Raw genomic sequence first — 128,179 nt, 5'->3', positions numbered from 1 at the left:
TTACCCACGGAAGCTCAGGACCTAGTACATTTCTTGGTCTCTAAGGTGCCACAGGACTACTTGTTTATTTATCCTCTGTGTGACTTTGGACAGTGTATGCAGCAAGATCATCATGTGACAGTGAAAAGAGGTGAGCCCCACTCCAGAGAGCTGTTGTGTAACCACTTTACTATCTGTATTCCTGTAGTCCCTGGTGACCCCCAGGGTGCTCGGCCCTGTGCCAGCATACAGAGAGTCCCCGCTGCAAAGGGCCATGGGCCTTGCAGTGCCTCCGTGGGCTGCCTGCCGGAGCCCTCAGCCCTGAAGAAGATGCCTGAGGCATGGGGACCATCGGGTGCCTCGGACAGGAGGCAGCATGCTGAATGGGGAGTGGCCTGGGCTAGCGAGGCCTAAACTCCAGAGGAAGGGGATGGAGCTCAGGCCCAAACGGTTGTATCTAGGCACCTAGAATTGATCTGAGCCTTAGGCCCTGGCTGATGGGCTAGCACAGGTACCTCTCTCTGCCCAGGCGACACCGCCATCAACCCTCTCCTGGCGTGACAGCGAAGGACCCTCTCCCCTGTACCCCCATCCCAGGGCTTAAGGCCCTCAGCTGGGATGGGGGCAGCACCAGATTCAAAGCTTTGCTCAGCCTCATGTGGGGCAGAGTTGCAAATTCATGTTTCCTGCCTCGTAGGTGAGCACCCAGCTGGCGGGTCTCTCTCAGCCTGGCCTGGTGACGCTGTTCCTCTTTGTACAGTATTCACACAACACTCACTGGGAGGGAGGAGAAAGAGAGAGACTGTCGCTCCATGCTCAGAGAACTCGTGGAGAGTCGGGCTCATCTCCCTGCTCCAATTCACTGCATGGCTGGAGCATGGAGGCTGAGCTATAAAACGCACCAGCCACTGGGCTGCCTTTGCCTTTCCAGACAAGGCTATGCTCCGTCTTCTGTGGCGCTCCAACTCTCTTCCCGCTTGATGGGTACATTTACCAGGTGTTGGAAAAGGTTTTTGTAGACACATGCTAGAGATGTGGAGGAATACGTGTTACAGGTGGTTACAGCATAAGCAAGCAGCTGGACTCTAACAATTGGTCACAATTTATCAAAACCTCAGTCTCTTATTAGCCCTTAGGGCATTATTTTTAAATGTACCATTAATGACGAGTAATCTGCATTCCCTTCACTCAGACCCTCATCCTCCACACAACAGAAAACCCCAGAACAGCAACTGACCAAATCACAAGACGGACTGCCCGGTTACAAGCTGCTGCTACTGCTGGTCCTGAACAGCTTCAGCTCCTCTTAATATAGCGAGTGAGCTACTTTAAATGTGAGATAGTGTCAACCTTTCCCCACAGCCCCCAGCACTAGAGGTGTGGGTGGGAGAGAGAAGCTGTAAACATCACAGGATGCTACGGATGTCTGATGTCAGGCTTAACACCCACTCAGCATATCCTCAAAGACCCTCCTGCAGCAGTGGTACATGCAGCTCGCTCTGGGAGCAAGACATGACCAAAAAATTAGCATGTCCTGCTGCACTGTTAGGGTGTCTCATTAGGCAGTGGTGAGGACAGGCCCTTGAGAGCCAGTGACAACAGTTAAAAAATTTCAAGTTCATGACCTAATAAATGTATTAGTTTTGAAAGTGCCACAGGGCTGGTTATTATTTGTGAATGTACAGACTAACATAGCTATCCCTCTGAAAGTTCATGTTGTTGTAAAAAATCTATTTTTCATTGAAAATAACCCATTTTCACTGAGAATAGTCACAGAGAGGTAACGCGTTAGTCTGTAACTTGACAAAACAAAAAAGTCCTGTACCACTTTAAAGACTAACAAAATGATTTATTAGGTGATGAGCTTTTGTGGGACAGACCCACTTCTTCAGATCTGGAAACTCTGATCTGAAATCTAAACTGTCTGTCCCACGAAAGCTCATGAGCTAATAGATCATGTTGTTAGTCTTCAGAGTGCTACAGGACTGCTCTTCCATTTTCTTTGACTTCTTGGAATTTTGGTGAATTTTTAAACATAGGTTTTTTTTCATTAACCCTTTATTAATTTTCTACTTCATTGCCTTTTTTCTCTTCTACCATTATTAATCACCCCCCAACACAGATCCCATGTTTGAAAATAATGGGGAAGATAGGAAAGAGGGAATAAAGAGGATGATCCACAACAAGTTAAAATTGCATTTTGCAAATGATTTTTTTAAATTATTTTTTGCAAAAAAATTATAACCAATTTGACAAATGTGTCTAAAATGTTAACTGGGTCTCCCAGGTTAAGTCTATATGGTGGGCAGCTATTTTGGGATACAAAGATATCCCAAAATAGCTGCCTATGTCTATGCAATGCACCCTTGGTCTTGACGCAGTTTTCAACACAAAGGGCGCACCATTCTGGCATCCCTGTAAACCTCATGGCATGAAGAGCACAGGGACACCTCGAAATACAGCATTATTTCAGTAAGTGGCTCTGTTTAGCCAGTGGTTCCCAACCTTTTCAGTAACACAGAACGCTTCAATGACGCAAACAATTCCATAACACTCCCACTTTTTCTGGCTGAAACAATTGCTCCTAAATTTCACCGTGGCTTATGTTTAGGGTGGTCACAGTCTTACTAGAGAGGTTTGCAATGTCTCCTCTCCCTCCACCCTTTGCAGTGTGTGTGTGTGTGTGTGTGTGTGTGTGTGTGTGTAGGGGGTGGGGAGGAATGACTACCCAGCACCAGCTGGGAGCACAAGCAGCAAGGCTGCCTGAGTCCCAGCTAGCCCATCAATTTCCCTCCCGCACCCACTTTGTCAAGCTTCTGAGAGGGGAAATTGACCAGCCCTGCACTAGCTGGGCATCAGGCAGCCTTGCTTCTTGAGCCCCCAGCTGGCCCAGGGTGGTCAATTTCCCCTCCCTCAGCTCTTTGCAGGGGTCTGGGGGAAGGAATTGATGACCCCGTGGCAGCTGGGGTCTCAAGCAGCAATACTGGCTGATTCCCAGCTTGTGCAGGTTTGGTCAATTTCCCATGGCAGAGGCTTTGCAAAAGGGCTACCGGAGGGAAATTGACGACCCCAACTAGCTGGGACTCAGGCAGGAGGGAAGGAGAGGGGAAATTGAATAAACTTCCATGGCACACTCAGAGTTCTTGCGGCACGCTGGTTGAAAATCACTGGTTTAGACAATGCCACATGCCAAAATAACTTCATGTCAAGGTGGAGACATAGCAGCCAGGGGAGTTTTCTACACATCAGGGCATATAAGGACTAGTGAGAAACTTCTTCACAGAATCCAAAGTTTGGCTTCCTTGGGGAAAAGGAACTCACATCCCTGCTTTCACCTGTCTCCAGCGGCGTGTCCCAAATAAATAGCCCTCCCAGAACCACACGCTTTAGCTCACTACCTGACCAGGCCCAGCCCATTTGCCATCCCTCCCAGCCCAGAAGGGCAAATTCACAGGGGGAGAATCTCCATTTGCCCTGTCTCCTGGGCTTCTCAGCTAACACTGCCACCCAAAGAGCAGCTTACATAGGTGCAACTGCAGCAGTGGTGGTGACAGAACCACTCCCTCATTTCACACAACCAAATAGACAACCTTTGCCAGTGCAAAGTTCCCCGTTGGGACGGATGCAAATGCAGAGTCTAAGTTAATACCTGATGTAGAGCATGTATCTCCAGAGGGTTTCACAGATTCCCAGGCAGAAGGGACCATTGAGATCATCTAGTCCCACCCTTGGTATAACAGACCAGCAAAGTCTCCAAAAATTATTCTGAGAGCAGAGCTTTCAGAAATATACATGTGGAGACTCACTACAACCCCTATTCCAATGGTGAATTAGGCTCCTTATTGAAAGTGAATATATTATATCCAGCTCTAATTTATCTAACTTCAATTTACAGACCTCGAATCATGGCAGACAGTCTCTGCTAGTCTGCACAGGCCATTACCACATATTTGTTCCCCCCTGTAGAAACTTAGACTGTTATCATCATCCCTGGATCTTCTCTTTAACTACGCTAACTTCTGTGGGTCTTTCATTCTTAGGCAGATTTTCTAATCCTTTAATTATCCTCACGGTTCTTCTCAGAACACTCCCCAATTTACCAGTGTCCTTGGACTGTGGCCGCCCTGAGTGGATAGAGATTCCTGGAACAATCAGACCAATGCTGAATACAGAGGTAAAATAACTTCTCTGTTTCTACTCCAGATTCCTGTGCTTACATATCTCACGACCATATTAGCTCGCTTGGTCACAGTTGCAATGGGAGGTCAAGTCCAGCTGATTATCCACCATGATCCTCAAAATGTCTTCAGAGTCCCTGCTTCCTGGGATTGAGTTCTCCACTTGGTAAGTATGACTGATAGTCTTTGTTCCTAGAGCCACTCGTTTACATTTAGCCAGAGTAAAATGCACCCAGCCCACCGAGCACTCTCAGGAGGGATCCGTGGAGCCTATTGGGACTGAGAAGAGGGCGAGGATCTTCTCCTTTCCCTCCAAAACTCCACAGAGCACTCGGAGAAGGGCTTCCATGCAGTCCAGTGAAGCAAGGGGGAGTGAGGCTTATGCCAAGAAGGTGACAGGTTACTATAAGGTGAGACAGGTCGGCACGCCTCTGCCAGCACTTTTCAATGTTTGCCAGAAGCTCTTAGGCTCACCTTGACGAGCTGGCCTGGGACCTGTGATGGAGAGACTCACTGAGGGGGTGCATGATGTAAGGGGAAATGCAGGCATCATTAATAGCCCTGGCTCTGTTTAGGAGCCTTTGAGCAGAGTTCTGGGATGTGTGCGTGTGAGAGGCAAATGAAAAAAAGGCTTTTATTTTCCAGGGTGGGGCAAACCAGAAAAAGGCTTTTACTTTCCAGGTTGCAAAACAGTCTTTCCACCCAGCTTCCCCTCCCCCATCTCTCCCAAGCTCGTATGTCCCAGTGATGGGAGACAACCAGAACCTTAACTCAAACCTCCATGAATTCGGGTGGGGGCAGGGCGGAAAGGGGTATACATTCAAACCCTGGGCTCCAAAACGGTGGCTGAGATCTTGGGCTTGATCCAGCTTCCCTTCACGCCAGCAGAAAAGCTCCCATTGACCTGACTAGTGCCGGCTGAAGTCTTGGGCCTATGCTATTTCCTGGTACTGCACTGGGTGCGGCCCCCATCTTTCCGGAAGAGCTGTTCATGTAGCACCTTCCCTCAGGCTCTTCCAGCTCTCATCACAAAGCCAGTGCCCTGCGAGGGTCTATTACTAACATAGTGAGAGAACAGTCGAGTAGAGGAAACAAAATGCTCCATGAGTGGCAGCCACAAGGGTGATGTCAGGTAGAATTTCCCCCATGACAGGAGCCCTTCTTTCTTCACCGTGTGTGGGTTTGGTGTGTGCATGGCTGAGACCAAAACAGGAACAGCGCTCCCGCAGGCAGTAGGGAAGGAAGCTTCAGTGGCCTTCACTCTGGCTTCTGGCCTCTTTTACTCTCAGGGCTTTTGGCAACAGATCCCGGTTGCTGCAAGTCTCAGGGTATCTGTAAATGCCCCTAATGCTGTGCTGCTGCCAAGGGAGAGTCTGAGCCAGCTGCTAAGGTCACTGTGGTTGGGGCTGACCAGGAGGAGGAAGTGGGTGTGCACCTCATAGCAAACATTCTGAGACCAGTGCGGCCGGGAACTAGGGAACTGCAGGGGGTAGCAAACGAGTAGCGTGAATGCCGTCAGGAGAGGGGTTGGTGCGATCACAGAGCTGCATGTCTTCAGTGTCTGTCATAGGAGAAAAAATACCCCACGTGGGCTACTGCAGGGAATCCCTTTTGGTCTGGCACACCGTGTTTCCTTGTGGCTGAAAAATCCTGCTTGGACAAGTACCAGAGGAGAGAGCTTCCCTGTGTTTGACCCGGGTAGAGATTTCTAACTGATTTCATTAACTAAAACTGGGCAGAACTGCATGGGAGCTGGGTCACAGGACTGAGTTGTGCAATATATTTAGAGATGCAGCCATGGTGCCTTTGGTCCCCCCACAAGAACACCTTTAAATCTTGAAGGACTCTTGTCGGTGGCAACGGAGAGCCATTCGGAGTTCAGATTCAGACGTAGTGCCACGGACAATGCTCCCTTCGCCATGGAGACTTGACTTTTGTTCTCTTCTGCTTTCTTAATCTAAACTATAGGTAACGCAGACTGGTTTTGCCTTGCGTCATAGCAAAGCCTGTCTCCCCTGGGTTGCAGTTCAACTCCAGCTCAGGTTGGTGGTGAATTTGAGCTGTCTAGGAGCTACTTGGTGGACTGTGTGAAAAGATTTTGATTGGCCTCAGCTTAATTCTTCGGAGCTAAATGTACATAAACACAGCACCTGAACTGGTACGAATGGACAGATTCACTGGAGAGGCCAGGGAGGGGCTGCTTTTCTCCGCTTGATGCCAGACTCTGTCACCTACCATACAAAGAATATTAAGCCAAGCACATAACGTGGAAGCTTGGGCTGAAAACCATTAGATATAGTGGATAGAAATAGGTCTGTGGAGTTTCCATCGGCCTGTGGGAAAAGCTTCCAAGCAAGATACACGTGGCCTCCTTCACCTGAGTGGATTTCAGGGTGGAGGAAGTTAGTGGATTGATGGAAACAGGGATGGTAAAATTCAGGGTGGAAGAGGAGCCAAAAACCAGAACAGACAATAATTACAGCAATATATTTCCTTTCTGCAGCATTCCACAGGAATTACCTGCAAGTCAGGGCTGTCAGCTATGAGAGCAGAGGCAGGCAAATGGGGAATTCCGCTTCCCTCAGACTGCTAAATGCCAAAATTTGTCACCTCCAAGGTGTAAGGAAGAAATGCAGAACTGAGCTCTGCTGCTTATGAGGAAGCTGATTTGGACCCTTCAGAAAGGGGGAAATTGGCTGACAGGTTAGTTCAAGTGATAAGCTTTGCTTCTGCATTCTGAGCCCACAGCAGTTCCCAGTGCCCTAGAGATGCTGAGCTCCAACATGTAACCAAAGGGTCAGCAAAAACGAGTCATAAGTCTGCATATGGAATGGAGCTGCTGTGGCAGTAACAAAGGAAACTGGTGAGATGACTCAGTATCCTCCTTCTCTTCTGACCAAGTGCCCTGAGCAACCAAACGATCCTTGGAAAGTAAGAAAAGGAGAGGAAGAAAGTTCAGAAACTGGAAACTGTGGGTGAAAAGGGAAGCCTGAAGCGCTATTAGGAGGAGTCAGAGTGGCCAGACTATGTCACATCGAGGCTCCAATCTTGAGATCTGCTGAGATTTAATGAATCAGCAGGAATATTTGAAGGACTCCTTTATCTAGAGGCACAGGTGCTGGAACTAGGTGTGTGGGGAGAACTGCAGCACCCCCTGGCTTGAGGTGGTTTCCAGTCCATAGAAGGTTTATGTTTCAGTTCAATGGTTCCCAGCACCTTCACTGTAACAAATAGTTCCAGCACTCCTGGCCAGAGGCCTTTCTGACCCCTAGGGCCCCCCTTTCACTCTCCTGTGTGGTGGAGTCCTCATAACCCCAACAAGGCTGGGCCCAGGATTCCTGTGGGCTCACCCCCAAGCTTGGTGTGGCCAGTTAGGACAGGGGCTGGGTGTCCCCGCTCCAGGGTGTCTGCACTGGATACTTCCTTGACCCACTGACCACTATGTACGGTTCAAAGCAGCCACAATTTACTAAACATCTATCATTTGAAAAAGAATAAGGAAAATGGGAGACACCCACCCCCAGCCGGGGTTATGATCAGCCTCCAAGGCTGGCCTGCCAGGCCTCTCGGCTGGTGGCATCTCCCTGCTTTGTGCCTCTTGCCCACAGCCTCACTTGCTCTCCCCGGCTGCTCAGCACACCTCGCTCTGGACTGCTTCAGCCTCTGCTCCACTTCCACTGCTTTGCCTCCAGGGCTGCCCTCCTGGCCGCGCTGGCTCTGTTTGCTGCAGCTGTGTTCCCAGCACAGGATCTGTCCCCTGTGCTGTCTCGGGGTCTGCTCCCCAGCTTTGCACACATAAACAAAGGGAAACCAAACTAAAACCTGCGCAGTCAATCCACACCAAAGACAGGCAGCAGAAACAGATGCCCCAGTGCTGGGGTTAGTTCACCTGTCTCAGTTAGTGTCTTTGATCACCAAATCTCTGTGCAGTTTGCAGCATCTGAACCATCTTTCCTCCACTTGCTTGTGTGAATCTTCACTTGGGATCCCTGCAGATTGCCTTCACCGTGGGTCACTGCTCGCCAGCTGGCGAACCGATTGAATGGAGTGACCGGTGAGTCACACATACACAGCTTTAAAGGAAACCCTGTTACAAAGTGCTTCAGAGTGAGGGACACCCACCTTCTCTTGGCTCCTGAGCTCAGCCTCTTCCAGGACACCGGGCCTTAGAAGAGCAGCTGCCCGGTCTGCTGTCCCTCCTGGAGTCTGACCCCCAACAACAGACACAGAGCCTATGGGAACAGACCCCACACCCAACTCCAGACCCTTCTGGGTGTCAAGTGCTAACTCTGGCTAGCAGCAATGACCCAACAACAACTCACTCCTACTCCCTCGATGGGTTTCTGAGAGACATCTCCCCATTAGCTACACAGGTTACAGATGCTCTAGCTGAGAACCGGCCACAGGCCCAATCAGCAGATGCTGGAGACCCTGAGGACTGCAATAAGCCTCCAGGGCCAATGGAGCTCCTGGGGGTGACCTGCATTGAGGAACCTGGAGATCTCAAGGCTTTGTGGACTGCCCACCACTGAGTGCAGTGGGAAGTGACTCAGGGAGAGTGAGAAAGTGGGTCCCCCACCCAGGTCCATTCAGTGCGTTTCATGGGTTTTCCCTGATGACTCAGTGGTAGACCACTCCGCCTCTGCCAGGGCCCTGGGTTGGGGCCCATAAGAACATAAAAATGGCCATACTGGGTCAGACCAAAGGTCCATCCAGCCCAGTATCCTGTCTGCCGACCGTGGCCAATGCCAGGTGCCCCAGAGGAGGTGAACCGAAGACAATGATCAAGCGATTTGTCTCCTGCCATCTGTCTCCAGCCTTTGACTAAAGGCTAGGGACACCATACGTTACCCTTGGCTAATAGCCATTTATGGACCTAACCTCCAAAAATTTATCAAGCTCTTTTTTAAACTCTGTTAGAGTGCTGGCCTTCACAGCCTCCTCCGGCAAGGAGTTCCACAGGTTGACTATGCGCTGTGTGAAGAAAAATTTTCTTTTGTTAGTTTTGAACCTACTACCCATTAATTTAATTTGGTGTCCTCTAGTTCTTATATTATGGGAACATGTAAATAACTTTTCAATATTCACTTTCTCCACATCATTCATTATTTTATATACCTCCATCATATCGCCCCTCAATCTCCTCTTTTCTAGACTGAAAAGTCCCAGTCTCTCTAACCTCTCCTCCTATGGGACCCTTTCCAAACTCTTAATCATTTTAGTTGTCCTTTTCTGAACTTTTTCTAATGCCAGTATATCTTTTTTGAGGTGAGAAGACCACATCTGCACACAGTACTCAAGATGTGGGCATACCATAGTTTTATATAGGGGAAGTATGATATTCTTTGTCTTATTCTCTATCCCTTTTTTAATAATTCCTAAAATCCTATTTGCTTTACTAACTGCCGCTGCACACTGCGTGGATGTTTTCAGAGAACTATCCACTGTAATTCCAAGATCCCTTTTCTGATCTGTTGTATCTAAATTTGCCCCCATCACATTGTATGCATAATTGGGGTTATTTTTCCCAATGTGCATTACCTTACACTTACCCACATTCAATTTCATTTGCCATTTTGCTGCCCAATCACTCAGTTTGCTGAGATCTTTTTGAAGTTCTTCACAATCTACTTTGGTTTTGACTGTCCTGAACAGCTTGGTATCATCTGCAAACTTTGTCACCTCACTGCTTACCCCTTTCTCTAGATCATTGATGAACAAGTTGAACAGGATCGGTCCCAGGACTGACTCTTGGGGAACACCACTAGTTACCCCTCTCCATTGTGAAAATTTACCATTTATTCCAACCCTTTGTTTCCCGTCTTTCAACCAGTTTCCAATCCATGAAAGGATCTTTCCTCCTATCCCACGACCATCTAATTTACATCAGAGCCTCTGGTGAGGGACCTTGTCAAAGGCTTTCTGGAAATCTATGTATATTATGTCCACTGGATCCACCCCGCAGTGGAGTTGGTCCATCTAACTGGGCTGCCAACTACCCTAATGGTTGCCCCCTTGGTATTGTCTGTTAGGCCACCCTGCCCTATTACAGCTACCCAGCTCTGGACTGCTTCAGTCACTTAAAGGACTGCCATGGAGCCCTGAACCTAAGAGCCACTCCAGCCTACTTTGACTGATAGACCCCAGTGCCCTGGATGCTGGAGCTATTTACATCACCGTAGGCTTTGGACGTTGGAGCTTGTGAAGTCTGAGATCACCCAATAGGCTTCACTGTGGTGTCCACACACCTACCCTCCTGCCCTTTACACACACCACCACCACCACCACCACAATGCCTAGAATAATATTGGCCTTTTATACAACAGCATTGTACGGTTGTGTTGAATTCAATTTGTAATCCACTATAACCCACAGATCTTCTCAGAAGTACTACTAAATAGCCACTTGGTCCTCCTTTTGTAGGCGTGGGTTTCTGTTTTCCTTTCTAAGCATTTTGCTTTCCACTTCCCTTTGTTGAATTTCATTTTATTGATTCCCAATCAGTTCTCTGATTTCTCCAGTTTATTTTGAAATTTCTTCTTGTCTTCTGAAATGCCACCAATCCCTCCCAGCTAGCTGTTATTTGCACATTTAAAAGTATACCCTCACTCCATTATCTGAGTCATTGACAAAAATATTGAACAGTCCCAGACCCAAGCCTGACCATCTGAGGCCCCACAGCCCTGTTAGTGGGACAGCAAACCATCTTCGAGGATGGCCTTTCAACCAGATGGGCACCCATTGTATAATAATTTAATCTAGACCATATTTCCCTAATTTGCTTATGAAAATGTCTTGAGGGGCTGGGTCAAAAGCCTTAGTAAGATTCAGATCTATCACATCACTGTGTACCCCTTTCACTAGGCCACTAAGCCTAAAGAAGGAAATTAAATTAGCTTGGTGTGATTTGTTCTTGACAAATCAATCCAGGCTATTGCTTATTGCCCTATTAGCCAGATGCTTATGAATTGATTGTCCCAGTATCTTTCCAGGTTTCAAAGTGTGGCTGCCTGGCCCACCATTGCCCTGGTCCTCTTTTTTCTGCTTTTTAAAGATAGCTATTAATTTTGCCCTTGCCCTGTTCCTTGGCTCTTTACTGGCCTCGCATGAGTTCTCAAAGACAATTGCTAACAGTTCTGAGGTTGCTTCAGTGAGTTCCTTCAGTAAAGACTACGGTGAATTTCATCAGACCCTGCTCATTCGACTAAATACAATTTATCTTAAATGTTCTTCTCCCAGCTTGTTCCCTGTTTTGGCTTGCGTTCCTTCCACCTTGCTGTTAATATGAATTGAGCTGATTCTCTGGTCACCATTATCCTTTTTAGTGGAGGCAATGAAGCAAAATAGGCATTAAATGCCTCAACCTATGTTAGATCAGTTATCGTCTCCCCTACACAACTAAGTAGAGCATGCAAGCTTTTGTCTTCCTCCTGATGTATTTACAGAACCTCTTCTTACTGCTTTTTATACTCCTGGCTTATGTATCTTAGCCTTCATTTGACCCTCCCTGTATGCTTGCACTGTTATTTTGTACTTCTCCTTAGCAATTTATCCATGTTTGTACTTCCTAATTTTCAGATAGTTACCAGCTCTTTATGAAGCCGTATTGGCCTCTGTCCGTTCTTTCCTTTGAATCAGGAGACGTTGTGACTTTAATATTGTTTCTTTGAAAAGCTGCCAGCTGTCCTGAACTCCTTTATCCCATCACCTTTCTTTCCGTGCTTGTCTGCAGTTCTACACACATCTCATAGAGCTGGAAGGGACCTTGAGAGGTCATCGAGTCCAGTCCTCTGTCCTCGCAGCAGGACCAAGCACCACCCCTGCCAGATTTTTTTTAATCTATTTGCCCCAGATCCCTGAATGGTCTCTTCAGGGACTGAGCTCCCACTCCTGGGTTTACAAGGCCAATCCTCTAACCACTGAGCAATATCCCTCCTCCAGCGAGAGATTAATGCTGCTGCAGTTGATATTCCACAGTTGTATTTAGTGTGTCTGGCAAAGTGTTCCTGTGTCCCTGTGTGTCCCTGTCAACCCCAGAACTCCTTGCAAGGAGTAAGGGAAGACGACAGGAGATGTTCTCCCACTGTGGGGACAGCAGGAAAAGTTGACCTAAGGTACGTCCGCTCCAGCTATGTTATTCTCATAGTTGGAGATCTGCATCTGAGGTCAATTTTCTCCCCTAGTGCAGACCTGCCAAGGTAGTTAACGTTTACTTCTTTTGAAGTGATTTGTCCTGACGCTGGTGCTTTCAGTCCTTCCTTTCCGTAGAATCACAGAATCTGCTCTTCTACGATCACTTTCACCCAACTTGCCTTCCAACTTCTCATTTTTGCAACCAGTTCTTCCTGTTGGTCAGACTCAAGTGTAAAATTGCTGCCCTCTTGGTCACAGCTTCCATTTGCTGAAACAAAAAGTTGTCCCAAACACACCCCAAAAACTTACTGGAAATTTTGTGCTTTGCTGTATTACGTTTCCAACAGAAGTCTGGGTAGTTAAAGCCTCCCTCCACCCTGTTCCCCCCATACACCCCTTACTACCAGGGCTGTGGTTTGGATGTTTCTGTGCAAAGAATGGGTTGCCAGCTTTGAAGGAACCAGCTTTAGAGCTAACACACCAAAAATAAAACCAGTGAGTCTTCTTCTCAGCTCTGGTTCCCACCAGCATTTGGCTAACAGCTGATTTATTCACTGAAGTGTCTGCAAATCATGTACCTCTGGGGGGAAATAGATATTCTTTGAACCGTTGCTGTCTTTGTGGAAAGATCAGGGGCCATTCAGCAGTGACCCTGCAGTTCACAAAATGACAGGTCAGAGAGACCTTGCACCCTAAATGTTGTTATTTCCTTGAGATTGACTGGGGTGCACGACCTTACCTTTTGCAGACAGACATAAACACGAATATGCAATAATTAGAATTGCCCAGGAGACAGTCACTGAGAATAGTGAGAAAAGTGTTCGAGACTCAGCAGATAATACCTTGAGAAGGGCCAGGATTCATGAAAGCACCTTTGCCAACAGCAGTGCACATGTGCACACAGAGAAGAGATTGGGGGTGGAAGTATGACCAGAAAATGCCAGCAGTAAATTTCACTCCATGTTCTTGACAGAAAGTCTGCGTAGTTGTATATTTTCCCCTAAACATCCCTGCTAAGTGACCGGCACTCAGGCAATTAAATGAGCGAACCAAGAATGAGGAGACAGGTTTATAAAGTGGACCATGCACATCCACACACTTTCTTGGTGTTAATGTGACAAGCTAATGTGTGTGACAGCCCATACATCTAACTTGTCTCTCTCTGTCAGGAAGGAAGCCATCTATTTTTAACTCTGGAGCCCACAGCTGTAACCAAATATATCGCTCTTTGTAGGGTAAACAAGGACAGAACAAGACACGATGCGGATTGCTATTCCACTGACCTGCTCACTTAACCCAATCCAGCCTGCACGCAGCAAATCAAAGTCTCAATGACTGGTATGATCACTTCAGTCAGCCAGCTAAGGAAAAACAAAAATACCATGTGACTTAAGAGAACAACCCTTCCTTCCCAGCTATGTATCCCCATCAGCAAATGATTTTGCTGCCTATTGAACCAGGCAGGAATCTATTTGTATAAATGAGTCAGCGAATAATCATGAATAATGACTGTCTTTGTGAAAGCTGTGTCCTGTTTTACAGACACTTGGCAAGCAGGAGAATGTGCTAAATTAACCAGATAAATTATTAGCTACAAAACATTGAACAGTTGAAACTGTTTTATTGATTTGCTTAGATGTGTCACCTAGCAACAGTCACCCCATGCACTCAGGCTCCCTCATCAAATGTCAAAGTCACATCGTTCATGTTTACAGCTGATGGACATCATGCTATAAACTGCTCCATGCAGCGTTATGATGTACTTGGCACCACAGCGTTGGTCAGTAAGATTATTGATAGAGGAAGTCCTGTCTCCATCACACTTAATATTCAACAACTTCATGCTATGCCAGTTACAGCTGCAGAGGTTAAAAGCACAAACCTCAGCCAGATTAGCTCACAGAGTGCTGGTGTCATGTGAGGGCAGTTGACATCCTGCTCCATAGACTGGCTGCTGAATTCTGCCTTAGCCCAAGTTTCTAATAGGATTCCAGGCATAGTCCTGTCAAGTGGAAGCACCATAATAGTCTCCTGTCACCATAGCAAGAGCATGAATAAGTAGAGCAAGATCAGCACCAGTATTCCCTCTAATTTTTTCCATCTGAGGGCAGAATAAATTTCATTATGTGTACCAAGGCCTGTGCAACTGTGCACCACCATAAAAACAGGCTGCCGGCTGTGGGTGCTCTGCTAATCAGGTGGGTGGCACCTGAATCTCTCCTGGGCAGCTGCCCAAGCACCCAGCTTCGAGAGAACACTGCTCAGCACCTGAAAATCCCCCAGTCTTACTCTGTTCACACCATGGTGGTCAGGAAAAAAACATCTCCTGTCTCTGGCTGAAGCTTGGGCATCTAACCAATTAGGGGTCCAGTGAGAGCCCCCTGTTTTATGAACTTGTACCACTGTTACAGTTGCATTCCCTTGGAGAGGTGCTGAGTAAATATGTACCAGCCCTTCTGGTGCTTTCCCATAACCCTCCAACAAGGCCCCAGCCACCCATACTGAGCCTCAGCCAGGTGGCCTTAAACCAAGTGCTGATGTCAAGCAGAGACTTTGCAAATCTGCTCCACTGCAGCAGCCACAGAGGGTGACCGGGACGCTCAGCCTTGCGTGCTATCCACAGTACCTGGCACGGCTCAGATGCGCATTGAACAAAGGGCCAAAGCAGGCGAGGAGCTGCCTGTCACTGCTGCCTGGCCATCTCTCAGTTCATGGTGAACTGAGTATCTGACCAGCGCAGGCCATGCAGAGAATGCCCTTGCAGTGCAATCTTTGGCTGGGCATACAATATCTGGAGCCTTGTCCCTTAATGCATCATGGATAGGGCTAGCTTGACTCACCGCCAGTGAGCATTGCTGTCTGCCTGCAGCTGGTGTTCCTGAGGATTACCGGGACAGGCCCCTGGAACCAAAACTTGGACTTGGCTTCTCGCAAACGAAAGTCCTAAAGGCCCCTTGGAAGTTCCTGCTTTATTTGCCTTTGCCAGTACCCAAAGAACCCATGTTCCCACAATCAGGCACTAGCTCCTCAGCATACACCAGCGTTCGCCTGCCTGCTTGGACATCAGATGACCAACACAGGTGCAAATAGGTTCTTGAACATGCATCTTGCGGACAGGCTGCAAAAAGCATCTCACCCATCTACCCCCATCACAAAATGCCAGTGAAGCCCAGGACACTTGAGAGCTGGACTTTGAGCAATACAGTGAGCTGGGTCACAACTACACAGCTATGTGTGCACTACACAGGGAACACTTCCTTCCCTCACTGCCATGTAAGCAGGAGAGTGCATGAAAGGTTTAGCTTCAGTGGAGACAGCTGTCAGGCAATTGTCTCTCAGGCTGGCACATTCTCCTGTGCTTAGACAATGTGACTGGGTGTCAGGAACAGATTCTGTAAATCCTAGCTTTGCCACTGATTAGCTAAATGACCTTGGGCACATCACTTCCCTTTTCAGAGCCTCAGTTTCCCTATCTCTGAACTGGGGGAGTATTGCTCTTCCTGTGAAAGTAAATGCTCGTGAAGTGCTCTGAGCCTTGCCAGGGATGAAAGGTCCTATAGAAATGTGCAGAGGCATTGTTACCAGAAAGAATGGAAAGCTAGTCTAGCGAGCTGGAAAAGTCACCATGCCTTAGCCAGATGCCTCCCTGTAGCTCTTAGCAACATTGTTTATCTGTGTGCCCTGTGTATCTAGCAAGGCTTGTTTTTTTTCTCACACACTGCCTCTTTCTTAGCAGGCTGGCATGAAGACAGAAGTTCCACACCTAGCTTCTTGGTGGGCTGAGCCGACACACTGCTGGAGCTGAGACTAAGGTGATTCTGCCAGCTGACACATGCCATCACTTGTCAGTTTTGGGCTCACCCCTGGTCTTGCCATTTCCACCTGTGGTGAACTTTCGTTTGGTTTCGGAAGATTAGCAAAGTACAGCAACACTTGGCCCTTCCTCTCCAGCCCCGGGCAGTGCAAGGCTGCCAGGCAGATAACAAATAAAGCTCTCTCCTTGGGAGACCTCTTGCATGAAAGAGGAAGTCGTCTTGAAATAACACAGGCAGTTCCTTTTCTCAGAGACTTTTGCAGGCTTTGGAGCGTGCAGCACAGCCCCTGGAAAGGCAGCTGCCAGATTATTTAGGTTGCACAGGCAGCCCTTCCGCACAATCAGTGCGGGGAAGGAGATGACTTGTCAAGAACTGTGCCCTGCTGCCTCTGTTCGGGACCGGACCCCAGGTGCACGTGAGACTGGCAGATCGCTCCAGCGGCTGTTCTAACAGAAGTAGGTAGCATTATTCTTCCGTATCTCAGGCTGCTGCTCAGTCTCACCATGGAGGCACTGAAATGCTGGTCTTCCATGTTCCTGTTGCTTTCTCAGCTCTTTTGGAGGGAGTCCGCTGCTTAGATCTCAGCATTGTCCAATAACGGGATGATGCGTAGCAGGTCTGTGGCTAGCAGCTTTTATGGAAGGGCGGTGGGGGTGGGGGCTAAAAACGACAGTCACTGGTGTGCTGGTCACCTTTGGGAGGGCTGCAGATTTGGTGGGGTGGGGGGGGTGAGAGAGCGAGTGTGTCCTATCCCTGGTAGAAAACAGGCTTTGGAAATTGTCCTAACAGTATAGACACCTTTTCCTTTTCCAAAGTGACTTTCTTGCTAGGACTAGATGGGGGACTGCCAGCCCTGGAGACCGAAACACCTTGTTAGCCACAGGGCCGGGACGTCATGGGCAGCAGCAGCGTACTCTTCCCTTGGCCTTCCCAGTCAGTGTGCTGCAAGCATGAGCTGCAGTGACCTCCCCTTGGGTCAGTGGAGATTTCCGCGTGGGCAGTCCATTCATTAATCTCTGCCAGAACTGCTAACAAGGGGACTGCTGGTAATTTTGTGTGCCATGCTGCTCCGAGAGCCAGCAACTCCTTGCATGCAGCTTGCCGCCCCAAAGCAGTGACAGGCAGTAACCACTGGCGATTTCTTCCCACTCCAGCTGAGGTTTGATCAGTGAATCTGCGTGAAATTCTTGTCACTATCTCTTGTTAATATGGAACCTTTATGAAAGTGACGCCAAACCTGCACCTTGTGCTTTCAGTTAGTCAAAAGGGTCACAGGCCCACATCGTCACTACCGAAATCCCCTCTCTTCACCAGCTCCAGCTCAGCTTGCTGACCGCGTGTCTCTTCGTTGCTGTCTGTCAGGTCTTGGGACGGTGTCTCACTCCGCAGTGTGTTTAGTGCCTCGCACGCTGGGGCCCTGATCCCTGAGGGAGGACTCTCAAACGCTGTGGATAGCACAAGTAGTAAATAGGGAGACGATGATAAAGAGATGGAAGTAAGAAAATCAGTGTGGTCCTGCCAGGATCAAGCTGAGAAGGGGCATGTTCAGTGTTCAAATGTAACAAAACTTGCATCGTTCCCCTTATATTCCTTCTGCCATATGTCCTCTCTCACCAGGCATTTTCTGATGGCCAAAGGCTCTGAGTTCCAAGAGGTTTCCTTGTACATAACCACACTACCATCTCATGGACAGTTGAAGGTTCCCTGAAATTTGACCCTGAATTTCCTTGGTGGTGTTCACTCACTCTTAAGCTGCGTCTACACGTGCACGCTACTTCGAAGTAGCGGCACTAACTTCGAAATAGCGCCCGTCGCAGCTACACGCGTCAGGCGCTATTTCGAAGTTAACTTCGACGTTAGGCGGCGAGACGTCGAAGTCGCTAACCTCATGAGGGGATCGGAATAGCGCCCTACATCGACGTTCAACGTCGAAGTAGGGACCGTGTAGACGATCCGCGTCCCGCAACGTCGAAATTGCCGGGTCCTCCATGGCGGCCATCAGCTGGGGGGTTGAGAGATGCTCTCTCTCCAGCCCCTGCGGGGCTCTATGGTCACCATGGGCAGCAGCCCTTAGCCCAGGGCTTCTGGCTGCTGCTGCGGCAGCTGGGGATCCATGCTGCAGGCACAGGGTCTGCAACCAGTTGTTGGCTCTGTGGATCTTGTGGTGTTTAGTGCAACTGTGTCTGGGAGGGGCCCTTTAAGGGAGCAGCTTGCTGTTGAGTCCGCCCTGTGACCCTGTCTGCAGCTGTGCCTGGCACCCTTATTTCGATGTGTGCTACTTTGGCGTGTAGACGTACCCTCGCAGTGCCTATTTCGATGTGGTGCTGAGCAACGTCGAAGTTGAACATCGACGTTGCCGGCCCTGGAGGACGTGTAGACGTTATTCATCGAAATAGACTATTTCGATGTCGCAACATCGAAATAAGCTATTTTGATGTTGGCTGCACGTGTAGACGTAGCCTTAGCGTGCAATTATTATTGCAAACTAATAGTAGCAGGAAAGGGAGACAGCCACTCTTCCAGCACTGCTTTGTCGAACTGGGCACCAGCTGCTCTGATTTCTCCATTGGGTCAAAGGGTTTTGCTTGAGTAAGTTTGGCAATGGATTTGGGAATAATTTTATTTTTTTCCCCCCGATTGTTTTTCTGAAGCTGACTTTGGGAATGGAAGTAGAGATGCTATATTTAAAGAACCGATGTTTCCTGAAAGTAATTTTCTTCCTCTAGAAGTAGTGGATGGAGACGTGATGGAGATATTCTCCAAAGAGCCATTAGTATCCGAGAACAAGCCAGTACTTCCTACTCCAGTTAGAGAAAAGCGGTTGTAGAGCCTATCGGGCTCTGAGAGACAGACCGACACAGTAAAAGCTGCTATTGGGAGTGGATTGAATGGAGTAAATAAGTTCCTTAGAATTCTTTAATATTTTGGCTTCCTCTGCACTTGAGCTCCCCTGGTATTTACTTTCTGCAAAAGAGTCTCCTGGCAGGGATGAACCTCATGAGTTGTGAAAAGAAGCAGTTACTGCAGATCACTGCCAGAAGGCAAAGTATGAGCTTGTGAGCTGCATCCCTAAGAGCTGTGCCGGAGGAAAGGCACCTGGTTTCACATCGGAACCGGTCGAAACCACACGTTCAGCCAGGTGTGGGGTGAAACCATAAATCAGCCCAACCTAGACCAGGCTCTCTCTCCCTCTCTTTAGAATCTCCTGCACCTTAGTGACCTGTTTGAACCTAGGCTGAGATTTGAACTGGAAAGCTGAAACCTGCCCCTTGCTGACTTTTACGTGGTTTTGGAGTTTCATAATGAAAGTTTTGCTCAGTTTTAGTTGTGACTTGCGACTCAAGCAGCAATGCACGTACAGGGCTTGTGCGAGCACCACAGCAATGTCTCTCTGCAGTCTCCTTTTCTTGAACTATTGCTCAGTATCATTAGGTTTTTAGGTCACCCTCTCCCTGCTGCAGCCCAACAGGGCAAGGCATGGGCACACATACTCCTATGTTTAGCCTTGGCTGTGGTTTTGATCCTTGGGGCTATTAGCCGCTGGCATACATTAGAGCCACCTCTGGACTGCTGTAATTTATTTCATGGAAACCAAAGCTGCACACAATGGGCCCAGGATTGGAGAATGTAATACATGCTTTAAACCCCCTTTGCATAATCGCATAGAGTGTTGCATGTGGTCTGTCCAGACCCTGGGATCTGGCGCCTAAATCAGGAGTAAGTCCACTGGAGTCACAAAAAACCACCCAGTCCTGTAGCACGTTCAAGATGAACAATTTTATTGATTAGGTAATGAGCTGTCGTGGGTAAGACCCACTTCATCAGATGAGTCTGGAATGCAAGTCGTATTTTATTTACACTGCTTAGGTGTAACTGATGGTACGCCGTGTACAGAATCAGACCCCTAACAGCTGTTCACAGGGGCCCATGCACACAGCACAGCACCGCACCACATGGGGCTTTAAAGCAGCAGCAGGGACTGGCACAGGCTAGCGAAGGAAAGACCAGTGTGTGCAAGCAGGTGGTGCTGCAGGAAGACTTGGGCAATGAGTCTCAGAGCTTCAGCTGGCTCTGTGGGGCTAAAAGGAGCAGTGGAGACAAGGCTGAAAGCCAGTGAAGGGGGCAGATTGGCTGTGCCACAGCTGCCCTGTCCCAGCCAGCAAACTAAGGTTCCTGAACTCTCGTTTGATACTTTCAGCTCCTGCAGCTTTCACTGGAGCGAAAAGGAAACTCCAGCTGGGCAGCCACAGAGTGCGAGCTCTGTTACTTGAGCCCCAGCGCTCGTGTGTTACTTTCACAACCGTGGTGTGAGAGCGCAGGCGGGAGCAACACACCGCGAGGGGGCAGTGAAGTCTGCTCTGCTTCAAGGGACACTTGGCTTCATGTGGCAAGGCAGCTCGAACACAGATGCTTATGCATGTTGCCCCAGCGCTCGTGGCCTCACTGTGCAAGACGGCTCGGGACCAGTCACTCTGACGGTATTTGTACCATCGTTCTTCCCACTAGCAGCAGGCCAGGGCTTTGATTTCTGAAATGTCTGCAGTGTGTTTAGATTGGCGCAGTAACGGAGAGGGAGGAAGTGGGGTGGGAGGCTGCGAGCGACTTTCACACCCTGCACCTAATTGAATTTCCTTTGTACATGGGGCCATTTCACATGTCAACTGCACCACTCTCTCTGGAAGGGCAGCAGAACAGACATCCTTCATGACAGCTCAGCATCGACTGGCCCAGCCAGAACTCTTGGCAGGGGAGCAGTTCCTGACAGCTGAATGGTAGCTGCTTTTGAGCCCTCCGCAACAGTCTACGCAGATCCATTGATTCCAAGGCCAGAAGGGAGGGTTGTGATCATCTGTTCTGACTCCCTGGACAGCACAGGCCAGAGAAATTCTCCCAGACTCGCCCCAGAGCAGGACTTTTAGAACAACATTCACTTAGAGTTTAAAAATGTTCCGGGATGGAGAATCCAGCCCTGCTCCTTGGTAAATTGTACCAGTGGATGGTTACTCTCATTGGCGTTGTGATGGGTCTCATAGGCAGGGGAAGACCCTGCCACACCCAGCCCTGCCCAAGCTCCACCTGAGTCCCCAAGATCCGTCTCCCTCCCAGCCTGCTGTTGTGGTGCCAGAGGCTGGGGTGGGCAGGCAGGGAACTACACCACCTGTCCTGCACTGGGAGCTTCCCGGTGAGCGTCTGGGTCTCTGGAGCTCTGGGGCAAGCTGCAGCCAGCTGCACTGCCCACCGGCTCTCTGGAGCGCCAGTGCCCAATGGAGGCAGGCTGGGAGTGTGCTGTCTGGGGCAGCAGGCAATACCCTGGGGCAGGGGACAAGACCCAGTGGCCACATAGGTGGGGTGGGGAGATGGGCTGGACAGGGGCCAGCAGTGACCACAGTGGGGGCAGGGGAGGTTAAGCTCCAGTGGGCAAAAAGGGAAGGGGCCTGGGCCAGAAGAGATGGGACCAAGAATCAATCACTGTGGGAACCCCCCGGGAAACACAGCTGCTCAGTCATGGTTCCCCATGGAACAGGGACAAGTTGAGATCTAGTACTCAGCCAGGTTTCAGTGCCTTTATTGTGTGCTGCACTAATGCTTTACAGCTTTAGGCTTTTTAATCAAAATGGCATGTGGTACAGCAGCAGTCTAAGTATATTACATCAGCCCCATTATTTTTACCAACCAAACTTGTAATCGTCTCAAATAACCCTATCACGTTAGTTTGACAGGAGTGGTTTTCCTTAAGCCCACGCTAATCTGCACTAATTCCAGTGCCCTCTGCATGCCGAGTGGATCTGCAACTATGCCTGCAATTGCTGGGAAAGATGGCTGTACGTTTTCTGAAATGGGGCGGGGTTCAGTGAAAACTGAAGATTTTTTCCCATCAGTGTTTCCTACAATGCCTCACCCCTGTTTCCCGACCCTCAGAGTATCCTGGCATTTCTCCAAGCAGTGCTCGGCTGGGCTTCCCTGTGGAAGCTCCCCTGTGCTGCTCCTGGAGGGTCAGGGGAACTCCAGAGCAACGAAGCAGAAAACCTAATCCTTGTTTGCCACACAAAGGAGAGTCGGACAGTAAAAGCAACAGCAAAAAGCTACAAACTTGCAAACGTAGCTCCCCTCTGATGACTCCAAGGGGGTTTATTTAAATAGGGGGGTTTACATGGCAGGTGAGGGGCCTGGGCAGAGTCTCTCACCAGTGGAAGAAGTGAGGAGGCTCATCTGTTATTTAGGGGGTGCCGCCTCTGCTGTTGCAGGTAACGATTCTCCCACTGACTCAGCAATCATTTCCCCATAAGTCATGTGCTCTCGCTGGGGTCTGCGGGTCCTTCCTGCTCTCGGACGGAAGGCTGTGGTCACCAATGAGCAGTGAGTTCAGAGCTCACAGCGAGAAAATCCAGAAGCGAAACCCTTTTGACTCAGTAGCGTTTGTCACTTGGCTGCAGATGCAAAGGTTAGAGGGGGCCTGCAGCATAGCTGGTTCCTGCCGGGCCTGGCCTCTGGACTAACACAGGCTGTGGCCTGCACGCCCTGAATGTCTGAGGTCTGCCTCAGCACCAGGCTCCCGCTCCTCGTTGTTTGCCTGCACTGCGCAGGCTAGGACAGCTCTGTGCGCCGGGGAGAGCGTTTGCACCTGCAGGCTAGAAGAATCCAAGGGGAGGTAAGGGCAGCCTGATGTGGAGGGAATGGGCTTGTGGGAGAGAGATTTTACCCTCAGGATGTGGGGCCCTGGCTACGTTTGGTAGAGGAGTTTACTACAGAGTAATAAATCGGCTGGTGCCCTAGAGAGTGCGGCAGCTCCTAAGGCCAGTTTGGATTCTCCTCCAGAACCGTGGGACCCCACCCCACGAAGTGGGTGAAGTGTCTTGGGGGGAAGGAGGGGTGTATGGGCCCTGCTGGCTTCCCCTGCTCGGTTGTTGGCGTGTGCTTGTGACCATGACACAGCTGCTCTCAGCAGCTCTGCCCCTCGGGCTGATGCACACCCCTGTAGAAAATTCTGCTGCTGCGTCTTTTCTTTTGGTCTGGCTCTGGCAAATGAGCTGGGCCTTCTCTGCTCCGGCTCCTCCCTGGGCAGCCTCTGGTGCTCCTTGCTCAGACACAGCTTGAGGCACTTAGTTATAAGGGCCTGGCAAGAGGACACAGTTATGTTCCAGAGTTGTGGCCCACGTCCAGAGACAGGCACTCAGCTGGGTGCTGCTGTGTTCGGTAAGGGCCGGAGGTGGGTGGGGGAGCCCTGTTTGCTGTTTTGCTCCCCAAGCGATGGGATTTGAAGTTTGCACAGCCCTCTGAATGGGTTTCATCAGACAGCAAGAAGAGCAGAGTAGCTAATTAAGTCACTAGCACACCACAGGTGAGCTAGCGCACACACATGCCTGTTTGCACACTACATGCACATTTGCTTGCACTTGCTCACACACACAGTACATATATACACACGAACATAATAGACCCTCTTACATGCCACATGCATAAATGCACAAATACATACACACTCCAACAAGCACATAGTCAAATACGCTAGAGTGGGATAAACTAACCTATGAGTTCGTGAATGAATAGCAGCACATAAGAGCAGTCCCAAGCCAGCGGAAAGGGGAAGGCATCAGCCTCTAGCTCAGAGAGTCACTTCTAGCAATAGCAACGAAGGGTCCTGTGGCACCTTATAGACTAACAGAAAAGTTTTGAGCATGAGCTTTCGTGAGCACAGACTCACTTCATCAGGTGCATCAGATCAGTGAGTCTGTGCTCACGAAAGCTCATGCTCAAAACTTTTCTGTCCGTCTATAAGGTGCCACAGGACCCTTCGTTGCTGTTACAGATCCAGACTAACACGGCTACCCCTCCGATACTTGACTTCTAGCAATAGCATCCAGGGTCAGAACCCTGCAACCCTGTCATAATAGCAGGAGCATGTGAAATGTACTTTGTTGCAGGTGGGATTGGGTAAGCAAAGAAATCAGATAGCAGCAAAGTGCGAGAAAACACTGACTCTCTTGTCCATTTACTGGAAGTCACCTAGTCAAGAGATTTTTTTTTTGCACTTGTCTTTCCCGTGTGCATATAATACACTAGCTGACTTTTTGTTTTAATAGTGTGCAGAATCTCTCGCTCGTGGGATTTGCATAATCTAAACAAAAATGCAAGAAACAATGCGGGAGCAAATGCGGCTGGGAGTGGGTATTGGGTGGAATGGGAGCAGGATTAAAAGAAGAGTCTCACATAGAACATGTGCAAAAGCAACGAGGGGTCCTGTGGCACCTTATAGACTAACAGACGTGTGAGCATAAGCGTTCGTGGGCAAAGACCCGCTTCGTCAGATGAATGGATGGGCTTGGGAAGGGCTCTAAAGAGACAGTCAAAACGCTGCTAGAGCTAGTAGGCTGGTAGAGCTGGTTGAAATACTGAATTTCTCTTAACATTTCAAAAACTTTTTTCATTCCAAATCCAAACAAAATTTGCCAAGTGTCCCATGAAATGGCGATTCTGAATGCACTCTGCTTCACAAGCCTTTCTCCATGTGAAATTTCATCCACAGCAACATGCTTTCCTGAAAACTCAGCTGAGGCCAACATGGCACTTTATAGCAGAAAACTGTTGGGATGAGAAATTTCCAACCAGCTGTAACCCTTGGCCTGGGAGCTGCTCTGATATCAGCCTCTAGCTGAAAATAAACCCTCAGAGACAGACAGCTCTGCCCTAAACAGTACCTGGTGATGGCCTCCCTTCTGCAGTTGGCTTGGGGAGAAATACCCAGCTTCCCTCTGCCCCATGTGCCACACCTGACCTCTGCGATATTTATATTACAATTCATTTATTTGTTGATATGATTGTACAACGTCAGCAAGTTTTCAGTAGTAGTCTTCTGTGGTATTTTTGCATGGTTTTGTAAGTAGCTTTAGTGAAGTGTAACTTGGTGGTATGCAAAACAAATCTGACTCTTGAAAAGGGCACAGTCATCTGGACTGATTGAACGGCACTTTCCTGGAGACCTCAGATTACCTGAGGACCATGTTTCTCACCTGGTGGTGCAAGTACCCTTAGAGATGCGCAAGAGAAGTCTGGGGGCACTAACTGGGAGAGTCCAAAGTTTTAAACGAGAGCATCTGCTCAGGATGAAGGGGAGTTTCTATCTCGAGAGCTTTTTGGAGCTCTTTTCTAAGCTGGATGCCCACGGTGTGTAGCTGGGTTCTGCATTTGGCCAAACAAGCTCACCCACCCAACTTCTGTAGGTGAGACTGGAGTGTGGAAAACCTCCTGCAGCATTAGCAATAATTGTCCTTCTTCATGGACACTGTCCATGAGCACCTTAGGGTCTGGAAACGCTTCTCGGGACAAGAAGAGGGAGAGATGAATGGGGCAGTCTGTCAGGGTTGCTGTCTAAAGGGGGCCTTGCTCACACTATCCCAGTGCTGCTGATAACAGGATCTTCCAATGGCAAATTTACTTTGTAAAAGTAGACTTATGCAGAAATCGCCAGGAAGAGCAGTGGGGATTCAATCATGAACCTTGCAATGTTTGGTGCTTTTCCTAAAGCCCCAGTTCCTGGGGTCATGTGACAAAGGGAGAATCTCCACTTATAAGTAAGGAATGGGAGTAAGTTTCTAGCCCTCCTAGTTGCACAGAGAAGCCTGCAAAGGTGACTTAAGTCTGAGCACCACCTTTCTAATGTGCTGGGAGGTGCTCCCAGGCCTCGCCCTCTCCTCACCTCTTCCCGCTCACTTCCATCCCCTCTTCTCGCTCCTCCTCCTCCCTCCCAGCACCTCCTGCAGCCACTGCCCATGCAGGTGGGAGCACTGGGGGAAGAGAGGCAGTGATCTGCGGGGCTGCTGGAGGCAGATGGCACTGGGGTAGGTGCTGATGTGAGCTGCCAGCAGCTGCTAAGCCTGCCCCATTTTTTTTCCATGGATGCATCAGAGCTGGAGCAGCCAGCAGTGCCTGTGATGGAAGACTAGGCTTTGGTGACACTGGAAGCATGAACCAGGTTCTTCCACTACTGTCCAGAGCCCTGGGCCTCTAGAGCCAGGTCCCCTTGTGCCTAGAAGCAGAAGTATGCACAGGTTGCACCTCCCTGGTTCAGTGTGATTGGGACCTGATGGGTCCCGAACAGGAGAATTTGCTGGGTCAGGGAGGTCTGCTGCCAGGCAGCCCTGCACTCCCAGGGGCTTCCTTGACCCTGGCCCATGCTCCACAGGGCTCTAGCCCCAGCCGCCTGCTCTCTGGGGCTGCCACAGGGCTCTGATCTGCCTTGCACTGCTGCAGGACAGGTAGAGGGCTCTGACTGTGACCCCCGCCCATGCTGCCATGTGGTAAGAGGGGGGCTCTGGCTCCACGCCACTCCTGGCCCAGGTCCTGTGTCAGATACCAGCCTAGATCCCATGCTGGACACCAGTGTGTGGATGCCAGTCCCGGCCCCAGGACTCTTTGCTCCTGGAACATCTGTGGTCCTACGAGATCATAAGTTGTACTGGACAAGAGCGTCCTGGCTTTGGGAGGCGTATTTAATAAGAAATGGGACCTTGTTCTTTGCGTGGGCTTTGTGAGTCTCTCCTGGCAGTGAAGGACCTATGCCTGCAGGGAAGCCCCAAAAACTTGGGGCGAGGCTTCAGAAGACATGGTCTTTGTGGGACCAGGAGGAGGTAGAATAGTTCTCACACCTAGCTGGCTCCCTCAAGAGGCCTCTGAGTGTTCCCAGGCAGGGGCAAGTCCAGGCTGCTTGTAGGGCTCAAGTTGGCTTCCATGGAACAGGCCTATGGAGAGTTTGCTGCTTTCCTGTACCATGGTAGCTCCGTGCACTGGGGGGAGAGAGAGAAGCAAAAGCCAGTACGTATTTAGCCTGTAAAGTGCGCACTTTTCTAGACCGAGCTGAACAGTGTGAGCTCCAGTGCCTGGGGCAGCGAAGAGGAAGTGGAGACGGCTGTATTAACCATAGGAACTTGACAAGCACCTTAAAAATAGAACAGAGGAAAACAAGCGAGCCAGGGTCCCTCAGCACCTGTCATTGGTGTCAGCCCACGTGCTTCCTGGTTAACAACTCCAGAGGTGAAAGCATTCCCCTGCTGGTTTGTGTGGTCCCTTCCTTGGTGTCTGATTTGTGCCTGATTATCCTTCGGTGCAGCGTGTCCGGTTTGGCCAACGTACACGGCAGAGGGGCATTGCTGGCACATGCTGGCCTATATCGCGTTAGTAGACTTGAGCTGACTTGTTCCTACTACTGAAATGTGAGTACGGTATTTCTATTACAGTTCATTTATTTAATAATATGATGGTGCAAAGTCAGCAAGTTTGCAAGTTTTCAGTAGTAGTAATTTTTGTTTGTTTTTGACTCGGGTTCACAGATAAATACCCCTTTAAACTTCTGTCTTGGTCAGAGGGTTCCGTGCAGGCTGGTCCCCTGGCCGGCACTTCGGACGTGGTCCTTAGCTAGGAGCAGCTTGCAGGAATCCCGTGTGGGTTGCGGGTAGGCAGTGTCTCCAGTCCTTGAGCTATTCCCAAACACTCTCAGGATTACACCGTGCAATGCTGGTGTGTAAGCTGTGGGAGAGGGGCCCCTCCCACCTTGCCTGATCACGCTGCTCACAGGGCAGAGAGAGGTAGAGAAAGTGAAGTGTGCTGTGCCCCCCTTGGGGCGAACGCCAGTCTGAGTGCACGAAAGAGGTGAGTGCGTGTGTGGCAGGGCTCTCGAGAAATCGGAACAGGGCAGCACTGGGTGCTTGCAGGTAGTTCTGCTGTAGTTAGAGACCCTGTTCCACTCAGGGCTCGGGAGGGGCTCAGGTTTCACCACTTTTACTGGCTCTCAGAGCACTTCCCAGGCATGAGTAAGCCAAGCAATTTCCTCTCTCTGGGGGAATAGCATTGTCCCACTCTGTGCTGCTTGGGAAACTGAGGCATGAGACAGCCAAGTCACTCCCTCGACTACACCAAAGCACCACCCAGGCCGCACAGCGTGGGAGTGGGCTTATTAGAAATGGATCCCAGGGAGATTGTATGGTGCTTTTGACCCTCATTCTCTTTGTCTTGCCTCTGTCCCTGGAACAATGCAGGCAGCTGTCAGGGTTGGATGCTGCCCCACACCAATGCAGCATGCATCCAAAACTGTGCTAGCTGGGAGCATGCTGCTGCCCAGAGACTTGCAGGGTCGGCCTGTATGCAGAGCGCTAGGCTGGGTCCCAGCGTATGGAGCCAGAATTGATGGCCGGGGGGGACGGGATGGGTTTTGCAAACTGCCGATTTTGCTGGAAACATTTTATGAATTGAGCAGCCGCAAACTCTCAATGGGTCATGCACATGGATCTAGAGACCCCCCCCGGCCCTTCCGTCCTGCCTGGGGTCACTCCAGGGGCAACCCCACAGTGGCAATAAGACTTGGTTTGGTAGTAAGAGCAACACAAGCAAACAAAAGAGAAGAGCAACAAAAATGATTCAAGGTCTAGACAACGTGACCTGTGAGGGATGACTGGAAGAGCTGGGTTGTTGAAGCCTGGAAAAGAGAAGGCAGAGGGGGACATGAGAGCAGCTGTCAAGTACCAAAGAGAGTGCTGGAAGGAGGAGGGAGGAAAATTACTCTCCTTGGCCTCTGAGCATAGGATAAGAGGCAATGGGTTTAAACTGCAGCCAGGGAAGCTTAGGTTGGACGTTAGGAAAAGCTTCCTAGCCATCAGGGTGGTTAAGCACTGGAATAAATTGCCTGGGGGGCGGGGTGTGGACTCTCCATCACTGGAGATAACTAAGAGCAGGTTAGACAAACACCTGTCAGGGATGATCTAGTTGGTGCTGGTCATGAGTGAGTACAGGGGACTGGATTCGATGACCTCTCAAGGTCCTTTTCAGTTTTCTTGGGTGGAGCTCAACAAATTGAATCTCTCGGTGATGTTGGTCGGTCAGTCGGTCTGTCTGTCTGTTTTGCCCCCCTCCTCAGTCCAGCAGTGACTCAGTTCTCAATGCAGTAGCACTGTGAATTTGTTCTCCTCAGTGGGGTTGACCTGAGATGAGCGGTTTTGAACCTGTTGCTCTAACAATAATGAAACCGCCTAGGTGACGTACGTCGCTGCCTCCTGGGTTCCATGGCTGACTCTCTCTTTCTGCCCTCGGCCAGCGGGCTCTTAGCCCATCATATTTGAGTGACCAGTAACTAAGGCTCTCTCCTTCGCCCGAGTGCTACCGCCAAGTAGCTGCCTGCTGTTGTTTCTCTGATACTGACACTACTTGGCCTGTTATGTTTCCATGAAACATCTTCCGTGCGGTTAAATACAAACTGCCATAGATGAAGGTGCAAGGTCGTAGGACAGACGTTCTCAGCCTGGGTTTGCAGACTGTGTCAGGGACTGCAAGCAGGCTGCCTTCCTATACGGCTAAGTGGGAGCAGGATCGTAGTAGGGGACAAGCTGGGAACCTCTGACATGGGACACACCTTCCTTCTCCATGCCCTGCTGTACCATCGGGCTAGGAGGAGGCATACCCCTCGGTCCTGCTTGGCTATTGTGCCACTTAGACAGTCATCAGTGGAGCTGAACAAAAATCTGCATTTCCACTCTGTAGAGAAATCCACCATTGTGACATTTTTCACCTTGAAGAAGTCCAAGTTTTTGGCAGAGTGAACATTTTGGAAATGTCAAACCATTCTGGTTCAAGTCCGCCCGACGTTAAATCATGTGCACCTGCAGTCAGGTGACACATGGAGGGCCCCGCAGTGCCCCCCACCCTGGATTTCTGCCAGTGTTTGCTGGCCAGGCCCTCTCCATGTGCAGCAGCTCCTGGAGCTGGTGAGCTTATGGTTGTCAACTCTCCTGCCTTGACAGACCAGACAGCATTTGTGGCAAAGGCATCTGGCCTGGGTGAGTTGGCAAGCCCATGTGAGCAGCACACTGTGGTTGTGGGGAAAGGCAGCAGCACACAGCAGGAGAGGGGGCTTACAGAGTGGAGTGAACCTTGAAATTGTGCCCCCCCGCTCCCACGAGTTGCAGTCCTTTCTCCCCACAGAATGCATCTCCTGTTGCAGCGGGCGGCTCAGGCGGTGGGGTGAGCGCAGGTCTTTCGGGAGACGCAGGCTGCACCAGAAGCCCAAGGGAAAACAGAAGCACGGCATGGCATGAACACATCCTTCCCCTCCCACCCTCCCTCCAGTGTATTGCAGTACCAAAGACAGGCAGTGTCATGCTGAACCAACCCAAAATGGAATATTTTGTCTGGAATAAACTTTACCCATTTGGGGAAATTTTCCATTTTGCCAAGACTGAACTTTCGGTTGAAAAACTGTTTCACCCGCAGGTTCCGGCCCAGCGCTAATCTGGCATTATACCGCTCGGTGCTGTCACCAGGCTGCTGTGAGTGCGCCCACAGCCGGGTCCCACAGGCTTCCAAGTTGGCTGGGTCCAGGCAGAGTCCAGGATCTGTCGGACACGCTCCTTTGCTGAAACCTCTTGTCTGACACCTGTCTGAGAGGCTCTGCCACTCTGCTGCCCTAACCCCTGAACACCCACAGCGCCCCTCCAGTGAGTGATACATGCACCCTAGTGCTCCCCCAGGGCTGTGGGCACTCTGGCCTTTGGGCACAGTGGGCAGAAAAGCAAGGGGCACTGGCCTAGCAGAGGGATTCCCTAACCACAGAAACACGCCTTGTGGAGTGATTGAGAATTACGGATCTTGGGAAACTACAGAAGTCCTCAGCTGGCTCATCCCCTGGTCTAACCTCTCTTCACCTGGGCCTCTGCCTCACCAGCACTCCAGGTGGTCCGTCCCTCCTGCCCTCTTGCTCCTGCTCTGACCCCGTGGCATGGGCTGGCCTCTGCACAGAGCAGGAGCTCATCTCTGAGCTGTGTGCTGAAACCAAGAGGCAACAGACCCACCGGTCACACTTGCCTCTTCCCTCGACAGGCCCCTGTGTAGACACCCATTGTTCTACGGGCCAGGCTAAGAGCTGAGCGACGATCCTGGTGGTTGGTCCAGGCTGTGGTCTGGATGGATGTCTCTTAGTGCTCGTCCTGGGGTGAGGGGTGTCAGACCTTTCCTGGGCAGAACAGCTGGCGGTAGGGCAGCACAGCAGGCTGCCTTTGGAGGCTCCATGCATAGAGCCGGGCACTGTTCCTGCTCGGACACAGAGCACTTCCCCACCACTCACTGTCCTGGGACAGGCTGGCTGGCGCGTGGAGAAGCTGCCAGTTTAATTCCTGCTTTCTGCCCCCAGCCTGAGCCCGCTCATTCGTAAGAGAGGCGGACAGCACTTGGAGAAGCTGAGCGCACCGTGACCTTGTCATTATGGTTCTAGTGAGGCCCCTCAATCCCAACCTGAGACTCCCACGTTATCCAGTTCCTGGGCACCCCTTCCTCACCCATGCAGCTCTGCCACTGCTCCTCTGTCACGACCCACAGACTCCGCGCCGGTCCATTTCCCCCCACCCAGCTCCGTGTTGCCCCCCAGTCCAAACCCAGTCCTCTTCTTGCACACAGCTCTGCAGCATGGACTGCTAATCCCGGCCGTGGCCCTTCCGTGTAGTGATGGGAGGGTGGCAGCCGGGCCCGAGTGAGGGCGGTGGCGTGACTCAGCCAGATCTCCCTTCCTTCCTTTTCCACTTCTGTTTTTTCCGCCACTGAAGAGAACAATGAAGCTTCGGCACTAGGGGAAGCCAGCAGGTTCCTGGCCGGCTTCTCTCTTGGTGCCCTGCAAAGATCCTGACAGAGCACGAGAGGGGCTGTGCAGAAGATTGCCTTGTGGCTTCTGAGCTACTGGACTGCGGTCTGAAGCGGCAATGGCTGTCGTGTAGTTTCTCCACAAGTTGAAGTCTGCCCTAGCAGAGGCCTGAGTAGGCCAGACTGCCCACATGTACCTGCACATTGCAGGTCTGGCTGGCTGCAGGACACCGAGGCTTGGTGAGGTGGAAGCGTAGGTCATGGGGCAGAGGCAGGGGCAGGAGAGGATTCACCCCTCAAATCAAGTCACATCCCATCAGGAGCCCAAATCCAGGGTAAGAGAAGCACAAGCAGAGGCTGAAATAAGGCTCCTCTTCTGTTCAAAGTCAGCTTCAGAACGGACTCAGCTTCTGTTGTCTCTGTGGGGAGTGTGCTGCCCTGTGGGAGCATGAAAGAGGCTGTCTGCACACCTGGGTTCAATGCCCAGCTCTGACACTTGCTTCCTGGGCTGTTAATCCCCTTGGGTTTCTTCCTCCCACACACACATATAAAGCAGAGTGAACAATACTCACCTCAGGGATGGGCTGCTAATATGTTTAACATGGGGTTTCCACAGGAATGCCCCTCTCCACTGCCCCGGGGGAAATCTAGAGCCCGGTGGGTTCTGTCCATTTCTTCTCCCTCAGTCACGGGCAAGGCAGAGCCCTCTGGCAAACAGGCTTGAAGTAAGGGGCCCTGGCTGGAGATGTTTATTCCCCGCCTCTGAAGCTGCTTCTCTCTGGCCAGCTGCGGAGCTGCCTGTTGCTACTCCGGAATCCTCTGGGCTGTGTCTGCCTCCCAGCCCTGCTCCCAATTGCCAGTTGTCTGGACCAGCTGGCTAGGACGTCACTGCAGTAAATGTATCGGAGAGGGAGCCGCGTTAGTCTGTATCTTCGAGAACAACAAGAAGTCCTGTGGCGCCTTATAGACTAACAGATATTTTGGAGCATGAGCTTTCGTGGGCAAAGACCCACTTCATCAGATGCATGAGTGGGGGAGGGTGGTTTCAGAGGGGGATTTAAAGAGTTGGGTACTGGGTCTCTGCCCACAAAAGCTCATGCTCCAAAATATGTTAGTCTATAAGGTGCCACAAGACTTTTTGTTGTTCTCACTGCAGTAAATGGTGTCCTGTCCAGGAGAGCTGGCAAACCCTTCCGCCCCACTTGGAGCAGCCGGGGGGTGGGGGGTGAGCCTGGCGCTGGGTTATGTAGGGCACCAGCACTGGTAGGGACAGCCCTCTCGAAGGCTCGGGTCTGCGCTGCACTGTTAGTGTGAGAAGCCCTCGCTCTGGGGATGGAGAGGCAGCCATCAGGCCTTTCTAGGCAGGGGAACCTCACGCCCAACCTCCCCTTTAGTCTGGCTGGAGAACAGGGCGCTGTCAGAGCCAGTGTGACGGCTCTTCCACTAGCGCCCGGGAAGCCTCTGTGCGTGGAGGAAGGTGCTATGGAGGCGACATGCTCCGTTCTCTGCTTGGCCATCCTGCCATGGGGTGGCTGGCCCCTGTGGGGGAAGTCAGGGAGCAGCAAGCCCCTAACGGGCTCCACTGAAGTGTAAGAGCCCACCTGTGAGCTGCTAGCTGTCCAGGCGTCTGCCTGGCCGCTAAGTAGCTGAAGAGCACGGGGCCTGACGAATGGCTGCCAGAGCTCAGCTGGGGAGGGCTTGCTGTTGGGGGGCGGGGGGGAAGGGCTGCCCAGGAGCTGCGCTGCCAAGCCAAGGGGCCTAGGGAGGGAGCTCCCTGAGAGCTCCAGGAGCCCAGGCCTTGCAGACCGAGATTGACTTGCTTAGCTGGCGCCTGGGTAGTGCTGCTTAAAGACAGAGATGCTCAGTCGGGGGCAGAGTTCAATTCGTAACCACCCTGCTGATGACTCTGGGACTCCGGGAGAGTAAGGCTGGGTGTCCCTGGAGCGCCGCGTGGGGCAGCACGCCCCTTTTACACTTCCCCGTTGGGCTGGTCGCCCGGCAGACGAAAGGCCTCTCTCTGCCCTGAGAATGGGTGCAGCGTGGGCAGCAGGAGATCACTGCTGTGGCTCATTCAACCTTTAGGCTCTGCTGGGGCTGGAACTAGAGGGCGATTAGGGCTCGTGGACTCCCTGATGGAGGCTAAGGTCTCCTGGTAACATGGCGCTCAGCGTCCAGGGGGGCTGCATGTTTCTGTGGCATCTCCCTGTTTGCGCCCTTCTCGCTTCCACCCCTGGGCCCATCTGTTACCCCCCTCATCCGGCGGCTCCTCAGGCCATCTCTTGTCTTGCAGTCGAGACACAGGACGCAAGGCCATGCACGTGCTGAGTGAGAAGCTGCCACCCACACGCCCTGCTGTCCGAGAAGTGCTGAGAGAGACCCGCCTGCGCCCGGCCCATTCATGGAGAGCACAGGTGGGTGATCGCCTGTCGTTTCCCTGAAGGCGTGGGCTGAGGCACCAGGGGAAGGCGAGTTAGCCAAGTAGACAGCCCATCGCTTGTCAGCAGCGTGAGAGCCTGGGTGAGAACTAAGGAGAGGTGCCCGGCTGGGCTGTTGCTGGAGTGGGTAGCTCATAAGAGGAAAAAATATATGGCTAAGATGGAGGGCTGGCAGCCCAGGAAGGAGGCTGCTTGGGGAGCAGGGTGCTGGTCCTGTTTCACTTCCTTGCCATATACCTCAGTTTCCCCACGTGGAAGGCAGGGATGATCCCTACCTGCTTCTGTCCCAAGGGCAGACAAGGCCCAGGATGCATCTCTCAATGTACTGCACCATGCTCTACTGAGTAAAGTACTAAATCTCCCCCACCACAGCGGAGCCAGCCTCATCCCTTCCATTCATGAGCTGACCCATCTTCCGACTGAGGTCAGGAAACTCATCTGTTCACATTTTCCTTTCTGTGTACAATCCACAAATAGCTTCCTCCCCATTCACAATTCCACCAAGCCTACTCGCCTTCTACGAAGCTGCCCCAGGCACTCTGTCACTATTCATTCACCAGAAACCACAAAACACTTTCTGCTCTAAAAATTAGCAAAACCACCGCCGTCGTCATCTTAGGTGCCTTCCTCTTGTGGTGCTAAGACTGTGACATGTACACCTGCCAACTGCTCAGCCTGACAAAATCCACTCCCCACGCATAGCAGGGAATTTGGTAATTAAGTTAAGAATAAAGGAAATCCCAAGAGGATGACAAATTTGGGCCAGGTTGTGCATGGAACTGTTGGGAAGAAGGTGCAAATGCTGCTTGCTTTCAGGCTGGGATCGCCCCAGGTCCATGTCAGTGGAACTGGAAGCGTGCTCTGGCCCACATGAAGAGAATGAAACCTTTGACTTCTGAATGAGGGAATGTGTTGCAAACTCCCTTCTACATCTTGCTGGAGAGCAGTGGTTCTCAGCCTGTGGCCAGCGGGCTGCAGGCAGCTCAGTTTGCCGCAGATGCAGCCCAGCTCAGCTAAAGGCTGGGGGGAATGGAGGTAGGGTCAGCTGCTCCCCTGTGCGGGACTTGGAGTCTTGGCCCCACATGGCAGGCTTGGACCCCGAGGTCCCAGCTGCTATCTGGGTCCACACAGGGTGATCACGGTCTAGTCTGCCAAGTGCTATCTGGATCCATGCAGCAGGATTCGGGGTGCCAGCTCCCAGCCAGCCCCATGTGGCAGAGTTGGGGTCTAAGCTGCTGGCTGCTGTGTGCCTCCCAGTCCTGTGTGGCACGGTTGGAGTCCAGGTTGCCAGCTGCTGCCTGACTGCATGGCAAAGTCTGGAGTTGCAGCAGGGCCTGGGGATGGGAGACTGGGGGTTCCCTGTGGAACAGAGTTTGGGGTCAGGATCCCTGCCACCAGCCCCACGCCTGGCCCTCCACTCCTGGGCCCGCTCTGAGGAGGTGTCTCTGGGTGGAGGCCACTGAGCACAGGGGTTTCGTGGGGAGGACTCAGGTAGGGGTCCCAATGGTTCTCAGTCTGTGGCCTATGTTGTAAAGCTTTGTAGGTCGCATGTGCATCCCCCAGTGGTAAATAGGTTGAGAACCAAAGCACAAAGGCCCTTTGCAAAGAACTAAACAGTGCAAATCTGGACTCTTCCATTATTTGATGTCATTTTATTATTTTTAAATTAATTAATTTTTAAATTATTTTTCATTTGTTGTTATTATGTAATTGCTTAAATAGTTAGATCACTATTTTACATTAAAGTTTTATTATTTAATAATTATTTGAATTAATATTTTAAATTAGTTGATTTAGTATTATTATTTAATAATGATTTAGTTTATTATTTTTGAATTAATGAACCAATGAGCTTAATGAAGACAAAGGCAGGCTGCCTCCAGGGTCCAGGATTTTACAGCCATGGAAAGAAGTAACTTTAACTGGTTCATCTGAAGTTTATTTCCCTTCTTTCCAGGCCTGCCTTCTCCCAGCTCGCGAGAGGCTGAATCTAAATGCTAGTAACACTCTTGGCCCAATCTTCCTCCTGTGCTTAGCTGTTTTCTGAGTTGTTCCCTACAGATCCCACTCTATCACAGCCCTTAGTTCCCTGTGTGTTCGAGAGATGTGGCGGGGGGGGTGGGGTGGGATTCATTGCCACCCTGCAGCTCTTCTGTGTTTACAACTTGCCTGGGAAAAGGGGGCCCTCTGAAAGTCTGAGACCAGTGGGGATGGTGCCGGGCTGAGCACATCTGGCTGTAGGAGAGTGCTTCAGAAGGAACCTTCTTGGGAAGGCGACTGGGACCGTGAGGTGGTTCTTGTTTAAGAGCAGTAGGTGATTTGTGGTTATATGGCTTGGGGGCTGGGACAGGTGTCGTGGAATTGGGAGAGAGTGAGGGAGGGAAGGAGCTGGTTGTACCTTTGTGGTAATATGTGACAGGTTTCTAAACGTTGCTGGCTCCTGTGTGGTGGCTAAAAGGGTTTGTACTTCACTCGGTACAGTGGGGCTGTACGGTTGTACCTAGTGCTCAGGATTGGAGCAGGAGGGATTGTGACCTCTCGGGGAAGGGCAAGGTGGTTACGTGGGGGGTTGCCAGCAGTCAGCTCCATGGAGATGACAGCTCCAAGCCCCCATTTGATTAAGTTACCTCTCGCATTTTTAATTTATCAGGTGGGGGGTCACACCCAGAGTCTTGCTGTGTAAAAGGGGTCACCAATACAAGTTTGAAAATCGCTGCTTTAGGGCCTGCGCAGATGTAACCGCCCCCAGGTGGACTCGCGCCTGGTGCCTCTGGAGCCTCTACAGGTTGAACTAAAAGGCAGCTGCCTCTCAGCTAAGGGTGTAGAGGAAACTCAGTCCTTCTCTGTGTAGGTGGTCTAGGTGCCATTCCATGGGACAGTGAACCAGGAAGGTATGCCTGTCACTAGAGGTGTGGTGGCTACATTCGTACCTCCTGGAGATGGGCATAAGAGTAGAGTGGGGAGGACACAGTTCAGATTTCTGAAAGAATATTGTGCTCTGAAAAAACCTTCCTGACTCTCAGACCTCAGGTTCGTTAGCACCACCATTCTGACAAGGTTCCCTACAATGGATGCCAAGGTGAATGTGGGCTGAGCAACATTTTTTATCGTGTTCCACCCCACCCCTAAATTCTGAGCAATTATCAGGAGGACAATACTTCTGGTTCCTGGCCAGCTCCTCTGCTGGTGGTGATCAACACTGCTCCATTGAAGCTGATGCTCCCCTAGGATGAGAAGGAGCTTCTGTTCTTCGTGTAGAGATGGGCTGTTGCCAAATCGTAGTTTGTCTGCAGACTCCCAACGGTTCTTCGAAGAAGTTTTGTTGCACCAAAACCTCTGCATGGACCCTTTGCTTCCTATACTGCTGTATGGCCTAGGGAACTCACGGTGTGGATTTAGCAGCTTAGCTATCACAACCAGATCTGAACGCTTTGGCCTTAGTTTATTGAGCCCATCTCTGGGGCTCCCCAGTTCTGTAATCTCTGTAAAGTAGTGGAACTTTGGAGAACTTACCTCCTCCCCTAAACAAAGCTGGCACCTTGTGCCTGGGGAGCGTGCCAGTATCCCCCCAGGAACCGCCGAGCTCTGTGGGTTGCTCATCTCCTTTTCCTCTCATTGTGCTAGAGGTGGAATCAGACATTCTCCGCAGTGTGCATGCCCTCCTTCGGGAGCTCGATGGACACCACCACGCCTTCCAGAGTGAGAGAGGTAAGAGAAGCCCTCCCTCAGCTGCCCTGCACATTAGACTTGAGTCCAGGCCAGAGATTCCCCTGGAAGTTTGGTCAGTTGGGGTCAGAAGGCCCCAGGATATCTGTGTCCAAGCATTTTTCCACTGCCCTCACACTGAATCACGGGCAGGTGCTGTGCATCATTCTTATCTCCTTGTTGTATTCACTCGGCTTGCGAGGCTGGTCCCTAAAACTTTCACCCAGCTTGTGGTTATGAGCACCCATTTCTCCCATTAAAATCTTCTTAAGCCTGCAGCATAGCTACTCATCAAAAGCAGCCCTAGCCTGCCTCATGCACCCCCTTCAGCACTATTAATCTTCAGGGCTGGCTGATAAGACTGGGATACTGAGCATCAGAGATCATGAGTTTCCTTCCTAGCTATGTTGCTGATTCAATGACTCGAATGGCTATGTGCCTCAGTTTCCCCATCTGTAACGTGGAACAACCTTCTGTGTAAAGTGCTTCTGAGATGAGTGGAGCTATTTACAGGCCCCAGTTAAGGAGAATGGAAACCCTGCACTGACAGTCACACACCTGGATGCCAGAGCTTTGGCAGCCTGAATTAAATAGAAATAGTCTTACTGGGGATGCACAGAATGTGTCACTCTTAATTAACAGTATTTCTTATATGGAATGAATCCTCCATCTTTGCAAACTGTGAAAATGTGGATTTTAGCCTTATCACTATTATGCATGATCAGCTGTTAACATTTCAAACGCTGTGTACTGGGATAAGCAATCTGAATGCTCGATAAGCAATGAATCTGTGTAGGGATGTGATGGTAATGATAATTTCCCTCTGCCCAGCCATAGCCCCTTCCCTGCACAGATCTCAGTGGCTTTTTACCATGAAATCATTACACACCCCATCTCCTCTGGGAGGTGGACCTGTGTCCTCGTCACTGCTTTACACAAGGCGAAAATGAAGCTCAAAGCCAGGGCACCTTGTTCGCTGCAGGACCATGATAAAGAGTCAAAAATCAAGTCGAGGACTCAGGAGTCACCAGCTGTAGCCACTGAGCCGTGGGTCAACTTCTCACCCATTACTCTGTCAGTAACTGAGTCACCACAGCATGACAGAGTGGGGTATGGGAGCATTTTATTCCCCTGGTTCAGTTGCATGTGTTTCCTACTGTGCTGTAGTAACAGGAGGTGAGTGCCTCAGTTTCCCTTGGCACAACATCAGTGCATAGTGCTGAGCGGAGTTTCAGAGTGATGACTTCTTGCACGTAGGCAATGGGCCCCTCTGCTCTCTGTAACCCAGGCAACCAGGTGACACCTTTTCCCTTGGGAAACAGGACAAAAAAGGGAGGAGGGGCCTGGCTGGTTTGAATGCGAACTGGGCAGTTGAGCTGGGGACTCGTCTGACTGGAGAGAGAGGAAAGGAGGGAGGAGGGACAGGGCCCCGGCTCAGGGACCCCTCTAGGTACCCTCTCCTCAAGATGGATTGTACTGCCGGCTTCTGGTTTCTGTGTTGCCAAGTCCGTGTCCCTGTCACCTCATAACCCTCCTGTTCGCCCTGCGGCATGGGAGTCCCATCTGCCAGCGGATGGGGTGCAGGACCTGGGGACCCCCCACTGTGGCACTCATTTACTCCAGATTGTGCCAACAGGACGCAGAGTACCAGGACTCCCTGGCTAATCCTTGCCAGCCGCCTGGGAACTGAAGACTATGACAGCCTCCAAATGCCACTTTTGCTCTGTGTCCCTGGGCATCTGTCTGTTAGCATTTGCCATTCAGAACAGGGAAGAGGAGTTCTGCCACCAGGTAATACAGGGGGCTGACGTGCCCGGCTGCTCAGGAAGCGGCACAAAGGGAGCCATCGCATTTCAAGCTGGCAGTCTGAGCCAGCAGGGCCCAAACTGCCCAGTCCGGTGCCCAATTGGCTGCCTCCTTTTCTCGGAACTGAGCACATTCCTTCCTCTCCGCGGTGGAGACAGCAGGTCCAAGTGGGCAGCGTTGCAGCTGAGTCCAGCTGCCATTCTGCTTGGGTCAGCAAAGAGGAGTCCTGGGACACCTTACAGACCAACAGATTTACTGGAGTCACAGCCCAGGATCCCACTATGCACAAACTAGGAAGCAAAAACAGCCATCTTTGTCCCTGGAGTTTCCAGTCTACGGTCAGGCCTACACTAAAGAGGGAGGTCAAATTAAGATACACAGCTCCAGCTCCAGCTCTGTTAACTATATAGCTGGGTTCAATGAACCTTAATTTGAGCTTCCACACTGGCACCATGGCAGGAAGTCCACAGGAAACAACATTCCCGCTGACTTCTCTTACTCCTAACAAGGGGCCAGCATACCGCCGCTGACAGGCTTTCTGGTGAGTTCAATGTGGCACGTCCCTGCCAGGTGTGCTAAATCAAACTTCCGAAGCTCGACCAGGACAGGATCAACTTGTTGCCTCACAACCCTCGTGTTCTCCCTGCGGAATGGGAGTCCCATCTGCCTGCAGTAGTGAAGACGTGCCCTAAGTGTCTCCAACTCTCAGCCTTCTGCTTCGAGTCTCGTGACCTTTGTCCTTTTCTGTCACCCTTCGGATCTGGAGATGGCACGTCCCAGTGGCTGAGAAAAGGAGGAACATGGGTCCCAGGGTGGCATTAAGGCTCCAACAGCAGAAAGCAAACCAGAAGTACCCGCTATTTATCACTGGGTGGAAAAACCAGGCACTTAAAGAAAAAAAGAGATTTTCCGGCTGATTTTGATTGCTTGCCATCGATGGTCCCATCAGTGACGTGAGACTCTGCCCTGCCACCAGCTCTGACATGCTGCCATGGATCAGGCGATACTCAGAGATAGCACCTCTCACCTCTTGCCACTCGGAAATGTGAGCAGTGCTGAGTGTGGGAGGCTTCTCTCTGGTACAATGGCTTCCCATCACAGCGCGCGGGGAGGTGAGATCTGCTCATACACACACACCGCACTGCTTTAACTAAAGGGGGCACCAGTACAGCTCTCCCAGGTGGACACATCCCAGAATAAGCATCCACACAATGAGTTCCACCAGTATAATGATGGCAGTATAATTGTACCAGTACATTTATGCCAGTACGTTTCCCCGTGGGGGCCCTGTTCACCCTTCAGAGAATTTGCTGGTCATAGTTACAAGCTGTAACCTGGCAAAAATCCCTGGAGGAGACTTGGCTTATACCAGCAGAAACAACAGACTTCTGCAAAGAGAGGTCTGGAAGGGGCCTGGAGAGGTAAGGAAGTCCAGCCCCCTGTGTTGTGAATGCACCAAGAATGCATGGTCCCTAAGTCAGCAGTGGAGCCAGGTGAAGATTCCTGGCTGAGTTCTCCCCTAGCTATTAGGCAGCACTTCCTCTTTTGTCCTGCTTTCTGCAGAATGACCTTTCCCTTGTCTTTGGCCTCCCAGGGATGCTGCGCTGGACCTTGCACAAGAAAATTGATCGGAAGCCTCTCAACAGTGCCATCTTGGTGAAAATCCTCGTGAAAGAGCTGGAAAGGGTAAGAATGAACAGAAGAGCTCCCTGTCTGCCACTGGTGCTGGTACCAGTTTGGCCTGTGTGTGGCACACCCACCTGTCAGTGGTTTTGTGTGGCCTTCATTAGCATGGCCAGCTCTGTGCCTCCAGCTCCCCGCTTCCTGCTGCTATGGGAGCTGCCGGGAAAGCAGATCCCAGCTGTCTCTGGAACTCTGATGGAGCATGAAGACATTAACTGCACAGCTCAGTGCTTGGGATGGCCAAACCAGGTGAAGTGGGGACTGGAATTATTGTGGGAACTAATGCAATATTTTCTCGGCAGCCGGCGGGGGGTGGGAGATGGGGCAATCAGCCACCACTCCTCCTCTGGCCCAGACCCCGGTGCTGGGGAGAGAGGCACCTGGAGGCCTGGCTGGAGCCATATGGGGTAGGAAAAGTGCAGCTGGACACTGCAGGTGTGGAAAGGGAGCTGCTGTCCCTTAGGGCAGGAGCCGGCACCAGTTGTGGACAAGCTGTAGCCAGGGCAGGGAGCTGGGGAGGAGGCTGCTCTGGCTCCCCAGGGCAAGGGACACCTTTCTGCTGCAGCTTCCCTGCCTGCACCACCTCCTTCACTCATCAGGCACCCATGAGGCCAAGACAGGTGCCTGCGCCACCTTGCTCCTACCAGAACTCCCAGTGTCCCGCCAGCCCCACAGCTCAGGCCCCCCATTCTCACCAAGCTTCCACCACCTCTGCTATCTCACATATACCACAGGGGCTTCCCACAGCACAGTAATTTCCTGAGACAAGCTGATGGCAACGCCCCTCCCCCGCTCCGCTTGCCGTCTTGCTCGGAAAGCAGGGGCTTTGCAGGAAAAATGTCAGACTTGCTTTGGATTGGAAGTCAGTGTCCACGGGCTTGTTCTTCTACCAGCCCTAGTAAGGGTGTGCGGCTGGGACTGTGGTCACCGGCCTCGTTCCTCTCAGTTGGTGGCATTCTGTGAATGACACGATTTGGGGAAGCGCCATAAGTATGTCAGTGGGTGGGTGCAGATAACAATCCACCAGCTGCTTTCCAGTTGCTGTAGAGCCCCCAGGCCCATGGCCTTCCAGAGCTGGAGGAGGGCAGCAGTGGGAGTCACCCTCAGCCCCGTCACAGCTCACTACTGCTCCGCAGGTTTATCTCAGGGGCCTGATGTGTTTGGCCTCCCCTGGGCTCGGAAATGCCGTGCTATGCGTAATGGACAAGTGGCTGAATGGCTGGTAGCTTAGCATTAAGGTGCTGCAGAAGCTGTGTGACTTCTCCATGCCAGGGCCCACCCACGCCGAGACCACAGGCCTCCCTCACCCATCTGACCTAGAGATCACGGCCTCTCCCCACAAGCAAGCTGCTGATCAGATCGCAGACTGTGCAAGTTCTCCAAGCTATTGAGGGTGAAAAATCCCGGTATCTCACCCACTGGCTTCATCTTCTGGCCCAAGCCCCATCCCACATTCACAGCATACCCGATGTCCCAGCTGCTCTACACCCTCCTGCTCCCCTAGCGAGAGCCCTGCCTGCTGCCTGGAGCAGGAAAGCTGCTCTACGAGGCAGCTGTTATCCTCTCTCCTTGACTTACTCAGACACCTCACTCCTGCTCCCGCTTCAGGTCACCACCTGCCCACTCCTGCTAAAGTCTGGGGGCTAGATTCTCAGTGCCACCTCAGCCTTGTCTGCCCTGCGGTGGGTAGGTAAAGCAGTGCCACTCATCCCAGTGTGGGTGCACCTGTACAGCTCTGAAGTGGCCTTATACTGGTCTCGCTTATTTCTGGAGGGAAGGGACATGAGCTAGACCAGTGTACAGTACCTTGATATCCCACCCAAGGCACTGTACCACAATGTCTGCAATGCTAAAGCATGGCCCCGCTAACAGCCATAGCTGTACGGGCAATAACCCACGTGAGACACGTCGAGGGGCCTTACACAGCTGGAAATGCCCCCTGAGGTTTCTCTCCATGTTGGAGGTCCCCCAGCCAGCAAAGGGGGCCCAGCGTGTCAGGGATGTGAGTGGAGGCAGTGCTCAACAGGGGAGGGGCAGCGCAGGCCAGGCCCCAGAGTGTTCCCTGCAGTGGAGCAAGGCCATGGACCCCTTCTCTCTTGCCCTCCGGAGAGCCACGTGGGCAGAAGTTCCTTGCACCTGCTGGGCTGCCTGCACCCCCGCACCTGCACTCCCACTGTCCGGGTCCATGTGTTTCTCCCTGTAAACAGAGAGCTCAGATTTCCATGCCAGGGGCAGGTTGCAGTGACGCCGACATCTGATTGGCCAGTGCTGCAGGCTCTTAGGCTGCCTGGCTGACACTCGACGCCCTCTCTTTTGAGGGGGTTGGGGTCTAGCGCTCGGCTTATACAATTAAGGTCTGACGCGCAGACCACAAAGTGCCGTTTGGCAGAGTGACTGCAGCAGCCGCAGGCACCTTATCTCAATCATCAGAGTGATGCCAGCGAGCCCTCTCCCTTTTCAGGGCCTGGCTGTGCTTCCGTTCCCCTCCGCCAGCCATCTCTGAGTTGCTCCCCCAAGGCCGGGGCTGGCTGGCCAGGGAAAGAGCAGGCAGGCAAAGGCAACGAATGCAAAGGCGTGGAAATCTCTGAGCCGGGAAGGTGAGCCGCTCGGGCGTAACGTGCCAGGGGGCAGCAGGAGTTGCACGCCTGGCTGGCGAGGTGGCTGCAGCTGATTTTGTGTTCCTTGGCTGATGCGCAGTCGCGGCTCCTTCCAGGTTCTTGTGCTCTTTGCACGAGTGCTGCAGACCACAGCTACCAGGGCGCTCAGCAAGGAGCAACCTGGGCCTTTGTGTGTGGAAGGGCACAAGCCCCTGTTCTCTGAGGGCAGGGGAACTCCTGTAGCTGGCCCACAGCAGCAGGCTGGATTGCTGCTGGAGCCGCCTATTGCTCTGTCTCCCCAGGCCAGTAATGGACAACCTAGGCTCGTGAATGGGCCATGAGCGACCCTCCTCCATCTGAAAGGGCCTCAAGATTGTCGTAACCAGGGTGGTCTCCCGGGCTAGGTCAGTTTTGCTAACTGCACTAGTGTGCCCAGAGTTTGCAGGGGGTGCCGACTGAACCGTAGCAACATTGTGATTGGACGCAGAGGGAGTGCACAGCCCCCGTAGTCAATGGTGTGTGCAATCGGCGTGCACCACACTTCATGTGCCCCGCGTGTCACTTTAGTCAGGGGTACGAAAAACGTGACACGGATGGAAACCAGGAGAATCTGGCCACCCTGTGCATGAGCAATGGCAAACAAAACGTCTTGTGGGCCACACAGACAGCCCCGATGGGGCACATGTGGCCCTGGGGCTGCAGGTTGCCCACCACTGCCCTAAGCTAAGGTGTTACACGCACATAGAGCTCTAGAGTCTTGGAGCCTTTCTAGGGGAAATAAATGTCCTGGGTTTATTCTGAGAAATTTTCTCTTTTGACTGCCCCGGGGTTGTCAGCCCTCACATTGGCTATCTACGGCTCAGCGCCACAGTGGGGGCTGCAGTGGTGCGCACTGCGTTTCTGCTGCTCGGGAGTAACAACCAAAACATGCAGGATGTTTTCCATCAGTAAGGTTTCTCAATACCTTTTTTAAAGGTAAACCAAACTTTCCATGGGAGATACCCATTTCACATTAAATTGGGAGGGGAAAAAGGGTTGAAATGACAAAAAAAAGAGAGAAAAAAAGTGATTTGGTTTTCAGTTGCTGTAAACCATTGTTTTAAACCAGAAATTTGACACTGTAGCCATTTTGTACCTTTAAAAAAAAATCCTGGCCCCTCTGTTAGAAACACAGCTCTGCTCCCTTCCTGGAGAGCAAGCTCCTTGCAGATGTATTTGAACAAGCTGCCTGAGTCCTAAGGAGTCTTACAAACATAAAAAGTTCTGTCACTGGGCAGTTAAAAACCCTGTACTTGAAATCCCTTCCAACCACATAGGAGAGGCTGTCACGCACACCCTGTGTTTGTGTCTCAGATGTTACCCTACACTGAACCGAGCAGTGGTATGTTGGGGGCATCACACATCTCCTCTAATAAAAGAAACATTAATCTCCTCCTTCCAGCGACTAGAACCAAACTGCTGAGGATCAGTGTTATTCCAGGCTCAGAAGGTGGGCCAGTTTGATGCTTTAAAGGTTTGCCTGTGAAACTGACAGGCAAATGGGGAAAGTTATCTGAACTGAGAACCTGCCCCAAGCTGGCAGGCCTCTGAAATTCCTCCTTTGGGCCTCAAAAGAGCCCAGCGTGCTCAGCGTTTCTTTGGGGTTTTCTTCCTCTGTTGCAAACACCACTCAACTGCTTCACTAATCGGCAAGTGGTAGAGCAGCAGGAACTTTAGTTAACTGTTTGGCTTGGTTTTGCAGGCAGAAAGAGGAGATTATAGACATTACATCATCCCCCTGCTTCATACACTAATGTACACACTAATAAAGGTAAGAACTGCAGCTGGTATTTAACAATTCCGGGAAATTGAAAGCTGTGGGGCCTGATGCTGAGATCATTTACACCCAATTTATAGTAGAGTAGGTAGTGTGGTCTGCTGGGCATGTCTTGGTACGAGACACCAAAAAATTAGCTTCAATTTCTGGCTCTGCTATTAGGTGACTTTGAGCAAATAATTTCCCTCCTTCTGCCTGTTTTCTCTGGGGATAATCACCTTGACCTCCTTTGTAAAACACTTGGGCTACGTCTACACGTGCACCCAACTTCGAAATAGCTTATTTCGATGTTGCGACATCGAAATAGACTATTTCGATGAATAACGTCTACACGTCCTCCAGGGCTGGCAACGTTGATGTTCAACTTCGACGTTGCTCAGCCCAACATCGAAATAGGCACAGCGAGGGAACGTCTACACGCCAAAGTAGCACACATCGAAATAAGGGAGCCAGGCACAGCTGCAGACAGGGTCACGGGGCGGACTCAACAGCAAGTCGCTCCCTTAAAGGGCCCCTCCCAGACACACTTTCATTAAACAGTGCAAGATACACAGAGCCAACAACTAGTTGCAGACCCTGTATATGCAGCACGGACCCCCAGCTGCAGCAGCAGCAGCCAGAAGCCCTGGGCTAAGGGCTGCTGCCCACGGTGACCACAGAGCCCCGCAAGGGCTGGAGAGAGAGTATCTCTCAACCCCCCAGCTGATGGCCGCCATGGAGGACCCCGCTATTTCGATGTTGCGGGACGCGGATCGTCTACACGTCCCTACTTCGATGTTGAACGTCGAAGTAGGGCGCTATTCCCATCCCCTCATGGGGTTAGCGACTTCGACGTCTCGCCGCCTAACGTCGATTTCAACTTCGAAATAGCGCCCAACACGTGTAGACGTGACGGGCGCTATTTCGAAGTTACTGCCGCTACTTCGAAGTAGCGTGCACGTGTAGACGCAGCTTTGGAGGGCTGCAGATGATAAGCATTATATGAAAACTAGGTTATTACTAGAAGAAGTTAAAATCGGTAGAGCCCTGCAAATCTGCAGATATCCGCTTTATTTCCACGGGTATCTGCATCCATGGGTATAGCTGGGGATGTCCTTTGGTATCCGTGCAGGGCTCTGTGAATCAGGCCACCATTCAGTCAGCCATGTTAAACCTATTTCTGCTGCACAGATACACGTGTAACTACATAGAGTATTTTCAAAAATGTTGTCTGTGTAACATGGCTGGATCTTTTTTTTTTTTCGGTCAAGAGCCTCTACAGTTTGTGCATTTGAATTCTCAGCTTTAACAACACGGGATGTGAAATAAACAGGGCTTAAACAGGTCCCTTTGGGCCAGATTACTGAAGGTATTTAGATACAAAGGTATAAAAATACAAATAGGTACACAATGGAATTTTCTTATGGATGCAGGCATTTAAATGACTTTAGACATCTGGCCCCTGCAGCCTTGCAAGAGGGTATTTCCACATTTCTGCGGAGTCTCCATTACTTCCTCCAGTCTTAGGGTCAGAGTCAGGCCTATCGACCTCAGCTGGAGTTGCATCCATTGAAACCAAGGCTGAATTGCATCTGTAGCCTTGAGTCCTTGCATCCCTGGGCTCCTTGTTTCCCCCACAAGGATCTGAAGTTTAGGCCATTTGGTCTCAGGTAGGCTCTTGTTAACTGTTCCTTTTCCATGCCAGGCACCTTGCATTTCAGACGATCTCTATGAAAGAGTGTACGACTTCTGTAAAAAGCTACTCACCCTGCCGAAGCCGTACTGTACCATTGGTTTGGACTACGCCTTCCGGCTAAAGAGGGAAAGGATAGCACCAGGTTTGTGCAATTCATGGCATCTGCCCTGTGGCATGCAGGGGTACCTATGCAATGAGATGTCTTTGCTTTAGTACTTATCTAAGTCCCCAGAAGGGTGCTAGGTATGTTCTGTGCCTAGTGTCCTGGCCTGCCAATAAGGGGCTGGGGGCAGGGGGAAGGCAAAGGGGTCAGTTGCCCTGGGCCCAGCGTGTTAAAGGGACCCGGAACGCCAGCAGCTGCTACTTTGGCAGCAGCGGCAGCTGGCAGCTCCAGGCTCCTTTGAAACACCGTGGCAGCACTGAGCCGGCTGCCTGCGGCTGTACAGGGGCAGGGGGCGAGACAGTGCTGCGGTCTAGGGGGCTGTGTGTTATTTTTGTTTGAATGTCAGTGTAGACTGTTGAAGAGTTGGGAAGATGACACAGGTCTCCCAGAGTGCCACTTTAACCACAAGACCGCTTTCTCTTGGCAACAGCAGAATGGGCCTGTGATCTTCAGTGGAGTTTCTCCTTTGTCTTACCCCTTGTGCCACACCCCAGCAGCATGGGTGGAAAACATCACCATTTCTATATGGCAACATCTTGCACCAACTTTGTGTCGACAAAAATGACACAGGGTAGAATCCAGCCTGAAGAAACAGACAGGGTTGAATCAGATCCTTTCTCCTGTGTCTGCTTTCAAGTCCACCCCAAAGAAAATGAGGAGTCCTGTAGCACCTTAGAGACCAACAGATTTATTAGGGAATAAGCTTGCATGGGTAAAACCTGCTTCATCAGATGAACTGGAGTGGAAATGCAGAGACAGGTATAGATGTCAGAAAACTGCTGCAAAAGAAAGATGTTACCCTCCATTATAAATTAGGGGGAGCCATCAGGGTGACTGCAGCCATTTAGTGCAGCTGATGGGGGGATGTGAATATCCAGCCAGGGTAAGTTGTTTCCGTAGAGTGTGTACCAGTTTAGTTGTGTGTTAACTAGTTAGTTGTGAATTTGAAAGTGAGCTGCCCTTGTAATGGAGTTTTGAAGTCTTTTTGGAGAAGGGGGGCTGCTTTTAAATCCTCTACTGAACGTCCAGGGGGGGAACTAAAGGCAGCTGTCCTTCCACAAAAAACTTCAAACTTCAAACAGGGAAACGGCTGAAGTGCAGCTCATTGTAAATTTGAAACGATACAGTTAGGCCTCAATAAGGGTGTAAATTGGTTAACACAGTACAAACGAACGTGCCCTGGATGTACATTTACATTTCCCCCCTCAGCTCCACTGAATGGCCGCACCACCCTGACTGAGGATAGCACAATGGATAGCAATGTCTTTCTTCTTGTACCTGACCTTGTATTTCCACTGCAGTTCCTCTGATGAAGCGTTTTTTCCCACAAAAGCTCCCGCCCTAATAAATCCATTAATCTCTAGGGTGCTACAGGACTCCTCGTGGTTGGAACAGATTCCGACTAACATGGTCATCCCTCGGAGACATTAGCAAAGGACATGAAATACAGACAGTGTGTAGCTGGGGTCACTCCTAAGCAGAAGGTGTTTTCATGTGTTCCAGCAAAGCTGCGTTCAGGTTTTACTGTCTTCACTATGGGCTGCATTGAGCTGTGTGTTCGATTCTCTTCTCACATCTGCTTTACTGCCATGTGGCTCCATTGATTTAGCAACATTGCCCCTAACTCATGCCGGGGTAAGTGAGAGCAGGATCAGGCCACTTTCTTATTCTGGTGAGTTACTGTCTGTTCTCTGATTGCTGCATGTGCATATGTTTGTTTGTTAGGGGTGTTATACCAAAGAATGGTTATTTCTGAACAAAGTCTGAAGAGCGACCCATATCCTTATCAGGAAAGGTAAGTACTGCCTGTTCTAGGGCAGCTTGAAATGACATTTAACTCTGCAGCACAAACTTGCTTTTACTGTAGGCAGCAGTAATGTCAGAAATCTAACAGCACAGACCTGGAGCAAAACAGAAGCTCTACAAGTGGTGTTCCAGAGCAGAATACAGTAGAATTCAGTGGCATATCATGTTTACTAAAGCAAGCTCGGGGGCAGGAAACCAGTGCTGGGTTTTGTGTTTTCGATATTTTTGGGTGAGTGGCGGGGGCCAGGAGTAGGTAGTTTCCCCTAGGCAGGTATCAAAGCACAGGAAGTTTCTGCAGCAGCTCTCTTTAAACAAGTAGAATGATGCTGACCCAAAATATTCACTCCAGTCTGAGAGTGCAAATAATGACTATGAGCCACCTTCAACCCTTGGGTAAGAGGGTCTGGCGCCGTGGACCTCACTTGGGTTGTATCCATGTACACCGTGGTTGAACCTGGTCCAGGAGCAGACAGCTCTCCTCTTCTCTGAACCTGTCAGCAGGATTAGACCCAATATGGAAATAGACTCAGCCGTACCAGAAGAAGCTGATGGCTCACCAAGTCTAGTTCCTCGCTCCAGATGGGGAACGACATTGGCTTCTTCAGTGGGTTTTAATCCTTTCATTGTGCATGGTTACACTGTGGGACAAATTCCTTCCTGACGCTGGTTGACAGCATAAGCCCCGAAACACTAGATTGGCAGGCGTCACTTTGTCTTTTAGATGTGCAGTGGCATGCCTTCCCCGCCTTCCCCACCCTCCCCACCTTCACTGACTCCTGCCTTTCTGCAGACCCTGCTTTGACAGCTATAGCCATTTATCATATGCATCTGTTTTGTCACCTCTTCGTTTGCACAGAGTTTTCATGTTTGCAGATCCGGAGGTGCTCTCCAAATCCGTATGCAGTGCGCTCCTTGCTGAAGCCAAAGCTGCTCAGATGTATCAGAACCGCAGGTCGTGCATGTGCTATGTGATAGTACGTGCAGTTCAGGCTGCTCTGGGTGAGGCCTGTGATGTGCAGCGTTTGCAAAGGATCCTTCAGGTAATGAGTTAGACCCAACTTCATTTCACCATGCGTTTGATCTGTGTTTAAATGGGGCCAGGCCCTTGAAAGAGCTCCGCTTCCATTTAGGCAGCTCAGTGAACACGTTCTCAGAAGTCCTCAGCCCCCACGGGTACAAAAAGCAGATTTTGCCAGCATTGAGCAGCAGGTTGCTGTACAAGCAGGGCCAGTCCGCTTGTTTGATTTCATACCAGTGCACGTGTGGGCGTGGCCTACGGTATTTCAGTCACTTTGAGCGCTTCCTCTGTGCATCTGAAAGTCAAGTCAGTAGAGCTGTTCCAAAAACAAGGATATTTGCAAAATAAAAATTCGTTGGTGTCATTGGTTATATTTCCAGTGAAATTTCCCACATTGGACGTAAACCAAATACCCAAAATTCATTTTTTTTCTTACAGTTTTTGAAAACTGTCTTTGGGCAAAAAAAACCTTCACTTTTTAGCAAAAATGTTTGGTTTTCAGTTACCAGGTTTCCTGGAAAATCCAGATAACTGAGTCAAAGCCCACAGGTTTCCATGAAACTTTCTGTTTGAAATGAAAAGTCCCCCCTTTCTAATGAAAAGTCTGTCTCATCAGAACCGCTCTCCCAAGTAGCCTCTTCAAGGGAGCGCTGGGGACCAAGCACGACAAGTGTGTCTGGCTCAGGCTGGTTATTGGAGCTCAGCAAGTACTGTTTATCTGGAGTTCTGTGTCTAACATAAACCTGAAAAAAACTACAAGAAGTCCTGTGGCACCTTATCGACTAAGAAATTTTGGAGCATAAGCTTTTGTGGGCAAAGACCTGCTTCATCAGATGCATGAGTGGTGGCGGGGGGTGGGGCTCAGAGGAGGATTTAGAGAGGTGGGGTTTCAGTCAATGGGAGGGCCAGAGCTGACAAGGTCTATTCAGTCAGGGTGGATGTGGCCCATTATCAGCAGTTAATGTGGAGCTGTGAACATCAAGAGAGGCGAAAGCAAGTCAGTTCAGGCAGGGGGAACGTGACCCTGATCAGTAGCTAATAAACCTGAAGGTCTCTCACTTAGGTCATCACCATCCCTTACAAAGCCCCCTTGCACTGGGAGCTGTTCCCAGAGCTGGTTTGCGCTGCTGCAGAGCATCTTGCCCTCAGTAAGGCTTCCAGCATGAACTTCAGCAGCCTCTTTTGTGGTGGAGCGCACAGCTGGCTTAGAGCAGGACCAGAGCAATTAGTCTGTCTCCTTCCCCACTTGGCACCTTCTGCCATCATCTATGGTGCAGCCAGTGCTTGTGGTGTGTCCACATGGAGATGATAAACCAAAGCTGGCCCAGGGCTCTGGGAGCTCACACTCCGACACTGAACTTTTGCTGGGTAGACCGTTGGGCTTGGCCGGGAGCCCAAGGGGAATGCTCTCGGATCTCTAGCTGCAGCCCGTGCCTGGATGTCTGCACTGCTATTTTTAGCTCTGCAGCGTGAGCCTGGGTTAGCTAGGTTGGGCTCTGAGGCTCACTGCTATTGGTCTATTCTTGCTGTGCAGAGGTTCCCAGAGAGTGTCATGCTGCTGAATGGTCTTGATTATTTTATCAGCTGGAAAATGGTGGGTAGTGCTTCAGGCGAGCAAAATGTGGCGGTTATTTTTCAGTCTCCCATTCCCAGGCACCTTGTCCATGTGATTGATCTTCTGTTCACACCGTCTAGTTATTAACAGCGTTTCTCTGTGACAGACTAAGCCCACAGATGAGCTAGAGCAATGCTTCCAGCAAGTCGTGTCTGCGGTCGAGTGCACAGGAAGTGAGGTGAAAGCAGACCGTGTCCAGCACTCGGAGAGGCTGAAGAACATCTACAGTCTGGTGATGAGCTCCTCAGCAGTAGGTAAATACAGCGTGCGGCCCGAAAGCACAGGAGTCTGTCAGGGCTGGGAAATCCAATGAGGGAACATGTCTGGGAGCAGCTGTGGCTACCGACTCCAGGGCAATTTGAGCAGCTGAACTGAACTTTCCTGCATCGTAGTCGGGCATGTGCATCATTTCCAGACACTCAGGCAGCCCCTGGCCGGTGCCGTTCAAGGCTGTGGCCCTTCTAGTGTGGATGCAGTGATGGGGTATAATGCCATTGACACGGCTATAGAGTAACCCTCTTGGGGATAGGGGATAAGAGGTACCGGTATAAGGCACGTTCATACCAACAGGCTGGGTGTGAGATGTGCATGGGGCTCAGGGTTGCCAGGCGTCCAGTTTTTGACTGGCACAACCGGTGAAAAGGGACCCTGGTGGCTCCAGTTAGGACCACCAACCAGGCAATTAAACGTCTGGTTGTGGTGCTGGTGCAGTGGGGCTAAGGCTGGTTCCTGCCTGCCTGGTTTCTAGAAGTGACCAGCATTTTCCTCCTCTAGCTCCTAGGTGTAGGGGTGGACAGAGGGCTCTGTGTGCTACCCCAACCCTGGCTGCTGGCTCTGCAGCTCCCATTGGTCCAAAACCGTGGCCAGTAGGAGGTGTGGTGCTTGTGGGTGGAGACAGCACACAGAACTCCCCAGCCCCTGGGAGCCAGGGGGACAGTCCGTCCACTTTGGGAACCGTACAAAATAAGCCCTGCCCAGAGCCCGTACCCCAAACCCCCTCCCACACTCCCTCCCTCTGCTCCAGCCCTGACCCCCTGCACACAAACTCCATCCCACCCCACAGCCCTGAGCCTCCTCCTGCACTCAAACCTCTGCCCAGCCTGCAGCCCTCTGCTGCACCTCACACCCCTCATCCCTGGCCTCCGGCAGGAGCTCTGTTCCTCTCCCACACCTCAACCCTCTGCCGCAGCACAGCGAAAATGAGCAAACGCTGGGGGAGTCAGGGCAGGGGCAGGGGTGGAGCAAGTGTGTTCATACTGCATGGACATGTATTTGAATTGCAAGTGGTTAACTGGTCTGCACACATGGGGCTGCACTTCCAGTGTGTAGGCGATTCATGTTTCAGCCCCAATGCCATGGGAGGCTCTGCTGGGTCTGAAGCTTGATGGGACTGGCAAGAGGGCAGAGGACTGCTTTCGCTTTATGCACTGGGCTCTGAGATGGGTGGGACTGAGAAAAACCTGACCTTGAGCAAAGCATCGGAGGAATTTTCCAGGGGCTGCTCCCTAATGTTTAATGGGCAGTTTCTTTTCCTCTACCAAATTGCTGCTGGCTGCAGGTCAGGCTGGCTGCCTGCTAACTGAGTGCTTCCACTTCCCGCAGGGAGCAGCTCACCAGACGGGCTCCATGGCTGTCCTCTGCCCAACCCGCAGATCAGTTTCCATTTGTGGACTGAAGAAGACCAGCTCTGTAAGTGCCTTTTGCTGATGGAAATGAAATGCTGGCAGTGCCCAACAGCGTTCCTGCTAACTTCCTCCGTCCCCGGGTGGAATAAATTGTGTTATGTGCACCTTGGCATGTGCAGTTGTGCACCACCCATAGACACACACAGTCTGCGGTTGGCAGCTGTGGGTGCTCTGCTAATCAGCTGGGTGGCACCTGAAACTCTCCTGGGTGCCGCCCAAGTGCTCAGCTTACAGGGAACACAGGTGCCCAAGCCTGAGAAGCATTTGGAAAGAATGGGAATAGATATTTGTTCTGGTGGTTGGAGGCACATTTCGTTTCTGCTAGTTCCAAAGCAAGGGATCAGCAGCACAGTGCATTGGGTCAATGCACTCAGCTGTCCCCTCACGGTGTGCTGGGGGGTGAGCGGGCGGGCAGGGGGAGGCAACTTTGAGGGGAGCTGGGCTGACCAAGGGTGGCCAGCAAACAGTTCACTTACGGGGAGGGCTGCCGGGAGCGCAGAGGCTCGTGCAGGAGACTGGGGTCAGGGATAATGCAGAAGTGGGTCTGGCCGCCTAGGTGGGAGACCAGGCAGGGGATGCGGCCTGGGTAGGTGCAAGGTTGACCTGCTTTGATTGGTGCTGAACTCTACGTGTGAGCAGTAGAGGCGTTGTCAGGGAAAGGAACTGAAGTTCTGACACCTCTGGAGAGTCACCGATGCACCGGACGGGGGCTGGCCTGCACATGAGCGGAGACGCAGACGCAGAGGCGGTGCCCTGTGCCACGGCTGGGGTGGCCTTGCTCTAATTCTCGCAGGGAGGCAGAGGGCATTGGTCGCTGGTTTGACTGGCAGATTCTGTTTGGGAAAGGCCCACAAGCGCACCCGTGGGGAGAGGCGTGTGGGGGCCTGGGTCTGCAGTAGCAGGGACAGAGGCGGACTAGGACTGCAGAGCAGTGACATGCCTGGGTGGGGGTAGCTAGTGTGCTCCCTCTTGCCCAGAGCTTGCCTGTGCTGGGTGGGACTCCCCCCATTTCTTTGGCCTCTTCCATGATGGATGAACGCACACAGACTAGGTGTGCAAGGCAGAAGGGCAATGGGACTGGGGTTTGTCCTGTGGAATTTCCACAGGCAGAGGGACCAACATTCAGACCCGGTGGTCAGGCCCAAAGCCCACAGGAAAGACTCCACAGTTGTCGCTGGGCTTTGGATCCAGGCTGAAGTTGGCATCTAACTTGCCTGGCAAGCCTGCGCTCCTGCAGCTCCCACCGAGCTGTTCCAAGGCTGGGCCCCTCCTGTGCCCTGACCTTCCTCACTCACTGGCTTTCCTCCCTACCCCAGGGAAGGAGCTAGTGCTGTTTGTCCGCCCACTCTCCCACACCTGTGAGCAGGACTGCCTGAGCCAGGAGCTGGACAACTTCGAGATCCAGGACATCGTGTCTGACTGTGACTGCTGCGAGCAGACCCGCTTCTCTGTGCTCTCCAATGACAGCGGCATCGAGCGGGACCTGCCCACAGCTGGCGAGGAGCTGCTGCTGCCCGGGGCCACCGAGGCGGAGCATGCCAAGCTCCAGAGAAAGGGCGGCATTAAGAAAAGGGCATCCCCCCTGGAGAGCATGGCCTTGCTGCAGAACAGCTGCAGCGGCCCAGGGGCAAAGCAGACCGGGAAGCTGTACAGGAAGTCTGGCTGCAACATGGCTCCCCTGCCTCACCCCTGCAGACTGTACACTGCCCGGATTGTGGTTCTGGGGGATGACAGGGTCTTGGGGCGACTGGCCCAGGCCTATTACTCGCTGAGGTAACGAGAGGCTCCAGCCTGTTCTGAGGGGAGGTGCTTCCACGCAGGGGTTGGCTCGTCCCTGTCGCCCGAAGGAGTCAGCTGTGGCTGGCTTACAGCAAACGTAACTTTAATGTTTTGTTTGTTCCAAGGAAACGAGAAACCAGACGAGTTTACCTGACACCGAAGCTGAACCTGCAGTTCTATTACGTCCCTGTTGTGGAGGGGCGGCCAACCATCGGGTCCGCTGAGGTGAGCACTCACGCAGACAGGACGGTGCCCTCTTTGTCCTCACAGCCTTGGGCGGGGGCTGCCCGGGCATGGATGCAGCTGGTTGGAGTGTTTCTATGGGGCCTGCCAAGGTGCTGGAGGGGGAGGGTTTAAAATTTTGTGTCTAGCCTTTATGCCTCTGAGAAGACCTGGGAAATGGGACCCATTGCAGGGCTGTCAGGCTGAGTCTGCACGCAGACAACCTGAATCTATAGCTCAGGGCAGAGTATGAATGGCTCCATTTGTCCACATGAGGAACTGACTCTAAACCCAGTGGTGGTATTTAACATCTCAACAGGACCTGCTTTGTTGCTGGTCCTTTTAGCAGATGCATCCAGCTACCCTGGACCCGTAGAAGGTGCTTAGGCTCCTGCATAGAGCCTTTTCAGAGAAACACAGTGGTGTTTTCTCAGTCTGACTCCTAGTTCCAATCAAACACTAGGGCAGGGAGAGTGAACCTGGTTCCATCCAAGGAAGTGCTGTTTTTCCCATGAATGGTGCATGGGAGATCTTTCTATGACAATTGCTCCAAGCATTAGTAACCGAAGGCCAGATCCTGCAACGAGTCCCTTGCATCGCGTATTTGGGTCTGCACAGACTCCACTGACCTCAGTGCAGTCCCGCAAGGACTTTGAGGTCTTTACACGCAGAGGTCAGGGCAGCACCGGCGTCTAAATGAGGTTAGACATGGGACAGCCTGTGACAAGGAGGGCACCTTTTGGATGAGCACAAGGCAGCTGTGCTATTCTGGTCCCCACTGGAAACCCAGGAACAGCTCATGGCATCTGAATTTGCCTCTGAAATGGCAGTAGGCCCTGATGTCATGGGCACCTGCTACCGGTTAACTTAATGCACTGACTCAGAGGAGTTGTGTGGGTCTGTAGCTTCACCAAACCCAAGCCGTCCTGTAGGCCCTTAAAGACTAACCAATGGTTTATTAGGTAATGACCTTTGGTGGGTGGGTAAGACCCACTGCTTTGGATTTGGATCAGAGGGGAGGGAGGGAGGAGGAGGAGGAGGAGGAGTCACCTGTCACTAATAGGACCGGTGGAAGAAGTCAAGTAAGTGACGCGGGATGGCTGCCGTTCCTGCGAAATTCCCCTTGCAGGGTGCACAATAACTGAGATGTCCGTTAAGCCCTGGGTTAAATGTGTCAGACTTGCAAATGAATTCCCATTCAGATGCCTCCCTCTGTCATATGGGGGTAAAATCCTTTTGTAGGGCAATGGCAACTTTAAGATCCATTATTGAATGTCCAGGGAGGTTAGTGTTCCCCTACAGCTTTATATGTATTTCAGTTCCTGATGTCTGATTTATGTCCACTCATCCTTAGGCACACAGACTGTCCAGCTGGGCCAATGTCCATGGGATAGGGGAACTGCTGGCATACGATTGCATATATCACATTAGTGGATGTGTAGGTGTATGAGTCCCTGATGGTGTGGCTGATGTGGTTCAGTCCAGTGATGATATCTCTTGTATAGATACAGTAAACTCTTTCGTATCCATCTGCCCCGGCAATGGGAGGTTGATGGATATTCCAGAGTTCTAGATAATAGGGGGGTCTACCTAGCAATGCACAGCACTAAAGAAAAACAAGATTAGATATTAAGAAACAAACACAAATGTATGCAGAGTACTTTATTTACCAGCAACAGTAGTTTTGTACACTGGAAACATATACTGTGTTGGCTGTAGCTGTTTGTATTTACGCCGTACTTATGGAAAACGTAACTAACATTTACTGATGGATAAAACAGCAGTTATCTGAGAACTCCGGCCAATAGAATGCCAGAGATGAAAGAGTCTGCTGGATGTGTACAGAGCTGGGTTTGTTGCAGAGCTGGGTTTGTTGCAGGGCTAGGTTCCTGAGTCAGTGTTTCTGTGCTATGGTGTGTTGAGTATTTTCTTGATGTTGGGCGGCTGTCTGCTTTGGGTTTGGAAGTTGTGACTGCAGCATTAGTCGACATACCCAGAGCTGGCAATGATCTAGTTAGCTCAAAGCTAGCTCAAGTAACAATGGCAGCCAAGCCATGGCGGTATGGGCAGTGGCCACTCAGTGGTCCTGTGTGGGCAGAGCTAACCCACGCAGCTGTCCACGTCGGCTTGGCTTCACTGCTGCTGTTACCTGAGCTGGCTTTAATCCAGCAGATCAACACATGTTCAGGAATGTCTCCATGTGCTGCAGTGCAGACGTACCTTCAGTCGGGTATGAACCACATGTCCCTGCACCAGCTTTGCTTGCGCTGGTTCAGCTAAAATGTGTTGTTTAGATGAGCTTCAAAGCGGGCTCCAGAAGCAAGCTGGGGACAGTGGCGACACATTTGGTTTGCTGAAGCCACTGCATCCACGTTCCTATTTTTTTTAGCATCAGGCAAAGCTGGCCCATGTGGCTGCAGCCACGCCTCAGATTGCTGTGTAGATGCACACAGAGGAGGAGGTGGTTTGGCTGGTAGCAAGGCAGCATCCCATTTGCTTGGCTTCTGGTGTTTTTAAACATGTCCTGGAGGGATGTCATTCTGCGTATGACAAGCAGGTGCAAGGGGATGACTGTCCTGCACTGGGTGTTTCTCCTCCTGCAGGATCATCCAGCGTCTGGCCCGATGGAGCTCTGCGAGCTGGCTGTGTACCTGGGCCGAGCTGACCCTTGGTATGAGAGCAACATCAACACGCTGTGTCACATGATCCCCAAGCTGGCCACCATGGTACGAGGGGGAACCTTTCTTTCGTGTGCTGCTTGTGCTGTGTGTCAGCAACCCCAGCGGGTGAATGTCTGCCCAGCTCAGAGCCCCTTCTTGGTGTTTCTCTGAGTGTGGGACTTTCCTAGCCTCGTGGACAACACAGAGCAGCATGTGTTGGGGTGGGTGTCTGCATTTGTGCAGGTCTGCAGAGCTGGGGGTTGCCAAGATTTCATAATTTGCTCAGATTTGTCATCCACTTTATCTCTGGAACGACATTCCGAGGGCAGCTGTGCAGGGTAGTGGTGGGGAAGAGGCTCACATTACTCCCACTCGGTGGGTAGCCTCCATGCTCTGGAGAGGCTGGGCTGGACGGATGAAGGATGTCTCAGTGCTGGGGCACATCACTGCAGCATATTCTCTTTGACCAATCCAAGCATAGTAACTGGGAAACGAGACATTGGCTGAAGGAGCCTGACTCCAGAGGGGATGTGCAGCTCGTATTGCCTGGTTGAATCAAAACCCTGATGCAGGGGCAGTTGGGTGGGGTGGCAAAGGATGCAGACTCCATCCTCCCCCAGGGCTTACTCCGAGGGATCTCCAAGCAGACCCGGAGTGCTCTCAGTGGGCAAATGCCTTATGGGGGTTACTTACCAAAGAGGGGGAAGGGTCTGAGTGACCATTTCAGACGAGTGGCTGATGCTGATGCAACCTGTGCTTTCCATACAGCCCTCCTCCCTGAGCACGCACCCTGTGGCCGACCCATTCATTATGGATGTGATCGCTTACTACGTGCGCATGGGCCTCCAGCCGGTCTGTTTCCAGGTCTATGCTGTTAAGGTCAGTCTGTCGTCCTTTTACGTAACACCCCAGCAGTGGCCCCAAAGTCCGCTGGAGTTCACGTCCCAGATGTGGAGGAGGGTTTGCTGACCGAGCTGTGCAAAGCCCCAAATATTCCAGGGCTTTGTGCAAATATCAGCTGTCTTCTCTGTGGTCTCCACGCCCCCAGCTTTCCTCTGAGCTCTTGCATCTAGTGAGCCTCTGGATCTCCTAGGGAAGCTCAGTCACAGCCATTGGGCTCCATAGGGGTCACCTCAGGGCCCTGCAGAAGCGCTAATTCATGTGATTTTTGGCACAAAACAACACGTGGTCCCAGGTGCCTGTTTATCTGGGGCCAGGTTTGCTCATGAGGTGTGCGAGTTCCCTTGGTGCAGATTCTGTGATGAAACACAGACGTCAGGGCTGTTCCAGACTCTGCTTGATCACTGCAGGGTCTTGGGATTTCCTGGAACGTTTCATCGTCTCCGGCTGTCTTCTCTGAAGCGGAATCAGTGTGGCTTTGGGCACGGGAGGAAGGGAGCTGAGTCTCACTAATCTGTGTGTTAGTCTTCAAAGTGCCAACAGACTCCTTGTTAGTGTCAGACGCTCGAGCCTCATGTTGGATGGCTCATGATCTTTTAAATTATTTTCATGCCCCGGGTTTTCTCTGTCACGTTGCAGAGTCATGGCCAGGTGTGGGCCAAACCAAGGTGGGCCTGGGGCCTGGGATAACTGCAACCGCGGGGGCCCAGGGCACACCCCCAACGCTGCCGAAGGCCTCGCCCCACCCCACCCCATTCCCTCCCCCGAGCAACGCAGCCTGGGGAGTTATGGGGGTCTGGTGCAGTGGCAGCATGGTTCACCTCCCCCTCCACTCGCCACACGGGCGGCGGCAGTCAGAGACATGGCAGCCTGCTCTGCTCCACCCTCCCAGCCTGCTGCCCCTCGCTTCTCCGCAGCAGTGGAAAGCACAGCGCCCTGGGGCTGGGGCACTCTACTTCCTGCCCATGCTGAGCAGCATGCTCAGTGGGCCAGGAGGGCCGCATGGCAGAGCAGAGCAGAGCAGAGCAGGCTGCTGGGCCCCTCTGGTTCCCACTGCCCACACAGTGCACTGGGGACAGGGGAGAAACAGCTCCTGCTGCTGCTCATGGCACCAAGCCCCCATTACCTCCTGAGTCCCTCCTGTCCATAGAGGCAGCCACCATGAAGCCCCCAAAAGCACAGGACCTGGGGCAGTTGCCCTGATTCATCCTATGGATGAGACAGCTCTGGCCAGGGGACCCGCTGGGCATTTCAGTCAGCCGTGAGATGCCTTACACGGGAATTTCCATGCCTCAGAGACAATCAGCGCACCGGTGCAGGCCCTGGCGGGGCTTGTGTCAGAGCACACGCTTCAGTCGGGAGTGACGCCTGGTGGTGAGGCGCACAGCGTCACTGGCAGAATCCCCCTGGTTTGCATAATGACCAGTTCCGGACATGCTTTCTGCAAGTTGCTGAACTCCCTCATGCTGTGTTTTGGTGCTGGGATGTAGAATCAGGCAACCCTTGGGAGCTGTGCAGAATAAAATTTGCTCTCTGCGCCAAGGCTTGTGCAGATGTGCACCACCATAACCACACACACTAGTGGCTGTGGGTAGCTAGGCAGCACCTGCATTTCTCCTGGGTGGGCGCCCAAGCACTCAGCTTACAGGGAACACCACCTGGGAGGTTTTCTCAGACTCGCTGCAGGACCATCCAGAGGTTAGCTTGCCTCTGTGACAAAGCAGAAGGGCATGAAATCACTTTGTTCTTCCAGCTGTGCACATTGCCTCTGGCTGCTTGCTCCCCATATGATTGCACAGCCTCTTTGTGATATCACAACTGGTTGCTGCAAAGATGAATGTGATGTTCCAGACACTCACCCTGTGGGGACCAGACAGGAGCAGTTCCCAGAGAAGTTCTTTTCTTCTTTCAGATACTCTTCAGCAACGCAGCGCAGGAGCCAGCAGAGGACGTGTTCCTCACAGAGCTGAGCGCCCAGGTGCAAGATTGCAGAGCTCCCAAAGGTGTGTAGTGGGCTTCAGCATCTCCTCCCCCCACGTGAATTCCCCTTCCTTCATGCTCGCCTCTCTCTGCCCCTGATCTAATCACACTCACCTGCATCACTCCTGGGTCCTTCTATGCACGGGAACTGAGGCTCAAGGCCCCAGAGGGAGTCAATAAGCTAATGGCTGAGGAGGATTTCAGTTCATCAATATGTCTCCTTAGGAGATCGTGAGCTGGAAGTGGTGAGCTGCACTCTCCCCTGTCATGTCAGTGCACCCGTGGGAAGGTCTGAAATAGGGCTGTGCAGAATACCTGTTCATAGGCACTTCCCTACCGGCTCAGAAAATACACTGTATTGATGCTGAGATACAGCACCTCCCTGGTGCAGCTCAGGGTCAGGTTCCTGGATGCCCGTGGCTACAATTCCCCTGCAGGATGTAGCCTGTAAGAGTGATCCCTCAGATAATGGGCTCCCCATCTCTCTAGGGCTTTAGCGATTGTGGCTGATGCCCTGAATTGCTTGTGGAAACACATGGCTAGTTAGTGCAAAGCTTCTGGCCTGGGCACTATATGTTACTAGTAGCTGGAACTTCCAGGTGCTGCCATGAAAATATTTCCAGACCTGCAGGTTGGAATTTGAACCACGTAGAATTTATATTTTCCAGGTGTGTGGGTGGGAATTTGAAAAGGAAATTTGCAAAATGTTCTGCCTCCAAGTCTTGCTGGTAGGTTGGGCACTGGATATAAGAACAGGAAAGGAAGCCTGGCTCCTACAGCAATGTAGCCCAAGCCTGCTACTACTGGAGGCCTTGCAGACACAACGAAAGCTCTATGGCCCCAATGGGGATGCCTTTCTATTGCAGATGGATGCGTGCCCTGAATGTTGCCATTTGGGTGCTCACTTCCCATTGATTTCCCTTTTCCAGACCCTACACAAACAAGGAAGAAAACAACGCTGGAAGTCCCTGGGGCAGATCTTGCAGTAACATATAGAAAGGTGAGACTGGATTCTTTGTCCCATGGCCTTGCTGGACATGGGGCTCCTGTGGGTGGCTCTGGGAACTCTTTCTATGCAGGGGCTCTCAGGCAGGTTGCTGTGCTAAGGGGAAGCTGCCTTTACTCTTGCTGAGGAGAACGTAGCTGCGCTCCTTTCAGCACATGCATTGCTTAAGGGCAGAACATGCCAGGACGTCATGTTACCTGAAAAGAGATGTCAGCTCCTGTCTCAGCCTTAGTGGTAAAGAACCAGCTGTGCCTGGGACAGCTGACCCCTCCCTCTCCTGGGAAGCTTGCTTGGGAAGCACAAGACCCCTTCACTGGAAAGTCTAACAACCTATGGGGTTATCATTTTAATGGCTCCTCTTTTCTCAGTGCACAGCTCCAGAGGAGGGGCACTTCGCAATGAGCACCTCGATCACCTATTGAACACATTGTGACAAGTATCAAAGAGGGAGCCGTGTTAAGTCTGTAGCTTCGAGAACAACAAGAAGTCTTGTGGCACCTTATAGACTAACAGATCTTTTGGAGCATGAGCTTTCGTGGGTAAAGACCCACTTCATCAGATGCGTCTGACGAAGCGGGTCTTTGCCCATGAAAGCTCATGCTCCAAAATATCTGTTAGTCTATAAGGTGCCACAGAACTTCTTGTTGTTATTGAAGACATTGTTTTCTTTTGTTGGGAGTACCTGAGGGTTGACCATCTCCAGTTAGTGTGTTTGCAAGGGTGCGAAGCCCCTTCTGCATTAGCTCCTAAGCAGTGTTAAAATTACATGAGCTAATTTTTTTTCAGAACACACCTACTTTTCCCAGTCTTCTAGACAAAGCCTAAGAGCCCCATTCTGCCACCTTTATTTAGCGTGCACAGTGCTTTACTCAGCAGGCACTGTTGCTGAAAGCAGTGATATTGCTCTCCAAGCACAATGTTACTGAGCCTGGATAAGGGAGGCAGAATCTGCTGCTAAATACACAGATACATGTGCAAGCACAGGAATAAATTGCTTAGGGAGGTTGTGGAATCTCTGGCATTGGAGGTATTTAAGAGCAGGTTAGAGACACTTCAGTCAGGGATGGTCTAGATGGTGCTTGGTCCTGCCATAAGTGCCAGGGACTTACGCAGAAGACCTCTTGAGGACCCTTGTCATCCTACAGTTCCCTGTTCAGCCTGAGTAGCTTAGAATCTAGTTTTTTAATCTAAATCTTCATATTTATCATTCCCCATCTTTCCCCCCTCGGTGTAGCTGAGTTTTCCCCACTCCCAATATTAAGCTTTGTCTGTCATTCAGAGGGGCTGGCAGGGCGGCTTTCAAGATTTAAGGCTGGGCTGGGTGACCCTGTCTTGTCTCCTTATGAACAATGCAAATACTGTGGGTTTGAAAGGTCAGCTAGCCCAGCCATGTTATCAGCCCCAGAGGGTAGAAGTTCAGTGGGTGAAAAGTGGATCGGAACATGGAACAGAAGGACAGACAGACAGAGTGTGAAAGTAGGAGCAGGGGGTGAGGGAGGGGAGAGTGAGAAATCAAAGGCAAAACCCATCTAGCCTGCGCCCCTGTGCCCTGGGCACGCACGCCGCTGGTCTTAGTCAGGCCGAACACATTCACCACCAGGAAATGTAACTGAGAGACCTGAGCCTTTCGCGCAGGTTTTGCTGAGCAATCGGAAGAAGGAGGTGGATGTCCTGCTGAGAGCCACTGGCCTGGTGGTGAAAGCCATTCCCTCCAGTGAAGCTGAAGGTGAGGGTTCTCCTGTTTGCTGAGTTGCCAACTAGGCAGTGTCTGTGGGATTCCTGAACAGGACTTTGGAAAAGCCAAAGAAGACTCTGGGCTCCCGAGATTCCATCCCAGACTGCTCAGTGCGTGCTGTGGTCAGGCGTGGGAGCTGAGTCTGAGCTGCGTGTATAGCCATGGGCTGCAGATATGATCACTGCAGCTCATGGTCATGTGTCTGACTGCTGAGTCCCATATCCCACTTTTAATGAGCTCCTGGTAACTGAGGGTGCAACATGACTGCAGAATGGCCCCTGTTGTGTTCCTTTGTGCCACTATATCTCACCTTGTCTCCATCTGGCAGGTTTCCAAACTGAAAAGAGGGAGGAGGAAAGAGATGTCTCTGGGGGATAGACCTTCAGCTGGCGTCCTAGTGGCAAGAGAGCCCCCTGGGTTAACGTGGGATGGAGTCACAGCAAAGGCAGGCCTCTCAGCCTTAGGCAGTGCAAGGGGAAAGGACAGGAGTCACCTGTGTGGCTCTCTCTCCCAGGCCCCTTCAGGCTGATGCTAGGAGTGCACCCAAGTGTCTGCGGAGAGATGGTTATTCTACCTTGTGCCTTTGGGGCTGATGGGGGTCACACAAAGAAGGGGCAGCAGGAGGGGATCCCCAAAGACCTCACCCAGCGAAGGAAAGGGAAGCGGGTCCGACCTGCACTCTAGTCTCGCTCTAATGCCCCAGTTCTGTTGCAGATCTGATGTGCTTGAATGTCAATATTGCTGAAGTCGTCAAAACTTCCAACCTGTCGGGCAGGTCGTTTTCCGTAAGTAGCTGTGACCCCAGGGAGCGGTGATCCAGAATCATGAGCTGAGCGGTGTTGGCCCAGACCAAGGCTTGAATGAGAAGTCTCCCAGGAAATCCCAGCGCACTGCAGTGTGGGAGGAGGGAACAGCAGCCAAACTAGTTACCCCAACATGGTGCAAGGGTCCTATCCACCGTGCAGAACAAGGATGGATGTTAGAAAAGAAAGCTCCCATTGCTCTTTGTGACAGGTCCAGCTGGGAGGCAGGACAGGACTTAGGTTGCCTGACTCCGCAGGGGTACTGGCACTACTGCTTTGCAAACAGCCTATTATTACCTTGGAAGCTACTCACTGCAGGAAACAGTGTGCTTAGCAGAGTGGGCAGGACCAGGCCCTCTGGACTAAATGACTGATGCAGATGGAGAAACACAGTTTTACCTACTGCTACGGTTGTTGTGAGCAAGGAAGGAGCACGCCTCCCCCGGCTCCCCAGCAGGCTTGGCCAGCCTCTGCCACAACAGTGACACGGCTAGTTCTCGCTAGTTAAAAGCTAGCTGGGGACTGCGAGCCGCAATCACACCTGCAACTGCAGCCCAGATGTGGGCTGAGATGCTGGTCTGAAGGGCCACGTTTCTCTGTCGCTTTGTCCCATGCATGTCAGGCATCCTGGGTGAGAGTCTGTGACCCAGCCTAAGGGGAGTGGGACTCCAAGCCACCCCTGTGCCCTACCAAACCTGGGCTGCTCTGGGAACTTCAGTGTACTGCAGACAGCTCTAGGGGCCTGTCAAAGTTGTGGAACCCACCTGCATCTCCACTGAGTCACGCTGCAGGCCTGTCCCCACTCGCCCAGCAGGACTCCATGTTACACTGGGGCTTGCAAGAGTCCTCAGACAGCAGCTCTGCAGTACCTGTGTCAGGGGAAAACTTCCCACACTGGCAGAAAGGGGCTGGAGTGGGTGGTGGGAGATCTCACTGCAGGACTCTAACACTAGCCAGCCCTTGTAAGGCCTGTAGCCTTTTATTTTATTTAAGGCTCATTATACTGGGTTTGAGCTCTGGTGGCTCCAGTTTCAAGCTTAACAGAGTGGAAGTCACCTCTGCTACTTGCTTTCGAGTTAGTCCCTAGGAACACCTAAAGACCAAGGGTAGTTAGTGCCCACCTGGATATTCAGACCTGCACATAAGTGACAGCTACAGTTAGACTCACGTCCTTACCAGCAGTGTCGAGAACTGATGGATCCTCATGACTTGATCGCCAGTAGAGGGATGGCTCCTACTGGAGTCTGCCATAGGGAGGCCCATTTTCTGGCTCTGGGCACCCGCATTTTATAATATGACAGCTGCACTCAGCCCATGTCCATAAAGCTATCAAGCCTCTTTTTCCTTATTGGTCTGATGTCCCCTAGACCACTAAGGGGGCCTGATTTATACAGGCTGCATAGGCTGTCTTTATACCCAGTAGCACTGAAGCACAACCTGTGTCCTGCAGCTAATGCACAGGTTGAAGATAGAGGTGCCTTTACAGCATTTTTATTATTTAAAAGTAATCTTCTGGCTAATTTTTCACAATATTTCTACTTGGTGCCTCCTTCCCCATCATCTCGGGGCATCTGGTTATTCTTCAGTCACTTACTTATCTTAGCTCCAAAGTTAGCTAAGCTACAATCTTGCAGGCCTCAGAACCACAGGCCTTGTACTCTAACCCTGCTTACTTAGATACCTAATATATGGCTGTTCCCTCTAGGTACTGATCAATCCTATACTTCTGTAATCTGCAATTTACCTCTATTGAGCAAACTATGATTACACCTAGCATAACATACTAGTTAATCATAAGATCACACAATATATGAACAATATACTAAAATTATTGGCTGCAGGCTGCCCGCACCATGCTTCCCTGGTGACTGGCAAGGCTCTGGGCAGTGACTTTGGAGGCCTAATTTGGGACAACTAAAAAGGCTTGATTTTAAGAATTGTTGAGCATCCTGCATCTCTCACTGACTTCAGATGGGGCTGTGGGTGTTCAGTACCTGGGAAAATTCACCCCTTGGAGGAGCCTCAAGTTGGGCATCCAGATCACTGGCTGCTTTTGAAAATACTGGCCAGTTTGTGCTGGGGAAAATAAAAGGAAGGCGCCAGTTGCCTCTTTATTCCAGCAGTCACGTCTTGTGGTCTACAGTTCGAAAATAGACGTGCAAAGCTGAAGAAGGGAGGTGAGAAACTCAGCTGAGCTTTTCTCCCCTGTTGTTCCAGTCAGCAATAAACAAAATCAGAACACACGAGATCAAAATCCAGAGCATGGAACGAAGGACTTTCAACCTGTGCCTGGACAAGGACTTCAGAAGGACGTACACAAATGTAGTCAGGTAAGGCCATTTTATTACATGGCTTGTAGCAAGCAACGAACAATTGAATTCAAGTTAGACTCCCCCAGAAACACCCAATGTCTTCAGTGCTGCAACAGAGGTAATGTTGGCTAGGTCTGGAAGTTAGGGGTTCTAGTCCTGCCTCTGCTGCTAGTGCAGTAAAACGTTTAGGCTGAGTCACATCGCCTCCCTGTGCCTGCTATTGCCAGTAGAAAATTAAGTCAAGTATATCAACCTTCCTTCATAAAACATTTTGGCCATTTCTACACCTGCCACGTTCTCTGAAAGTGGCATGTTAATAAAAGGCCCAAAATACCTTAATGAGGTGTGGGGAATTTTTCAGAGAAAGTGGCATGTGTAGAAATGACCTTTGAGAGCTTTACATGAAAAACACAATGCAAATTATTTTACCATAGACTGTGAAAGATAAAAGAGAGTGGTTAAAGCCCAGGACTGGTCTCAAGGACATCCAGCTGCTTTTTCAGCACTGCCACAAACTTCCCCAGTGTCCCATCTTCCCACTTGTAAGGTGCTGGTGCCCCCTCTCCCACATCCCATAGGTAGGGGTTCATTAATGCTTGTCAGAGACAAGGTGGGGAAGCTAATATCTTGTAGCATCTTCTATGGGTAAAAGAGACAAGCTTTCAAGCTCCGCAGAGATCTTCTTTGAGATTCATGGATGGAAACCACTTTCCAGGTGTGTCTTTGCACATGACACACTAGATATTGATACAAGTCTTCATTTCCCACTTGAACCCCTTGTATGTTTGCTGGTAAATAGCTGTTTGAGTTCTACCCCAGCAGTGGTTGCATTTCTGTGGTGGTGGAAATGATTCTTCTTTACTTCTGCAAAGTGAGTTTGTATCCTTCAGCATAAAAGGCACTGTAGAAATCTGAAGGTGGGAGTAGGTGGTCTGTGTGAGCAGCTTTGATACTATAGCAGCAAAACAGGATTTTTTTTCAAGTTTTTGTGCAGATTGAATTTATATTTTAAGAGCCACCACAAATACGTACTATATATCAAGTCACATGCATCTCCCACAACCATCTGCAGGGATTGGACCCTGGGACTCTCCGCACAAAATACAAGCTCCCATTAAAGTTGAGGTGGTTGAAAAATGTCAAAAGTCAAAATTATTTGATGAAGAAAGGGGAAGCAGCAGCAATTGGCTGTCTAGGCAGAGATCAGCCGCTTGGAGGAGATGTCCTCACACACTACACCAGTGTATTATGCATGTTCACACAACTGTGCACATAAACCCTGCATTTGAATAGGCAGCTTCGACTGCCAGATGTACAAGCATGTATGCTGGTGTCAGTCCGTGGAGGTGGCAGCTGATGTGCAAACAGCCCAGCTTGGGTGTTACTGAAATTTCTGCTTTGCCTGGTTTCTAGCTGCCCTGCTCTTTTGCCCTCCCCTCCTTTTTCCTCTCTCCCTCATCACACACAGCCATCAGCAAGGCTGATTCTTGTGCTATCTGTTCCTCTGCTGGAGAGGGTTTTAAGGGACATGACTTCCAGGAAAGCTGTTAGTTTGTGATTCTTGGTTTCCCATCAAGGGAACAGTCAGGGGTAAGGGCCAGGTTACTGGTCAGTAAAATGTCCGGTAGGTGGGATGAGCTTTCCTCCATGCTTGACGGAAGGGAATTCCCAGGCAACAGCCAAAGGCCACTGAAGACAATCTGCTGCCCGAGGTAAAAGCCGAGTGTGCCACCATCTCCTCCCTGTAAGCCAAGGGAAGTAGATTTGCCTGGCTGCCCCTCTGTGACGGGGGATGGCTGAGCCAAATCTTGCAACCTGGCATTCTCAGTCACAATCCCACTCTAATTCGGCCTGGTTGCCCCTCCCTCATAATGGAGGGGCGAGAGGTCCAACTTGGGCAGTGGAGACGGCTGCCCAGAAATCCACTGCCCCAGGCAACTCCCTAGCTCAGCTCTAGCCAGTGGGTTCTGGCAGCACGGTAACCTGAAAGGTCTGGGGCCAAAAAGGTGAAAAAGACTCAGCAACAGTTTCTGACAGAGCTCACTAGGGGCAATACTGTGTGAAGCTCGCAGGTCAGGCAAGTGTGTGCTGTGCGAACCATTTACAGAGAGGAGAAGTCAGAGAGGGTGTGAAAAGTGCAGTTCACAGATGGTGTTTTTCCCCAGGGTCAAAGCTTGGTCTTACGGGGAGGGACGGGGGCGAGAGGCACTGCTGCTGATGTCTTCTGGCTGAAGTGTGAAACACAGGCTCTTATTCCTTGTTACCTCCATAAAGGTCCCAGGGCATTTGTGCAAAGAGCCGGGCATTAGCTTTGGTGTCCGTGCAGAAGTCTCGTCTGAGGGAAGGGCTACTCTAGAAAAGAAATCTGACCTAAGAAAAGCAACTTCAGCTGCAAGTTGACCTACATGAGTTCAAATGTCTGATGTGGCCCCACGACAGGAGGAACTCTCCCATCGACTTCCCTTACTACCATGGTCAACAGAGGCACCTTCAGGGTTCGATTTAGGGTGTTCCTCCTAGGCATGCTGAAATGAATCCCAGAAGATCAACCACAGCAGCGACCATCTTCCTCCTAGTGTAGAGACACCTGGAATAATGATTTTTTTTTTGGAGCATAAACTTTCATGGGCAAAGACCCCCTTTGTCAGATGCATGCATCTAATGAAGTGGGTCTTTGGCCATGAAAACTTATGCTCCAAAAGATCTGTTAGTCTATAAGGTGCCACAGGACGACTTGCTATTTTTTTGTGGATATCACCTAGCACAACTACCACTTTGATACCAGAATAATGACATTCCTCCAGCCACTACAAATTGAAACAGTGTGATCCTTCCTTTACTCCTGTCCTAAGCCTCCTGGGCAGTGTTGTGGGCACTATGAAAAGCAAATGACATGCATCAGCAGTGGCTGCCTGTCAGTGACTGAGAAGTGATGTGTTTATGTGTTAGACAGTCTCAAGTCTCAGCATTTGGTTCTGGGATTCGAACACCAGAAAGCTGGATGAAGGGATTTTGGCTGGAGTCAAAGGGGGGTTGGAAGGTAGAGTTTTGATCCAGGCCCATCTGTAGTTTAGACAGTTTGCAATCCCCTGAAGCAAATGAAAGCTGCCTAAGGCACTCTGTAAATCAAAGAAATAAAATAGTAATGGTGATGATAATGGTTAGATAATCTTTCTAACAAAAAACAGTCCAAGATTACAGACAGACAAAACATTTTAGTTCCACGGGTGAATCCAAAGCAACAGGTGAAGGCAGTGGAGTTATTCTGGATCTACGCAGGTGTAACTGAGATTGATACTTGGCTCAGGAGTCAGCATGTTTAGTAAAATTAATTTTCTTCTCTTGCAGCGTGGAGGTTTCTCCTTGCCTGGAACCCAGTTACTGCTTGCAAAAGACAAGGACAATGAGATTCAACCTGCATGAACCAGAGGATATGGGACTGGCCAAGTACATGCCCAAGTCTTTGCTGCTGCCCATCAACACATTTGCAGGCATCATCCAGTGAAAATAAGAAAAAAAATCCATACGTGAGGAGCTTTTAAGAATCCCTGGTTGGGCCACAATGGAACAAAGATGGAAGAACACACTAAAAATTCCACTCATAAAGCTACACTAGCACGACATGAGGGCTCAGGGAAGAATGTGCAAATCAGGCAAAGGGCTGTAATGCTGTGGCTGAGTCCTGAGCCAAGGAACAGAGCCTGGGAGATTGTGCAAATGAGGCTGGTCTGGGGAACTGAGCACAAGGGGAGGAGGTGGGCAGAAATCAGACTGTTATTCTCCTGTGTGTGTCAGCAACATAGCTTGTGGGGGATTCTTCTGGAGAAGGATCGGGGACAAGTTTGGTGCCTGCTTGTTGTAGGTGCGGCACAGGGAGCCATTACTATTATTTCATCTTACCGAAAGGCCTGAAATCCCTAACCTGGGATCAGGGCCGCTTGTGCAGGGTGCTGTACAGAGGTACCTGATGCCATGCATCCTGCTCCAAAGCAATGAATGGCAGCCCCCGGGGCAGACAGGCAATTGCCTCAAACGTTCACTCAGCAAAGACAAGTGAGGAAAATGTGATACGAGGCTCTGCCCAGCGCCCACCGAGGTCAGTGGGAAAACCTGCTGTGGCCGTCCCAGCTCGTGGCTTTGGCTAGGATCAAAGTTCCCACAGCAGCAGGTGCACACATCCCTCTCTTCGGTCCTGCTCCTTGCCCGCTGAGGTCATTTCAGATACCCTGGGTCAGATCTCATCCAAAATGCCCAGGGCAATGCGAACGAAGCTGCCCTTCAACCCTGAGAGAAATGTCATTAAACTTGAGTGAGACTCTGCGTCTGCTCCTAAAGGCCGGGTTCCTGCTCCCCCTCCCCTGCCCGTTCTCGGCTCCCCACACGGCAGTGCCAGTGTTGCTTTATCACAAGGATGCGAGGAACACCTACCCAAAGAGCCCATCCGTGGCTTCTCTACTTCCTCGTCCTTCAACGCCTTCCTGTTCGGTTTACAGGTTATGAGGGGTGCCTGAGAGCCCAGAGCAGTTTGCACATGGCAGTGTCGTGTAGCACAGTGCAGTGCAGCTAGGGCCAGGTTAATGTGCAGTTGTGAAAGGTCTCAAGTTGTGAAAGGTCTCATCCCTCAGATGTCCTGCTTGTAGCCCCAGCAGCCTGATGAAGGCGACCATAGGGGGCTGCAGAGTCAGTGCATCCCAGCTGAAGATGAAGCCAGCAAGTCTCCCACAGAGCTGCTGGTGGAACTTTAAGCTGCATCCCCAGCAGACTCCATACAGGAGAGTAGCAGGGAAAACACCCCCCACCCACGTGCCAGAGGTGACTCCCCACACCCATTGCCATGGAACAGCTGGGAAGTGATTTATGTCTGGCCCAATGGGAAACGTTCCTCTGACGAGGTTTGGGCAGGGGACGGGTTACTAAATTTAGCGCCTAAATGTGGAATCAGTATCCATCCAACCAAACTTTAGGTATCCCCGTGTGAAGTGCTGGGCTGTAGTGTTCAGGCCGGGCTCTTCAAACTAACCCCTTACAGACTGCCTTGGTCAAAGCCCAGAGATTCTGAGCACATTAGGATTCCTTGGGTAGTTAGCCCTGTGGACACTGGGGAACTTTGGGTTAAATTTTCCCCCATATTGGCTTTCAAGGGTAAGTCTCAACCTTCCTGGAGCGCCCCTCCCTTCCCTGCTCTGTGGTTTTTAAGATCAACAACCTTCTCCCCCCAGGCCCCACGCCTCCCCCCCCGACACACTGCAAGAGTTGTTCTCTTTTATTTTTTGGCTTAGCATATGGACTAAAATTATCATAGTAAAAACCGTTCCCTGAGGAGCTCCACTGAAATCCACTACCTGCTGGCAAATCACCTTGACAACTGATGGCAGGTGGGAGGCTCCCTGGCAACAGGAGAGCCTGCCAGTCCCCCAGATCACCCAATTACTACAAAAGGAAAATGTGCCTATGAGAATCTCACATACCATGGGGCATCCTTGCTTGTTGTGAGAGCCTCATGCCTTGGGCATGTATTGAGACAGTCACTGTACTGCCAAGTGACTCAAATACTTGAGAACCGTGATTTCAGAAAGAGATTCACTCCCTGGAGTGTCTTATTCCATATCTAAACAGCATGTATTGGACTTTTTCCTGCAGGGAGATAGCTCCAGTACCATGGAAAACAGGCCAAGCCCTGTCGTTGTCCTGTAATCACAGAGGTTGCAAAGACCATCCAAAAGTTTCAGCTAGGGAATCACCCTGACCCCTAGAGCACTGCACTTTCTTGTGTGATGACCTCATCAGAGATCCCAAAAGGAACTGATGTCTTTGTTATGCAAGAGACTTAACCCACCTCCTTCCAAGTTCAGCTAAGCTCAGCTCTCTCCCCCTCCCGACCCCCAGGAGACACAAGAGAAATGAAGCCAGAAATTTTCTGCAGCAGAACTTGCATTACTTCAATGTACACAGCAGTGTCCTTAACCTCAGTTTACGCAAGGCTTATTGTAAATTATTGACAAGCAAGAGCACAACACTTCTGTGGGCAAGAGAGGAATGTGCTCCTGGGAGACCCCATTAGTAAAGATGGAAAAACAAGTCAAGAAAGGCCAGGATGAAGCCAGCACTTCTCTTCCCATGAACTGCTATGTAGGGCAGTAACTGGAGAGGATGGCACACAGATCCTCACATGTCCTCCTGCGGGAGGGCAGGGGGGTTAACCTCACATGGTGCTCGAGGTGAGACCCTAGAGGTGTACGGTAGCTTTGGCTATGCACTGATATGTATAGGTATTAACTAGTTGTATATGATGTAGATAATTATAAATTATTTGTATAGGTGTACTAGATTATATCTATTGGAAAGTGCAATTGTTTTACTTATTAGATTAAATGACATTAGAAAACCAATGGGTCTGGCTAGAAAGACATTATTTATCCAAGTGGCCAAGTAAGTTTTGTTCTCTGTGTCTTTCTTCTGCCATCCCTACTGTGACACTGTATACCCCGCATTAGGGGATGGAATCCATGGCAAAGCAGTTGGCTCTTAGAGCAGTGACAGTATTGTAGAGGCAAGATTGCAGAAGCTTCCAGCTCCTCGGTTTTTCTTTAACACCAGGCATCTCCAATAAATCTCCAAAGCAGAGAGTGGTGGGAGAGTTGCTCTTGGTGTAATGGGGTGAATACCCCCAAACAGACATTGGAAGGGTCAATGGGAGCCCAAGAGCTAAGTTATGGCCCCTGGTGGCAGCTACAGGGTGTGTTGGGCTCAGTTAAGGCTGAGGCCCAGTGAGGAAGCAGTGCAGGGCTAACTGACAAAGAGGAAGGGTGTCAGGGCAGAAGAAGGAGAGATGCCTGGGGGCTGGAAATGATTGGGCCTGGGACACTCCTCTGGGAGAGAATTCTGCTAATATGCTAGAAGAACCCAGGAGTCGTAAATAAAGGGGCAGGTGCTGCACCTCTGAGAGGAGTGTTAATTTGGTACCAGAGCTGGGAAGGGGCTGGCAAAGGGATCTAGAGGCCAGACAAAGTATGAGGAAGTCTGGGGAAAGTGACAAGGGGTTGGAATGAGCAGACTTGGCTGAGAAGAGTGGCTGGATAAACAAGCGAAGAGGTAACATTTTCAAAAGTGCCTAAGTGACTTAGAAGCCTAATTTGCATTTTTATAAGTGTCTTAGGAGTCTATTGACCTTCAGTGTGATTCAGGCATTTAAGCCACTGAGGGCTACATCTGGATGGGCAATATTTTAAATGGGGGGTGCACTTCAACAATTGGGTTAGTTGTCAAGGGCTGCACTTGTCCATGGTATTACTGGAGGAGGTTTCGGGTCTGGGATGGAGGTTGGTTGCAGAAGGGAGCTTGGGGTAAGGGACTGGGGTGCAGGAGCGGGTTAGGGATCTGGGATGGAACTTGGGTGAAGGACGGGGTTTTGACCTGGGGCAGGGGACCAGGGTGCAGGTTCCAGAAGGGGGTACAGGTGGAGAGGGTACTGAGCTACAGGTGGGGTATAGGAGGTGGTGCAGGGTCCAGTAGGGGGTTTTGACCCAGAACAGGGGTGCAGGAGGGAATGCAGGGATTTGGGTTGTGACTGGGGTTAGGGGCTTGGGGTGCCAGGTCTGGGAGGGGGTTGTGATGTGAAGGAGAGGTGCAGGGTCTGGGAAGGGGTGTGGGTTGTAGAAGGGGAGGGAGGGGTTGGGATGCCAGAGGCAGGCATGCTCTGAAGGCACTCACATGGGGAAGCTCCCAGCCAGCAGCTCAGCAGGTTCCTTAGCCAGGGTGCTGCTTTCCCTGTTCCCCCACATGCTCAGAGTAGCTGCAGGGGCCCTGTGTACTGGTCTGAACTGACTGCTGTGAGGCACCTCTCCTCCCGCCCCCAGGGTTTCAGCATTCACATGGCCCTGGAACCAGATTTTCTGAGTGCTGAGTCGGGGTGGGGCAGGCAGAGAGAGGCTGAGGCTCCAGCAGGCTGGATCCAGCAGCTTGGTGGGCTGCATGTAGCCCACAGGTCGTATTTTGCCTAGCTCTGGGTTACCCTTTGCCTGGAAACCACAGCCCCTGCTTCCCCCCGCCAATGGTGATCATAGAGTACATAAACACGCACTCAATTCAAGGCCAGCCTGGAGCAGGTTACATGGTGACAAAGGCACGGATGACTGTTGCAAGGCTCACAGCAGAGAGGAATCGGAGCTATTGTGACTACTGATCTTCTAGTCATGTCCACTAAAGATGGTGGGAGGGGCAAATAGGGCAACTGCCCTGGGGCTCAATGATTTAAAAGGTCAGGGGCTCCCAGCTGCTGTTACTACTACTGCACCAGCAGCATGAGCCTGAGCCCTTCAAATTGCTGTCAAAGCTTTGAGGCTGCCTGGAAGAAACTAGCAGCAGCCCTGCCACTTCCCCCCTAGGCCCTGTCCCTGGGGGGCACAGAACTCTCTCCCCCCCCCCCGCCTCCACTAGGGGCCCAATGAGTATGTCAGCTCCACGGCTTCCCCTCTGTTGCCCAACTGCTGGACAGTGCACAGGAACAAATGGTTAACACACACACACTTGCAGAGATTTCCCTCCGTCTCCCCTGAATTGTCCTAACACCCATGGGAACAAACATGGCTTTGGAGATGTACTTTCTGTGTAAGGAACAGATACCACATGCTACAGATGGGAGGCCAATGGTTAAGTGCATTGTCATCTGTTCATCCTGAAGCGGGACGCTGGGTCCGAACAAGTTCAACGGATTCTTTCTGTGAGAGACTCCACGGACTGGCGAGAAGCTTGCCATGCAACGGTGAAAGACTCAGCCATTGACAAAGTGAAGAACTCGCTCGACACGTTCAAATAATTTGCATATGTGGTTGTCATATGCACCAGTGCAAATGGGCATCAAGTATTGAGTCATTTGGTACGTTACCAAAATGTCAGTGGCAGGCCAGTAGATGCATTTCTAGAAGTTCTTACTGGCTGCATCAGTGACAACCCACATTTTAGACCAGTTAAATGCTCATAAATCAGACCGCAAACAGATGGCTGCTTGTGAGTTTAATGGAGCTGTATGCTTCTATGGAAGACATACTAGAGTACAAACTTTGTTCCAATAAAAGTTTAACCATAATCTCTTGTATACACACTACAGAGGCCACCTACTCCAACTAGCACTAGTATGTGCTGCAGGCTCGTCAAAAGACATTTAAAAACCTATAAATGAATTCCTGTCATTCCTTCATTCTAGCTTGGCCAGAGACTGCCTGTTATACTCCTCTCTACCTGTTTAGAACATTATACCTGACACCGCTGCTGTGCATTAGCATCTTGGCTGGAGATGAAGACGAACCCTATTTGGCCTGGCTTCCAGGATGAGTCAGCATCTCCACACTGCATCCTGAAATGTGAGCAACCTATTCAGTAAGTAGAACAGATACATCAGTATTGTGATTTTCACTCCCCAACAGTGTAAATTCTGCTGCTGTCCCTCAGAACATTTTGTCTGGGATCTGTGTATTCCTTCTACTACTATTTCATAAAAACTGCAGAACAGATGTGGCTGGAAGGAAAAAAAACACAACAGCGAATTATTAAACCTCTTCCCCATAGAGCACCCAGCCCCAAAACAGCTTCTCTCTGGAGTGTGGCTAACACTCCAGCAGTCATATTAGAAGTTACACAAAGCAATAGAAAGTAGCATGTAGAACATTTTCACACTGGAAGTGGAGAACTCAAGCTTGCCCCATTTTCTATCAGCTCTGACATTCCATATGCAAACTAGACAACAGCAGAAATACATGTAGTCACTTTGCAGTCCCAGAACACGTTATAGCTGGAGAAATTTGGCATCTCAAAGCTTTATCCCTAGCAGTAGACTCCACAACTCTTTAAATAAATCAGTTGCATCGATGTTAAAAAAAAATCAATATTTAATACTCCCACTGAAATGATGTTCTACTTCCTCCTACTCAACCAGAACTCTCCTTTCTATTTCATGGAAACTGCTGAACTTGTTATGTATATACACCATCCACATCAGACAATTCCTGCATTCAACGGGGAAATTAAGAACATTAAACCAGAGGAGAGTAGGTGCTCAGACACTATATTGATGAGCCAGTAAAAGACTCCAAAAAGAACAGAAGCTACCCACAGCACAGACTCTCAAAATAAGGGAAACTATAAAGCCCTCTCCAGCTCACTCATGTCTGATGTTCTCCTGGGTTCAAATCTTTAAGTCAATGATAAACGACAGCGTGTGATTTTTTGTGAGGGTTTTTTTTTAAGGTGGCAACTCTTGGAGTTAGTTTTTGGTTCAAAACACCAGAGTGCTGAATTCCATAACACCTCACCTGGATGCTGGTCACATTTCAGTTTGGAGAGGCCACCCTTCTTTCTGTCTTAATTCCCTTTGTAATTTCAATGGGAAAGGCTACTCCTTATTTCCTGTCTTATGGTAGGTCTACTCTTCCAAATTAGGTCAAATTTACCAAGGTCGGCTTTTAGCATTTGATTTTATAAAGTCAAAGGTGCATGTTCCCACTAAGTACATTTGGTCAATGGAATGTGTCCCTACTACCATGGCAGCCATCAATTCTTGCAGCTCCAGCCACCCTTTTGAATTGTGGATTAGGCTCCCAATGCCTGAAGGGACAAAAACACTGTTGTAGATGGTTCTGGATACATGTCTTCAGCCTCTCATGATGCACTTACATCCTTTCTGCCTCCCTCCTCGAAAGCAACGGCAAACAATCATTTCGTGGCCTTTTCCCCCCGTTATCGACGAAGATGCCATAGCATGGACTCCGCTCATCTGAACACGGCTGTGGCAACCATTCCAAACACCTCATGCCTTATCCCGAGGTTTACCCAAAGTCTAGCCGGGAGCTGCTTGTGTGAGGAAGAATGCGAGCAGGCCAAGCACACAGCCGAGCAGGACTCCATTGAACGCCGCAGGTGGCCAGTGTTGGCAGCAGCTGGGCGTGTTGACACGGTGGCAGGCCGATTCTGGTCTCAGGAGACAACCACGGGTGGGTGGGACTGCACAGCTATGGGCCGAAGCCCGGTGGCTGGAAATCTCTCAGGTGCCTCAGGCCACTTTCATGGACCCGTGTGACTTGCTTTCCCCCGGCCCGGCAGCGCAGCAGTGCCCACCCGAGACCTGCTCCGGCGGCTGAGAAGCTCGCGGCAACAGCCCTCTGGACGCGGACACGGCCAGACTGCTGGGGGTGAGTGGGGAATCAGCTGGGAGTGGGTCAGGCTGCAGTGGGGCCCAGGCAAGCCCCATCCGCTCCAAAGGAGGGGCACTCTGGACACAGCAGCTCTGCCAGGCTGGGGTTCCCTCACTAGGCCTGCTGGGGTGTGGTAGGGGCGGGGGGAAGGGCAGTGAGGGGGTGAGTAGGGACCGGCCTGCTGGGGAGGCTGCAGTTCGCACTCCCCTCCAGCAGGGGCGCTGCGCTCTCCGCGCCCCTAGGCCGTCGGCCCCTCTAGCCCGCGGGCGCCAGGCTGCTCGGGGGTCGCTGGCCGTCTCCTAGCAACAGCGGCGGGTCCGGCGCTCGGCCTCACCCCGGTAGGCGCGGGCGGGGCGCGGGCGGCGGCGGCCCTCCCTCCGCAGGTGGCGTGTGCGCAGGGCGTGTCCGAACAGGCCCGCAGGGCGAGCCGCGCTCAGGTACGGGCGGGGGCGGGGTGGTCTCGGCGCCCGCGGCCTCCCCCGCCCGTGGGGCCCGGCAGAGCCGCTGCTCGGAGCCCGGGAGGGGCAGCGCTCCCCGGGGGCCCGGCGGGGATCTGGGGCCGGATGCGGAGGAGCATTTCCGGCGGGTGTGGGGCGCTGGTCAGGCCACACCGGGGTATTGCGTCCGGTGCTGGGCCCTGGAGCGCGTCCAGCGGGGGGCAGCCAAGGGGACGGGGGGGCTGGCGCACATGGCCCCCGGGCAGGGGCTGGGGCAGGGGCTGTCTAGTGCGCAGAGGGGAAGAGTGAGGGGCGGTTTGAGGGCAGCCTTCGGCTTCCCGAGGGGGCTCTGAAGGGGGCGCAGCGGCTGTTCTCGCGGCAGAGCGAGGAGCGACGGTGCGAAGTCGCAGGGCGGGCGGTGCGGGCTGGGTGTTGGGAAACGCGGCTTCCCCCGGCGGGCGGGGAGCGCTGGGCTGCGTGACCCGGAGAGGTGGCGGATTCTCCGTCCCGGGCGGTTTCTGAGTCCTGGCGGGACGAGGTCCTGGCTGGGAGGATTTAGTTGAGGTTGATTCTGCTCTGGGCAGGGGCTGGACTCAGTGAGCTCCTGAGGTCCCTTCCAGCTCTAGGGGTCTATGGTTCGTTGCCCCTGCAGAGCCGGGCCCAGAGACCACCGCAGTGGCCCTACCTGGGCTGAAAGCCGCCTTTGCACGGCAGCAGTGGGGGCTGCAAGCAGCCTGGGAGGTTCTCTAGTCCAGTCCCCACCATCATCAGGTACAGGCTGGTCCAGGATTGATTGGCCCCACCCAGTGTTTGTCCAGCTTGTTCTTAGGCACCTCCAAAGAGTTCACAGGTGCTCTAGGCAGCTTGACCAGGTCCCTCTTTGGGCCAGGTAGCCGATTAGGAAGAGGCTAGGCCATGTCAGCCATTAGGACAGGCTGTTAGGGACCCTGCCTGGGGCAGCCCATGAAAGGGGGTGTCATGAGCAGAGTGAAAGTGAGCCAGTGTGGCCTGGTGCACCCCGCTCGCTGGGGTATATGGCTGCAGGGTCCTGGGGCTTCCGGCAGGCAGCTGTGTGTAAGCAGCATGCAGGTGAATGAGGCCAGCTGGGGATGTGTCCCTCCCCCACTGTTCTGGGACTGCCCCAGCTCCAAGCCCCACCACACCCCAGCAAGGCCACAGGCTGAAGCTGTCCCCCACCCGGATTTGTGCAGGATGCTTTGCTCTTTCCCTTCCCGTTGGGAAAGGGAAAGTGCACAGTCTGCTGCGGCATTCTCTGCCCTCTGGCTTGCGATTGCAGAGGGTATATGAGCTGTGCACTTTGTTCTCACTCCCTGACAAAGACGGGAAGAGGAGAAGCCAGCTTCCCTGGTATACTTCTGCCCCCCCCACTCCCCACAACAGCCCTCTCCCTGGAGTCCCCCGTATCCCCAGCCCTCTGCCCTGATCCCCCTGGCCTGACTGTGGCACACAGACACCCAGCCCCTTGCCTTAAGTGCCCCACATCCCCAGCCCTCTGCCCTGAGCCCACCCCCACCCTGATTCCTTCATCCCCCTATCCACCACTCCCCTACCCCAAGGTCTCCCACATTCCCAAGCCCCTATCCTGACTCCTGCACCCTTCCCCCACAGCCATCTGCTTTGAGCCCCTACTCACCCCAACCTTGACTCCTGTACCCAATCACACACTTAGCCCCACCAGAGCAGGAAAGTGCAGGAGGTAAAAGTGTAGAGGGGGCACAGTGCAGGGGCTAGGTGCAGGAGGTAGAAGTGAAGGGGGCACAGTGCAGGGGTTAGGGGCATAGGGGGAGGGGCATGGGGCACAAATGAAGTGGGCATAGTGCAGAGGTTGGGGCACAAGAGGGAGGTGTAGGCACTGGGGCAAAGAGGGCACAGTGCAGAGGTTATGGATACAGAAGAGTGGTGCAAGGCTGCCCATGGGGGACCAGGGGCAATGAGGAGCACCAAACTGGAAATTTGCCCAGGGTGACTTTTCCCTAAGGTTGTTGCTGGTGACTCATGTTCCTGGTATCCAGCGGCAAGAGTCTTGGAGTCTCTCTTGTGCACACATCTGTATAACTCTTTGGTTAATGGAATTATTTCTGATTCACTGTGGTGTAAGTGTGACCAACTTCAAATCTTGGATCTCTGTCACACACACTCTGCCTTCTCTTCTCAGCATCATAAAAATATTGTGCAAATTGCTTACTCATGTGCATTCTTCTCACTTACTAGTACAGAGGCTTTGTGCCACGAATTTATCATTTTGAATTGGGAACTGCCCCTGTTAAACAAATAGTAAATACTAATGTAATCTGCTGGTCTCTGAAATCCAAGTTTTCCTTGTCCTACGGTATCATTCTGCTCTGCTAGCTGCTGTATGTGGACAATTTAAAACATTTCCAGATTAATCTAATCCCTAGAAGAGCTACATAAATATGTTGTTGGATCCCTCTTTTGGGAAAATTCAAGACTGTGTACAGTGAGGATTATCATAGCTATTACTTTGGCTATTACTAGGGTGTACCAAATTTAAGGTTCATTTTGGTTAATTTCCTAGTCATAGGATTTTAAGATTAGTCAGTTACACAATTTTAGATATAAACATCTGAAATTTCGTGGTGTGTAGCCATGGGGTCTGATGCAAAAGGTAATTGTGGAGGTCCAATGCTATTGTGTGTGTGCATGTGTTAGGTCATGAGATTGACGCTTTTGCATTGCCTTTAGAGCTGGCTTCTGAAGCCACAGAGATTTCTGCTGCTGTGGTAGGTACCGGCTGCTGAGTCTGATATACCACCAATAGCCATGCATGGGAAAAGGAAATTCTGTCCCTCTCCAGCTCTGCTGTGACTAGCAGTTGGAGCCTGGTAGGAGTCTGCAGCTGAGGCACCCGCCTTTCCTGTGTCTCCCCTCCAAAAGGTAAATTTCATGGAGAAGATTTGATGAGATGATCCATTACTCATTTTTACAGTTGTAGATTTGGAAGGGTCCTAGCCAGTGGGCAAGATAGTCAGGGATAGTCTTATGCACTGGGTGTCCCTAGCCTCTAACTGCCAGAAGTGGGGAGAAGATGAAGGGATGAATCATTCAGTGATTGTTCTGTTCTGTTCATTCCCTCTGAAGCACCTGGCATTGACCAGTGTTGGAAGATAGGATACTGGGTTACACAGACCATTGGTCTAGCCAAGTATGACTATTCTTATGTTCAGCCTTTTCATTTGGACTACTATCCCTAACATTTGTAACTCAAAGCCTTTATACTAGGATTTGAGGACTTCACTAACTCAGCCAGAGATTAGAGGTCTTTTACACTGGGGAGAGGTGTGTGGTGCAGGGGAAGCAGAGGCTTGAGGTTCTATAGTCTTCAATGTGCAAGAGGTTCGATTAGAACTAGATGATCGCAATGGTCTCTTTGGATCTTAAATTGCATGAGTTTAATGAAATGAGGAGTCCTGTGGCACCTTAAAGACAACAGATTTATTTGGAATAAGCTTTCTTGGGCAAAAACTCACTTTGTCAGATGCAACAATTCTGGTAAATCTAATCTTTGTATGAACTAACTTAATTTTTAAATATTTCAGTTTAAATACTCCAGAGCTTGGCATTTGAACTGCCAGGCTATAAGTAATAAAATATTTGACTTTAAGAAAAGTTTGTTTCTCTTCTAACGTATTATTTATGAAATACTCAAAAGAGTTTGTTTTTGTCTTATTCATTTTCAGGTCCCATTTGGTCAGCATGCAACTGAAGCCATGAGTACAAATAAACAGTGGGATGTTAACAAAGCGCTGGCTGTTGCCAGCCTCTTCCATTTTCTTTACAGCGCAGGAAACTCTTGTGTAATTCCATTTTTAACTCTTTACTTCCGGCAACTGGGATTGACTGCCCCTTTAGTAGGTATTATTATAGGAATTAAACATTTAATATCATCTCTCTGGGCTCCACTATGCTCCTACTTTGCAAAGAGCCATAGTAAAAGGAAAGTTCTCATAATGGGATCATTGCTGTGTTCGGTGGGAACAGGTTTGCTGCTTACACTTGTCCCACCCTTGAGCAAAGACATTGTGTACAAATATTGTAATATAAGCCAGCAGTCAAGCAGCTTAGTGAAAGCAGTAGAGGTGCCTGATGTGACTCTGAACAACCCCAGTGCTGTGAATCCCAGTACTGTTACCAGTAAAGGAATGGTGTCTGCAGAAACACTAAGAACAGCCACAAATGTTTTGGTGACTAGTGGAAAGCCACCACTAACAAGTACAGCTTTCCAAGACTTGTTTACAGATGTATGGGGGAAAAATGGTGAAGGAATTGATGAAATGGGGACATCTGCAGATCATTACAATAATAGGCCTTCTGATGAGATAACTTCTTTCAATGTAATTAACCAGATGATACAAGAACTTGAGACACTCACTTCACATGAAACACCAATCCCTAGGCTTGAGAAGGAAACCAAACCTCCAGAGGTTGGGCTGAATAGTAATCCTGAGAAAAACCTTTCTGTTGGTGGAAGTACTGAGTTTTCTTTATTTCAAACAAACCCTCGCCCTGTTGATGGAACTTCTCATGTTTTTGAAAATCTGTCAAGTCACTTGGAGAAAGTTCAGGATGTCAACTTTGAGCTTCTACAAGATTTTAACTTTCTTGACCATGAACACCAGATTTTTCTCATGGTGCTAGGAGCTGTTATGTTTTGGGAACTGTTGGCTGCACCTCTTGAATGGATGGTTGATGACAGCCTTTATGAATATCTTGACTTTGTTGATGCAACTGACAGATATGGGAAGCTTTGGATTTGGAGTTATTTGGGTGCATCTGCAGGAGCTTGCGGGATCACCATATTTGTGGATCAGTTGAACTGCTTCCTCAGTGCTAAAATCTCTCGCCTGACTGTGCACTTCTATGGCTATGCTCTGCTGATCACTCTCACATTGCTCATCAGTGTCTTTCTTCCTATTCATGTTTCCAAGAAAATAGAACATGTGAACAAAACGGTCAAAGCTCTGAACCTCATTGGAAGTGATGGCCGAACAATTCTGTCTGCTGTCACCATCTTCCTTACAGGCGTCATTGGATCTACTGTGCAGAATTTTCTCTTCTGGCAAATGCAGGACCAAGGCAGCAATGAATTATACATGGGTCTATCAGTGGCTATTGGACTGATTGCTGAAATTCTGCTTTATGCCTTTAAAAACAAGTTACTAAGAGCTCTCTCAAGTAGTGGTACTGTTGCACTGAGTTTAAGCTGCCTTTCAGCACAGCTTCTGTACTACTCGTTCCTATGGAATGCGTGGTCAGTTCTGCCTATTCAGATTTTGTGTGGCTTCAGTAATGGTGCCTTATGGTGGGCAGTTAATACGTTAGTTGACGACGTAGCCAGTCCTGGGACAGAGAGATCTCTGCAAATTGTCCTCCAGGGACTCTCATGTGGTTGTGGAGCTAGCCTGGGAAGCTTTGCAGGGGGATTTGTCATGAGCAACTTTGGGTTGGCAGTTCTGTACAGGGCATGCTCTATAAGTTTGGCACTCTGGTTAATCTTGTTCTTGATTGTTCAATCTAAGCTGCCTCGACAGAAAAAAATTAATTATTCTCGTCTCCTGGCTGCAGATCCTAGTGATGTCAGTGACTCTGATGAGGAGAAGGAAAGGGACTGGCTGGTAAAAGCTATGAAAGATGAGAACTTCAATAGGAATTGGTAACACGTCACATTCGATCAGCCAATCTGCAGTAGAACAAATTCAAACTACAAAGGTGAACTTATTAGACAGGAAGGAAAGAAAAACCAAGGAATGACAAATAATTCCTAAGTGATGGAATATATTTGCTTGGAAAGCCGTGTATAAAGACCCTATTTTATCAACCGTTTATATTGTTAATATTAATTTAGAGTAAATATTTGTAGCCTTTTTAACTTAATCATTGTTTCCTAAAATCCATGCGGAATGCCTTTTGAGATGTGTATTTGATAAAATGAAAACAGTTTAGTTTTTAAGCAAAAGGCAGAATTTGGATGCACATCTCTCGGAGCTGTAGCTGCTGAAGTTCAGAGCTGTACCTTAGCACAGTCTAATCATTTTTAAAAATTGCTTACATTGCATTACATTACAAAGTCTGTAAGGTACTGTCCTTCCAAGGCTCCATCTTCAACAAACAAGGACTGTTAATGAAAGAAGCATCCTTTTTGCTTTAATTTGACCTCTAAAATCAATCTTGTAGGCTAGCATAGCTTGGTGGCTCAGAGCTGTGAAAAAATATATCTGGGGACGTATTGTCCCTACATAGACAAAAGATCCCCTTTTGTTGGCAGGGGAAGCATTTGCACTAGTTGGCTCTGCTTGCATAATCTCTATAGTATACACACAACCATTGACTGTATATCTTTATATTGAAAAAGCAGTCAAGTAGCACTTTAAAGACTAGCAAAATAGTTTATTAGGTGAGCTTTCGTGGGACAAATCCACTTCTTCAGACCATAGCCAGACCAGAACAGACTCAATATTTAAAGGCACAGAGAACCAAAAACAGTAAGCAAGGAGGACAAATCAGAAAAAGATAATCAAGGTGAGCAAATCAGAGAGTGGAGGGGTGGGGGGGGAAGGTCAAGAATTGGATTGAGCCAAGTATGCAGACGAGCCCCTATAGTGACTCAGAAAGTTCCCATCACGATTTAAACCATGTGTTTAAATGGTTTAAATCGTGATGGGAACTTTCTGAGTCACTATAGGGGCTCGTCTGCATACTTGGCTCAATCCAATTCTTGACCTTCCCCACCACCCCTCCACTCTCTGATTTGCTCACCTTGATTATCTTTTTCTGATTTGTCCTCCTTGCTTACTGTTTTTGGTTCTCTGTGCCTTAAATATTGAGTCTGTTCTGGTCTGGCTATGGTCTGAAGAAGTGGGTCTGTCCCACAAAAGCTCACCTAATAAACTATTTTGCTAGTCTTTAAAGTGCTACTTGACTGATTTTTGTTTTGATAGTGTATAGACTAGCACGGCTTCCTCTCTGTTACTATCTTTATGTTGGTGTAATCTAGTTGGTAGGCCACCAGATGGTTTCCTAAGCCTTGGCTTCCTCTGCCACTGGCTTGCTGGATGACCTTTTTAAGTCATCTTTGAAAGGCTGGGAAGTAATATCTGCACAGAAAGATGGAGCAACTCACCCAAGGTCACACTAATGTTTGTGGCGAAGCTGGGAACTGAACCTAAATCTGAGGTTACTACTTAACCACAGATTATCTCCATATTAAGGCTATAAATGCATGTAGTATCATATTTTTATCTTTCAAGAGATAGATGCTACCTGCTTTATTTTGCACGAGTTAAACATAGCACTTTTTACACCCCCTTGGGGTAAGTTTGCACAACCTGTGTTTTAAAATGTTACTTGGTAATTGTATTTGAACAGAAATGTATCTGAAGTTCTAAAAGGCAGGCAAATGAGTAACTTTAAAGAGCCCTCTAGAGTTGTCCAAATGTAATCTCAAAAGCTTGCAAATTCCAGCATAGCTCTCTTCATAGGTGCCCACAAAATAAAAATTATTTGGCTGAGCTTCCCAAAAGATCCATATTAGACCTGATAAAAAAAGTCATGAGTCTTACTGCTGTACAGGCTTAGGTTACACAGTGCCAGCTGAGTATTTCTCATCTTCCAAAAGTTTACAATCTTTTTCTTGCATAAGGGTGACGTTTAATACTTAGTGGGTTTTTAGATGCCGTTTACCAGTTCAGACTCAAAGGTTTGTCAAGCCACAAGAGTGGTTGCACCAAGCAAATTAAATATTTTCACACATTTAACGTGCAATAGAAACAGGAATCATGAAGGAGCTGTAAATAAAAATAACAAATATGCTGGACTCAATGAATATTTGACCTAACACCTTAATTCAGTAGGAAGTGATTGAGAAGTGACCAGCAAGGAAAGTGGGTATTCTCAAATGGTATTTGATTGCTAGTTATACATCATTAACAACTGATCTGCGTGTCAGGTAATTTCAGCCCAACAAGCTGCCTTCAACTTGCTGGCACAGGCCCATTTTGCCTTGCAGTATACTCTACTAAAATTACTTTATATAGACTTTGTCCTAGTGCCAAGAATGGCTACAACTTACCATTTTTTCCCTGTTTGATTGACAAGATAATGTTACTATCTCATAGGAATTCAAACTAAACAAGCTGGGAACAATTTTTAGTGTCAACAGAATTTGCATCTGTCAGATTATGTAATACCTCATCAGCAAGTGGTGATCAGTAATACTTAGCACTAATTACTTTTTAACTCAAGCTAAAATAAGTATCTGATGCTAGATATGTAAAATAAAGAAGTTGCAAGTACAGTATTTAAAGGGACAGCATCTTAGATAGTTTGATATATGGTGGTGTCTAGATAAGTAGAGAGAACTGAAATTTGTCCCAAAAGTTAGTGAAAACAAGCTGTTGTAAAACCTAAGACTAATAGAAATTTACATTTTAAAAATCCACTTTAAACAGGTGTTTTGAATTAGAAAGAATCCCCTCCAGTGGTTGAAACTATAGATTTTTATAGTGTAAAACATCAAAGTGAACCTGACTTAGGACTCCTCTATAACAGATTTTGCACTGAGTCAGCTATGTCTGTTTCCACTTAAATCTTAACAATACTACAGTATTGTGAAGACACTTTCTTAGCCCTTTCTTTGCTTCAGACTGTTTCTGCTGCCTCTGTAGCACTGCCAGGCCCAGCAATGAAAAGTGGGGGGCTGCGTATAGAATAATAGGCAATTCTCTTGTCCTTCGGAGGCTCCGCTGGCTCATTCTACACAGAATTCCTAGGTCCTGCTAGCCAGCAGAGCCAGGAACAACATTTAATTGTGCTTGATTTTCACTAATTCTTTTAGTTGTGTTTTTCAGCTGTAGTTCTGTTTGTTTTGCTTGGCTTCAGTCATATCCCTTGCATTCTTTTAGCAACTATAAACCTTGTCAAGACTTTTAAGGCTATTAGGACATATAAAAAAGCCAATCAGCTAAACTGCCATTGTGTAGAGCAGTGAAAATTGATTATTGGCTACGCAGTGTGGATTTAGGAATACAAACACAACAACAAAATGATAAAAGATTTAGAAAACCTGACCTATGGGGAAAGATTAAAAACCTGTATTGGGAGCTCTGGGCATTACTGTAATACAAATACTATTTTTGTGCCAGAAGTCGTGATGCATATAAATTAGGTAAAGAAATGCCTAAAATGCTAGTAGTTTGTGACCCAAAAATAGAGGCTGGATTGACAAACCTATATAAATTAAACCTTAATATCATCACCTGTACTATTTAGAAATTTTTCTGCTGTGGCTGTGGATTTCTAGTACAAGTTTGCTTTCTCCACTTATCCTAACTTTCCTCTAGCGCTGATTGCTGTAGTATCTCAGACTAGTCCCTTCTGTTTGGGCCAGCAGTCTGATGGGGGGATAATGTTAAATGGGTAGTCTTATGATCCAGCCAGGCAGGAAATAGAACTTTGTAATCTGTCATTTGATGGGACATAGGATGAATTCAAAAATATCTGTAATTCCCTCTGAGCAAATTCTGTTGCTGATGGTTGCATATTTATTTTGCACATTATTTGCATAATTAAATTGGCTTCAGAGTTCCATACTGTTGATTTCTGTGAAGTTAAGCAATAGAAAGCTTCTGAATTATCACAGGATAGGTTAGGTTCACCAGACTGAACAGAGCTAGTAAATCCTGCATGTAGAAACCTAAATTTGGTAGGTAGCCATCACAGTCTTCCATTGTCCAGTGATATGTCTGAATGTGGTGGTAGGCAGAAGTTTAACAATGTGGTGATTTATTGACAATACATGACCCTTGCTTCATCCTGGAAGCATTTTTGAGGGCTTTGATTCTTGTCTTTTGTTGGGTGAACCTTAAAGCTATAAAACTTTTTTTTACTATCTACTCCAATAATTGCCTTTAAAAGAGATCAAAATCACTGTATCTGACAATGTTTTTCCCACATGCAGTTTAATCGTATTGGGATTTGTCAACATATCTTCAATACCACAGAGACTCTTAGTGCTTTCTTGAGTTGGGCAAGGCAGTTTGAATATTAAAACTTTTAAAATTTATATATGAATGTATCCTTTCTATTGCATATCAGTGTATATGCACCTTTTGGCTTTTTATAGAAGTAACCATGTACAGAGAAGTAGTTGGGCTTTTAAGACATTCAGTTACACTGGAAGCAAATCTGTTTTTATGCAGCATGGTGCAGAAATCATTTTAGAACAGAGTCCATTAGAGAATTTTAGCCTTGAACAGTAGGACTTCAGGAAGCAGCGTACATAGTCAGACGTGCCAGTTTATACTTGAGAATTGATTTGCACAGGGCGTGCTGACTAGAACATATAATGTGCTGGCCTGCTGCTACTTGACTTCCAACCTCACCATGTGGAACGTCCAACACATTTGAATGTAACTTTCTTTCATTTGAAATTTTCTGCATTCCATTTTGCTGAGTGATTTTGATGATGACAGTATGTACTGTGGAGCAAACTGACCTTCATGCTTTCACTGTCCAACTCAGTCATGTGACTCTAACTATTGCTAAATTAAATCTTGTATTTTTCATAAAGCATAACGTAATTCTAAAACATTCTCATTGTGGCTAACTGCGATTTACCTGAAGATGAGAATATCCCTGTAAATATTCAGTTCTTCCTTGGATGAAACAGTTTACACTGTTTTTTTTTCTCTGCAATGCAGAACAATTAAAACAAATCTGAGGTGACTTTCATTGAGAGCACACAAATGGGTTTTATGGCAGATACTCTTCATCTAATGAGTTGAGTCACAAATCAGATACTGAGATTCTTTTCATTTTACACGTGTAATTGAGGTACAATGAAAAGCTGCTTGATTTTAAAAACAAATTGAAATATAAATAAACCAACAGGTGTTTGTGCTTTCACAGCAAGCAGTCATTTCGTGCCTCTGCAGAGATTGTTTGCCTCATTAACAACAAATAGACTAAAAGTTGAAAAGTACATTCCAACTACTAAAATCTTTTAGTGCATAAACTGGGAAGCTTGAAAGACTCCTGCAGCTGAAGAGCTCATAAAAATCCTCAGGCTATATGTTTTTAAAAAACCCACAGTCTCATTAAGTGTATTCCTGAATGACCCAAATTACTGCATTACTAGAGTGCAGTTCTTAGTACTGTATTTGCAAATCTTTGATTATTAAGAGGGGAGAGGTATTAATGGCACCTGATATGAATAATTACAGGTCAGCCATGTTGGGTTCTGCTGCTGTCTTTCAGTTTGAAATTAACATTTTCAGAATCTTGTGCCTTTCGTTTGCAATCTGTATATTGTTGCTGCCCACATTTGTTTGCACTGAGTTTACAAGCTGAATAAATGCCTATAATTAATCAAAAATGCTCTCTTTAAAATCCTTAGCTGACTCAAGACTGAACTTTTTCTCTTTGTTCTTAGTTGTGGGTGACTTGGTTTTCCTGGTTTACTATCGTAACTTGTGTCCTGTGAACCTGTAACTACCTCCTGAGGGTTATCATTACAGCCCTAGGGTTGTGTGTTCTATGTGGATGCAGTTCACTCATGGTATTTTGGATTCATCCACAGTAATGTTTAAAATAAATAAAAGCTCCATTGTTCTAGCTGAGCTGTGCCAGTGTTGGGCACCCTCTATGCTAATGAACTCTGCAGCCTCTGGGTAGGAGTATCAAAAGCATCTACATTACTTTAACAGTGGAAGTCAACAAGGCTAGTGCACCTAAGTCACATAAGATTTTCAAAATTCCCAGCCCGACGGTGCTCATCTTCAAAATCTCACTGCAGCTGTGGCAACTGTGGTCAGTGTTTTCAAATGTAGGCACCTAACAAGGAAGTGTCGAGCCCCTGTAGTTCCTATTGACGTGAATGGGCGTACAGCACCTGTGAGAATGTAAATATTTATCTGTGTCTATTTAGGTGCATAACTGTTAGGCACTTGGCTTTGAAACTATTGGTCCTAACTTGTACCACTGCATTTGGATCACTGAACTTATTCCTGTCATGGACTTTGTACCTGTAGGACACATCATTTCACCCTCTTGTGCCCCAGCAGTATCTGCAGTTCTTCTGCAGAATTGCTTCAGAGGAGAGATCACAAAGCCTTGCTTTTCCCTTGACCCACTCACACGCTGTGGTCATGCGTGTCTTTTTCTGTCTCTCTCAAAAGAATGGAGATTGCTTTCCTCAAGTGCTCCCTTCCAGGGATTTCCCTCAGTGGAACAATCCATTACAGTTCCATTTCCATTCAGCTAAACAAAAGTGTTTCTTGGAATAGGAAGCCTAATACCAAATGACTGAAGTACACCTTTAATGCAGGTTTTCCGGTCTACATCTGTTCATTTGTTCATTCACACTTTTCAGTGGCACTCTCCTCACTACTGTCTGAGACCCCGCAAATACTAATGGATTTAGCTTCAAAAATTCTTGACAGCTCGGTCAGTATTCTCTGTGTTTTACAGAAAGAAAATGAGACATACAGAGGTGAAACAACCAAAGGCCATTCAAGGAGTGGAATGGCTAACTAGGCCTGCAGTTAAACCCATGTCTTGCGAGATCCAGTCTGGTGCCAGATGATCTTGCCATCTCTCATAACTTAGAGAACATTTATAAAATGTTGACATCTTTCTGCATGTCTCCTGTATGAAGTGTCATGCATCTCTGGGAAGAAATGGTTCCCTGAACACCACCAGCTTGACACACCCCATACACACTTGTGTTGGAGGCGCATTGTTGACACCACCACTTGATTCCCAAAGCCTCTCTTGTTGAACTTGGCTGGGACACAAAAGCAGAATTCCCTTGTCTCCTGGTATCAATAGTAAAGTGCCTGCTTTTTAAATACATCTTTGTGGGCTTAGTCTTACATTTTCCCCACTTGTCCAAGCAGAATATTGGGTCTTTTCTAAAGGCTGTTAGCATAAGAAAAAATGCTTTTCCAGAAGACATTATGCAGGATACAATGAACAGCTCCAGTCTACTGCTTCGGGAGCTTTCTGCCAACAGCCTGGTCATCCTCATTCCACAAGGAAGAAAGGATGTGTCAGCAGAGGGGGTTTTCCTGATATTTGCCCCTACGTGGATGGGCCAAATGTCAGGAAGGCCTCTCCCATCAGAACTGTCAGCAGGAGATACCCAAATTGTGCAACACATTTGCGTATCTTTTGCTGACAACTCTTGGCAATTTAGACCTAGCTTTGGTGAGGGGAGGTAGTATCATGGAACACAGAGCTCAGCCTCAACGTTCAGTGTGTAGCGCGGGGGCAGGCAAAATAGGGTCTGTGGGCTGGATCCAGCCTGCTAAGCCACCAGATCTGGCCCACAGCACAGTGGGAGCCTCAGCCAGGTTCCCTGCCTGCCCTGCCACTGCTTGAGGCCAGAGCAGCCAGCTGCACTGCCCATGTGCTGTGAGCCTGCGGGGAGAGGCTTTGTGTACTGCTCCCACACCCAGTTCAGTTTCTCGGCTCCCAGTGACCAGTTTCCACACAATGTAACCCTCCCTCCCCTGGGCTCGCAGCATTCAGAGCAGCGCTTAGCCCCTGCCATTTGCTCTGCCCAGCCTGCAGGGGCATGGAAGACAGGGAGTCTGGCTGAGAAACCTGCTGGGTAGGGCTGCTGGCTGGATGCTGCTCAGGTAAGTGCCTCCTGGCCAGAGCCTGCCTTCTAGAAATCCAGCCCCTCCCTTCTGCCCCACTACCCACTCCCAGATGCTTACCCCTTCCTGCATGCCTGTCCCAGGTCACACACCCCTCCATACCTGGACCTTACCCTGCACCCCTACCCGCTCCCACATCCTGCACTACTTCTGCTCTTCTTTAAGTCAGAATCCTTTTCTGCACCCATACTTTGTCCTGGACCCCACTGCCAGATTCCACACCCCACTCTTACCCAAAGCTCCCTTTTGCACCCAACTGCCATTCCAAACCACACATTTTCTCCATTAATGTTATGGAAGAGTGCAACCCTTCACATTTTAACACGTGATTGGAGTTCTCCCCCATCAAAACTTATTACCCACCCCAGGTACAGAGAATCTGAATGAGGCAAGTGAACTGCAACTCCCATGAGGCATCATCGTTGGACTATGGAATAAAAATATTTGGGGTTTGAGCCAAAATCCATCTTTCTGCTTCTCAGACATTGTTTTCCAAAAATAAAACTAAAAAATATTCCAGAAAGTTAGTGCTTGAAAAAATGTTGGATTTGTAGAATGTTCCATTTTCTATGGGAAAAACAGTTCTGGAACTTTTTTCACAGGCGGTTATAGGTCAGCCTGAGTTTTACTTTTGACCCCTCATTGACTTTCTCCATGAGCACCCTTCCTAATGAGTAGGACCTGGACCTGTACTTCTTTCAGGATTGCGTTCCATGATTGATCTCACTTGCATATTGTCCAGGGCACACTCCGGAGATTGATCTCCTGGGGTTTGATTTAATGTATCTAGTAAGGACCCACTAAGTCAACTACTGATGGTACCTAGTTGACCCGTCTTCCACTGGGTTGCAAGGAGTCAGAGAAGTCACCAGGAGAGTTTCTCCCATTGGCCCCCCGCAGTGTGTATGCTGCAGAAATTTGACCTAAGGTACATAGATTCTTCTTGTAGCTGGAGTTGCATGTCTTAGGTCAGCTTTCTCCACTAATGTAGACTTGGGCTACGTTACAGCCGATTGACACCCAGTGCAGTGTCTTCTGGGTTTTGGGTTCTGTTGTAGCCTTTCTTTCTGCAGTATAAAAATGCAACCACATCAAAACAAAGTATTTATGCATAGGAGTGTAGGAAAGAGAGGGTTAAACCAAGAGGCCTATGCATGCATTTTCTTACCTAACTGGAACCATTTCTCTCCGGTTTCAGTCGGCCCACTTATCACAGGGCCCCTGCAGCTGCTGCCATGGTTTCAGTGTGATCCTCCATCAGCGTCTTATCCCCTTTAGTTCCAACACTCTCCTTTGATCCATATCAAAATTCCTTAGTCTGTCCGAGGACCCCTGAACCTGGTCAAACTGGTTTATGCATAATTCTAGGGCACTGGGAGGCTGCCTTTCAGCAGTGAATTTGTCTGCAATTGAGAGAGAATCATATCTTCAATCTTCTATTATAAGCTGTCACTTTAGGAGCAGGGAGGTTTCCCGATCGTCAGGGCATCTGTAGCAAAGTGTGTGAGCAAATCAGTCCTGGATGCTCCCTCTCTGCCTCACAAAGTAGCTGGTTTTTTCTCTCTGTTTTGGGGTTCTGTCTGTTGACTGGAGTGTGTAAAATTCAGCACGTTACCTTGCAGACTTGCACCATGTGTTTTTTCTCTCGCTTCTTGGTGACTATGCTGGAGAGGTGTAAAGCAACCCACAAATGAGTGAACTCTTCGCCCACATGCACCAGACAGCACAAGTATAGAGGCAGAAACACATTTATAAAACATAATTCAGACAGCTGCTGTGTTCATCACATCAGCTCTATCCAGGATCATTATCTTTGTCCATGACAAGAGGCGGAGGACTGAAGTCCTCCGGGACCCACACTGAAGTTTCTTAGCCCACGTGTGGTAGATTGAAGCAACAGGGCACCCAGCTAGAGAGGCTGAGGTCCAAGCTGTGGGGCAGTTGCTACTTTGCGTAACACTCCTTTACATTTCCAGGAGTCCATTGTCATCAGGAGGCAGCTGCCATTTTGTTGGCAGTTCAGATGCACGTGCCATGAAATCCGGGTGGAGGCGCTTTGAGGAGCGAACTGGAGAGCAGACAAATGGTAAAGTGGCCGCGTAGATGGCTGTGAAGGGCATCCAGCTGAACTCAAAAGACGACTCTGATGCGAGTTGCCTGCAGCCAATGGCACAAAAAGATGTGTTTTTCTAACTGTGCTGGGAAAGGTGCCTTCTGCAGCCCCTAAGGCCCACCACGTCCCACAGACCCAGCCACAGAGGGGCTAAAGGACTTGAAGGAGGTTCACAAAGGTGGCGTGTGCCCTGGGATCAGGGGGCTCTGCTTCCACGGTGAAGTGGAGTACAGCAGGCTGAGAGAGGGCGGCAGGGTGGAGCGGAGCAGACTGCTGGGTTGCTTCATGTCCCACCGGGGCGGTGAGTGTGGGGGCTGAATTCTGCTGCCACCTCATGCCAGGCCCTTCCCCCAGTACTCCTCAGGGCTGCCTTGAGCACTGTCCACAGGACGGTTCAGGCAGTTGCTGCAGGGCTCACCCTGAAGTGTGGGGGCTGGGGCAGGTGCCCTGAGCCATCCTCTGAATGGGACTGCTCTGGGTGCAGGCTTTGGGAGGAGTTCATGAGCTGGAAGCAGGCTGTACGCTGGAGCAGAGGCTTGTGGGACAGGAAAGGGGCGGGCTCTGAGGAATGCTGGGGCTGAAAGGAGGGGTTGGGGGAGAGGGTGCAACTTCTGGAGGAAGTGGAGTCCACAAGGGGCATGGGGGTGCCACACTTACCTGGGGGCATACCCCTCTAGCAGTGGGAGGGGAGGGTCTCCAGGTGCTGCTGCCCAGCGTTCTCGCCCTGCTTTCCTGTACTATGCCCTGCCTGCCACCACAGCCTCTGAAACGCCGGGGGGTGGCAGCAGTGCAGTGGGGTTAGAACAGCTGTCCGACACTTGCTTACCTCGGCTGCTAGCATGAGCATCCCTGCAGCCAGGGGAGGGAGGGTATGGGGGAGAGGCTGTGATCACTGCAGCACATGGCGACAAGTGAGCAGGCACAGCTGAGGGGGGGCATGCAAGGGGTCAGGAAGTGCAGGCAGGCTATGGCAGGCACATGGCTTGATGGAGACCAGCCCAGGCACCAGCAATATGCCTGGGACCAGGCCCCCATGGGCCCATAACTTGGCACTTATAGACGGGCTCAGGGGAGGCTCAGTAAATGGGAGGAGGCTTCCCTGCTGTAGAGGCACGGCAGGGTGGGCAGGACAGGACTGTCAGCAGGCTCAGCACCTAAACGGAGATCCCCTTTGGCCTGGGGCCAGAGACTCAAAGGGGAAATCTGCGGGGAGATGCTGGGAACTTTGCAAGTATAAAAATCTTGTCTGGGGTCAGCAAGTTAAATACAATTCTGCAGGGCGGCAGCCAATCTTTGTTAGCCTGAGTTTTGTGCTATTCAAGGGAGGTCACAGGCCATGCAATAGAGGGACGGCTTATAAGCTACAGCTAGGAGCAGTCAGATTTTCTGGGTACAGAAGCCAGCACACCTGGGGTATTCGGTACACAGGGTCTTTTGGGGAGGATGCATGATGGGCACTGGGCACTGGATAGATATGCAGGAATTTCACACAGAAATGGCTGGGACTGTGGTGATTGTATAGTGCCTGTGCAAAGAGGTTGGTCTGTGGCTGAGGTGCCCATTTGTTATGCAGATAGCTGTACTTTCAGGAGCAGTTGGGAGGAGATGCACCAGCGATGCCTCCATGCCATGGAATGATGGGTGGGACAAATGAACATGTCTGTGACTGGAAAGTTACTAGTAACTAATGATTTTGTGGTGGGATTTCTCTGGTGTCCTTTTGCCCTTACAAAAATCCCTGTTTGTATGTCAGTCTGAGTCTCCACACAGTCCTGCCTTGCCTGTCTGCATGTCAGCACTAGGCTAAGAGCCAAGCACCTTTACTATTGCATCATGGGTGCAGCCGGTTGAGAATCTGAGGACGAAATGTTTCTTGTTGCTGGATAACTTTTGGTGGGAATGAACCAGTTTTGAGAAAAGTTCCAGGAGGGAATTTCTGCTTCGAGAGGTGGACCGATGGCTTGAGTGACTGCCCCACGGTCAGTGTGCTCTTACCCAAGGAGGAGAGAACTCTGGCACTGGGAGCAGACTGGCTCCTGCTTCAGCTCAGGCTCGGTCAGCTGTATCACGAGGAGGGCGTTAGATGTGTACGAGCACAGGCTGGCCCAGCGGCTAGGAACCAGCGTGGGTACAGACAGACCCGACTTCAGTTTCTTGCTCTTCCACAGGCTCCATGTGTGACCTTGGGAAAACCAGGTGTGGAGAGATTGTCAGTCACTTAAGCCCCAAAATCCCATTGACTGTCAATGGGGGCGGGTGCACAAGTGCCATTTGTGCCTGGGAAAAAGCTCCTCTTTTTCTCCCTGTGCATCAGTTCCCCGCCTGCGGAGAATGGGATAGTAGCACTGCCCAGCTTCACGGGGCTGCTGTAGGAACAGGTACCTCCGTGCTCGTGAGGAGGGGTCCTACCAGGCTACCCGTGGTCAAGGAAGCGCTTGTCCGTATAGCCACCAGAGGGCGCCCCTCTGTCCAATTATGAACATTCAGCCCCCGGCTGCTGCTGCGTGTTTCCCATCGGTGCAGCTTCGGGGAAGCGTCTCAGCCGCTCGTCACCAGGCAGGTGTCCGGCTGCTCTTCGTCTCCGGCCTGATCTCTCCCGCTCCGCTGTTTCACGCGCTTCTTTCCAAGGGATGGGCTCTGGCGTCCCGCTGGAACCGGCGCCTTAGACGTGCATCCGCCCGAGGGATTCTGGACTCAGGAGAACTTGCTTGTAGAAAGTGGGACCCTAGGCAGGTTTACCAGGGTCGGAGCGGGGCGAGGATGGAGGAGGAGAGCAGGGCGCCTACCCGGTACGGAGCGCTGGAGTCAACCAAGTGGATTGCTGCAGACCCGAGCAAAGGTGAGAGTTTTGCCCGCGTGTGGAGCAGCTGGGCACCCCGAGCTCCCTGTGCCGTGAGAGCGCAGCCGCCTCTCCGGGCCACCGGGCCAAACGCAGAACGCTGCTGAATAGCGCGCTCTGCGCCGGACCGGACCGGACCGGACCGGACCGGCTCCCTTCTCTACGCCCACCCACTTTGTGATGAGGATGGGCTCCCTAGCAAGGGGGACAGGCACGTTCCGTGCCTCTAGGCTGCTTCTGGAGGCTTTTCTCCCCACCTTGCGAGTTTCACAAGGGTAGGTCAGGGACATTCCCACCCTGCCCTCCAGGGCTGTGGGCTTGTAGGTGGCAGCAGGAGGGGGGGGTCGCAGTGCCTGCATAGCTCATTGACAGAGTGGAAACAATAGGAAATTTCAAAGCCGTCCTTTTCTGCTCAGCAGCAGGGACGTGATAGTGGCAGGCACTGGAGGAAGCAGGTGATCAGGCTCATTGAGTAGGAAAACCTGGCCGGGAACCAAGAATTCTCTGTTCATTCACAAATTCAACTCGCACCAGCTGTTCCAGAGAGGAGTTGGTCCTGTGAGAGCATAGAGGTGGCAAAACTCCAGCATCTGTGGGGACCGGGAGGAGGGTAGGGTTGGAAGAAGTGACATCCTGGCTTGTCTCTCTGGGATAACCCATTATTCCCCAGAGTTGTGGCTAGTTGCCTTTGAAAAATGACCCCCTCCTGGCTCCGGTAGCCCATTGTTAATTTGATTCTTGAGAACATCCTGATGAATAATGAAGATGTGGGTAAGATGCAGGAATTTACACATTCACCATGCTGCTAAATATTATTAGTGTCTGCTTTACAATTCCCCCAGCGAGCATCGCAGGGCTGGCGGATCCAGCAACAGCTGTGCTGGGGACATTGATGCTTATCCATTTATCCAGATTATTTATGCTGAGTAGATGGTGTCTATTTATTCAAGTATGCAGCAGTGTAACCAATTCCACCACAGAAATCTACCGCCAGGAGCTGCAGCTTGGCTTCAGACACATGAGAGCAGCTCCTAGCAGCGTAACTGCAGGGAGTATGGACTAGTGGTTAGAGCAGCGAACTAGGGAGGGGAGGTGCTCTCTTCAAGATACAGCTGCTTATTTGCTCTGTGTTCTCAGGCACTTCATTGCCTCACTCTGTACCTGCTTCTCCACCTATGTAATGCGGAAGATCACAGGTCTGTAGGGTTGGAGGGGACCTCGAGAGGTCACTATGTCTGGCCCCTTGCACTGAGGGCCACACCAAGTCATGCTCACCCGAACAGTTGTTTTTCCATCCTGTTCTTTAAAATCCTCCAAGGCAGACAATTCCACAATGTCCCTTGCAAGCCTGTTCTGGATCTTAATTACCCTTCCGGTTAGAAAGCTTTTCCTAACATCCAACCTAATCTGTATGCTGCAGATTAAGCCGGTTGCTTTGTGTTCTTTGTCTCATCCTTGGTTATTAACTGAATAAAGTGGGGGAGCATGGAAAAAATCCGCAGCTGCTTGCAGGTGCTCTGTGGGCAGCGGAGACTGGATGATGCATCCTCACTACAGATTAGCTATTCAGCTCCAATTCAATGGCGTGAAATTGGAAAAAGGGCAGGTGCATCCACCACCACAAGAAATCTGCACTGCTGATAACACTGAGCACTTTCTACCTGAGAAGTGCACAGCACTTTGCTAATGCCCATTGGTGCTCCATGATCCATCTGTAAGCGTCACCGGGAGCCAGTACGGCTGCCCTGATATATTACAGTAACTTCATTTTCTGCTCTCTGGGCAGGCAAACCTCTCACAGAGAGTGGGGGAGCAAAGTGTCCGAGCCAGGCTCTGCCCTGGCTGACCAGAAAGCAGAATTTGTCATGGCCTGTTGAAGCTTTTTAAACTATATGTAGTCAGGACTTCCTCTCATTCACGAGCTCCTGGCACTGCTCCCACTGCTAGTACATTGTCAGAAAGATGGATTATTGAACATGCAACACCTTTGTCACTGCGTATCGCAGATAGCGAGCAAAAGTGATTCCTGACTGATAACTAAAGAAAGCTTTGAAATGGAAAGTTAAGAACTGGGACTGGAAAGAAAACTCAACCTGTCAGATGAAAATGGACCGGCAGTTTCTGCCATGGTAAGAGATTCAAGATCTGTTGCACAGCTTAAGTCACGTGAGGTGGTACTGCCTAGCGAGTAGAACGACACTTGCAAGTCAAGGTTGTTGGGTTCTGTCCTAGCTCTGTCACCAAATAGCACTGAAGATGTGAGCACAGAAATGCACATCTCAGAAGGAGGCGTTGTACGGATCAATGAACGTTTACGAAGGGCTTATGAGGTCCTTGGATGAAAGGCATCAGTTTATAGGCTCTTCTATTCAGTCTGTGCAGTGTCTAGCACAAGGGTGCTCACATCAGTGTAGCCGGTGTGTGCCCTGGAGGGGTTCCTCCCCCTCCAGGTCAGTGGGTGGCCACTCTACCCCCCTGCCACAGGTACCACAAACCCCCAAGTCACTAGTTCCTTGAGTCCCACCTTGCATCAGGTGGGTGAGAGGCAGCAGTTCATCCGCCCAGCCCTACTTCAGGCAGCCACAGGGGGAAATTCACTCAAGTCTTGGCTTAGCCCCAGGTCAGGGCAGCGCCTACATGTCCTCAATGCACCCAGGCCCTAGTGCAGGGTGGGGCAACAAACCCCCAGTCTTGAAAGGCCCAGGTGCAAAGCGGGGCAGTAAAACAAACAGTTCACAGTTGAGCCCAGGCCCTAGCTCAGGGCAGGGCAACAAACAATCAGACACAGGTTGTCTCCTCACTCAGGAGAGCCCTAGCCCAGGGCCAGGCACCCAAGCCAGTTCATCATAGAAAGGGTACAGATGCTTCACCTGTGCTGGCGGAGGGGGACGGAGGCCCACCCTCTCCACCACATCCCAGCCCAGGTCGCAGCAGCACCGTCAGCTCCAAGGGTCAGCAGAGAATCCACAGCACAGCACGCTGACCCGAGGCCCTTTAACAGCCTCCTACCCATGGCACATACTGGGCGTCCCATCGGTCTCAGGGGGTTTCAAGTAGCCCACACCAGGCCTGGGCAGCCTGTAGGTTCCACTGCCCCAGGCTGGCTCAGGGTGCGGGCCAAGGCCAGTTCTCCAGTCAGTCCACAGGGTCAAGCAAGGTCTACTAGGGTTCACGGGGTGCCAGTGGCCCAATCCAGGCCTCAGCCTCCCAGGCTAGGAGCACAGAACCATCATCTGGCTCCCCTAGAGGCTTAGCCTCAAACGAGCCCTCAGGCTGGGCTTTTATAGCCCTGGCCCCACCTCCTGACTTCTGGTCAGGTGACTGGGAGGGGCCAGGCTCAGTACAAAATGGCTCCCAGAAGAGCTCCTCCTCTTCCAGGTTAGGGTCAGGCCATTCTGTTCTGCTGCACTCTGCTAGTTGCGTCTGTAACTCTGATCAGTCCCAAGGGAAGGCTAACATGGTGCTGGTGCCCTTTTGTCCCAGGCACCTGTTCATGAGCTGAAGGTGAATTATAACGCTACAGCTGATATATTAGGACTTTGGGAAAACTTGGAAGACCCAAGAGGCTAAACATCTATATAGCTGTCCAGAACCGAGCATGTCTGTTTAAAGATCCAAAATGATATCAGATTAAACTATACAGGATTTCTTTGAATGAGGATTAACAAACTGCTTTTCATAAAAGCAAAATAGAAAAGAAGGGCAACCAGGAGGTAGACCCCCTGAGATCAGGCAATCTACACTGCGATAAAAGCCCCAGGGGACTGAATCTCAGAGTCCAGGTCAGCTGACTCAAGCTAAAAATTGCAAACTAGATGTTTGGGCTCTGAGTCTGCCCCCTTCATAGGGCTTCAGAGACCAGATTTCCACCTGGGCCAGGTCTATACTGCAATTTTTAACCCAGCAGCCCAAGCCTTCATCAGCGGGCCCAAGCCAGACACCGCTGTACCCGGGATCTTTTACTGCGGTGTACGCCTACCCAGTGTTGCAGCAACAAACCTATTGCTGTAGAGTTCACATGTATGGGGATGTGGGACAAAACCCGTTGTTCTGAAGCTCTGCCAAGTCAATCCTTTACCTTGCCAGCAGTCCTTTATCTAGGTCTAGTGACAGGTGCCTTGGCCTGTCTCAGCACCAGAGGTCAATGTCACCGATTCTCTCTCACAGAGCCAGGACACTGCAAAACACTGTAGGCCTGCTCCTCCTCTCTCCCCATGACCCTGGTTGTATTTTCGCTTGTGTCTGTGCTCCCCCAGGCTTCTGGAGTGAATCAGATGAGGGGGGGTCCTTGAATTACAGCACGTAAATATGGTGAAATAAAACTTGTCAAATGGGGCTGGCTCTGGCAAGATGGTTGGGTTATTTCTTTTCCTCTTTGCAACAAACTAAACAGCTGGGGAAGGAGAACAAGCTAGCATTAACGGACCTCTGTCCCCTGGCTGTGACCTTATGACCAGCACCAGAATTTAGTTGACAAATGTCACATAATGAAAGTTACTAACCTGGAATGTTACTAGGGTAGATCTCTGCCAGCTCTCTTAGTTACTCCTGAAGGAATTCTGCACCAAAATTGAAAATTCTGCACACATTTTAAAATTCTGTAAAATCCTTCTTGTTTTGTCATCATAACACAATACAATCACACCAACTTCAGCTGAGTAATTTATATCAAAAAAGCAACGTCTGTAACAATACACCCAACAAAAAAAATTGGGAAGTGTTTTTTGACCAGGCACTGTAATGCAGAGCTTTGAGGAATAATTTGTTTAAACTGAAGTACAGAAATGTCTCAGAAGCAGTACCCAGGCTTGGGGGAGTGAGGGAAATGGAGGCCTGGCACTCGAGGGAAGTAATTGCTGGGGAGCACCTTGGGAGTGATCTGGGGGGAGTTGGTGGGAGAAGTAGGGAACAGGTTATGTAGTGGGGAAGGATTGTTAGGAAGCAGGGAGTCTCCACTATGTAAATCCTGGCTGACCCCCAGCCCAGGAGTCTGCAAGCTGTGGCTCCAGAGGCATATGTGGCTCTTTGAGGACTTCTTTGTGGCTCCTGCCATTGTAACTGCAAAGTAAAAAAAGAAAAACCCTCCTAATTATTTTTGATATTTCAGTCACCATCTAAAAGCCCAGCGACGAACAACTCATATCTAAATAGCAAACTACAGGTGATCTCGAAATGCTGGATAACCCCCTCTTTAATATGAGCAGTGCATTGTGGGATACGTATGTCTGCTGTTCATCAAACGGGCGACAAGACGTACGATTTGGCAGTATTTATTAAGGACCGTCTCGTCTTCATGTGCATTGCGGCTCTTGAATTATTGATTTTTTTTTTTTTACTGAATTGTTAAAAAATGGCTTTTCTTGCCCTTTTGGACACCCTGCCCTAGCCCCTCCCTTTTGGGCAGGTACACCTGGCCCTGACCCCCTCTACACCTAACCAGGTGCATACCTCCATTTCCTTAGGTGCAGCAAAACTTGTCCTGTGCTCTACTTGACAGCTGAGTCTCCTCATTCATGGCTGCCAAGGGGCTTGTGATCTCTCTAGCTGGCCCTGTGGTGCTCAGCCCCCAAGTGGAAACATGACAAACCTTCCGGCTTGGAGCCAGAATAGTTGGCAACAAACTTGAAGCCAACAGGCCTGATCCTGGACGTGTCTACACAGGGATTTATTGTGAACTAAGCAGCCATCTGATAAATTCTCCTTTAGTCCACTTTGGAAGCGTAGTAAAGGCACTGTGTGCTGAGCTCGTGTGGATTCCTGGGCTGTGCACATACTGCTTGCTCACACTGGCTCGGCAGTCTCCCAACAGCTACCCCATGCTGCTTTGTGTGATTCCAGAAGTGACTGCTCTGTGCCTGACATTGCACTGAGGTCAAACTGACTGTATGTTGCCTCCCCAGTTAAATGCTGGCGTGAAGCCAGGGGTCTCCTTTGCAACACTCTGACAGGCTAAAGTGGGGGGGTTCCTGTGGGACTATATTGTATTGGCATTACTGCAAGGCCACTCTGTGCTTCCAGACATCTCAGTGGGGACTTTGTGTCAACCACAGTCAGGCCCAGAGAGCTTGAAGTAAGCATGTGCTTGGCTGGGTTGGGCAAGATTGCTCCATGTTTTGCAGGACTGTGCTTGGGTGGCCTGGGTCCTGAGTCTGACCTGGTCTCTCCAGGAGTTGTTCTCATAGATCTCATAAGTTCATAGATGATGCAGCCAAAAGGGACCATAGCGATAATCTAATCAGGCCCCCTATGGAGTACGGGCCTGAGAACTGCCCCAGGTTACTTCCTGTTTGAATTTGGGCAGAGGTTTGAGAAACACACCCTGTCTCGATTGAAGCCTGTCAGTGATGGCGAATCCAGCACCACCCTTACCTAGCTGTTCCAAAGTTGTTAACAATTGCACCTCATTTCTAGTCTGAATTTATTTAGCTTCAAACTCCGGGCACGAGGTCCAATTAAATCTTCGTCTGCTAGATTGGAGCTCCCATTTATTTCTTCCCCATGTAGGTACTTACAGACTGCAATCAAGTTGCCCAGGAATCTTCTCTTCGTTAAACTAACAGACTGAGCTAATTCTAAAACTAACAGATTGACAATTTCTGGCCCTTGCTAGGGTTTCTCTGGGATGCGAACGAGAAATCTTCCTGCATCCAAAGCAAAAATCAGCCCCTGAGATCAGCAAGCCATTTTTATTGCTTTGTCTCCTGCTTTTTAACCTAATTCTTTGCACGTTTCATTTGCAGAAGAAGAAATTGTTTCCATGGCCGATTCGACTACAACCATGGATGACATAGAAGGGGAGCTCTTTAAAATAGAGAGGATAAGAGAGGTCCTGGTGAGGAGGGAATCAGAGCTGAGATACATGTGAGTAAGCTGCCAGCTTCCTGTCTCCTCTTTGGGCTTGTCCTGTGAAAGCTTCTCTCCTCTGGGTAGTACATCTGCCATTAGCATGAGAAGCATCCCCAGGCACTTCCACATGAGTTATTCATAGCTCCAGGGTTTGACAGGGACCTGTCTGGAGTGAATCCGTCTCAGCACTGAGCACTCATGAGCAGTCACTTCTGAACAGAGTGTGTTGTAAAAACAGACATTTAGTCACCGTTAATAAGATTTCTGCATAGTGAAAAATACCCAGAGGAGTCGGTGAAAAATGTCATGGAGAAATTCCCCCCATCTCTGACGCGTGTGACTAGTTCCCTGCCACAGCCAGGGCCTGGTGGGGATTAGGACAGGGTGAGAGCAAGTGGTGTAGCGCTCAGCTCAGATGTGACCGAGGTTTTCATATGCTATGGCCAGAGGGAGGGGGCCATTGTGGGAATCTAGCCTGGCCTCCTGGGGAGCACTGGCTGTAGATTTTTACCAAGTAATCTGTGCATCAAGGCTGCCACTTCAGGTGGAGGTAGAGCACCCTGCAGGCATCTCTTAGAGAGAGAAACCCCACCTTGCTGTATGGACTTCAGGTAATAGAGCAGACACCCCATTCCTGGTGAGGTGATGTTGGCGGGACGGGGGGAAAGCAGCCAGAGGAGAAGAACACGGTACTATCACCCTCTAACTAAAGGAGTGCGTCCCCCAGCGGCCATCCATACTGGCAAGTTAGGGTGAACTTTAACTTCCAGCCACAAGCGCTTGGAGCCTGAGAGACTAGAGGTAGTGTAATTTGGGAGATTTTGTTTCTCCCACCGTGAGAGCCAATTGTTGTGTCCCCTCCCCTTGCAAAGACCCTGCAGTATGTCATGGACACAAGCAATGTTGATCTGTCACTAGTCCCGAAGAGAGCAAGTCGCTGCTTTCTGCTTTTACAGAAGGAGGCTGGGGTGGATGTGTATGACATTCAGACACAGAACCCTCAGTCCTGGCCTGTGCAGAGCAGTGTGACTGGGGGGGCCAGGAATTGGTTCTGACTCACTGAGGTACAAGATGGTGAATTACCCAATTTTCCAGCTCTGCCTCCCAAAAAAAATTCTAAAGCAGTTTCTGCTGAGGGCCACGCGACCTTGATCCTCATGGGTCCAACTGAACGGGTCAGGCAGAGCAGTGAGAGTTTGCTTCAGAATCTGAAACGACAAGGAACCCTCAGCCCGGCAGAAGGTTTGCTGAGGTTCCCCACAAACATGTTTGTAGCTATGATTCATGCGATTGCTTGCTGTCTGAGCCCTGAGCAACTGCCTGTGACAGAGACACAACAACTGGAAGCTGTGATATGACGTGGTGAACAGCAGGGAAGAGCCCACTTCAGAGCCATGACTCACATGATAGGTTCTTAGTGACACAAGAATGTTGTGCTGCTATAATGTGAGAATTTAAACCGATATACCATAGTTAAAGTAAATGTAAAGCCTGAATAGATGTGCTTATTTCTAGAGCTGGTCAAAAGCCTGTTTTCCATTTCATGGGGAGTTCTGAAATTAAAACAAAATTAATTCAAAATTGGAACCAAAAGCCAAAATCTTGAAATTTCCGTGGAACAAAAAAAAAATCAAAAATTTAAATTGCAACCATGGAAAAGTTTTGTTTCAGAAATGTCAGAAGCCTCAATTTAAACTTTTAAGTTATATTGAAACATTAAATCTAACAGATTATGTGGGTTGTGAACTTAATATTAAAATGAATGTTTTGATCAAAATACACTGAAACAAACTTTTCTGCTCACAAAATGATGTCTGACATCATTACAATGAAACAAAAAAGTCAAAATGTTTCCCTTTGAACATTTCAATGAAATTGGACAGATTCTCCCAAAATATTTTGATTTTGACAAACTGTATTTTTCAGGCCAAAAAAATATTCTGTCAAAAACAATTTCCACATGCTCGACCTATTTTGGTGTAAGAATGGCTAATATTTAGCTTAAGCTGATTCAGAACAAGTTTAATTAAAAGAAAATAAGCCACTCACTCCAACATAAGAGTTCACTGGCAAGCTTGTGCACTGGTTTAAAACTCTTAGTTTAAAGGCCAGTTCACATTATTCCAGTATAACTTTCTCATGTTGACAAGCCTGCAAGGGCCTTTACAGAAACACAGGGTTATGGGAACATGTAAAGGGGTCGCTACATGGGTGGTGGGTACAGTAGGCCAGAAAAGGAAATGTCTTCCCTGGCACACGTTCTCAGAAGTTTTACTGACCAAATGTCTTAGGCCTGGACCTCCTCCCCCTTTCCAATGAATGCTTCCTTTGTCTTATCATTTCAGGACCACTGAATGCAATGAGCAGGGAGAGAGGGGAGCATCTTGGGGTCTCTCCTTTATATAGGGTCACTTGCAAATCAGCTCCAGCTCAGATTCAGGAGACAAAGAGTCTATGCTGATGGATGTTCCCTAGTGCTTTTTCTTTAGCTGTGTGAGCACTCTTTGTTTCCCTTCCTGCTTGATGACTCAGCTTATTGCTTGAGACTGTCCTGATTGCCAGCCTCAGTTTGGAATTTATGTTTACAGAACCATATGGGGAACCTCAGAACTAACCACGTGACGTTGCTACATGCATTTCCGCAGGACAGTAACGAGCAGCAAATGATGAGTTTTGAAATGATTCCTCACCAGGCACGCTTTGCACAAAGATTATTACAACAGTGTGTGGGTGTGGATGCTGAGGTACTGACTGCATGGTTGGGCCTGGTTCTGCATCCATGGATGGCAACAACAAACCTTCCAGGATCAGGCCCTATATTTGTTACTGTGTCTTGCTCTGTGATATTTTACTCACCAGGAGGCTGGATTGCAGTACTGCTGCCAGTGGCTGAAAATGGTGTTTCCTCTATAGCTGAGCACCTTGTGAGGTTTGTGGGTGGCAGAGTCCCCTCCATTTGCTGCCTTCCCCTTTCCCTCGAATGCCCTTCCCTCTTCAGCAAGGCTACAGGTAGCTGGCCATGGTGCTGGCTGGGACATGCAGGCCCCTGGTACGTTGAACCGAAGTGTTATAAAGTCTTTTTATTCTAGGGCTAATCCAAAAAATGTGCCCTTTAGCTGCAAGGGCAATGCAGCACTGGATTCAGCGATACTGACCGAACGGCTCCCAGTGCAGCTGCCATTAGACGCGCTCTTTTGAGAAGGCATTTCCAGGAAGTGAAGGATTTCCTAACAGCCTTGGTCCCTACAACCTGTCACCCAGACCATCACCTGAGTGTGGGATGAGCAGACAGCTAATGGCCAACATAATCAGCCCCAAGGCTAGAGGAGAAATCAGGACACCCACCTGCAGTATTTAAAACAGAAATTATGTGATTCAAGGGGAGGTAAAGCCTTATCTCCTGTGAAGTTACCACATACCATTGTAGTCTCCCACTGTGGTTGCAGGCTGGTGGTCTATGTGAGTGAACAGTGTTTTAATTTAACTATGTTTCAGAGCCATCCTAGCACCAGGTAAATGTCCCACCTCCATCGCATTGCAAGGACATATTTAAGCTGTTGTCACACTGTTGGAGGACCAGAGTGTTTTCACAGGCTCCTGCAACACAATAGGGGCTCCATTATGAAAGGCACAAATCTTTTGCTTCTTGGGGAGGAGGGTTCATGTCCTGTCTCAGGTTACAGATCATGGTGAGACTCATGCAGCATCACTACCATAGGAATACGGAACTGATCCCCATGTGGATAAAGCTTGCCAGCCACACTGCACATGATGGATGAAGGCAAAAAATGTTGTCCTGGATGTGCTGTAACCGACACTCCTCCCTAAGGGAACAGGGACATGTTACAGTCACCACGGAGTCCAGAACTTTGCAGTTTCCGGGCTTTGGGGCATGCACACTGAGAAGGGGGCTGGACTCAATGAGGTTCTGAGGTCTCTTCCAGTCTTAGGATTCTATAATTCTACGGCATTTTCAAAAGGGCCTCTTGCAAAGTGTGTTAGGAACCTAAATATCTCTTAGGATCTGGGCCTACAACATGTGTACTGACATCTGCAAATTGTCACTGAGGCCATGCAATGCTGAGCAGAGCAAAACCTAAATACCTTTAAAAGTCTGGACCAAACTGACGAAATCCCTTTCAAACCTGGGAGTTAAGCTCCTAAAACAGCACGGTGCTTTTGAAAATTTGAGCAGAGGACTTTTGGCTCAGTTACACCAACAAGCACTGGGCTCTTTGTTTAACTGGAAAAGCCTGACATGACAGGAGATTCTCGCAATGAACACACAATACCAATGCACCAATGGGTGTCCTCATTTTTGACGTAAAGAACCCACAGATTTACCCCAATGTTTGCAGAGACTCCCCCTCGACAGTTACAATGGGACACCATACTGAGCAGGGTTAGGCAGGGATCACACTGCTTATTTTGATCTTTGAGGTTCATGAAACCCTGCTAATACATGTTTCAGTGCAGACAGGCCTCTGTTCTTCCAAGATACATCTATAATGCAGCCACAGGATGTGATCACAGCTCATGCAGATGCACCAAACTAGCTTTAATAGAGTGAGGTCAGGTCCCAGGGCAGCAAGGCTCTGACAGTGCACGCTTCAGCACAGGCTGTGCAAACCCACAGGAAATCTGGGCCATTACTGGCGGGACTAGCCTGTGCTGAAGTTAGCGCTGTAGCAGGATAACTGCTCCATTAAAGATGTCTCAGGTGTGTCTACTCAAGGGCTATCACACCTTGTAATTGCAGTACATACAGACCTGGAGAGGGAAACTTCACATCTGCCTGTGCTAGCTACATTTGCTAATGTCAGTTCAGCTTCATTAACCTTAGAAATGCCAGGAGTCAGTGTGGATAGGCTGCTGCCAGCATTTTAAGTGCCGTGTTAATTAACTGCGTTTGATGTGCTCCTTTATAATATGTATAGTTGGGGCCCAGCTACTCTCAACCCAAATGTCCATCAGCCTCCAGGGAGTTATTTCTGATTTGCACATGCATGAGTGAGAGACCATGTCATGCTCATTGGACCTTGATTGCAAATCATACCTGAAATCAGCGGAAGTTTACATACGGACTTCTTAAGGCGGTAAGTCCAATTCCCCTCACATTTGCTCAGGGTGGGGTGGGAGAACGTTGCCTGCCGATGGCCATTTACATTCCGCAGGACTGAAAGTGTTAATCCATCACTGATCAGAAAAGAAATGGTGAGCCCCTGGTACTTAGAATCAGGGAACATTTTCTCATAGATGTATGAAGAGAGTTTGGTTGGGGGAGGGGTGGGGACCCTCTAATCTTTCTGCACAGCCTCAGAAACTGTGCTACAGTTACACGTTATGGAGTGAGCCATTCTTTTATTCAGTGTACACAAAAGATAAATCTACTTTTCCCCAGTGTAGCATTAGTTCTTTGGCCTCCATATTCCTACTGTGGCCTGGCAAAGATGCAGAACGACAATCATCCCTTTTGTGAGAAAAGCCAGCAAGTCCCCATAATACCACATGACAGGCAGAAATAATCTCCCTGAGCACTCACCTTCCTGGTTCTAAAGGACTAAATACAGCAGTGCGGAACATGGAAGAATTTCCATCAACCGTCACACTCTCATCTACTTCATTTTGCTACGATGAGGCTAAAAGTGAAAGGTCAACTCTACCGGTGTGGCACAGAGGCTGGGTACAGCACCTGGGCTCCTGGGTCCCTGCTTAAAGATTGTTAAAGAGACAGTATGCAATTAAGCTATGCCGGCCAGTCTTTAGGGTTTCTGGGGCCCTGCACAGCACTGTTGTACCTGTGCCCCTGTGCTTAACGTCAGCTGGGGAGGGGAATGAGGATGTTCTAGAGACGTGAGTTTATGAGCTTTGGCAACAAACTAATGAAATGTTCTTGAAACAAATTTTAAACTAAGGCCCTGTTGACTAACCCAGTACATTCAGAAACTCGCAGTATAGACCTGAGATTGGTAAATGCCTTTTAAATGGCTTCATTACCCCTTGGATGACTCTTTCATGGGTTTAGTGCCCAACAGAGCATTTATATAAAGATTGAACCTCTCCCGAGGTCCATAGTAAGGCACAATAAACCCAAGGGTTTTTGGAGGGATATAAACCCAGCAGGTTCAGGGCACAAGCTCATCTCTAATGGGGTGGGAATGAATTTTCCCTGGAGGCAGCTTATTGAATACCTGCTTTCTACCTTACACTTGCCTCTGAAGCAGCCAGAACTGCTGCTCTCTTTCACAGGCAGGCTACGTGGCTATGGACCCAGGATCTGATCCATTCTGGCATTTCCTCTGTCAACCTAGCTCTGCCCAATCACTTCCTTGCTGCTCCCCATCTCCAGGGGTTTCACTCTTTGCTTTTCCCTCAACTGGCAGCAATTATTCTTTGTGCATTTGATCTGCCTTTGTAGTCATTTGAAAGCTCCTGTCACCATTCAGTGGTGATGACCATCTAGGGAAGTCAGTGTGCAGAAGGTGACAGAATCCAGAGGAAATCTGCTTTTGTAGCTAGTGAACTCTGCCTGTGCCGCAGAGCTGTGCAGGTCCCTGTCCCTTCAGCACAACCCCACTAATGCTCTTCTCCTTTCTCTTTATTTTTTCTGCTTCCCTAATTAATATTTCTGTGTTCTGCTCTCAGTGGACAAGGCTGTAGCTTCAGGCAGCTCTGGCCAAACATGACTCATTCCCAAAGGGGTGAAGGATGGTGACTCACAGGACTGCTTGAGCTGCATAACGGATGCTTAGCAACCCACACTTTCAAGTGAACTAAAGACTTATCAGCTGAAAGCAGCGCAAGCTAATAAGTTGAGGAATATATACAGCGCAGCTGTTTGTCACTCCAAGCACTGGGCCTGGGTACCTGGAAACATCACCTGCATTTTCACAGCTTAAAGACTTTTTCCTAGGGAACTTGCAGAACATTTCATGGGTTTGAGCACATGCCAGCAGAGAGTTTGGTGCATGAGAGTGTTCTGTAGCATCGGTGGGGCCTTGCAAAATACATCCTGCTCAGGGTTGGGCTGGACTGGGAAAATGAATCAGACCCCACTTTTTAATCAGCATTCTGCACCACCACCCATCTTTGTAGGGCGGTGGAAGCCAGCTGCCTGGGCTGGACTGGCTCCTTTCAGTGTTGGGTGGTGGGGACCGTCCTGCTAATTCAAATATTTTAGTCCACATTTTTGCCAACATGCATCATCTCTGCACCAGCCTGAGCAAAGCCATGGAGGCAGGCAGGAGTCCCAGGTTCCTCTGTGTCCAGTTGGGCCCCGCTTAGGTGTTTATGAGGCTCTGGGGGGCCCCAGCCCTAGGGGCAGGGTTGTGAAGTGTCTGGGTTTGGCTGGAAAGAAACCATGGTGGCTGCAGTCAGTCCTGCTGCCTGGGCCATTAAAATCTGGTTGGTGGTGCTGTCAGGGGCTTTGCCTAACACCTCACTGTTCCCAGAAGCGGTGACGTCCACCTTCAGCTGCTAAGCAGAGGGATGGTGGGAAAGCGGGTTCTGTGCGCTAACCCCTCCCACCTGTCCTGAGGGCCAGCTCTGCAGCTCCTATGGGCTGAGAGCTGCAGCCAATGGCAGCTGAGGAGGCAGCACGCACACTGCGCAGAGCTAGCTGGCTGCCCCTGTGCCTAGCAGCTGAGATGTCATCACTTCCAGCCAGCACCCTGGGGTAACTGTCACTTGGCAACTGCTCCCCGCACCAGCTCCACACCCCAATCCCGCCTCCCAGTGCAGACCCCACCCCCCGCACCCAATCTCCCTGCTAGGGCCTGCATGCTGCCCCTGACCTCCACAGCCCACTCTGCACACGCTCAGCACCTCCTCCTGCACCCTCAACCCCTCATTTCTCACCCCACCCACGCCTGCACCCTAGCTGGAGCCCTCACCTCCCCTGTACCCCAACTCCTCTCCCAGTGCAGGGATTATGAGCGAGTGGGGGGGAGTGACAGAGGAGGGGGCAGGTCCTCAGAGAAGGGCAGTGCAGGCCCTGGTATTTGGATTTTTGCAGTTAGAAAGGTGGCAGCCTGCCCTGGTGTCACGGAGGCTCAGCAGCCCCCTGGCCCTGGTGTAGCTACAAAAGAGGTGGTCCCTGGACCTCATGGTCTCTGAGGTGGGCCCCAGCCTGGGGGAAAGCTGAGGCACAGGTGGGTCCTTGTGCCAAGTGGCTCTGGGGTGACAGTGGACTCATGCAGTGAACAGGAACAAGATACTTAGCACATACACATCAGAAAGGGGACACAGAACAGGTTATCCCTGCCCCCACCACACACACACAGCTGGAAGCAGCTCCTTTCCCTTCCCTCCCACACAGTGCCAAAAGGCTCGGCGTGAACCCTGGGAGGAATCTGGGGCAGGGGGTATGTGACCCTGTGTGTTCCCCCATCATCCTTCCATGTTGGAAAGCTGCAGAACCAGGAGAGAAGGATCCATCCTGGTGACCCAGTCAGGCACAGAGGGATGAGATTGTTGGGCAGGGAGGGTCTGAGTCGTCAGTCACTCCTGCCCCCCATTGGGACAAACTTTGATAGGGATGTTGGGCGGGGAGCTCTCCCCACGTGCAAATGGTGGGAGGGTGTCATCTCCCCCTGTGTGAACCCTGAAGCCTTAAGAACAAGGTAAATGAAAAGAATCCATCTAGGCAGTATTTCCTTTTAGCAAAGTGGAGTCAACTTGATGCTAATTTGGATGTTTGTGCTATTGATTGCCCTTATGCTCACTTGAATGGAAGTAATTACACCAGGAGTCCTGTATTCAGTATAGGGAAGTGTGGTCACCCTATAATCAGTGCAGAATTAGAACTAACCCTCCACTTGTCAAAGCCCATCAACCAGCTCTTAGTGAAAGGAAAGTGTCTGTGGAAGCACAGCTGCTCATCGGCCTGGAAACCCTGCCAAATACATATGCAGTCAGCATCACTGCTGCTGTGCCAGGGAAATTCCCAGGGGAGCTGGGCTTGGCAGGAACTATAACTTGCTGTGTCTTAATTTGTTATCATAAAAATGAAAACCACATTGCATTGTCTGAGGCAGCACTTTGCATGCAAATCAGGGAGCAAATTAGATGCTGCTTGGAGCTGAAACCTCAGCTGTGGAAACTGAGGAACCGAGAAGCTAAGTGGTTTGGTCACAGTAACAAAGTCAGTCACAGACCAGGATACCTGACTGCCAGGCCTGTGTGCGAACACCTGAACCATGAATTAAATGCCAGTCTCAGGAGCTGTGACCCTGTAATTTGGAAGCACTGTAAGAAGGACTCACATTTCCTACTCTAGATTTGCAGCTTTGATGCAAATAAATGTAGAGAGAGAGCCTCTAGTGTGGGCTCTGGACAGCACTTCGTCCAGGCAGCTCCTGGAAGCAGTCGGCATGTCCAGCTTTTGCAGCAGAGGCAGCATGTGAGGAAATGAGTGAGAGGGACATGTTGGCCATTTCCCAGGACCTGTACGGAGCCAGGCAGGGAGCCTGCCAGCCCGCTGTGCTGCCAGCTGGACTTTTAACAGCCCAGGCAGGGGTGCTGGCTGGCAAGGTCCCTTTTCAACTGAATGTTCAGGTCCAAAACTGGATACACTGAAGCCCTGAGACTGCCGTACGCCCTGTGGAGCAGCTGTGCTGTCTTGGTGTGCTGGGGCATTTACACCGCTGGAGGAATGCTGAGGTGTGCACACGGGCCCAATCAGATCAACATACGCTGCCTTACGTCAGCCTAAGGCAGTAGCAGAGACCAGCCCTAAGTGTTGTTGTTGATGTCCCTGCAGGATGGATGACATTCAGCTTTGCAAGGAGATCAGTCGGCTGAAAAAGGAGCTCCAGAAACTCATTGCCGTCCCAGGTAAGGCCCCAGTGCTGTGGAAAGCTTCTGAGGTTTGATCCTGATGTCCCTGAAGTTGCTATTTCTGCTCAGACCCAGGACTCCTGGAGGCGCTCGGGCCAGCAACAGGCAGGACTCCAAAAGTTTGGAAGATGAGCCAGACGAATGGATTTGTTAGGTGACGCATCACCTCTGTATTGTGCACATACCGAATGTCATTCCACACATGGCCATAACAGCCACTGGCATCCACAACGTGTACGTCCCAGTTCAGAGTGTGGACCTGGTCCTGTACCCGAGGATGTGCAGATTGGGGCTGGGGGATACTGGATCTCACATTTCCTACTCTAGATTTGCAGCTTTGATCCATACACATAAACGTAGAGAGACAGCCTCTAGTGTGGGCTCTGGACAGCACTTTGTCCAGGCAGCTCCTGGAAGCATTTGCCCTAGTGTGAGTTATTAGTGCAGGCCCCGGCCTTGGCACATAGCTAAGAACTTGGCATCAGTGGCAGCTCAGAACTTGAATTAGGCTGGAATGATTCTGAGGCTGGAGAAAAGCGCAAAGCTTTCAGAACATTTGCTTGTATTTTCTCGTTTAAGGCTCTTTGGCATGCCTAGCTTCCTCTGGGACAGGAAATGCTGGCCCTACAAGAGATGCTCTTCTTGCCTTATTTACAGCCTGAGTCAACTCAGGATGTGCTGCAAATCACATAGGAAACGCTGACCTCAGGAGACTCCCAGTAGAGTTCAGTGACCATCAAAAGGCAGCTCCAGCAGAGGTTGAGTTCTGATAGGAGCCCCAAACATATGGATGCTTGCCCAGAGCTTGCCAAACCTCTCAAGGCCTAGAGAGCGTTAACATACAAACAGCAACAAAAGGTCCTGTGGCACCTTATAGACTAACAGAAAAGTTTTGAGCATGAGCTTTCGTGAGCACAGACTCACTTCATCAGATGCTGGTCTTGGAAATCTGCAGGGCCAGGTATAAATAAGCCAGAGCTTATTACAGACCCACAGTAACACGGCTACCCCTCTGATACTTAACATTCAAAGGCATCTGAAGGTCAAAGTCAGCAAAGTTAAGCTAGAAACGAGAAGCATATTTTTCAAAGTGAATGTACCTCGCTGGCACTTTTAACTGAAGTTAATTGACTGACAATTAGCTCAAATTAGCTAACATTTGCACCGCTATTTACTGTACTTATTGGACTGCCGTTACAGGAGTATCTGAGCATCTTACAAACTTGAATTATATACTCAGCACCTCCCTGAGAATTATTAGCGCCATTGTACAGGGATTACATGACTTGCCCAAGGTCACACAAGAAGTCTGTAGTGGAGCAGAGAGTTGACTGGAGGTGTCCCACTCCCAGGCTAGTGCCCTATTCACTGACCAACGCTTTCTTTGTAGATCCCTGCTAACCTGGAAACCCCATGTACATTTCCTCCAGGACACACACATTTGTGGTTTGCCTTTTGAACTCAAGTAGGAGGTAGGACAGGCTGGTGCTGACCTGCTGCACATGGCTTAAGTTCCTCCAAGAAATAAGAGAAACGGCTGTGGCCCAGGCAGGCGCTAACACGATAGAATGATGATGACAATTCCACCCATTCAGCCCCTAGCAGCAGCGTTGCTGGGCAATGCACAGAAGGTTTTAAATAGCAAGTCAATATCCAGTTTAGCTGCTGCTAAGATCACCTCCAGGCCCCGTCCCCACACTCCCATTGGCTGGGATTCCTAGCCAATGGGAGCTGTGGGGGCGAAGCCTGAAAACGAGGGCAGGGCAGGGATGGAGCTTCCCCTGGAGTCGGCAGCCATATGGCTCAGCCCAGTGGGGTTGGAGGAATGGCAGTGTGTGGAGCCACCTCCCCCTCCCCCTGGTCAGGCAGGGCTGGACAATGCGCGGGGGCTTTAGTGTCTGCAGCCCAGGCCCCAAGCTAGGGGCCCTCACAAAAAGAGCTGCACTTTTGGCAGCCCGGAGAGCTTCTTGCGGGGCCCTGGGCTGCAGCCCCTAGGCCCTTTCTTAATCCAGATCTGAAGCTGGGCATCCAGATCCCCTTAGCACCCCTTAAACTCAAGGGTCAGTGAGGGATTCTGTGCCCTGGCTCATGCAGAAGACCGGACAAATGCTAATGGAGTGCTCTGCCCGTGATATCTCTGCAGCTAACAATTTTCACGGAGAGTCAATGGGGCAGCCCAGGCTGTCCAAACCTGTGTGGGACGCCTGGTCTGCACACCGCTGCTGCAGCTTCACTGCTGGTGTTATCCCTGCTACCCAGAGCCAAGCTGGCCACATATGTCCACAAGCCGCCCCACTGACGGCCGCGCTGACGTGCCCAGAGAAGCCAGCCCTGCCCTGCAGCTGTGTTGGCATCACTGGGTTCTGTATCTCTGTGCAGCTGAGCACTGTGTTGTGTTTTCCCTGCTGCAGAGAAGGAGAAGTCCAATGATGAGAAGCAGCGGGAGGAGGAGCTGGTGCAGCAGATACACAAGCTGGTGGAGACCCGGGATTTCCTGGTGGACGACGTGGAATTTGAAAGACTGAGGTAGCTGGAAGAGCCAGCTTGAGCATGTTTGAAAACTGCAGGGGCTGGCAGACCTCCAGCATGTGCGATTCCCAGCACACCTGAGTGTCACCACACACGGAAGGCTGGCCTCTACACTGGGGGCAGGAAACGCACAGAACAGCTCAGCGGTTAGGGAGCTCCGCGGGGGCATAGTGAGGCAGCGCAGGGGACTACTTGCCTCGTAGTCCTGTGCCCTGCAGTACCACTGGCACAACTCCACACTGTGGCTCCACCTCCTCCTGGAGTGGCAGTGCCAAGGAGACACCCCCAAGGGAGGGATGGAGAGTGGCGTACCTGTATCCTCCCCATAGGGGCAGTGGGCAGTAAAGCAGCTCCCCGGGATGTACCCCAGCAGCCAGCTGTGCCTGTTTGGGTGGGCAGCCCCACTGCACTCCTCTCCTCTTGCCACGTGCTGAGTCTTCTGTTAGTCAGGTGTTGGCAAGGAATCCCTGGAACACGGGGCCCTGGACCCAGCACCCCACTGAGCTGGTAGGGGCAGTTCACCCTGCCCTGCACTGCTGCTTCAGGCTGTCTGCAGAGTCAGGCAGTCAACGTGGCACCACTAGACACGGGTCACATCTTTGAGCTTTTCTTGACGACTGTTTTGCACAATGCCTGCTGAGATGCTGAAGTAATCACACGACTCCAGGAGCGGCTGAGCTGGCATGTAAGCCAGCCCAGGAGGTGAAGAATGAGGGGGGAGCAGGGGAAGGCCATGGCTTTAGGCACAGAGGAGGGCTGGCTGTGGCATCGGGCGCTGGGAGTACAAACGCCAGCGGCGATGGAAGTTGCTGAAGAGCGCTTGGTCGTGCCGGAGCAGGCAGAGAGCAGGGTCAGACAGGCCTACGCAGCTGCTGCAGAACGAAACCCGTTCAAAGCACGTGCCTCTGGCTTTCCATAGGGCTCTGCATTCTCCCAGAGCCCACAGCACCCGCAAGCCTCGTGTTCAGACTAAAGTGGGAGCCGTAAATGCTGGGAACCCATGGCTGCTGGCGGACATCAGGCACTTGAGCGCTGCTGTTGCATGGAGCTGCCCGTGGGTATCGTGCGGGGCCATTCCTGCGCAATTATTTTGTGCCATCCAGACAGCACGTTGCAGCTCTTGGCTTGCACGCTGCCGAGCTGCACTCTGCTGCCTCTCGGGCAAATCGAGGTTTCTAGTTAGTTCTGCTGCCTGCATGCCCCGGGGAGCAGCGTCACCAACGCATCCCTCCAGGCTGCCAGCACCCGTGGTGGGTCTGCTCCCGGGAGCTGGCAGGCCGTGGTCACTCATTGCAGGGCCTGGTTAACCTGGTGGGTGGGAGAAGTGAAGGGGAGGTTGGCCTGGTCTCAGATGTGTGTGTGCCAAGGGATAAGGTCCTGCAGGTAACTCCTGGGGACAGAGTTCTGAACTCTGTCTGCTGTCAGGAACACTGCTAACACAACACAGGTAAATGCAGAGCCAGCCAGTTCCCCTCATCCCTACCTCACCTACAGGCAAGCCCCAGTGCTGCCAGCCCGGGAGGTCCAGGTGACATGCAGTTCTGCTGGGACAGAAAAGCCAGACAGGCAGGGGACCCTGCAGGACTGAACACACGGTGTGTGCAGAAAGGAACAAGACACACTGTGCAAGCCATGGGACTCGTTCTAGTGTGCTGCCACCAGCATCTGACTGTAGATGCAGGGTCCCCTGGAGTGAACGGAAGCCAGCTGACTTAACTCTGGGGTGCATACGGGGTCAGCAGAAGAGGGTTTTGTGAGACAGTGGGAAAGCCATAGCTGTTAGCCTGTGGAGGGCAGTGTCCATCTTTAAAGTGTAAGCCCCTGGCACAGCGTGAGTCACAGGTGTCCTCTGCGCTGATCCGCATGGGCGACAAGTCTCTGATTGCTTCAGGGTGCAGCACTCCAGCTTTTAGCTGTGCCTGTGCCTGGTTCAAGCCCTGGTGAGCTGGCCAAGGTGGCAGCTGCCACAACAGCACTGAAGCTGAGATTTTCAAAGCAGCTGCTGTTGAAGGTGCCAGTTGCTACTGGATGTCGCTTGCTGGCTGGTGCCAGTGGTACACGTTGCAATCCCTCCCTCTCGCTCGCCTTATATCTGCTGCACAGAGCAGTGGAGAGTCTTGCCTGGGATTGCAAAGGAAGTCAGACCGGATCACAGCTCAAGCTCTCCTGACTCGCAGGCCTGAGCTCTGCTCAGACAGGGCCTCTCAGTCAAAAGATGTGAACCTGCGGGTACGGCCACAGCCTGCAAACCTTAACATGCCGCAGTGAATCTCCACACCTGGGCCAAATAAATCCCCTCAAATCCAGCAGCATAGCACCCAGGCCCTGAAACCCAGCGGTCGGAGGGGCCTGGAGCCAGAACCAGCCCGGCTGGGAAGGGCTTCTCAGCTGCTGTCGGCCCCACAGGCCTGGCCCCTCAAGCCCACGTCAAGTGACCTGGAACTGTGGGCTGGCTGCCGTGGGCTTGTTTTGCTGAGCCGGCCCCTGGCTAAGCCCCACTTTCTGCCTGCTGCAGGGAGAGAGAGGAAGACAAGGAAATGGCGGAATTCCTGCAAACGAAGCTCTCCAAAAGCTGCCTCCAGAAAGCGGGTAGGTGCCCGATTCCTCATGTTCTTCACACAGCCGTCCTGTTGGCCCTTCTCCCTTCTACAAAGCTGGCCAGTCCCACGGACTCCTGGCCATAAACTGCCCAGCGATTTTTACCTGGGGACCATGTGCCCTCAGAAGAAAGAGGGGCAGGGACTAGCAGCTCAAGAGAGGCACTACAGTCGCTCTCTGCTGTCTATGTGTCCCATCCCCAGATGACACCAGGTTGGTACATGTGCCCCAATTTTGCCTCTTGCCTGGCTTGTCCACAAAGATGCTCTGGGGCTGCTGGGAGCAGCTGTCCCCTCTGCAGTTCATGTACGGAATGGGTCTGTTATTGCACCCCTTACTCAGATGGCCCCTCCCCACATTCTCGGAGAGCTCCCAGATCCTCAAAAACAGAAATAGTGACAGCCTAACCCCACGTTCCTGCCATAGTCTCCTTCTCCCAGGGCCCTTCCTTATTGACAGAGCAGGCAGGTCCCTGGCCACCAGAGATGGGCAAGGCCTTGGTAACAATGGAGACATGCTACAGCCATGGCTGTCTGGGAGGCAAGTCCAGCCCAGGCCCATGCGGTCGCATCTGAGATCACCTGGGACGTGTCTTGTGACTCCGAGGAGACACACATTCAAGGAGAGATTAACAAAACTGGGATGTTTGGATTTGGAAAAGAGATGACTAAGAGGGGCTACAATAGAGGCTATAAATCATGACAGGTGTGGAGAAAGTAGATAAGGAAGTGCTATTTGCTCCTCATAACACAAGCACTAGGGAGGTCACCCAATGAAATTCACAGGCAGCAGGTATGAAACAAACAGAAGGAAGTATTGCTTCACACAATGCACGGTTAACCTGTGGAACTCCCTGCCAGAGGATGTTGTGAAGGCCTAGTCCATAATCGGGCTCAAGAAATAGCTCATTAAGTTCAAGGAGGACAGGTCCGTCAGTGGCTATTAGCCAGGAAGGATGTGCAGGGGTGGTGTTCTTAGCCTGTGTTTGCCAGATTCTGGGAACAGGCGACGGGATAGATCACTTGATGATTCCCCATTCTGTTCATTCCCTCTGGGACACCGGGCGTTGGCTACTACAAGGAGGCAGGACACTGAGCTAGATGGACCTTCTGTCTGTACCAATATGACTGTTATGTTCTTATGTCTCAGCCCCGGTCTTTTGGGACCCAGGTCCCATTCACTAAGGGAGACCTTAGAGGGTGACACTGACTTTAACCATCATTGGTGGCCATTACAATAACAAGATCTTTCTGAACAGCCCCTGTCAAAGAGAAGAAGATGATGTCCAGGGGACAGCAAACCTCCACGCCGTATGTGACCAAAACAGGCCTCACGCTGCTCAAAGAGTGCTGTGGCTTCACCTGTTCCATTATGTAGACGCACTCCTGGGGCCCCTCTGCAAGGACATGATTACGGGTAACATACACCTCCTTGCTTTCCAAGAAACCCGCCATGAGACTAGCCAGATTTCCTCATGGCACCACCTTCCTACCATTCCCTGGGGTGCACCGTGTGGCAGGAATTGGGCTTCCTGCCTCTTGAAATATTTTTGAGAGATCAACAAATATTCACAGCATGACTAGGGAACAAACGCACAAAATCTCTCTCTTGCTCCTTTTTTTTTTCCCCCAACCAAACTGCAGGGGAAAGGGACTCAGTTTGGATCAATTGAAATGGTTTTGTTAAAGAAATTAAAAACTATAATTAGCTGAAATTTCACAAGGTTTTTTTTTATTTTTTATTTTAAAGGCATTTTCATTTCTAAACCCAAGCCAGAATTTCTCCAGGCTGAATTGAAACATTCCAACAATTTCCAAACTCTTTTTTCCCCCTAATGTTTTTTAAATTTCAAAGTGTCATCACAACCAACTCCTGAAAAGTTGTGGAGTTGACGACTTGGCACGTTCTGATGGAACAACCCACCAGCAGCTGAGAAAGCCAAGGTCGGTGCTAGCCTGGCCATTCCTCGTCAGAAGGCCCCTTCCTCTCCTTGTTTAGGTGCTGCTGGACTTTCTGGTGTGGAGAGGAGGCAGGGATGCTGGAACAATATTTATGGGCGGGGTGAGGTGCTGCTCAGAGCTTTTGAACCAAACTGTGAAAGCTGGAAACCACATCAGGCCAGGGGGTGTGTCTGTTCCCCTAGTTCCAGTACCTATGACAGGAAGGATCTGTCATCCAACATCATTTTGTACATGGTGATAGCACAGACGTCTCTGCCCTCTGTCTTGTCACCTAATGTGCCAAAAGCAGGGGATACCAGCCGAGTGTGTCCAGCCAAAAATCACCCCAGCCCTGGCCCTCCCGTCTTGCTCTCATTAGCAGATTACCTATCAACCGCCAAGCACTACAGAAGTCATCTAGCAGTGGCAACAACCAGAGCACACCACAGTAAAACCATCGAGACCTTATTTTACGTCACGTTCCTTAGGGCCAGATAAAGGCAATTTCCTTCAATAACGCTGCTCTGCACCAGGGGATGATGTGCCTAACTCCTGCTGATGCCGTCCGAACCCCACTCCTTCCAAGTTTGGTCATGGATGTTTGGGAGGGGCCCAAGTGCTCTGATCAGGATTGGGGCCCTCAGGCTGGTTACCTGAGCTCAGACCCAGGGGGCTGGGTAGACTTGGGCTTGGTAGCCAGCCAGAGCCACTGCCCAGGCCACATGGATCCCTAGGCGCCAGGCTGTTCTGTCCCTCTGGTTGGCGCTCCCTGTCCCAGTGACCAGCTCCTGTCCCTGCCAAGGACTGGGAATTGCCAGTGTGAATGACAAACAAAAGTCATGATGCTCGGGAAAGTAGGGGCCCGCTCTAGCCTGGCGGGGAGGGCGCCGTGCCGGGAGGGATCAGCCCTTCAGCCGGGTGGAGTGCGGGGGCGGGAGAGAGTGGGTGCCATTTTGATTCCCTGGTGACATCTATTTGCTCTGCTCCTTTCCCAGCAGGCCTCCTGGCAGAGTCTGTGGCTCCCGACAGCTTCAACCACCCTGCACTGCTCATGCTTCCCACAGCAGCGTGACGACCCACCGACATTTCCGAGCGGGCTGGCGCCAGCTGGGACATTGGCTTGTTTTCTTGATACCGCTTAGGTGGGAGTCTCCTTCCAGGCCCTAAACCAAATTCATCTGCTCTCCGCCTGGCCAGGGCTTAGCTCGGCACAAGTGAGCCCTAGGCAGGATGGGCTGGTTTGTGTTTCCTAACGACGAGCTCCATTCAGCGAGCAGGGGGCCCTGCCTGCATGCCCGTGGGCGGCAGCTGGGGTCAAGTGTGCATCTCGCTGCTCCGTGAGCTCCCCGAGGCCACGTTCTAGGCAACCCCGGGCGCACGTGTCCACACTCTGCTGGGTTGTCATGGGCTGCAGCATTGTCACGCACCACCTACCAGAGCGCGCAGAGCCAGTAAACGGCCAAGTCCCTGGGCAGTGTATCACCCCACGAATGAGGGGCGCAGCCCTTCCCCACCTTCATCCCTCAGGGGCGGCTCCCGGCCCATTGGACACCTGGCCTAAGCACTGCTCAGGATTGGCCCGGCCATGCCCCCAGCATGAGCCGTGCTGCAGCCCCGAGGGAAGAGGCAGACCCAGACTTTATTAAAGTCGCAGACGGGGGCACTGATGGCATCGGACACGCTTTTCCCACCACGCCGGCCCTGTCGTCTGGCTTGGGGTAATGCTCTGAGCCAGGCCAGAGATCAAGTCCAGGCAGGCTGTCCATGTGGGTCTGCATTATCAGATAAGAATACGTAGCGGTTATACCATGCTTTTCCTCTGCAGCGCCCACTGATTTACAAAGGAGGCCGGTACCATTATTCCCATTTTGTGGGGGAGGGGGGAAGCTGAGGCAGAAAGTGCCTTGAGGAAGGAGATTCCACACCAGAGCTGGGGATAGAAACCAGGTGTTTCGACTCCCCCTTTGCCGGGCTTTGTGTACTGGTCTGCACCACCCCTGTTCTCAAGCTTGAGTAGGCCTTGCTGCGTTCACACGTGGTGGGGCAGATTGGTTTCACACTCAGGAGAGCGCTGTGGTTCCATCCCAAGCCCAGTTTCCTTGGGTCCCTGATCCGGCAAGGAGACAGGGTGAAAACTGGAGCAGGGAGGGAGGAGAGCAGAGCAGAAAGAAAAACAAAAAATGGCTGGGAGAGAGAAAGACAGGCAAGAAACTCCAACTGGCAGCTCGGCTGCTGCCCTTGGCTCCACCAGCATGGCAAGGCGAGGAAGATTTGGCCCAGGTGTAGCACCCACTTGTGCCACTCTATCCTGGGGATTCTTCTGCCTGGAGCTGGCTGGCCTAGGGTGAGGAACCCAGGTTCATTTTTTTTATTGACTCACCCTTAGGCCAAAAAACTTTGATGACTTGGAAATTATCATCTGAATGAGTCCCAAAGGCCAGGGCTAAACACAGTTAATCCAGGCCTCATTTTACCCCTTCCTGGCCCGTGCCACCCAGCCAGCATCATTATTGGCAATAGCTCAGCAAGAGCGATGCCACCTCCAGTTCTGGCCCCATGTCCTGCAGGGCTGGGACAGTCCAACTCTGCTAGTGGAGGTTGAGCTTACTGACTGATGGGCTGACTGGCCCTGCAAAGCTTCCCTGAATCTTTCCATGAGGCTACAGGACGAAGCTCCTGTCAGTCGTGCACTGGCTGTTGGAAAGTGTTAACAACAGGCGAACAAGTCCACACGGTCAGGTACCACTACCAGCCGACCTGCATGTTCTGCTCCATGCACTTACTTCCTTGTCCGACCTACTCTGTACCCAGCCAGTCCAGAACCAGGTCTGAATCCCTCACTTGTCAGGTACACTGAGCACCTGGGCCCTGCTCGCGCACCTTGTCGGCAGGCTGCGTTTGCTGTGCCGGCGCGATTATACTCCTCCCCAGCTGGCTTAGTCGATATTGTCCGTGTCTGCAGCCAGGGAAAACAAGGCTCCAAAGGGAGTGAGCCACACCCCCAGAGCGGGCTGATAGGCTAGTCTGTGCACTCTGAAAACCTGGGTGTGGTTCAGGTCATTGAAGAGGTGAGTCTATTGGTCTCAGCCTGGCACCTGCATTAGTTGCCTATGGGCTTGTTCACGAACAAAGACTCATGCCTGCTACAATGGCGGCTTGGCACTTCCTAGAGCAGGGAGCAGCAGCCTCCGGCACGGGTGTCAAGAGTGGCACGTGAGCTGATATGCGTCAGCATGTGAGGCGGCAGCTACGCCCTGCCCCTCCTCCCCCACACAGCTGGGAGCTGGCTCAAAGCCAGGCCACCTGTGGATTGACAAAAGACCAGCTAACGCTACCAACCACCACATAACCGGGAAAGCTCTGCCGTGTAATTGATCCATTAGTGAAGCTGTTGTAACTCGGACTATTAAACGTATCACCTCACTGTGACCATACAGAGACATCAAAAGGTCCAATTTTGGCACTCCCCCCTCAGAAAGGTTGCTGGCCCCTGTTGTACCCAAACTCGCCCTCTGCTCCCCTGCACCCGATTGCACTGCATGGCCCGGGCTCACTGGTCTGCTCCCCTCATGCAAAGGGGGTTTAAACTAGCCAGGAAAGAGCTGCAGAGACCCCCCTGTCCAGGAGAGCTCTCCATGGCAGAAAGCAGGGAAGTGGCCCCCTGCCCTGTGCCTACAGGGAGTGAGAGCGCATAGCAGAGAGGGGACAGCTCTGTGATGCCTGATTCTCTGCAGGTATACAGTCACGGAGGAGCCTTATGCCAGTGACATATGTTGGAAGTGCTTTTCAGCAGCTCTGACTTATGCCAGATGACCTGGCCATGGAGAGCTCTGACCAACGGCTAGCCACTGCCACCCCCTCACGCGCACACACACCAGACCACCACTGTATCCAAGCTGGGTGCAGAAGCCGGCCCTCTGTGATATATTTGCCCTGGTTTCGCAGTTTTGCCCCTGTGTGTGTAGCTGGGAGTTGCAATGATAACCTAAGTGTGGGAGGAGGGGTGTTTATTGCAGACCCCGGGCCTCTAAACCTAATACAAACTTTCGGGGCTAAAGGGAGAGCTAATATCGTCTCAACGCACAACATTCTGTAGAGGGTGTCAGAGTCTGAGCTCAGTGAAACTCAAGTAGCTGTTCTTGGACTTTTCAATGGGCCCTGCGATTATTTCAACTTAAAACACTGAAGTGTGGCCTTAGCTGACGTAAGTCAGTGCAGCATCAGTGAGGCTGCACAACACTGCCCCAGCGGAGGATCTGTCCCTTCCACTTCAGATGGTGGTATCGCAGCGAAGCGAGGTGGAGAACGTGCTCTTCACCATGTCCCCTCCCACCGGTTCCAGAGCTCATTTCACTCCGCTGAGAAGCCGTTTCTTGATAGACTTTGCTCTATTTCCAACTCACACACCGGACCCTGCGCCCCAAAGCTGGAGCTAAATAACCAAACAGGGACACTTTATTGATGTGAAAATAAAAAACAAACATTCAGTGAAGTGCGACCATTTCCTCTTTGGTGGAAACGCATCGATTTCAGGGACCAGATGGCGCAGGTCATTGATACTGGGGACTTTGTGTCTATGGTTCATGCAATCCAGCCTAGGCTAACAGGCTGGGCTAACAGACAAGAAAGTCAGCAAAACCCACCTCCATCCCAAATGAAAAGGAGAGATGGGCCTGGAGTGCAAGCCCACACGGATGGTTTCTGATGTGATTCCCAAAGCTGCCTCTGAGCCTTGGAGGCTGGGCCAGATCACCCCACCAGAGCCTCCGCAAATGCCCCGTCACAGTGCTTTCGGTGCACCTTGCCTCAGTTTCCCCATCAGGCCCCTGAAGCATCCTGTTCATCCCAGGCCAGACCAGCACCCATCTCAGTGGCCCAAGAAAGGAATGATGCCCTTGTCATAGTCCAATGAAAGCCCTGTTTCCAGGTGTCATTTATTAACACAAGTACCTCCATTGGCAGGTACCTCCAGGGGCAACCAGTCACCAACCCCGATGTGAAAAGGCGGCAGTTCTCTCCAGTTCTGTTCTGCTGGTCACCTCCCAAGGGAGCACAACCCCTGTGCCCCCGGCCCCAGCAATCCAGAGTGACCCTCTTCTCTTGGCACCAGCCTGTCCCGAGCTGAGCTGAATCTTCTCCTGTGCTCAGGGGCCACCTCATGAGCCTTCTGCTCAGTACAGTCCCTGGTTCCAGACAGTCCCGTTGCACCAGCTCTACAGCTCTCCCCCAGCACCTGCCCTTCTCCAGTGCTGCTCCTGCCTCATCCTGCCTGTGGCTCATAGACAACCTGCCTTCAGCAGGCCTCACCAGAGGTGGCTAATTCCTCACAAGGGCACTGGACTTATTCCCACTGAAAGGGCCCAGGCTCCATTGTCTGTTGTGGATGCTGGTTACAGAGGCAGTCGTCCTGCCAGGACAGCTGATCTCAGGAGACGTGCAGCATTTGGGGTCAAAGCTGGCAGGGCTTCGGCACTGTCACACTCTTGTTTGGGTCCAGCTGCGACCCTGCGCCCACCGGCTCCCTGCTCCTTCACACCAGGTGCCTGCATCCGAACGTACCCCCATAACATCCTAGCTGCAGCTGCAGAGACCGTGGTTCGTCTGAAGGCAAGAGGAGGTTGATTTCTTCACTGGAAACAATCTGAACTTAACTAAACAAGGGGCCAAATCTTGCTCTCTGCCATGCTGGGGTAAATCCACATTCAAAGGGCTGCAACCCACGTGAAGGTGAAAAGAGCTGGTCCCACATCCTTCCAACGTGCAGCGGCCAAGATAGCGCATGGGGGCTGGTAACAGAAGCCCCACAGTGTGCAGAGGAGCTGCCGGGACAACAGAATTCAAGGTTAATACCAACACTCTGCCCAGCTCCACTCCTGTCAGGCTATCCACCTACACAGACATTCTCCGCTGCCCCTGCAGCCCCTGATGGCTGGGAAAGGGGATGTCACTCTGCCTTTTACTCAGCCCGCAGAGGAGATTTTGGATGGGTTGGATGGGGGGTGGGGAGTGAAAATGTTCCCACCAGAAAGATCTGACTCAGAAATAACATTTGCAATATTCTAATAAGCCAAGTCATGTCAGAGGTAATTTATTCCTGGCAAGCTGAGGCAGTTGCTATGGAGAGTGTAATAGAAACACTTTTTTTTCTTTCAAATCCACACTATTGAGGAGGAAAGCGTTTGACAAAGGAGCGAGAGAAAGCCACAGCGTGCGGATGAAAGGAGCACAGGACGGATAGGGATGCCCCAAGATAAACCTCACCCTCAAAGCCGCTTCACTGTGGTGCAGAAATAAAGGGCCTCATCTTACCTACGCTCTTGACTTACTCCTGACTGGGGAGACCAGGGCATCAGGCTGGGTTCAGGAACATCCCTGCCCCATTTCCACCCAGCAAACAGAACACCAGCAGAGGCCATAAAGCCCTGTCCCCAGTATGGATCACAATTTGTGGGCAACGTCTCCTCAAAATGAGTCACTGATGGGAATTTCTCCCTTCACAGGCAGCAAAATTCCCCCTCCCCTGCCCCCAGCCTCCATTGCCTCTGGGTCCGGGGCCCCGAGCAGCAATTTGGGGGGATTTTAAAGCCTAGTGCACACCAGACAAGCAGGCGGCATGATTCCTGGTGCCTTACAGGGACCGGCATCACCGTCCCAGTCAGATCCAGCAAGAGTAGCGCTGAAGGCTGCTAGCAAGGTGGAGGCTCCATGGCCCATGATCTGTCTGCAGCACGGCAGGTGTCTTCACGTCTGCTTTTCCTTTTTCACTGCACTGAGCACTTTCTTCCCTTCCTCTTTCGCTGCAACTGTAAAACACACCAAAACCTTTTGGTAGCCAGTTCCTTTTCCCAGCTTCTGGCAAACAGAGGCTTGGGACACCAGCCGTACCCATCCTGCCAAATAGCCATTGATGGACCTGTCCTCCGTGAATTTATCTAGTTCCTTTTTGAACGCTGGTAAAGTTCTGGTCCTTGCACATCCTCTGGCAAGGAGTTCCACAGCTTGACTGTGTGTTGTATGAAAAAGTATTGATTGCTCTTGT

General features: G+C 50.5%; 3 protein-coding genes across 8 annotated transcripts; all 3 read left to right on the top strand.

The window, feature by feature from the left end:
- The first annotated feature begins 16,440 nt into the window (after positions 1-16,440).
- PIK3R6 (phosphoinositide-3-kinase regulatory subunit 6) lies at positions 16,441-73,501 on the top strand. Of its 5 annotated transcripts, none has more exons than XM_075014830.1 (20): positions 16,441-16,560; positions 34,008-34,128; positions 37,777-37,860; positions 41,258-41,349; positions 45,685-45,753; positions 47,444-47,576; positions 49,323-49,392; positions 50,260-50,443; positions 52,143-52,290; positions 53,639-53,725; positions 55,038-55,494; positions 55,626-55,725; positions 58,326-58,448; positions 59,151-59,261; positions 61,195-61,285; positions 62,192-62,262; positions 63,904-63,994; positions 64,718-64,788; positions 67,024-67,136; positions 70,467-73,501. In XM_075014830.1, the coding sequence occupies exons 2-20, from the start codon at positions 34,116-34,118 to the stop codon at positions 70,621-70,623; spliced, it is 2,265 nt and encodes a 754-aa protein (XP_074870931.1). In that variant the 5' UTR covers positions 16,441-16,560; positions 34,008-34,115; the 3' UTR covers positions 70,624-73,501. The 5 variants fall into 5 exon arrangements, with proteins under 5 accessions (XP_074870931.1, XP_074870933.1, XP_074870930.1 ...); XM_075014832.1 differs by lacking the exon at positions 16,441-16,560 and adding an exon at positions 20,458-20,583; XM_075014829.1 differs by lacking the exon at positions 16,441-16,560 and adding an exon at positions 27,157-27,312.
- Positions 73,502-81,521: 8,020 nt separating this feature from the next.
- Positions 81,522-85,210, top strand: MFSD6L (major facilitator superfamily domain containing 6 like). Its single transcript, XM_075014825.1, has 2 exons — positions 81,522-81,657; positions 82,461-85,210. The coding sequence occupies exon 2, from the start codon at positions 82,491-82,493 to the stop codon at positions 84,435-84,437; it is 1,947 nt and encodes a 648-aa protein (XP_074870926.1). The 5' UTR covers positions 81,522-81,657; positions 82,461-82,490; the 3' UTR covers positions 84,438-85,210.
- Positions 85,211-97,103: 11,893 nt separating this feature from the next.
- On the top strand, positions 97,104-125,626 carry LOC142023657 (bMERB domain-containing protein 1-like). 2 transcript variants are annotated; one of them, XM_075014827.1, is made up of 7 exons: positions 97,104-97,390; positions 104,131-104,251; positions 113,997-114,070; positions 116,485-116,599; positions 119,118-119,191; positions 120,459-120,616; positions 122,139-125,626. In XM_075014827.1, exons 1-6 carry the CDS (start codon positions 97,312-97,314, stop codon positions 120,575-120,577), a joined length of 582 nt encoding a protein of 193 aa, XP_074870928.1. In that variant the 5' UTR covers positions 97,104-97,311; the 3' UTR covers positions 120,578-120,616; positions 122,139-125,626. The 2 variants fall into 2 exon arrangements, with proteins under 2 accessions (XP_074870928.1, XP_074870927.1); XM_075014826.1 differs by having other exon boundaries at positions 122,136-125,626.
- Positions 125,627-128,179: the final 2,553 nt, after the last annotated feature.

Source organism: Carettochelys insculpta, chromosome 20, assembly GCF_033958435.1.
Source record: "Carettochelys insculpta isolate YL-2023 chromosome 20, ASM3395843v1, whole genome shotgun sequence".
NCBI lineage: Eukaryota > Metazoa > Chordata > Testudines > Carettochelyidae > Carettochelys > Carettochelys insculpta.
Note: the sequence above shows the minus strand (reverse complement) of the source record. Positions and strands in the feature narration are given on the sequence as shown.

Bases quoted from the DNA above. Each gene is read 5' to 3' on its own strand.
- PIK3R6 (XM_075014830.1), top strand. The intron at 41,350-45,684 runs GTAAGAATGAAC...TTGGTTTTGCAG, and splicing joins TCGTGAAAGAGCTGGAAAGG to GCAGAAAGAGGAGATTATAG. The intron at 61,286-62,191 runs GTGTGTAGTGGG...TCCCTTTTCCAG, and splicing joins AGATTGCAGAGCTCCCAAAG to ACCCTACACAAACAAGGAAG.
- MFSD6L (XM_075014825.1), top strand. From the start codon at position 82,491: ATGAGTACAAATAAACAGTGGGATGTTAACAAAGCGCTGGCTGTTGCC.
- LOC142023657 (XM_075014827.1), top strand. From the start codon at position 97,312: ATGGAGGAGGAGAGCAGGGCGCCTACCCGGTACGGAGCGCTGGAGTCA. The intron at 97,391-104,130 runs GTGAGAGTTTTG...TTTCATTTGCAG, and splicing joins TGCTGCAGACCCGAGCAAAG to AAGAAGAAATTGTTTCCATG. The intron at 116,600-119,117 runs GTAGCTGGAAGA...TGCCTGCTGCAG, and splicing joins GTGGAATTTGAAAGACTGAG to GGAGAGAGAGGAAGACAAGG.